Here is a 144,179-nt window from a genome sequence, read left to right as displayed (position 1 = left end):
AATCTTGCTGACCCAAAGCCTGCAAGTGAAACCCCAGCTGCACTGAGATTAATGGTAATTATACTCTTGGTTTGTAATTAAAAGAGAATGGGGAGGGGAGAGAAACAAGGCGCTTTTAAAACAAGAAATGCATTTGATTAACAATTTTTTCAGGGAAAAATTCTGGAAAAGATGGAAAAAAATTATCCTATGATGCCAACTTCTTGACTTAATTAAGCTGACCTGAGTTTTATATGGAACAAAATATGTCCAGAAATGATTAAGAAATGGTTCAGAAACAAATCCAAACATTATCTCAGCCTCAACAAGCAACTCGTGTTTTGATGCAATCAGGAAATGAAACAGCTAACCACGAAGTGTAGAATGCTCTATCAAACTGAAGTAAAATTTGTGAAAATAATGTAGCTAGTAGAGAAGACTGAGAGGGGGTAAAATAGCAATTTTCAAGATCCTAAAAAGGTGTTACAAGGAGGAGGGAGAAAAATTATTCTCCTTAACCTCTGATGATAGGACAAGAAGCAATGGATTTAAATTCCAGCAAGGGAGGTTTAACTTGGTCATTACAGAAAACTTCTCAACAATCAGGATGGTTAAGGACCAGAATAAATTGCCATCAATGACTATTTTTAAGGGCAGGTTAAATTAAACAATTACGAGAGAGGGTGTAGCTGGTGCAAGGTCCTGCCATGAGAGTAGGAGACTGGACTCAATGACCTCTAGCAGTCCCTTCCACTTCTATGATTCTATTTGTAAACCTGGTGCATTTTTCAGTACATTTTTTTCTAATCTTACAAAACTTGCGAGAAGCAATGATATTCTAGCCTAGGGATCTCCCAGCCACTTATGTATGCCTATTAGCAATAAGACTGTCAGGTTGTTTTTCTGCCATAGATCTGGACCGAAGTAATGCATTTTGCCGTATGTGTGAAATGAATAGCTTTTGAGTGTTGTATTTCATATTCTTACAATATATTTCATTAGCAACTTCTTTCTGAATCTCTAGAAATCGTGATATTATTTACAAAGATTCTTCCCAGGCTTTAACAAGAGGTGCCCATCTCCAAGACTTTGCAGTACAAATAGAAAATATACAGAGGGGAGACAGGAACGAAGGACACCTTACACAAAGTAACCAAACAGAGAAATTTATCACTCAGATTATGTTTAGAATGTAAAATACATATTATCTCAGCCTTTGTGTTAACGCTTTTTGACATGAGACAGAACAGGGCTTTATGTGTTCTATTGAAGAAATGTATTGTAAAGAAAGGTGATGGGGGGAAGCATAGTTGACTGGAGGAAGCAAAGATTATGTTAGTCTAGGGGGAGACTAATGTGCACATTGAAACCAATGGGAGTTGCAATATTTTCAAGGGAACAACTGAGTCCCTGTATTTATAAGTTATGTGCAGCGTGGTAATCTTTTACTAGGACACTGCTGCAGAATTAGGATGTGAATTATTTATTTTTTGTAATTAAAAAATCCTTGAATCAGACCCTGAGCATGTGTAAAATAGTGTCGTTCCACTGAAATGGAAATATGCTGCTCTAACACCAGCTGAGCAGATGGCCTGTATGTTTATAGTAATGCGATGATCTCGAACTGTCAGCCCAGTTGTACTGGGGGACTCCAAATCTCCATTTGATCTAATTGACAGTGACAATGTGAAGTAAGAACTTACAAAGAACTAGACTTGATTATAGTAATTCTTGCTGGCAGCTACAGCAACTCTCAGTCCATTGATCTGCTGACTATCGTAGCCATTAAAAAACACACTAGGCCATTGATTCACCCATTTAAATGAGCTATGCTTGAGAGAAGGTCTCACCTGGGCTTGTGACAGTCACTCCTCATTTACATGTGATGAAGTTGGCAATGCTTTTCTAGGCTCTGATTTAAATATCCTGGAGCTATCTTAAAAATTAAATCATGCTTGTGCATAATTTAAAAACGTAATGAAATACAGAGATTTTAAAAGTAACCCTGTGGTACAAGGAGTACGTTTAAACAAACAGAACAGGCTAAACCACAATTCAAGGTGACATGTTTTGCAATACATAGAACAAACTAGTGGATGTAGCCAGCATTGCTCAGGTCCTTAACTGAGGTATATTTATTAATTAAAAGAAAAGAATGTACCTGTGTTATTTAAATAGGGGCCTCATGCTTCATGGAAATAGCAGGAAGTGGGGAAGGAAGTTGGGGGTTGAAGAGATATGGCAGGAGGTTGGGGGTGGGGCTCAGAGATGGGAGTGGAGGGCAAAGGAGTCAGGGTGGGGGATGCTTCACAGGAAGTTGGTTATAGGTGGGCTCAGGGAAGGGGTTTAGGTGGGGGGGGCTGTGGCTAGGAGGTGGGGAGTGCAGGAGTAAAGACAGAGGCTGGGAGCATTGTGGGGGGTGAGGTCAGGGGATGGAGGGTGCAGGATTGAGGGGTGTGGGGAGATATGATAGGATGTGAAGAGTGCAAGGATGGGTATGTGGTGAGGTTTAGGTCAGAGGTGGGGTAGTGGGATGGGGGCTCAAGGCATGGGTTTCGGGGTCTCCTGTGGTGGTCTTGGGGAAGGAGGAGCATGGCTCCCAGCCCTCTGACTGACCTGGGCCTGTTTGGGCTGTGGCTCCTAGCCCTACTGCCTGCCCAGTTGGGGGACAGGTCAGATCACATCTCCCAGCTCCCACACCTGTCCTCTGGGATGACTTGGGTTGTGGATCTTGGCCCCCCACCTGTCACAGGGGTAGTGTGGGCTGTGTCTGCCAGATTCCAATGCCTGTCCCCAGGGGTTGGATGGGAGGAGGCACTGGATCCTGCCCCCCCACCTCTTCCCAGGGGGACGGCTTGGGCTGTGACTCCTGGCACCCCCCGACTATCCTCAAAGATGGAGAGGTGGTCACGGCCATGGCTCACAGCCCCTCCAACCTTTACCAGTGGGGATGGGACAGTTGGGTTACAGATTCTGGCTCCCCCAAACCATTCCTGGGGGCACTGAGTCAGGCCCCGGCTCCTGCCCACTTCCCACTTCCTGTCCCTGGGTAGGGAGGCTTGGTTGGAAAGTGGCTTCTGGCCCCTCTCCTTCTGTCCTCAGTGGAGGTTGGGTCAGGCCATGGTTCCCAGCCCCTCCCCCCATCTGTTTCAGGGAGGGGCTTGGCTGTCCATGATACCCAGCCCCAGATCCTGTCCTTAGGGGGATGGGACTGGTTTTGACTGCAGCTCTGAGACCCCACCTCTCATTGTGGAGGGAGAGGCAGCTGATTTGCAGCTCCCACTCCCAGCCACCAACTCTAAATCTGGGAGAGACGTGCAGGATGGGGAGGCCAAGGTTGGGCCACTTTCCCTGCCCTGGCCTGAGCACAAGAAAGTTCTCTTCTGAAGAAAATGACCAGAAAAAGGTAAACAAGAGCAAATTACATACATTATGCCAATGAGATTTTTTTGTAATTTTTCTCTTTTTGGTCAATGAAGGATTCCAGCAGAAATTGTTATTTGAAAAAAATGGAGCCCAGTCTTCTGCTTGTGCTAACTAGTGCCTTATTCTGCAAGACATCCTAGTTACATCTATTGCAGATTAAGGAATGAATTATGACTTCGTCACCGGGTATTGCAAACATGGCAATGCATAAGAAGGGCTAGGTAAGTAGAGAGGGAATAGCTCAGTGGCTAGAGCAGGGCCTGTATAAACCTAGGGTTGTGAGATTAGGCCTTAAGGAGGCCTCCTAAGAGGCCTTGGGCAGGTCAGATTAAAAAAATCATCAGGGATGGCAAGGACCAGGTAAGCGTGCTCCACAACTTTTTGAGGTCCCTTCCAGTTCTATATGTTATCTCTGCATGTGGCTATGATGTATTGCACACATAGGTCGTGTCTACACTGGCCAAAACCTTTGAAATGGCCATGCAAATGGCCATTTTGAAGTTTACCAATGAAGCGCTGAAATACATATTCAGCGCCTCATTAGCATGCGGGCAGCCGTGGCGCTTTGAAATAGACGCAGCTCGCTGCCACGCGGCTCGTCCAGACGGGGCTCCTTTTCAAAAGGACCCCACCTACTTCAAAGTCCCCTTGTTCCCATCTGCTCATAGGAATAAGGGGACTTTGAAATAGCCAGGGTCCTTTCGAAAAGGAGCCCCGTCTGGACAAGCCGTGTGGCAGCGAGCCGCGTCTATTTCAAAGCGCCACGGCCGCCCGCATGCTAATGAGGCGCTGAATATGTATTTCAGCGCTTCATTGGTAAACTTCAAAATGGCCATTTGCATGGCCATTTCAAAGGTTTTGGCTAGTGTAGACGTAGCCATACAGTGTTTGTATTGGTGGATTCCATAGTGCTTTACAAAGGCAATCAGTATCACTAGCATCCTTCTTACAGATGTGGAAATGAAGTCACAGAGACATGAAATGACTTGCCCCAGGTCACTCAGAAGGCCATTGGCAGAACCTGAGACCCAGTCCTGGGTTCTGTCCACTAGCCCATACTGTCTTGCAAAGTCACACTCTGCTTCTCCACGTCCCTTTGCTCCCAAGACGTAAATACCCTGCATGAGCCCATTGCCCAGTGTAATGTGCCTCCAGGGGTGAGTAGTGTGCCAGAAGGGATCTCAGATCTGCCCCTTTCTCACCCCTCCAGCCTAGTCCTTCCCACATACAAATGAGAGGCTGTAGCAGTCCTATGACACTGCTCTCCCAGCTGTGCTGTTACCTGCATTATGAATAGCCCACTTGGGGGATGAATGGGCCTGTCATACCTTATTACTTCCCTCCACTGGGTGGCCTGCAGACTGTGCCTAAGGGACTCAGTTGGAGCAACTGTGGCAGAATAGGGCCTCTTCTGCATGTATCAGCCCTCTGCAACCCACCCAGTCAGTAATGACTAGAGGACTATGACTCTTCCATCTCAGTGTCACATAGCAAATTAATATTCTTTGGGGTTTCAATTCAAGTGGTATCTCTGCATCAGCCCTTGGCAATTCTTGTTCCTCATCCATCTCAGACAGTATATTGTCTTTCTTAATTAAGAATGTTTAAACTTCTCAGCCATGGGAGTTTGAGGGTAACAGAAAATAATGAAATACAGTGCCATTGGTTTTAGTCTAAAGTTATAGGGATAGGAGCATTGGAGCAGGAGACTCCGGCTACGTCTACACGTGAAGCCAACATCGAAATAGGCTATTTCGATGAATAACGTCTACACGTCCTCCAGGGCTGGCAACGTCGATGTTCAACTTCGACGTTGCGCGGCACCACATCGAAATAGGCGCTGCGAGGGAATGTCTACACGCCAAAGTAGCACACATCGAAATAAGGCTGCCAGGCACAGCTGCAGACAGGGTCACAGGGCGGACTCAACAGCAAGCCGCTCCCTTAAAGGGCCCCTCCCAGACACAGTTGCACTAAACAACACAAGATACACAGAGCCGACAACTGGTTGCAGACCGTGTGCCTGCAGCATGGATCCCCAGCTGCCGCAGCAGCAGCCAGAAGCCCTGGGCTAAGGGCTGCTGCCCACAGAGCCCCGCAGGGGCTGGAGAGAGAGCATCTCTCAACCCCCCAGCTGATGGCCGCCATGGAGGACCCAGCAATTTCGACGTTGCGGGACGCGGATCGTCTACACGGTCCCTACTTCAACGTTGAACGTCGAAGTAGGGCGCTATTCCGATCCCCTCATGAGGTTAGCGACTTCGATGTCTCGCCGCCTAACGTCGAAGTTAACTTCGAAATAGTGCCCGACGCGTGTAGCCGCGACGGGCGCTATTTCGAAGTTAGTGCCGCTACTTCGAAGTAGCGTGCACGTGTAGACACAGCTTCCAAGTTCTGTTCCTGTGGCAGTGTTGGTCCCAGGATAGTAAGGAAACATTTTCCAACCTTAAGAAGAGCGCTGTGTAAACTCAAAAGATTTTTTCTCTCACCAATAGAAGATGAGTCAATAAAAATATATTATGTCACCCATCTCTGGTCTGTATGGTTCTATTAGAGTGTTAAGCCTCAAGGGAGTGTGCATGAATGAGGTATTTATTCATGCATCCTGGGTCATCCTAGATCAAAAATAGCCTCTTAATTAATGCTAATACAAGATCTGTGGCTAGTTGAGAATGGATAATTCATTGTCTAGAGACTGTAAGATGCATTCACCCAAAGCTCATTGAAGCAAATGAGTGTGAAAAAGTCAGGCCAGTGGACTGCAGTAGAGTGAGAAAAAACAGCCCTAGAAAGATAAAAGACTCACTCCCCTATTAGCTAGGAAATGAACTTACTGCAGGTCAGTCAGCGTCAGCTGAAAAGGAGTTGTCCCAGGCAGACTGAGACAAGGCTATCATGGTCCAATTAGGATCAGCTAATTCCATTTCTTTTGAAGGAGGAGAAGAGAAAAGACTACACACACAGAGGCTACTAAGCTGGAGACAGTGGGGAGTAGAGACTGGTCTCCTTACCCCTCCCGCCCTCTGTGAGGAAGGCTGACTGCCTGAATGTGGCAGACGTGGTGGTTTACCTGAGGCTCACCCTACCAAAGCAGGGAGCAGTGCAGAGGCTGCTAGCGTTCCTAGCCACATGCGGGTGTGACCAAATGCACCTTTTATTCATACCTTACACACTCCTATAGTACAAAATATGCCAAGTGAGATGTCGTTTGAAAACTAGTAACTTGCTGCTCAATAATATCAAGGTGAAGTGTATGTACAAAAGTTGCATTAAGAGTTACGGATATAAGACATTATGACAGTGTGTTTACCAGATTAACTTCACCATGGCCAGTCCCAAGCTCAGATAGGAAAAGAGGAGGGTTGGGCATAAGTCTAGCACCCCTACACTGTAAAACAATCCCAGGTACAGCAACGATGACAGTTCAACAGATTCCACTCCTGGGGCTTTCTTTAGATAGCTGAGAATTGTCAACAAAAGATACACAAATACATTGCAAAATTTGTGTATTTCCTGCTGACAGATCTGTTGAGAGAGGCTTGCCTGATATCTGGCTCATCCACCTAGGCCCCAGTGTTGGGGAACCTCCTTATGCCGATGCAGCCCTTCTTCGTGGAATGAGGATGACTGGGATGGTGGCAGAAGTCTTCCAACATGGCAGACTTCTGAACCGACAGATGCCTGCAATCTAGACATAGCCTGGAAGAAAAAGGGCCCTTATCTCAAGGGAGTATGATGTGCTGTAATGAAAGATGGGATACACCTGGTCGGATTGGGAAAAGATTACCCAAGATAGGAGATGCTGGAAAATGGCCCTCAATGGCCTATACTCCAAGTTAGGAGCGGAAAAGGCAGTAGTAGTGTTTACCAGACTAGTCTAGGGGATAGGTAAAATGGTTTATTAAAGACATAGGACAAGCCAATGCCCCTACTCAGATGTCAGATGTCATCAAAGCAAATTAGCAATCACTTGTCAAGTGGCCTTTTTTTTTTTTGAGCAAAGAGGGATAGGAACAGATTGATCTACATTTTAGCAAGCAGCAACATGGAACCTCCTTCACCAAGAGATTCCAAGCCGCCCAGCAGAAAAGAATTTATCTAGGGGCATCCTGCAGGAAAACTGCTTTTCAAAGGGCAACTAGCTTATAAAAGTGAGAGACGGAAAATAAAAGAGTATTTGTTTTAACTTAATGGGCAAAGGGATTTTTTTTCAGGGGTGAGATCCTAGCATTATTTTTGGGTCAGTGCACAGGGGTGACATAGTCCAAAAGACCTAATCAGACAATCCAGTTGTGCCTTCAGTAATCTGTGTCCAAACTATATCCTAATACGAGCTGTACTACTCATTCAGTAAGTGGCCTGGAATGTGTCATTGCATTTTTGCAAATGAAATTGCTGCCATAATGTGTACAATTGTCCACAGCTAGGTGCTGTCTAATGGTTGCACATATAACTATATTTCCATGTACAATCAAAGCTGTCCGTAGGTTATGGTGAATTGGGGTGACAGCCCAGAGCTTACCTTTTGGGGACCCCGCATTCTGGAGCTGGATCAGCCACTAACAGCCCTGTCTACAGAATCTTCCCCCTTTCCCTCTCCGCACCCATCATCTTCTGCTTGCCAGCAAGCCCCACCAATCAGCACCTCCCCCTCCCTACCAGCACCTACCAAGTGCCATGGATCAGCTGTTTTTGTGGCAGCTGGAGGCACAGGGACTTGGAAGGAGGAGTGAAGGAGCAGTGTGCTCAGAAGAGGGGGTAGAGCTCGGCAGAGCGGGAAGAGGTGGGGTGGGACCTTGGGGAAGGAAGGGATGCGGTGGGGCGCAGGGCCAGGACAGAGTGGAGGGAACAACTCCTGGCAGAAGATATTCATCATTGATATCTTGGGCCCCACGCCACTCCAGGAACAGCCCTGTGTGCAATTACTTTATTTCTGTGTATACTTACAGAGTTTCCATATGCAGATTAAACATACAATTGCATAGATATTAGAGCATTTTATTGCATGGAACCAACACTGGAGAGCAGGCATGTAAATGCTTTGTGTTCAAAGTAACAATCTCTCTGTCACGCATCACTATAAACATTCTTTGAATTACATTTACCTCTCCTTTCTTACTACCTTTACCCAAAACAACAGATTGTGAATGGTTTCCTATTTCTCAGTCCATGCTATCACATGGAAATATATTATTCATTAAGAAAGATGGTCAGTGAAGTATGACAGACATGATCAGCCTCTTTGATGCTCTTTGGAGAAACTGAAGAGTTTAGATCTAAAAAGGAATGGGGAAAAAAGACAGCTCTGTGTTCAAAATACCTTAATTTCAGTCCGCTCAACGTCTTTCATCAACTCCTTTTGTCTTAGTTTAACCAATGGGATCATAAATGATGCAATCCACATCAATTGTGTTTATTTGCTATTCAAATTTTTTCAGTACTCTATGCTATGAATATTTAATGACCTGTATATCTTTGATGGAAGGCGTGCAATATTTAGAGAGCAATAACAAATATTTAGAAAGTCTTCCTTTGCCAGCCCAACTTCTGAATTTAATTTAACATCCAGTAATCCTGCACAATGTTCAGCAAGTCTGCAGTTTCCCTGATGTAGAAATACGATGAAGGAAATTTCAAGTTTTCTCTGTACTGTCCTCCTCCAGAGTAAATATGTGCCTTTGAAACTTCTTATAACTATGAAGTAGAAGTACAAAAATAGGAAGGTAAAATTATTCTTCTTACATCCATATTAAAGCTGTGAATTGAAGAAGAAACTAATGGAAAAAAATCTTCCTACATGAATATTTAGCCTGTGAGGTGCAAAAGTGTAATAGGTAATCTAAATAAGATACATACAAAAAGACATTAAGATAAAAATGTTCTCAAGCATGTAATAAGGATCAAACTGGAATGATGATTTTGCTTTTTGATGCGTAGCAGTTGCCAGCAAAAGTTTAGTTTATTTTTTCTTGCTCGCCATAATATAATGTCACAATACACTGCTGTGCTGGGAATAGACTTCCATAGATATGGATAGTTTATATTCATATTTATCATTCAGCCAAATACAATGAAGGGGAAAGTTCAGCAAGAAAATGGACAAAAGAGAGTGGTGCAAGCCTGAAGGAATAAGCCAGGCCGGCATAGAATACAGTGGAGGTGATGCGGCGGGAAAGGCCCAATTTTTCAAAATGTGATTTAATGCAGACACAGAAAGGAAACCCAGAACTGGATGAATCTTTTATTTAAGACAGCTGTTCAGATATTTCTAAGACTCTGTAGTCACTAAGGGCTTCTGATGTCCACTAAGAGTGCCTCCTGACTGGTGCCCCAAAGTGCATGGCCTGGTTGTAAAATCATGTAATACATGATGGAATAATTTTCATAGTGGGACTGCTGAGAGCCATTGAACTACAATGTAAATGTTACATGCAGTGGAATCTTCTTCAAGCAGGAACACCCCAAGTACCCTAGTTCCAGAACCTGAGTTCCTCTCTCCAATTTACCCTGGGGATTAGTTTAATTAGATCCCAGAGAGACAGTAGTATTGTACTGGGCCTCAGAAAATCTGTTACAACCATCTTTTACAGCTTGTGATACATATAAGACCCATGAGGCAGAATCTTGGGCAGAAAATAAAGATTGTAACTCAACTGAAGCCCAAATGGAGTCTAATAATACCTCCTTTAGAGAGAGGATAATATTGAGCAGAACAAAACCAGCCTTTCCCTCTAATCTTCGTGGGAGTGTCACATCACGTATCTGTAGGCAGAAACTGTCCCCTAATAAAGTAAACACATCCTGGATTTGGTGGGATTGACAGCCACTGTGGGCCACAGGGCAAGGTGTGAGGGTGACCCAGCTCTGCACCCCAGAAGGGGCAGGGACAAAGTTGGAAGGAATGGGGCCACTCAGACCTGGTGCTGGGTCCCCCCACCCTTCCACAGAGCTATGCGGAATGGTGGAATAGCACTGCTACTTTGAAACACTGGGCCCCGGTGCATTTGCCGTCTTTGCCCCCTACCCATTCACCCCATTGGTGGGCCTGCTTGGGCTGATTCTGCAATTCTTACTCATGCTTGTAAGCACTTGCTCATGTAGTTGCTCACCAGCATAGGCAACCATTGCACAAAATGGCTTTTCTGCCTTTTTACTACAAAGGTTGTATCTGTGCTGCATGGCCTCTGGTAGGATCCAGAGTAGGGTCTACATAGCTGTAAAATTACCTACAGAATATCTATTCCACCTCCACTATTATCATCTATGTAGCAGAATCAGTAGCAGTGTCAGTAGAAAGATTACTGGAAAATGCTCTTTAGGAAACAAGTTGAAGATCAAAATCCCCATCATTTTTTTTAATGTTATGCATGAAAATCATTGTAGCTGTGAATCCTCAAGTGAAGTGAAAATATTCTAGCTTAATTTGTATTGGAAAAGTCATGGAGGTCAGGAGAGATTCCAGAAAACTAGAAAAGGGCAAATATTGTGCACATCTATAAAAAGGGAAATAAGGAGATCCTAGGAAATAACAGACCAGTCAGCTTAACTTCAATGCCAGGAAAGATTGGAGGAAACAATAAAGGAATCTATCTGCAAACATCTGGAAGATAATCAGGTGATCGGTAACAATCAGCATGTATTTGTCAAACACAAATCATTTTAAACCAGCCTGATAACTTTCTTCGACAGGATAACAAGCCTTGTGGATAAAGGGGTGAACATGGTTTACCTAGATTTTAGTAAAGTGTTTGATACAGTATTGCATGACATTCCTATCAGTAAACTAGGGAATTGCAACCCAGTTGGGGCTACTATCAGCTGGATGTGTACCTGGCTGTATTACCATTCACAGAGAGTAGTTATTAATGTTTCACAATCAGGTTGATAGGGAATAACAAGTGGGGTTCCCACAGGGTCAGTTTTGGGACGAGTTCTATTCAATATCTTCATCAATTATTTAGATGATGGCCTTGAGAGTACACTTATCCTGTTCATAGGTGATACCAAACTGGGAGAGGTTGCAAGTGCTTTTGGAGGATAGGGTCAGAATTCAAAATGGATGAGCTGGAGAAATGGTGTGAGGATGAAGTTCATAAGAGCAAATGCGAAGTACCCCACTTGGAGAGGAACAATCAGTTTCGCACATACATCTACTGTAATATATGCCATCATGTGCCAGCAATTCCCTGCCATCATGTACAGTAGGGTCTCAAGATTCACGAACTTAATGTTCGTGAATTCAATTATTCACAAGCGGCCAAGCAGCTGCTTCCCCCACGACCCAGTGCAGGAGCACCAGCAGCTGCTATTTCCCCTAATCCCCAGGCAGGAACGCTGGCAGCCAGGCTCCAGGCGGGAGCCATATTTGCGAAATTCAACATTCGTGAGGGTTCTCAACATGGAACCCTTGCAAATGTTGAGACCCTACTGTACAGTAAAGTCTTTCATATCTGACATTCTATTCTCTAGAACTCTCAGGTAACTGGCATTTTAACCATAAGTAAATTTTAGTTTTCTGTAAGTACAGTATAGTGAACATAAATCCAAATAAATTCAACAAATATAGTAAAAGTTTATAGTGTGCAATGCTACTGTTGTTGGTAAATAAAGTACCCTGAATACATTTTCTTTAGTGTTATGCATTGCTAGGTATACCTCTCTATTATCCAGCAACCTCCCAGTCCCGGGGCTTCTGGATATGAAAGAATTCACTGTATATGGGACAAACTGAACAGTCCCTGCACCAAAGGAAGAATGGCCATAAATCAGACATCAGGAATTGGAATACATATAAACCTGCAGGCAAACACTTTAACATTCCAGGATATACAATAATGGACCTTAAAATGGTCATCTTGTTACAAAAGGATTTTATCACCAGATTTCAAAGGGAGACATGCTAATTGAAATTCATTTGCAAATTTGACTTATTTAACCTGGGGCTTAACAGAGATTTCAATTATCTTATGTATTACTTTGGCAATTTTATCACCTTTGATATTTGTAGGAATGGCACCCATCCCACTTAACTTAATTTACTCCTTAAGGTAACGCCTCTCTTCCCTCCCTCTTTTTTCCTTTTCCTTCTCCCCCGCTTCTCCTTCCCTCTGACTTCCTGTTTTCTTATTTTTGTTCTGAATCTGATGAAGTGGGTCTTATCCATGAATGCTCATTACCTAATAAATAAAATTATTAGTCTTTAAGGTGCTATAGGACTGGCTTGTTTTTTTGTGAATCTACAGACTATCATGGCTATGCCTCAGACAAAATAGAAAGTGACTCTATGGGATGGAATGCTGCAGAAAGGGATCTAGGGGTCATAGTGGACCACAAACTGAGTATGAATCAACAGTGTGACATGGTTGCAAAATACCCAAACATGATTCTGGGATGCATTAACAGAAGTGTTGTAAGCAAGACAAGAAGTAATTCTTCTGCTCTACTCTGCATTGATTAGGCCTCATTTGGAGTACCGTGTCCAGTTCTGAACACCACATTTTAGGAAAGATGAGGAGAAATTTAAAAGGGTCCAGAGAAAAGCTAATAAAATATTAAATATCTAGAAAATATGACCTATTAGATAAGAATTTAAAAAGATAGGAAAGAGTTTGGAAAAGAGAAGACTGAGATGGGACACGATAACAGCTTTCAAGTGTTACAAGGAGGAGGGAGAAAAAGTGTTCTACTTAGCCTCTGATGATAGGACAGGAAGAAATGGGGTTAAATTGCAGCAAGGGAGGTTTAGGTTGGACATTAGGAAAATTTTTCTAACAGTCAGGGTGATTAATTACTGGAATAAATTGCCTACGGTCATTGTAGAATCTCCATCATCTGAGATATTTAAGAACAGGTTGTATAAAATATCTAGCATGGATGATATAGATTGTACTTGGTCCTGCCATGAGGGCAGGGGACTTGACTTGATGACCTCTTAAGGTCCCTTCCAGTTCTTGTATTCTCTGACTCTATGGGTCTATGAAAACACATGTAAAACTGAATCTGACTATGAAATTATTTGAGGTCAGAATACAATCAGAAAGTACTTGAAACCTATAGACATTTTTTGTTAATCTGACAAAGAATACAAGCAGCCATTCATTTATTTTAGACACAAGAAAAGGAAATACTTTTTATTATATGGATTTTAAATTCTTCCTGAACCAGCCATTATACGGTTTATCTTTCAGGTGAACATCTAAATTATTTTGAGATATAAAGAGATTAAGCCCATATCCATGATTCTAGTTCTTTACAGTATTATTAAAAATGTCCTGACTTCAAAGATGTTGTCCTGTGACTTACATTCTTGAGACTTATATTTCATCTAAAAGGGAAAAAAAAACACCTTTTCAGTCTATGTAAAATTCTGTGCAGTCAAAAAGATTTATATGGAAAATAAATTCACAAGAAGAAAAATGTTAGAGCATCCCTTTTTCAAGAGGAATACTTTCTACAAGGAAATAAATGATTGCTGAAATGTAAGATGGGAGATTTGTATCCCACAAAGCAAGCTAAGCAAATGTGGTTTGAAAAGAGAAGTCCAGATTGCTAAGAGTAGACTTAACAGCATTCATGAGTTTCAATTAAATGTGATGGATAATATCAATATTAATTTTTCTCATTTATATATGTAGTTCCTGTTGATTCATAAAAAAGATTCCTCTCAGACGCAAAGATTGACATCATGACACATATGCACCTATCTCCTTCCTGGGGGTGGAGGCAGGGAAAGGGGCCGCAGTGTGGGGAGAGGCCCTGAGAAGGCAATGAAGTTTCCCGACCCCCCAGGGAAGGCTGGGGCTGTCTGCTTGGCTTCCCAACCAGCTTGGGGAGAGCCACACAGCTCCTAGTTGGGCCTTCCTGTGGAGTGAGGGTACCGTGTGGCCAGCCCCAGCCTTTCCAGGCCCTCTCCCAACTCTGGCCCGTTTTCCCACCTCCACCCTCTCTGACCCCTCTCCCTGCCCTAGGCCCTTTCCCTACCTCCCCATCACTGGCTCTAGATCAATCGTGCCTGGGAAGGAAGGAGCTGGGAACAGCCACTGCCACCAGGCCATGGCAGGGAGGGAAGGTGCCTCTGCAGCTACTGACTACCCCTGCCTCTGGGCTAGGCAGCAGGACACAGATCCCATCAGTAGCAGTAGCTGGAGCTTGACACTGAGAGGCCACTCATGTGTCCTCTGCTGGGGAGGGCAGGCGCTGCTCACAGCCAAGCTCTGGCTGCCACTACTGACAGGGCAGCTGCTTACTGATGCCCACCTCAGGGCCAGGAGTGTTTCAGTAGTGGCAGCCAGAGCTCAGTTCTGAGAAGCACCTTCCCTGTCAGCCATGGCCTGGTGGCAAAATCTGCTGCCAGCTCTTCTCCTCACTGGTGGCTCTGCTCTGCACCACCTCCATTACCACATCACTGGAGCTGCCCACAGCACCTCCCACAAGCCTTCACGAGCAGCAGACCGATCAGCAATTGTTAGAGGAGGGAAGTGAGGAAAGGGGCTGGGGAGGGTGGAGGCAGGGAGAAGGGCAGAAATGTCAGGGGAGGCCCCAGGAAAGCTGGAGCTAGCCAAGCAGCTTTCTGACCCCCCTCAGGATGGCCGGGTGTAACCCCTCCTCCCCAGAAAAAGAAGAGGGTTTGCCAACATAGTGAGCAGTGTTCATTAACATCATTTTCATACGTCAGCAAAATTATGGATTGTAAGCATGTTTTGATTTTCATTGTCACAGTTCTGGGAAAATATGGGGGAAACAGACTGTAGAGAAATCAGGCAATAATGATTAATGACAGTACATTTCGTGATTCAGAAAGTCAAAGCTTGATAACTTAAAAGATAAATTGTGAACATTACATCAAAAGATACAAAATTGAGCTCTAAAAAGTTCTCAAACAGCATTTTCCTTACTTTGACTATCTGTAAATATCTATCCTCATAAACGAAATTATTTTTTCATCAGTTTATGTGTGCTTGGATATTGATGTTTATCAGCATGTGCTGATACAAATCTATGCTTTCTGAGAATAAATAAGAGCCATTGAAAACTGTTCTTCAAAGGTCCAGAGTTCCTGTGCACAGTGAATAAGATTCCACATGTTCAGGTACTTACTCACATTACTGTCTTTGCACATTGCAGAGTGACATCAACTACAAAACCTCTGTTATTCTGTATCAGAGACTTGAACTTTTGATTTTTTAATTTTCCTTCGAAAAAATAAAATGTCAGTTGTTATATTTCATGTTTATGGGGTATTTAAATCACCCAGTGAGAGGAACAACATGTGGAGACTTTATGCTATTGCATCCTGGCTGTGTGCATAGTAAAGTTTGGATTGTACGTACTGAATTAAAATCTTCTATTTAATGTGACACTATCATTGATTTTTTTTTCATGTAGATGTGATTAATGTTTATCTTGTGATTTGGATTAGAAGAAAATCTTTAAGTCCTTGAAAAATCCTGTCAAGTCAAAACAGATTGCCTTGCAAGAATGTTGAGTAAATGAACTCATATATGGTGTATCTGGTGTATTAGAGCTTTCCATGTTAGAAATATTATCTAAAAAATATCAGGAGGCAGAGACAGTTTTTCCATGAAAATAAAGAATCTCTGTAGCAAATTGTTTAAAGCTCTGTGGATTTTCTTTGTTTAGATATAATTACACAATTTACATATTTATTGGCTGTAAATTCTGTTCAAGAAATCCTCCCCCTTCTGGCTAATATTATGTTAGGTATTATAACTGAAGAACTATATAATGATTTTAGTTATATCTATTATGATGACTGGGAAAATTCTGACAGGTAAACACAATTTTTAAATTACTTTCTTGGAAGTTTAAATTATATAGAAATTAACCGTTCAAAGTGGTCAAAGTAATTAAGGTACACAAATAAATTCAATAAAGGAAAATACTTGAATTAAGGTAAAGGATTCTACTTATTGTTAGCAAGAAGGTTCTTTTAAATTGCCCATTTCAGTATTGGTCCTGTTGAATACCATTGCAAAACCATCATTAATTTTAGTGGGAACAGGACTGAATACAACATTCTGGATCCAGTGAAGTCAATGGCAAAATTCCATTGATTTTAAATGGGGGCAGGCGTTCACCCCAGGCCCAGAAACTATGGGGTAAATGCCTGAAAGATAATGAATGACCATAACCCATAATGGATTCAGCTGTCAGGGCAGCTGAAGAAGCACAGCTTCTAACAAGAAGCACACAAAATACCTTGTAGAATCAGGATCTTAACATTACCGACATCCCTGCTCAGAAGTCCTCAAAACAAGGAACATGTAAAGGCATAGGTTTTGTGTTGGCTCAGGGAACCAGGGTGAATTTCTCCCTTAACTAGTATACAGTTGAGGAGTAAAGGGACTTGGAAGTACCCCAGGCACTTCGAAGTACCGGTGGGTGAGCCACGGCTAGACACGAGTCAGCACATCGAAGGTTAAAACTTCAAAGTTGCTGCGGGGGGCGGAATTTGCTTAATGAAGTGCTGCATATGCCATGCAGCACTTTGTGAATAAACTCCCAACACCCTACTTACCATCCTCCCTTCAAAGTAGGCAGTTAGTGTAGACACAGCCGTGGTGTGTAGAGTACCAGCTGTTGGCAAGTATAACTAAAGTTAGCCATGTTGGTAAAAGTTGCAATGCTCTTCAAAATGTATTCCTATTTGGTATCCAAATCTGTTACCTTCTTTTAAGGTGAAGCATATTTTACTTTAAAAGTATGTTGGGCTTTGATTTAGTGAAGCACTGAAGCATCCATTTGTCTCTAAGAACATGGTTATCATTTTCTCCGCCCTTGGTCATTTTGAGATACCCTATGGTCCAGTACTGGAAATTCCTGTTGTTTCACGCTGAAGTGAGAGCATGAAGTTTTTCTTGTCCTTGGGCAGGATGCCACTCAACTATCAAACAACTGAGTTCTGAGTCTCCAATTTTTTACTGATCCCAAATGTTTCCCATCTTGGAGCAAATGACCTACAAAAGTTAATGACACAATTAAACAGCTCTAAAGAAAAGTAAAATATGTAGAAAGATTTTAGCAGTGTTTTAAAGTCTTCTAACCAAATAGAAGTTTCATTAGCGATTGTAAGTTCCTCCCCTCACATGATCTCATCTTCCCCTAGATCTACTACATAGTGTCCAAGCAACTAAACTTATAAGTTAATCAATAATATCATATTGAGGTTCATTTTGTCCATTCTATATTCATGTTCTTTAAGATATTAAAGCCTTTAAGTCCACATTGGTATCATCTCTCAAGTTCTGCTACCTTGGAAGTGTACTGTCCTCTAGAATAAATGTGGATCATGATGTATCTGCTTGATTAACCAAAGCCAGCACTGCCTTTGGAAAATTGATCAAAAGCCTGTGGAATGACCATGGTATTAAACTCCATACCAAGGTAGCAGTTTACCAGGAAGTTGTCTTGAATATCCATCTGAATGGCCCAGAATCATGGACAATATATCGTCACCATGTTTTGATATGCAATCAGTGCCATCAGTCTGAGGAAGGTAGCCCACATGAACTAGTGGGACAAAATTTCTAACATGGAGGTTCTTAAACTGTGTGATGTCATGGGCATGGAATCAATGCTTAAAAACAGTTTCAGTGGACTGGTCATGTTATGAGGATAGATGATACATGAATACCAAAGATGGTCTTCTCTGGCCAGCTTGCCCATGAAAAGTACCCTATAGCTGGTCAGTAAAAGTGCTATAAAGACTTCCCGAAGGCAAAGGTGAAGTCATGCAGCATATATCCCAATGATCTGGAAACCCTAGTTCAGGACAGATTGTCCTGGCAGTAAACCACTGTACAGGCTTTTTAATTGCTTTGAGAGTGAGCATATCCAGGCACTACAGCAAACGCGCAGGATCCGAAAAGAACATACATTGCCTTCAGCTGGTGGTTTTTTTATGTGACATGTAATCAGCTCTGCTGACCGAGAATTGATTTAGTCACTCACCAACAGTGTCACAGAAGATGAGGTCTGTTGACTGATGGCTTAGTCCAAGGTGGAGAAGAAGACCAAAAAGATAGTCTTTCATAATAATATCCTCATATCTTTAAGTACTTTTGCTTCATTTATTATATTAAAGTGTTCTTAGCTTCTTTTGCTTTTTCACTGGCATCGTTTCTCCTTGGCTACAACCCTGTCCACTTACGAACACATCTATGCCATCAAGAAGATAGTTACAATTTAACCAATAAAGAGCAATAACTTAGAAGATTTATTTGCTTTGGATAAAGCATTAGGATTCTTAGGGTTTCACACATCTTCCTCTTTCAAACACTTATAGAGAGCCTCCAACCCTATCTTCTTCTTCACTCAGCAGATGTCTACACTGCAAGTTTCTGCATCAGTCAAGTCGCTTTGCCACTCAGAGGATGCTGAAGGGGAGCCATTGTTCTGTGTTCACGCTGACAGCTGCTTGATCAATAGAATGTTCATACCTGTGGTTCTTGCATCTGTATTTAGGGCAGTGCACTTAAAGCAGCTGTTCCACAGGGCATCATCTTTCTCTCTTCTGCCACTAAGTGTTGTGGGAAGGTGGAGGAGATCACAGGGCCTCCTGGGTCCCATCCAATGCCCCCTGAGACATAGCTTCCCATCCCAGCAATCCCTTTGCTTCCATACGCATTTGGCACCATCTCTCATCAGTCTGCAGGAACGGATCCTGCACAGTTCAACAATCATAAAATCATAGAATGCTAGGACTGGAAGGGACCTTGAGAGGTCATCTCTCACTAACATCTTGCTCTCACTAACATATCATAATTGGCAGTGGAGTTATTCTTTAAACTACAAAGGCAAGAGGTGTCCAATGCTGCTCTTGCCATGCGTGCTATCTACAACGTGAGATTACTCGTGGCCTTCACGGATGTTCCACAGCGGAACACCACTTTTGGGCACAGGAAACAAGCAATGAGTGGAGGGAATCACAGAATAGAACCATAGAACACTAGAACTGGAAGAGACCTTGAGAGGTCATCAAGTCCAGTCCCTTGCCCTCATGGCAGGACCAAGCACCATCCAGAGACTCTAGATCACATCATCATGAACATGTAGAACGATGAGCAAAGGCTGTAGAACTTTTGGGTAAGGAAAGCCATTTTCATGGAACTATGTGGTAAGCTCACCCCCGACCCTGCAGCACAAGGACATGAGCATGAAAGCTGACCTGTCACTGGAGAACCATGTAACATTTGCACTGTGGAATCTGGCTACTCCAAATGGCTACCAATAGGTTGCTAACTATTTCAGAGTGGGAAAGTGAGCCAACCACTGGACTCAAGTTGATGGAACTGTGCAGGGCCATTAATCTCACCCTGCTGCAAAAGACCATGAGTAGTTGTGGTATGCTTCTTCAATGGCCCTGAGAGCTGAATTCAGTAAGGGTTGTTTCTCTAACTGCAGAGGGATGATAGAGGACGTGCATATTCCAATTATGACTGACCTGGGCTATTAGAGGGGTGCAGCATGGGGCCATAAAGATCAGGGATCCTTTGAGGCAGCAAGTTGAAGCTGAAAGCCACTAATGTTTGTTACTGTGCTTGAGAGTTCAGTGCTTGTAATGCTAGGAAGTGATTTAAATTGGCGTGGATGTCTCATGGTGATGGTTTAAGAAAATGGCCTGTTGCTTTGCAGGCTACCTTGCTTTCAGTTAATGGAATAAAGATTGCTTTAAAACTAAAACAATTATTTTCTTAAAGAACTGCCAGAGTTGAGACTCAAATAAAAAACACACAGCAGCACTGTGGAGGATGAGGGAAGGGAGGATCCCAGGAGGAGGTGGGTACCTGGGATGGTTAAAGATTTGTATATTTCCAGGTAATTAATGCAACCTTGTTCTTTGGAGTGGAGTGAAGTGCATACTGTACTTCAGCAGAGCTGATCTGCAGAGGAATGGGTGTTGAGTGCAGTGGGTACTGAGAATCTGCAGCCCCATAGTGTTTGTGAGTTGGTCCACGGCTTTGTTCTGTCATGGTGTGTTCTCTTGTCAGTCCCTCTTCTCACTGTCCAGCCACTCCAGTTCTGGATTTTCAGCCACGGAGTGCAGCGTAACATCATGCAGAAAGTCCTCCCTATTTTTCCTGGCCACTTTCTAATTCTGCACAGCCATTCAGTTGGTGACAACAAACAGAGTCATATTGAGGAAGCCAAAATGCAGCATTTTACAGAAGGACTGTTGTCTTCAACACAGGGACCGTGGAATTAATATTTTAAAATACATCCTCTGTTCATATACTTATCACTAACTGGCTGACCCCAGGCAAACACACATGGGCCACAAGACTCCCAAAATGGTGAGTAACCACAGAAGTAGGGGAATTCAGTATTCCAGGACATGACTGAACACTTGGAGCACGTTGCTCTTGAGGAGAACCAGCTTGGTAGGGGATGCATTAAAATCATTACTGTCCCTATGTTTTCCACGGGTGGTGTTTGTTATGGAAGATAACTCGCTGCTGAGGATGAGCAGGGAACCAAGTGAGGGTCATCTCCAATACTGTTCCTTCCACCCTGGTACTTATGTGGCTTGCCTGTGTGCAGCAATGATCCCCACCTAGTGATGGTACAGTGGTGTAGGAATGTTTCCCTTAATGGGCAAGAAACAAAGTAGCTCTGCCAAAGACCCTGCAGAGGCAGATTACTCAGTATCTTTATGAGAGTTTTGTGGAGATCTCTCAGGTAGATTCCCATGAAGTGTGAGAGTCCACCAACTTTCTGTTCTGCCGTTCTGCCTAGGCATGAGATGGTACATGCATCACACATAAATAAGCCAATATTGTGCAAATCTTTTCCCCACAACAACTCACTTCAGCAATTCCCAAAATCAAATCCACTTACCAGGAGCCTCCTCTCATTTCCACCTCACCACACTCTGACCACTATGACAGGCCCGTTATCTTCAGGGTAGAGAAGAGCTCCTGGCTGCATTTATCTCTGAACACCAAGTCATCCTCTCCTCTGGGCCTTCCTTCCCCTCCCCTCCCCTTCCCCCATCCACAATTTCCTCCTTCTGCTTCAGTCCACTCTTGACTCGCCCCAGAGCTGCCAAAATATCCATGATGACCTTCTCTGTAAAGGTGGGATGGCCACCAAGAATTGCATCCAGCTCTTCGTAGATCCAGAAGCTGGTGGGCACAGCCCTGGGGCAACGTTGTGCCTCCCAGGCTTTGTGGTAGGCATTCCACAGCTCCTTCAGTTTGACCCAGCATTGGCCCCTTTTGGTTCTATATCTCAATGTTTCCTTAGGTATCCTAATTCCTACAGTTGGAGCATAGGTGAGACTGGACAGTCTCCTCTTTCCAAATGCTAATGAGGTCCAGCATCTCACCATTGCTCCAAGTTGGAGGGGGGAATCACCTGGTTTGTGGAGCAGCCATGGTCACCTGGAAAGACTTGAAGAGCCCACTGCATGTCTCCTAAGCAAAAAAGAAGGGGACTTTCAAAATTCCCAAGGAATGTAAAGGGTGGGGCTGACAGTTTCTCACCTGAAGGCAGGACAGTAGAGTTCAAACCTATAACCAGAAAGGTGACAATAGGCATTGTGGGACATCTCCACAGGCCAATGGCAATGTTGTAATAGACCAGGGCACAAAAAAGGTTTAAACCTCTTATTAGGTGTTTGTTTAACAGCGCTGCAACTGCACAGTTTCTGCACACAAAGCAGTTTCACACTGTGTGCACCTCGGCAGCTTCACAGAAATCTGCTTTGCTGTGTAGAAATTTAACAGCATCAACATCCCCTCAGTCTGTCCATTTCCGTCCCCAGTAACATTAGTATATTAACTGATTTCTCCAGCTAGATTTTGTGAATCCTAGTTTCTATCCTTTATATCACCTTCCACCTAAGATTTTCTTCCCTCCCTTCTGTCAGCTCCTCCTGGGTCTGTGTTCAGACATCAGTTACCTTCTGACTCATTAAGTCTAGGACTTCCCCTAGCCAGAAGTGACCTCAAATGCCTATAGTAACACAGGACATGGCAAGGTCTGAAGATGGCAGTGATTCCAGAACAAATTGCCACAATTACTGAGCCTCTGTGCCAGGTCTTGTGTACTGTTGGCAATGGTGTTTGAAGTATGGAAGAGACTTCTTATTCAAGATGGTGTGAAGTGAAATCCAAAGAACACTGAAGCCAAAGGGACCGTCCACTAACTTTAACAGGATTCATATCTTGTTATTAATCCTCAGAAAGAGACATACTTGTTTGAAGGTTGAAACTGAAGTTCAAGCTGGTTCTTATTTTTAAAATTTGTTGTGCTTACAAGAAGCATACAGGATCTTTTTGGAGGGACAAGCCAAGAAGGCTGCATTTATTGAAAATACAGTACCATTATATTATATGCATATAATATACATAGTTTATTCAGAGGCACACACACACACACACACATACACACACACACACACCGTTTTGTGTTTGCTTATAGTTACCAATGGTTGCTCACTCTAATCCATTGGCCAGATGGATTAGATGTGAGTGTGGAGCCAGGTTCTGTTGATCCAGATTAATGCTCTGATGTTGACAAGACGAGAAGAGGAACCCAGCTCTATAGTGGTGCACACATCTTCTATACCTTCTAGTCCACAGTCCTGGTTCTGTCCCACTGCCCCAGGCACTATGAATCTATGGCAGATGGGTTTGATCCTTTCCCACTGCCCCAGGTTTCTGTGTAACTCATCACCTAGAGATGTGATTTAATCTTCCTTTCCACGTGGGTGACTGCTACAGAGTCCAGTTTTCATTGTTCTTCAGCCTCCAAGTCTTTGTTGTCCAGACAGGTGGGCTCCAGAGGGTAACTCTCTAAGCACTCACATTCACACTTCCAGGTGTATCTCACACATATCCATTCTCACACAGAGGCAGCACAAGGGTTACAGGCTAATACATATTTGAGCATATCCCTCAAAATGGAGTCCTAGGTACAATATGGACTTTGGTACAAAGTGGTATAAAGCTCCTATTAATAGATAAGGGATAATACAGGGAAACACAAAGATATATGGTAATGCAAAGGTTCTATTAAAATATAGCTATTTATTTAGGTTTGCTACAAATTAATTCTCCTGATATATTAATTATAATAGGCCAGCTATGTAAATCAAATAGAAAACATCTCAAAGTATTCTTGTGCTAAGAAAAGACAGCACTGTGCAGTCAGAGAGGTCTTCTTCCCTATTTAATTTTTAGCTCCTTGTTCACCATAGACTTTCATATTTTAAGATACAATATTAAGAAGTTTTAAGTCCAAAATTCATGACTGGTTTTTTAAAAAGGGTTATAAATCTAATATATTGAAAGATATATTAAATGATATAATAAATGAAAACGGTTATAAATTTTGGATTTAAACTTCCCCTTGCAGTGTTGGAAGCCAAGGTATGAGAGCTAGTGAATAAAAAATTCACCTGAAACTGACCAGAATCCCAACTCTGCAAAGTAGCGTCAAAAGTAGTGCTCACAAAAAGAGTCTTTTGCCCTTAACACACCCTGGATAGTAACTGTGCAGGTTATGTTAAGTGCAAAAGGTTAAACACCAATATAACTGTTGATCTGGAGTTTACTGTACAACTATGATGTTTGTGTGTTGCAGAGCTGGTTGAAAAACTGATTTTTTCCCCCTCTCCTCATATGATTTTGTTTTCACTGGTCATCCACTTTGATGAGAACTTTCCAAGAGCATTAGTGTTTTATTGTCTATAATCTGACAACCCCTGCTGTAGCTGAAGCACTTAGATCATGCTGTTTGACAGACTAAATACATTGGCTGTACAATATATAAGGATGTTTATTTTTTACTCTATTTTAGCAGTTGCTATTGAATTTTCATAATTTATCTTTAGTACCTGTGACATGGCAGCACTGCCCTGGTGTTGGCATAGGAAATAACAATGATATGATAATTAATGAATGACTGTGGCCCCATGAATACTGGGGAGAATTATTTTCAAAATAGTCCCATCATTTCTAATACTCATTCAGGTCCACTGGTGATAGTGCTGAGAAGCCCAGGGGAGAAGGCCTATAAGCACCTTCAGTTTAAGCACTATGTCAATGAGATCTAGCTGGAGCAAAGTTAACCAGTGTGTTGGCAGTGGTGGCAGCAGTGGTGGCCTGCACACAGTAGGGCTGCCAGTGTTGCTAACACTGGGGAGTTGAACCAACTTTCCATGAGGCCCTCTGCATATTTTTCTTCAGCTGTTCCACCAAAAAGAGGGTCTCCCTTCCCTCACTCCAAAGGAACAGGCTGTAGAGTTGGCCACCAAGTCAATCCTAGGAGACCAGCCTATGGGCAGGCTAACCCAGAAACCTCATGCTTCTGCATCAGCACAGCGTCATGTCCATCCCCGCAGTCTCTAACAGTTCCCAAAAGAACCTTGCTGGCATGACACATGAATCTCAGCAGGGCTAGTTCAAGCAGCAGACTAGGAAAGGGCATTTATGGACAATGTACACAGCATCTATGCTGAATGGCCATTTCTACACAGTCCACTTTCTTCAAAAGTGGCATGCTAATACAGGGCCTGAAATATGCTAATGAGGTGCGGATGCAAATTCCCTGCACCTCATTAGCATACGGTCACGTGATTTGGAGTCCAGAAGGCTTTCTTCTGGACTCTAAAACGTTGTTTAGAAGCGCAGCCCCTGCGGGGGGGTCCTCCGGAAGGAAGTCTTTCTTCCGGAGGCCCCTTCATCCTGAAAATTTTTGGGAAGAAGGGGCTCTGGAAGAAGTACTTCCTTCCGGAAGATCCCCCCAGGGCCGCACTTCTAAACGGAATTTTGGAGTCTGGAAGAACAATTTCCGGATTCCAAATCACGTGACCTTATACTAATGAGGTGCAGGGAATTTGCATCCGTGCTTCATTAGCATATTTCAGGCCATGTATTAGCATGCCACTTTGAAGAAAATGGCCTGTGTAGAAATGGTCCATGTGTGTGATCAATACATGGTGAGTACTGGGGGGAGGGGGACATTAGGCCACCATGTCTACTTATTTTTACCAAAACCCATTGGTGCCTTAGTTCAACTGAGAGAAATGACTGAAGTCAACAGAAGTTAAGAATCTAAGACTATCATCTCCCTGGCTACATCTACACTAGCCCACGCACATGGCCATTTCAAAGCTTACTAATGAAGCGCTGAAATGCATATTCAGCGCTTCATTAGCATGTGGGCGGCTGCGGCACTTCGAAAGGACGCGTCAATTTTGAAGTGCCGCAGCCGCCCGCATGCTAATGAAGCGCTGAATATGCATTTCAGCGCTTCATTAGTAAACTTCGAAATGGCCATTTGCGTGGCCATTTCGAAGTTTGGGCTAGTGTAGACACGGCCTCTGTGCTTCAATTCTCTGTGTGAAAGGGAGATAGTACATTTCCACTTCACAGGGCTGTTGGAAGACTAAATCCATGAACAATAATGAGATGCTCAGATATTATGGTATGGGGGCCAAAGGAGAGGGGCATACCATAGTATTTGAGCATTTGAGGGGGGCCTAGGACAGAACTCATTTTAATTCATTTCTTTTATATCTATCTACCTGGCACCCTCATAAACTGCTTACGTAAGAAAATAACTGGTATTCTGGTTAGTGGGTTGTTTAAGACACAGAAAAGTAGCTTCTAAGGTCAGGAAAAGTGAAGCTGCAAAAGCCCATGGGGAGGTGGGAGAGGATACTTTGGATATAGATTGTTGCTGGTAACTAGGTTCATAAGAGCTCCAATCCCAGAGTGTAAGATGAGGAGTAGTAGCCAGCACTAATCAGCAGGCACACCTGTTCTTTCCTACTAACGGTTCCCATGAAGAAACTCTTACATGATCAGAAACAGCTCTTGGGTTTTTTTTTTTCCTGTTAAAAACAATTTAAAAATCATATCACTTCAGTCAAATGTACTTCAGTCTGTCCTCTCGAAAACTACTGGTCTCAGGGCAGCCAGCTGTAGTATATATATACTGCCAGCAGCCCAAAAACATGCTGAACAAACATAATGGGCCAATCTCATCTATTTAGACACATTTGAAATGTTATGAAGGTATTAAGGAAGCTTTTGACGTCTGTAAGTCTAGTTGTTGACATGATCCACGATCTTTTGCGTCAAGTGATAAAAACTCTTCCAAGACCGTCCGCCCTGAAAAATAAATGAAAAAGGATTTGCAACAGCAGAGCTGCATCTGAATGTTCCACAACAAAAACTGCAGGAAAAATGGGAGGTGAATAAATATGAGTCTTGTTATTTCATCTGCATCACAAATGGAGTTCAGACCAGCTTATTGTGTGGGTCTTTTGGAAGAAAAAGTTTGTTGTCATCTGTGCTGCAAGAACATTCACAATCCCTCAATGCTTCCTACTTGGCTGGCATTTGCCCCAACGTCCTTGACAAAGTTTTGCCCACTAACATCATATTGCTGCTTCTGAAGTGGCCAGGTCTCTACCATGCTCCACCCCAGAGGCAGTTGTAGGTCCAAACTGGGACATATCAGTTTTATGAAATGAACTTGGAATTTTTGGGTGAAATTTGTTTCAATATAAAATGTTAGTTTATTATTATTCATTATTATTAATTATTATTATTATTGTGACAGTTCCCAAAAGCTGCAATCAAGGATGAGGGCTCTGTTGTGCTAGGTGCACACATAATAAAACAGTCCATGCCTCCAGTTTGCTATCTAGAAGAAGACAAGTGAGAACACGGGGATCAAACAAACAAGGGAAGGACAAGGTAAGTCAAACAGGAAAGATGGATGTAATAAGCAGGAGTCTCATCTAGGTCTTGATTAGTTAGAAGCCTTGTAGGTTGTCTACATGAAGCACATGTTTTATACTTGGACTATTTTGCTAACTTAAACAGCTGTAAAGACATAGCATATAATACATTCTAGCCAAAAGAGCATGCAGCTCTACACAACAAAGACTTGGAGGCTGAAGAACAATGAAAACTGGGCTCTGTAGCAGTCACCCACGTGGAAAGGAAGATTAAATCACATCTCTAGGTGATGAGTTACACAGAAACCTGGGGCAGTGGGAAAGGATCAAACCCATCTGCCATAGACTCATAGTGCCTGGGGCAGTGGGACAGAACCAGGACTGTGGACTAGAAGGTATAGAAGATGTGTGCACCACCACAGAGCTGGGTTCCTCGTCTCGTCTTGTCAACATCAGAGCATTAATCTGGATCCTTGAGGATCCCATCCATTATTTTCCCAGAGATTGCAATAAGGCTGACTGGTCTATAGTTCCCTGGATTGTCCTTCTTTCCTTTTTTTACAGATGGGCACCGTAAACAGTTTAAAACCCTCCTCACTAGGTTAGCCAGCCTGTGTCTGAATATGGTCTTCCCCCTCCTCGAAAGGTGAACGCCATCTCTGCCTAGCAGTCCTTCCTGGAAGGACAACACAGTGCATTAATCTGGATCAACAGAACCTGGCTCCACACTCACACAGGAATTGATTTTGGAGCACTTGGAAGAGGGGAAAGTGATCAAAAGTAGCCAACATGTATTCACCAGGGGCAAGTCCTGCCTGACCAACCTGATTAGCTTCTATGACGAGGTAACAGGCTCTGTGGACATGGGGAAGTCAGTGGAAGTGATATACCTCGACTTCAGCAAAGCTTTTGTTACAGTCTCCCACAACATTCTTGTCCATAAGTTAAGGAAATATGGATTGGATCCTTGGACTATAAGATGGATAGAAGGCTGGCTTCACAGTCGGGCCCAATGGGTAGAGGTCAATGGCTAAACATCTGGATAGTGGTCAGTTTCAAGCGGTGTGCCACAAGGCTCAGTTATGGGGCCGGTGTTGTTCGACATCTTTATTAATGACTTAGATGAGGGACTGGATTGCACACACAGCAAGTTAGCGGATGACACAAAACTAGGGGAAGAGGTAGATACGTTGAAGGGTAGAGAGAGAATCCACAGTGACCTGGATAAATTGAAGGATTGGGCCAAAAGAAATCTGTCGTGGTTCAACAAGGAGAAGAGTAGTGTCCTGCACCTGAGGTGGAAGAATCCCAAACATTGTTATAGGCTGGGGACCAACTGGCTAAGCAGCAGTACGATGGAAAGGGACCTAGGGGTTATGGTGGATGAAAGGCTGGATATGAGTAAACCATGTGCCCTTGTAGCCAAGAAGGGTAACGACATTCTAGGGTGCATTAGGAGGAGCATTTCAAGCAGATCTAGAGAAGTGGTTGTTCCCATCTATTCAGCACTGGTGAGGCCACATTTGGAATAATGTGTCCAGTTTTGGGCCCCCCAGTATAAAAATGATGTGGATGTGCTGGAGCAGGTTCAGTGGAGGGCAACAAAAATGATTGAGGGGATGGAGCACAAGACCTATGAGCATAGGCTGAGGGATTTGGGCTTGTTTAGCTTACAGAAGAGAAGACTTAGGGGTGATTTAATAGCAGCCTTCAATTTCCTGAAGGGGAGCTCTAAAGAGGAGGGTGAGACACTGTTCTCAGTGGTGTCAGATGGCAGAACAGGGAGTAATGGTCTGCAGTTGAAGAGGGAGAAGTGTGGGCTAGATATTAGGAAAAAAACTTCACCAGGAGGGTGGTGAAGCTTTGGGATGTGTTGCCTAGAGAGGTGGAGGATTCTACTTCCCTTAGGGTTTTTAAGTCCCAGCTTGACAAAGTCCTGGCTGGAATGACTTAATGGCGGTTAAATTAGCGTTGGCCTCAGTCACACTGTCCTGTTCTGTTTAGGATATGTGTGCCTCAGTGTTAAATTCTGTGACCAGAACATCAGCTTTGGCTTGTGTGGGACTTGATATAGCTCCTTTAAATCCAGGAGTCAAAGTGAATCATATCAACTTATGATTTGGACCACTTTATATTTCAGTTGTAAAATAATTTAAGTCCTGGCTTGACAAAGTCCTGGCTGGGATGATTTAGTTAGGGTTGAGCCTTTGGGCAGGGGGCTGAACTTGATGACCTCCTGAGGTCCCTGCCAGCCCTATGGTTCTATGACTCTATGATATTAGACAATTTGAAGGGGCCTGCTATTTGCAAGGACAAAAACTGAGGCCTGACATGAAAAGTTTGCTCACTCCTGATCTACACTGTACTGACAGAATTATCATAGAATCATGGAATCCTAAGGTTGGAAGAGACCTCAGGAGGTCACCAAGTCCAGCCCCCTGCCCAAAGCAGGCTCAACCCTAACTAAATCATTCCAACCAGGACTTTGTCAAGGCAGGCCTTAAATTATTATACTATTGAAATAAAAAATGGTCCAAATCATCAGTTTGATATGATTCACTTTGACTTCCGGATTTAATGGCACTATATCAAGTCCCACACAAGCTACAGCTGAGGTTCTGGTCACAGAACTTAACACTGAGGCATAGATACCCTGTACATAATAGGACAGTGTGACTGAGGCCAGCACTAATTTAAAAAAACCTAGTTTGAATATTCAACCTGAAACTGAAATGGCACCTAAAAGTAATGCTTAATATCTGATTAAATTATTTGTTGCTGAGTTAATGACTATGGAAGCAATTAAAAGCAGAATAATTTTTAGAAAAGAGAAAAGAGAATAAATAAATCCCAAGGAAAATGACTCTTACTCCAGCTTTATGAAGAGAAATGTGCTACAGGATGTTTTTGAGTCAAGCTACAGATTTGTCTTATACACAATAGCCTAATTAAATGTCAGTATTACAATTTTATTTTTGGAGCATTTTTTATAGAGAGGACTCTATATGTTAAATTTACTATTTAAAACGGCTGACAGCACAGCATTCTAGTGAAGGAGCACTCGTTTAGCTGATGCAATGTGCATTAGTATTCATTATGAAGTATAAAGATGTGACACTGAAGTGGGTTACAGCACTGACAGTGTACTGATGCCAACAGTTAAAGCAGTGCTGTGATCCCCTATTTCACTCACACCCTGGCAGGCATGTGCACGTGCGCGCACACACACACACAATATCTCTTGCCTCATTAAATCCTCCCATTAGTCTGGTCTCAGGGTATTAACTAGTTGATAAGGATGCAGTTAGCATGAATTTTCATTTAATTCCCACTGCAGCTCTCCAGGTGGTGTACATCCTGGTTGTGGCAATGAATATTAATAATTATGATTGATTTGAATAGGTTAAAATAGTGTCATGCAAAAATGACCTGCAGCTAACAAGGTGAACCAAAGTTGGGCCTTGAATTCAATTGAATGTATATTTAATTATGCCAATGGACTAAGAGGAATTGAAAAATGAAAAGAAACAAAAAGTCATAGAGACTGGAAAGAATGCTTCAGAGACAGCTCAGAAGCCACAGTAATCACTGTGTAACAATCTCCCAAATTAGAGTAGTATAGATTGCAGTGACATGTTCACTCCAAAGAGGTAAGAGAGCAGCATCATTCAACGGTTAAAGGCTTTGTTCTTCTGCCATCCCACAGACTCTTCCAGTCACCTCATTTGACTCCTCAGAGGTGCTTCTAAATGCTGTCCACGTGGAAGATTGATCTTAGTGGGTCTAATTAAAGGACCTCTAATTATAAATGAAGTCGATGGCTGACTCTTTTGACTAATCCTCTTTTAATGTTGTCTGTATGCAAGGTGGGCTGTTAAGACCAATGCTTGGAAAATACACACATTGTCAGTGGCTTTTTATTTGCAGAGCTCTAAAAAATTTGGAATAGAAGTGGAGGTCCCCTGTGGAAATCTTAAAAAGACTCCCCCAGGAATTTGTAAACTACAGGCTGAAAACCACTGTTCTATCGTACTGTTCTATCGGTTAAAAACCAATCTATTAAGCTATGCACTACAATTTTGAACAGTAAGTCCAGTGGTGGTCTAAACTGGAACGAGGCTAATGTCTGGTTTCTTTCAGGCCTTGTGAAAATGGCTCTTTTAATTAGACAGACAGTCGATGAAGTAATTTATTTTATTGAACCAACTTCTGTTGAAGAGAGACACACTTTCAAGCTTACTCAGAGCTCGTCTTCAGGTCTGGGAGACATACTCGGAGTGTCACAGCTAAATATAAGGTGGAACAGATTATTTGGCATAAGCAGTTAACATATTTCAAGGGACCATTCCAGATAAAAGGAGCCTATTAATAACCCGTCAGTCATCAGTGAGAGGAAAGATGGGGAAACTTAGCTTGAGGGGAAGGAAGTTAGCAAATTATAGATTGTTGTGATAAGCCATAAATCCAGTGTCTCCCTTCAGTCCATGATCTCTCACTAACTGAAGTTAGTCCAGTAAAATTAATTACCTCATCCACCTTGTCTCTAATATTTTGGGACTAACATGGCTATAAAACTCTCTTTTTATCCAAAGTTTTGCCTTATTAAGGAATTACAATGTTGGTGTTATGAGATACACTTTAAATAAACAGCGCACAGAAAAAGACATCCTGAGCCCCAAATGGGTATTACCTCTTGCATTACAAGGGTTAAAGTTGGACTGGACAGTTCTCTTTTGGGTAGAATCAAGATATCTGCTTCCAATCATTACAGCTTCAAACATTTACCTTTGAGAAAAGCTATAAGAGAACAACCTGATTTTAACTTATTTTGCTATGAATTTCTGCCATATTTTGGACCTGCTCCAAACAGCAAAATGGACTACCAACAGCAAAAGAAACAGTTCCAGTCAAACGCAGCTGAAAAGCCACCTGCTTTGACACCTGCTTTGACTTTCCCTGTGTTTGACTGGAGTTGTAGATTGACCGTGCAATCCTTCCCACCATCAAAATTATAACATGAAACTTCAATGCTATGTGTTGTATTACTTCATCTCAACTCTTTATCTCATACTTAGGGACATTTGGTTTGCTTTTTGTCTTTTTGAACCCAAACCTGACCTCCTCAGATCCAAAGGCCAATTTCAGTGTCTTCCAAACAGTGGGTTCCAAACCATCCGTGGATGTCTGGAAGATTCTAGGTTGGTCTCAGATCAGGGATTGGAGATGGAGCCCACTCTGAAACAGTCACCTTTGGCCCAGCTCCCTTGTGCACAGGATTTCAATAACAAACATTCAAATCCGGCCCAACCACCTTACTGTCATGACAGTGCTTGTCCCAAACCTGAATGTTGCTGTGATCCTAGGTACCAGATCATGACCACAGCATCTGGAATGGGGAGCCAGACACTGGCCTGCAGAATGGACTCCATTACTGCAGGGTGAGCAAGAGTGAGCTCACTCCCAACAAGGTCCTCCCCTCCATATTGGGATCATGCTATGGTTGTGGTGAGGATTTATGATATTTGCTGTCATCTGCTCCAGGGGTGTGAAATCCAAGATAGCTGATCTAGGAGAATTTATTCTGCTGCCATCCAGTTATGGTCTCATGGCAGAAGCCAGGCAGAAAGCCTAGGAGGTCAAAATAGGGCAGGGAGATTTTGACTTCAAGTTGTCTTTTTAAATGGTTCCAAACAGTTTAGGTGTTTAGTCCTTACAATTGTCTGGATCTGTATTTTGATAGTTGTAGTATCTTTCCAAGCTGGAGAGGTAATAGAGAGAAGAAGGTGCAAAAAAGGTTCTGGATTGACTTGTAATATTCACTCATTACTCCTTCTGGAAAATGGGTGTAGTGATACTTACCTGCTACACAGTGGGCTAATGAATATTCATTTATAGGTGTTTGTAAAATGCTCTGAGCTCTTCAGATGAAAAACATTATATAAATGTACAGCTTCATTATTATTTTAGTGACATCATAAAAAGGGCAGGATTTTTCCAAGTGTATCTAAATAGTTCATATGGCATCTGATATATGGCATCAGTTCATACATATTTTGGAGACTATCTGATCATATTAGATGAGATTTGAAGAGTTAGCCCTGGATCTCTTCGTTGTCATGCAGATGTTTTCATTTTCAAACAAGCACTTTCTTGCTTTCTCCTATCATGTCCCTCATGCTTGGGAGGCATTCCCACATAAACTCCACCCTCCTTCAAATCTTTTCTCAAAACTCTCTTCCTCCATGATGCTGCCAGACAGTTTGTTTACCTGAGTGTCCGCAGTGCCTAAGCCACTTCCTAGGGATCACTGGGAGCTGCAAGAGACCATGTCCATGGACTCTCAGGTTAACAAAGCATCTGGCAGCCCACCAACAGCTAATCCTGAGACACCATCCCGAGTTTAACTAACACCATGTGACCTATACACCAAAAACAGCATTGATGCTGTTAAAACCTAGCCTAGCTGTTTTCTCAATCTTGGCAGATCTTTCTTTCTTGGTTTCAGAATTGGCGGCACTAATGGGAAATGCACTTCAAATATACTGCTGAGATGTAATGCTTATTGGAAACTAGTTAGTGGTAGGATTAAAGGTATACTCACTTCTAGTCTAACATTCTCAAATTGCTGTCATTTATCATCATTCCATGATATGCTTCTTATTCCATTCCTAGGAATCTAGTGCTCAGATACCTCAGGAATGTGCTTGAAACAATGGTACTTTTTGTCAGTTGAGTTGAAAGTGCTTTAACAAGATCAATATCATCAACCCATTTCACAGGCAGGGAAGTAGAGTCCGAAAGAAATGAAGTGACTTGCCCAAGGTTACCCAGCATGTCAGTGGCAGAGCCAGGAACAAAACTCAGTGCTCAGTCCAGTGCTCTATCCCCTATACCACACTGCCTCCCTTCATTACAGCATCTGTTGGTTAAGGACTGAGATGTGGGCAGTTGTCCCTAGTAGTTAGATCCAAGCATTTGTAGCCAGGTGCCAGAGCCAAGGGTCACAACTGGAGTCAAGAACTAGGAGTCAGAACCTAGGGTTAAAGGCCGGGAACCAGAGCTGAGGGTCAGAATCAGGTCAGCTGGAGAGAGTCAAGGCAGGATACAATACAGAAGCAAAGCTGGAAAAAAGCAGGCACCATAGCTATCACAGCCAAGGGTTAAGTAAATGCATGGTTGTTCAGGTGGTGTCAGAGAGAGGGCTTTGGTTTCTTCAGCCCTGGGATTCTGTTTCAGGAGCAAGGATTGATAGGAAGAGATGGGATCCACCTAACAAAGAGAGGGAAGAGCATCTTTGCAGACAGGCTTGCAAACCTAGTGAGGAGGGCTTTAAACTAGGTTCATCAGGGGATGGATAAACAAGCCCTGTGGTAAATGGGGAAGAAGGAAGGTGCAACAAAGGAGGAGCCCTGATTCAAAAGGAAAAAGTGGACCAATCAACTAGTTATCTAAGGTGTTTGTATACAAATGCAAGAAGCCTGGGAAACAAACTGGAGGAATTACAGGCCCTGGCACAGTCAAAGGAGTATGAAGTGATTGAAATAACAGAGACTTGGTGGCATGACTCATATTACTGGAGCGCGGTCATGGAAGGGTATAAGCTGTTCAGGAAGGACAGGCAGGGGAGGAAAGGAGGAGGGGTGGCACTGTATGTAAGAGAGCAGTATGATTGTTCAGAGCTCCAGTAAATGGAGGGAGAAAATGCAGTTGAGAGTCTTTGGGTTAAGTTTAGAGGCAGAAGATCCAGAGGCGATGTTGCGACTGGTGACTGCTATAGACCACCGGCTCAGGGGGATGAGGTAGACAAAGATTTCTCCAGACAACTAAGAGAATCTTCCAAATCACAGGCCCTGATTCTCATGGGAGACTTTAATCAATCTGACATTTGTTAGGAGACCAATACAGCAGCACACAGACAATCCAGGAAGTTTTTGGAGAATGTTGGGGAAAACTTCCTGGTACAAGTGCTGAAGGAACCAAGTAGGAGTCATGCACAGCTTGACCTACTGCTCACAAACAGGGAAGAACTAGTAGGAGAAATAGAAGTGGGTGGCAAACTGGGCTGCAGCGATCATGAGGTGGTGGATTTCAGGATCCTGACAAAAAGAAGAAAGGTGAGCAGTAAAATACAGACCCTTGATTTCGGAAAAGCAGACTTTGACTCCCTCAGGAAACTGATGGGCAAGATCCTCTGGGAAGCTAATATGAAGGGGAAAAGTGTTCAGGAGAACTGGCAGTATTTCATATAAGCCTTATTGAGGGCACAGAAACAAACCATCCTGATATGCAGTGAGAAAAGCAAATATAGTAGGCAACCAGCTTGGCTTACAAGGGAAATCCTTGATGAGCTTAAACTCAAAAATGATGTGTATAAGAAGTAGAAACTTGGACACATGAGTAAGGAGGAGTATAAATATATAGCTGGAGAATGCCAGGGGGTAATCAGCAAAATGAAAGCACAATTGAAACTGCAGCTAGCAAGGAATGTGAAGGGCAACAAGAAGGGTTTTCACGGACATGTTAACAATAAAAGGGTTATCAGGGAGGGTGTGGGGCTGTTACTGGATGAGGGTGGTAACCTGGTGACAGATGATGTGGGAAAAGCTGAAGTATTCAATGCTTTTTTTGCCTCTGTCTTCACAGACAAGGTCAGTTCCCAGACTACTGCATCAGGCAATGCAGTATGGGAAGGAGGTGGGCAGCCCTTGGTGGGTAAAGAACAGGTTAAGAGCTATTTAGAAAAGCTAGATGCACAGAAACCCATGGGTCCAGATTTAATGCATTCAAGGGTACTGAGGGAATTGGCAAATCTCATTACAGAGCCTTTGGTCATTATCTTTGAAAACTCATGGAGACTGGGAGAGATGCCAAATTACTAGAAAACAGTAAATAAATGGACTGTAAGGCTGGGTCTACATGGAGCTCTGGTCAGCACTGCTGCTGGCAGAGCTATGCCAAGTGAGCTTCAGGCATACGGGACTGGTGACAGAGCGGGCTTTAGCTGGGATAGGCACATCCTCATGATCTCTGCAGTCCTGGCACCTCCTTCTGCCAGCACCAAACTCTCGCGTGGCTAAGGTAATAAGCTTCGGGAGTATGAAAATAGGCAGCCATTTGCAATCCCGAGAAGCTCACTTTACATAGCTCTGCTGGTGGCAGTGCTCAGCAGTGTTCCATGTAAACCCAGCCTCAGTGGATAGAAAGCTGGTTAGGTAGTCACACCCAATGGGTTGCAATCAATGGCTCAATGTCAGGTTGGCAGTTAGTTTCAAGTGGAGTGCCCTAAGGATCAGTTCTAGGGCTGGTATTCTTCAACATCATTATTAATGATCTGGATGAGGGGGTGGATTGCACCCTCAGCAAATTTGCAGATGACACTAAGCTGGGGTGGCGGGGGGTTAGGTAGATACATGTAGGAGTAGGGTCCAGAGTGACCTAGACAAATTTGAAGATCGGGCCAAAAAAAATTTGATGAGGTTCAACAAGGAGAAGGCCAGAGTCCTACACTTGGAACAGAAGAATCCCAAGTGTTATTACAGGCTTGGGACCGACTGGTTAAGCAGCAGTTATGCAGAAAAGGACCTGGGGATTACAGTGGATGAGAGGGTGCATATGAGTCAACAGTGTGCCCTGGTAGCCAAGAAGGCTCAAGACATATTGGGGTGCAATAGGAGGAGCGTTTCCAGTCGATCTAAAGAAGTTATTCCCCTCTATTCAGCACTCTTGATGCCACACCAGGAGTATTTCATCCAGTTCTGGGCCCTGGAGTATAGAAAAGATGTGGATGCATTGGGTCAGGTCCAAAGGAAGGCAACAAAAATGATTAGGGGGCTGGAGCATATGACCTATGAGGAGAGGCTGTGGGACCTGGGCTTATTTAGTGTGCAGAAGAGTGAGGGGTGATTTGATAGCAGCCTTCAACTTGCTGAAAGGGGGCTCTAAAGAGGGTGGAGAGAGGCTGTTTTCAGTAGAGACTGATGGCAGAACAAGGAGCAATGGTCTGAAGTTACAGAGTGGAAGGTGTAGGTTGGATATTAGGAAAAACTATTTCACCAGGAGTGTGGTGAAGCACTGGGAAGTGTTATCAAAAGAGGTGGTGGAATCTCCATCCCTAGCAGTTTTTATGTCCTGGCTTGACAAAGTCTTGGCTGGGATGACTTAGTTAGGGTTGATCCTGCTTCACGAAGGGGGCCAGACTCGATGACCTTCTAAGGTCCCTTCCAGCCCTAGGATTCTATGATTCTATTATTCTAAGCAGACAATACCTTGCTCTTACTCTTGCAGCTGCCCATCAGGCAGCTCAGCTAATTGAGTGGTTCAAACAGGCCCAGTTGCACTCATTAGATTCCCTGAGGGATGGGTAGCTGTGAGTCTTTATTCCTGACTCTATCTCACTACTGGTTGTTCTGTTGAATCCATCTGGCATGCTAAAGTTGTGGATCTAGAGGTGTTTTGTTTTATGATGTGTAGCAAGGACATAAATAGGTGATGGGATTAGGGTGTGTGAACTGGTTTCCATCATATAAAAGAGTTACAGTTTAGTTAAATGACTACCAGCATCCCCATTATGCAAATTGTTCCAGGACCTCTGCCTAAATATAGTAAACCCTTGAGTTATGCATTTCTGCAACCTCTGCATAACTCAAATTTCCATGCAAGTCCAGGGGAGACAGGAACCAACCTGAGCTTGCAGGAGCCAGGAAACTGACCAGTGTGGACTGGCTCCCAGAGTGGCAGGTGGCCAAGAACCAGGGGGCAGCCTGATTCCTGTCTCCTCACTGCTTGCTGCTTGGAGGACCTGGGAAACTGACCTGCTGGTCAGTTTCTAGGGTCCTGCAAGTGGTGAGGAGATGGGAACTAGGCAGCAGCCTGGCTCCCAGCTCCCCTCTACATGCAGAGAGGGGAAACTGAGTCGGGCACCAGCCTTCGTCAGTTTCCTAGCTCCAGCCACTGGAGGGGAGCTGGGAACCTGAGGCAGGTTTCCTGTCAGGGATGGCAGCCAGACTCACGGGAAGGCACTCCTGTCAAGAGCCGTAGTCATGTTAAGGTGAGGCATGCACAACTCGATTGCACGTATCTCAAGGTTTTACTGTATAGAAGAGAGAGGTATTTAGCCATCTGTTCACAAAGGGACATGTTCTTTTTTGTACTAGGAAGAGGGAGAAAAGGGAAACAGCTTGCTGTAAGGAAATCTTCATTCGGTATCCAAACATGGAACAGAAATATCCCTTGTGATCCCCAGCTTTTCCCTTAAGAGTTCTCTCTACTTATTCAAGTTTCTTACTGATTCATTTCTTACATGTAGAACTGCATGGAGAATCTGACACCTAGTGTAGGCTTTTATTTCTCCAGGTAGGAGTGGAGTGATTGAAGTTGCTATTAGCATCCAAAGTTATGGTATATTTTTTTGTTATCTCTGGTAACTATTTGCTATTCAGATATATGTATATGAGAGATGCCCGGGGCTTTGCCTCAGGAAAAAAATGGAGTTAAACATTTTGCTCAATATGGAAAGATTTCACATCTGGGAAAGGGAGTTTAAGAGTCACTCTGTTCACTGTTTAATGTCCTAACAACCACAGTAATGAACCACTTTAAATGGGCCTTCACCGACACTGGATAAGTAGGGATTTTATGCCTCGTGTGACACTCATGCCATTGAGATCTTTATTATCTCTGTGCTTCAGATGCAGATCACTAACTATATTATAATTTTCTTTTTATTGGACTAAATCCTCTGACATATTTTAAGGAAACTATGAATTTTTTGAAGATTCTTTTTTCCCCCTACTAATTCTGTGACAAATTTAATCCATCTTAAATCAGAAACTCCACCCTGGTTTGAATGTTCACTTACAATGGTCAGTTACATGCTAAATGTTAAGCAGAAGCAGACTCTTATACCTGTGAAAATGTTATTGTTGTCATACTGCAGTTGTGGCAAGGTGTTAGGTGACAAACAAACAAAAAAACAAGCTAAATATGCAGTCTGCCCCAAGAGCTTATAGAGGCTTACTAAAGACAAGACAGAGCAACTGTGTGTAGCAAACGAGGCAAAAAGTACGACTAATGCAGTTACATAAACAATTCAAATGTCACATCTGTGTACTTGTGTCAATAAATATATTATCAGTATGATGGCTATTATTTCTGCATAGATAGTTACATTAATTCAAGGGAAGAATTTGGCTCCTTACCTTGCCATTGGCTCAAATAAATCCACAATCTGAAACTGAAGTTTACCCTAAAACATGGAGGTGAGATAACAACTGGCTCAGTGGATGTGGGAAAAGATGTGGACATGATGTACCTTGAGTTTACCAGAGCTTTTGGCACGGTCTCCCACAGTATTCTTGACAGCATATTAAAGACATATGGATTGGATGAATGGACTCTAAGATGGATAGCAAGAAGGCTAAACTATGGTCTGTGTCTACACTGAGCCCCAGTGCTGACAGTTTGATGCAAATAAGCAGTCTCAAAAATGCAAAACGGTGGCTTATTTGCATATTCACGTGGCTAATGTGCATATTCATGAGGCTAATTTGTATATCATGTCAGAAATCAAGTGGTGTAGACAGGATTCTTCTGGCAAAAAACCCTTTTGTCCGTGGAACTCCCATCTCCAGTGCTTGATTTTTGCTACCATATGCAAATTGGCCTCATGAAGATGCACATTAGCCATGTGAATATGCAAATGAGCCACCATTTTGCAATTTCTGAGACTGCTTATTTGCCTCAAACTGTGAGCACTAGGGCTCAGTGTAGACAGCCATTGGGTTTAATGGGTAGTCACTGGCGGCTCAATGTCTAGTTGGCAGTGATTATCAAATGGAGTGCCCCAGAGATCAGATCTGGGCCAGTTTTGTTCAGCATCTTGATTAATTATCTGGATGAGGGGATGAATTGCACCCTCAGTAGATTCGTGGAAGGTACCTCACTGATGGCAATGCTAAGTTCATCATGGAACTTGTCCTTAACTTCCTGGGCAGAAGTTAAAGTAGAATAAATGATGGTGTTCAGGGAGTATAATGCTTTTAGTAAAAGGTAAGCTACATTGTACACAAATATTGAAACAATGGTAAATTATGGAAGTCCTCTCCAGGGGGAACCTATACAACTTCTATATTTCCACATACCATCCCACTTTATTTTGATGTTTAACACTTGTTATTTGAATAGTTTTTAATAACCCTCCTGTCTTATCTTCACATTGTTGTAATGACCACCTACAGGCTTCACAGTCACAGAAATAGTTGGACGCAGCTATTTAAAATAAGTTTTCTACATATTAAAGAGTTTGATTTTAGGTTCCAAGGTCCTGAAAATGGCTAGATGTATGTTGTTTGTGCTTCCTCTTTCACACACACACACACTTTTTTCATTACATTTTTTATAGTGTGTGTACACGCCCCCTCCCCAAATATAGAATCTCATTTGTCTTTGCCAGAAGTTCCCAAACTATGTTCCAGTGGAACACTGGTGTTCCGCAAGCTATGACAAAGTGTTCCCCATTGAAATTGAGTAAAGGCGGTCTCTTCCCCGTTCTCAGGGAAAACAATACATTTTGGGATGGAATTTTCTTGAGTTTACACTGCTCGCAACAAAATCTCAGCTACAAAAAGACAGCTTGAATTCTGACATTCAGATATAGAAAAGGGACAATTTAGTTGCTTTCCCACCCTGGAAAACTTCCTTTCAGAGTGTAATCTCAAGATTGATGGTGCAGTGAAGGAAGATATAATGCTCAGCGTCTGAGGACTCCAAATCACTTTTAATGAATATTTTCCTCCTGCAACTGAGGAGTGTGACTGGATTCTCAATCCATTTAACAGCATAACACCTGACTTCAGTAGTAAAGACATGGAGCGGTATATAGATCTCACATTTAATGGGGATTTAAAGTTGGAATTTTACAGTGACAATCTTATCGAATTCTGAATAAAAGAGCAGCACAAGTTCCCAGATATCAATAAACAAGTGCTCCTGAAAACCCTGCCTTTTGCTGCCACTTAACTTTGTGAAACCAGATTTTCCAGGTGCATTGCCACAAAAACAAAGTACAGAAATAAACTGGATGCAGAGAATGAACTGCAGATTCATTTGTCAGATATCACACATGATATCAGTCGCCTTTGTTCATACTGTCAGGCTCATCCATCACATTAAATTTATTAAGTAAGTACGCTGATTTTATTTATGTTTTATCTGTCATCCCTGCTATATTGGTTTTGTTAATGTCTGATTTCATTATTTACTGAGTTGCATTTGCCATACGATAATTTAATTAATATTATGACATATTTTCCATTAGTAATGTTGCTCATAGCTAGTATGATGATGTAAAAAAGATAAAGCGTTCCGCAGAGAGCACCGTGACTTCCAAGAGTTCCATGACTGAGAAAAGTTTGGGAACCACTGGTCTATGCTGATACAGGTTGAACCTCTTTCATCTGGCATGCTCTCATCTGGCATTCTTTCCTCCTGCAACATCCGTGGTCCAGCATGATTTTAATTAGCTGGATGTCCCCTTATCATGGGTGTGGACAAGTTTCCCAGGGCCCCATAAAGTTTGTTTACAGATACCAGTCCTGGCTCTGTGTTCTGTGTTGCCATCTAACTCTAATTTACCCCAAATGTCTTCTAAGAGCCCAGTAAGCAAGGAAAGAGTTGGTAATGCTGCTAAATAACATTGACCAAGGTATCTCAAGCAATATGTAACTTGCATGGCATGTGGTAAAAAACGAGACACCAACCTCTGGTTAAAGGGACACTGGGAATAATCTACACTAGGTATGAATTACTTGTTTCATAGGTTTAAATTAAAATGTTTGTAAAATAGGAGGATATAACATGATCAGTGAAACTAAGAGAGGGACCAGGATCTCTGGAGGTACAGTCATTGAATGACAAAATATCATGAGAACAGGGAGCACAGAAAGTTTGAAGCAACTCAGTCACAGGGACAGAACAGCCCACAGGTTTAGTAAAATTATGTTTGTTCATCTTAAGCTGTAATCAGATGAATGAAATAACATCTAAGAAGTGGGCCACCAGAACCCAGAGCATCAATCTGCATTGCTAATCCTTCCCAGGGCTTCTTCCTGTAATACTATTATTTTATGCCACCCTTCCAGTCTTTTTACAGAAGAAAAGGCTGGCAGTCCTCTTCGTTTGGCTCCTAAGTATCTTCACCTCCTCCCTCATTTTTCTGCTTCTGTTCTGTTCCCTACCAACCAGCAGCCCTGGTTCCTCATCACTTGACAAGTCACTTGTCAAATGACTTCACTCATTGCCTTGGGGAAGCAGGCCAAATCCAGCACAATCACAGCTAAACCCCCAACCCTCGGGGCCACTTTGCCCAGTAACAGCCAGTCTTTAAGGACCCAAGCAAGAGTGTGTCATATGCGCTTCATAGCTTTACTGTAATTCTAGATGGCCAGATGACCACAGTATATTTAAGACTCAGACTGAGATTTTCAACATTGTGTAGGCTAGCTTTTCTCCAAACTGTGTTCCATGGAACACTGGCATTCCACACACTATGGATAGGTGTTCCAGGAAAAAACTTTTGATGCTAGTGATACTTTTCCTTCTAAAATATTAAATATGAAATTATGTGTGTATCAAAATACTAAGGTCTTTGAATAGTATTTAGATTGTAGGTATATTAACATTTATAAATCATTCATAATAGTATAGTTGTTATGCAACTCATGCCAAAACTGAGTCAATTCAGATTGTTTTGGGGCAAGTTATGTTCAGAGAAATCATGTGATGCTGCACCTGATATGATGATCCAACTCTCCAGCATCTTTCCTAATACTAAGTGGATTTGTGGTCAGAAGATGCAAAAACACTCATCCCATTAAAAACACTGTCACAAGAGCCTTATTTTTATTTTCCAATACTTTTCTGTAAAAGTAACAAATTTATAAAAACACAAAATTTAAAAATATTTTTCCATACCTTATTTGTTTTTCATTTCTTTTTCAAAGAAGTGTTTTTAAGCTTTAAGGAAAGACAGTTCTTTTTTGAACAATATTGTCCTTTCTGTTTGTGTACAAAAGAATGACACTAAGCATCCTTCTTCCAGATATTATACTGATGTCTTGTTTTGGGTTTATATGTAATTTTTTATACTGTGACGGACCCCTCCACCATCCCTTAAGTGTTCTGCACTTCCTGGCAGCCCCTTTCATTGCCCTGGGACTTCCTGAAGGCAAGGGTCTCCCTTTACCAAGCCATTTTTGTCACCGGCCAGTCTGAATTTGGGGTGGAGCAGGTCTCTCTCCACCAACCTTGAGCTGCTCTGGCTCTGCCTCAGGTGGCTAGCTCTGTCAGGGGAAGTGGTGGGGGGAGTTCAGTCCCACCCAACGCCCTGGACTCCAGCCCAGGGACCCTAGGGAAGGAGGAAGCTAGGGGGCTTTTTGCCCCCGCCCCACAGCAGCACCCTTTCCCTGGGCCTCTTCACCCACTGCTACCACCCGGGGTCTTTTTCCCCATACTGTGTGGCTGGGGTACCTGGCTGAGTTCTGCTGTGCTTGGGTCAGGTCTAGCCTGGTCCGGTCTCCAAAACTTCCAGCCTCCTGCTCTCTGGGCATCACACCCCTCCCTTCTTGCTGCTGGGGGAAAGCCTTTTATAGAGAGTCTGGAGGCCTTTACTAGTCACAGGTGCATTTATTACAGCCTGATGCTGGCTGACTCCTGATGAGCCCCAGCTACCTGTCCAGCCTGCAGGACTGCACACTCTGTGAACTTACAGGGGGAAGGACAAGGGGTTCCTCCATCACCCAAAATGTTCCCCCTCCCTCAGGCACCTGTCAGCTGCAGTCTGTGGTCTGCCACAATACTTAATTATAGGGTACTAACCATCTGCCTATCTGAAGGACATTAGCTGTTCATTCAGATATTTTTCTCTTGTTATTTTTTGTTCTCTGTAAAATAAAACATCTAAAAAGCCTAACTTTTAAATCAATTTTAAGCACTGTGTCAATTTTTCAGTATGAAATTCTCTGCCACCCCAGATGAGCATGTATGTGTTCTGTCAATATATTCCAAGCTCAAAAGTTTCCTTGGCCAAATTACTTTGGGAAATGCTCGTGTAGGGCACTCAGATGCCAAATTCTCATTCGTTGTCTCCCGAGTCCCTTAGGCAACTTTATAAGTTTCAGCCTTTGCATAAGCTAGGCTGAGTTAAATGGGGTTGTACGTCACAAATTGTCAGTTTCCAAATAGTTTATTTAGATTTTTCTTTGACATATTTAATCTTAAAATAATAAACAGAAACTGATACAAGGCTCTAGGCTTGCTAACATCATTAATAACATCATAAAATCAATTCAGAATGTAATAAAATCATTTATTATTATAAGCTTTTTGGGGAAGGAGCTGCCTCTTACTGTATGTGTATGTGCAGCGTCTACCACAATGGGAATCCATTTTCAGCTGGGGACTCTAGGTGTTGCTGTGACACTTATAATTATTATTAATAAGAATAGCTCTAAAAAACACCTTATGCTACAAGCCAACAATACTGTGTCTATTATACAAAGCTCCCCGCTTCTTGGAAGGCACAAAGCAAAAATAGGTTCTTTGCAGAATGAAAAACCTTCGTATTTATTTTCCACCTCTTTGCTGAGCAATTTCAGCCTCAAGAGTAACTATTTGTTTGCTGTTCCTACTGTAGCTGGAGCTTCCCAAGTGGCATATGAGCAAGCATCCAGCTTGCCATTTCCAACTTTTGTCCAGTGGAGAGTGCAAATAGAGTACAGCGAATAAAAATAGATCAACTGCCCTTGCCAAGGCCAATGCATACTGAACTGTCATTCTGATGAGGCAGTGTTTATTTCTGGTGTGCCTGGTAACTGGGATTGATCCTTAGAAAACAGACATTTCTTGAGTATTTTCCTTCCTTGGCTTGCACACTACTGATTTTTACTGCAGGTGGGTAATTTGGAATTAACCAAATGGCTCGGTTAGCAGAAATTTACTAAAAATGATGGAAAAACATTGTGGAGAAATAAGCCAAAAATTCATTTGTGGCTAAAGCATTACAGATTTGTATCATCTCACTATTTAACAATATTGCTACCTGAGGTGGAAAAGATGAAGGCTTAGCTCCTAAGAAACGGTAAACTAGTGTAGCTCCACTGAAATCAATAGCCCCTTGCCAATTTATACCAGCTAGAAATCTGGTTTGAATAGCACTTCTGAAGAAGAGTGACAAGGGAATGGCCTACTACAATATCAGAAGTGGCTCTGTTGGGGTTTGGTTTTCTCCTTTCAAGCCTCATTGAATTTCATGCTCACTGTTTCTCAGGCCAGATCAAATTAGGTCAATTTATAAGTGAAAAAGATGGGGTGGGTTTTGTTTTTGTTTTATCTCTGTTTGTTTCTAAGGGATTGGCTACATCGAAGTTTATCTAGTTATTTTTGATATTATTGTATCATTATAATTAAACCTTCATTCTCAATGCTAGCATGCAAGGGTTTAAGTTAAGTCAACTAAGTCATAATTAAACCACTACAGTTGTAGTGGTATAACTTCTTGTATGGAAATTCCTACTCCTGAATAAAAGTACTGACATAGGGAGTTGTACCAGGATAACTATAGTGGTTTAAATTTGCACCATAGCTTATGAAATGATGGGGTCCAAACTGTTATCACCTAAAAAAGTGAACTTGGACATATCATGGATAGTTCACTGAAACCTTCCACGCAATACACAGCAGCAGTAAAAATGCTATCAGTATGCCAGGAAATAGGAAAGGGATAAAAAATAAGACAATGCAATTTTAGTGGCCAAAATGGAGCCTGCTCTGCAGGCAGCTGCAGCTAAGAAAAAGCATGTGCAGGAATGCAGCAGAGAAAGTCCCTTCTACCTATGGGCAGCTGGTATAATCTCATCCACTCCCAACCCCAAGTGAACACACACACACACACACACACACACACAGAGGAACAGTACAATGAATACAGGAAAGGGAAATATTTCATCCCAGTGGGATGATTAGGGAAAACCAGCAAGGGGAATGACACAAGGAGCAGCAAAACAGGCTTAAGTCAACACAAGGCCATGCAGGGCCCATGGTATGGCTATTTGAAAAGTGCACACGCACAAAGCAATGCATCTGCAGTCAGAATTCAGGAATCCTTGGAAGAGTTCCAGTCTGGCAATGAGTCAGGTGTTCCTGGTTAGCTTTGGTACCAGTAAACTTTCTCCAACAAACTTTCCCCATTGCCCTCTTCTACCCCTCTCAGCAAACCCTCATCAGCTTCCCTCCATATTCCCAAAGCAAAGTCACAAGTCCCAATACTCTAAGGCCCTTACAGCTCTGGGCAGCAACAATATTGAGTCTAGCTTTGGTTTGTCCTTCTCAGGTGATTCTTCCTTGGCACAGTGCTTCTCCTGGTTTCTGTCCCTGCGGTGTCTTCAATCAACCTCTTTCTCCCTTCTGGGCATCAGGCAGGTTCGCCTCTGCTCCACTCAGTGATATCTGCTTGCTGTAGATCTTTTGTCTGGAGCTCCAGGCACATATTCTTTCTCTCTCCATGCTCTGCACACCCTCCCCCACCTCACTGCCACAAACAGAAATTCCTCTTCCTGAAACAATCAGCCTTCCTCCCCGAGCACAATATTTAAATGAGCCACGCTGTCTAAACCCCAAAGTGTTCACACCAGAAAAAGATCATAATTCCATTATATAAATTTGTAATGCAACCACACCTTGAATACCAGGTCCAGTTCCGGTTGCCTCGTCTCAAAAATAATACATTGGAAGCGGAAAAATTTAGAAAAGCCTTTATTCTGCCAGTGTTGCAAATTCACCCCAAGTCACGCTGACCTTTTTGCCTCATTGCCTTAGCAATTATGCTGATGTTACATGAGTCAGAATAGTAGCTACTTTACTCTGGCTCTGCAGTACACAAAAGTGTAACAAGTAGTGAAAAATATTTGTCACTAAATTAAATAGATAGGCTGCTGTGTACACACACAGAACAGCTTTGTTGTATATGTAAATCATGCCAACAATTGTCTGATCATAGCCATTCTTTATCTAAGTTGTGAGCTTTCTTTCCTGTCTCCACACACCCCTCATCTACAGGAAGTATAAATGTCAGGTGTTCTAATTGGTCATTTGCAATGAGCACATCAATTTTAGGTGAAAGGGTATTATACACTGTTATTGATGAAAATGGAGAGCTCCTCAAAGGTTAAGTTCAAAGTTTACGAAGTGTAATATTATACACTCAAATCCAAATGGCCTCATTATCAGAAGAGCTCAGGACCATTAAAGTAAATGGGTATTACACGTAAGCAGCACCTCTGAAAATCTAGCAGCTTATTTACATGCCCATATATAGATTCAGAAGCATAACCTTAACTATCTAAACTGGAAATTTTTACCATTCAGGCTTAAGGCACAACATATAATGGTGAACACTGCATCAGTAGTAAACTTAAATGGGTAGTAGTAGCTTTCTTCTTCCAATTCAAATTTGTTAAAACATAAACATGAAAAGAATGGGAGACACCCAATGATATGATCATGAACAATGCCCTTATTATTACTCAAACACTGTCATCTTTGCTCAATTTTAACTGAAATCGTATTCAGGCATTTGCTTGTTCTCTGGATTTGGCGCTGCTGGTATATTGCTATCTTGTCTGTTGCATTTTTTAAATCAACCACAGCTGACTGGAGCCTAGTCAGTGCACTGAAAAGTTGAGGCTTCCCTGCAAAACAAAATAAATACTCCAAAGTATGCAGTGTTAAAGTTTTATTGATGTTGAGGTAGCCCACCTTTTTGTGAAGTAGCTAAGATGTTTCTACAGCTTGTCAAGTAAGGACTTCAATTTTTATTGAGATTTTACCACATATAAGTAAAGACATAGCAAGCAATATTAATTACTTGTCACACTGTGTGATTATTATTATTATACAATGGCAGAAGTAAATGTTGACAATTATGATATGAAGCACCCTGCCAAGGTACACAAAGTCCAAAAGCTTGAGCACACAACAAGTACATAGAAGAGGGCATGAGAAAAAGGCAGACAAAAAAACAAAGAGTTTGTGTCATTTATGAAAGTATCTTCCTGACCAATAAGCAATGACATCGGTTTTGAGTGGTAGATTATTATTAGGTGGAATGGGGTTTGATAGAAAGCTCTATTAGTGACTGCTTAATAGAATCAAATCTGTCAGTTCAACCCCATTTATGCCACTTACTGATTGTGATTTTTCTCCGTTAGAGCTGTGTTAGATAGTTCTTTTTAACCATTGTGAATAGGTGGGTGCTGCTGTGTCTCTTCAGGGTCTAAGGAAGATTCTTTTTGATTGCATTTAGGACCATCAGTAACCAGCAGAATGCAGATCCAGTCACAGATGGATCTTCGAAGAAACTAAAGATTCACGTTCTATATGAGGGAGACAAACATATTTTTAATAGTGAGCCTAGAATTCTGCATATTAAACACAGTGTTTCTCTTACTCCTCAATGTATTGGAGAAGAAGAGTTAAAGCTAACAAAAGAGAACAAACAAATTTTAGTTTCCTCTTTGTTTTGTGTAAAGGAGATGGTGCCATCACGGCAGCTCATGCTAATTTAGTCAAATTAGTACCCAAAGTGTCAAAGCAGAAGGACAAGAGTACATAATTGTATTTGGCTGCTGAACAAGAACACACAATTGTTTTTGATTTTTCTTCATGTTAAAGGAACAGCTGCAGCATTTTGCTACCACTACATTTTGTTTGGAATCTGAAATAAATTATGACAAATGAGCCCTAAGAGAACCTTCAAAACAACTTTTAAACTAAATTACAGGGCAAAAATACAGTAAACCTTCGATTTAACGGACTTCGGAACTAACGGATGCTGTCTGACAGCCCCCCCATATAAATGCCAGAGCCTCACCGGAGCTGCCAGCGGGGCTGGAGTAGCCGCCAGATCAGCTGGGGTTGCTAGGGCTGGAGAGGCCACAGCAGCAGCTGGAGCCACCAGGGCCAGAAGAGCCAGGGGAGGCTGGGGGGGGGGGCTGTGGCGGGGCACAGGAGTGCTCCTCCCACAGCCCCATGTGCCTGGAGCATGTTGGCACCCAGCCATGGCTGCCTGCAATGGCACTGAGCAGCAGCCATGGTATCAGAGGCTGCTGCTTGCTGGCAGGCTGGCGGCGGCCACGCTCTACCTTTACTTGGGCATCTCAGAGCCGGGGACTGGAGCTGCAGGAGGTGGAAGGAACCAGACTGGCATTCAAGCTCCTCTCCTGATAATTGGAGAGGGAGATGGAGGTGTGAGGGGAAGAATGGGGCAGGAGACGGGAGCAGAGGATGGAAGTGAGTGATGGGCTGGGAAGGTCAATGCATCATCATACAGTATAACCATTTGGCTATAACAGATTTTCGGCATTAACGGACACCCCTTTCCTCCATAAGTCCATTTAATTGAGGGTTTACTGTAGTTAAACATTCTTCAGCTTACTGGTAAAAGCCACAGGTAAGCCACAATTAGCCAAATATTAATGGCAAAGCTGAGCCCATAAAGTCTCCATCCAAATGCACTTTCCTGTGCAAAGACTGTGATACAAGCATTTTTGCACATGTGTACATCCAAACAGCCCATTTGTACATGCAACCACAGATATGTGCACATTAATTGGGTGCATGCACAAATTCTGCATGCACCGATAATGGGCCTCATTTTGTAAATTTAGCTTTATATTTGTATAGACGTAAAATATCATTAACATGCCGCATGCATTGCTTCGGCAACAATGAAGTAAAATGATAAGAAACAAACAAATTTCTTCTTCTTCTTCATTCTTACTCAGACAAAAGCTCTAGAAGCTAGGCTGGAAATCACAACAAATTCGCAACATTTACATTAATTTCACACTGGCAATAACACAGAAATAGCCTTTCCTGATATTTCAGTACATCTGCTGCTGGTCCCCCTCAGAATCAGGAAATCCTGGGGTGGGACATATGTCTAGAAGGGGAGGTGGCATGAACAAACTTTTTCAAATCTCATACCTTTGGGTGAGGTTTCATTTTGAGCAAAGATTGGTACCATTCTTATCTTCTCTGACCCATTGTCCTATTCCCTAGTAATTGTTATCTTATTATTCTGTTTTCATTGGTCCTTGAAAATTAGTTATTCTGACATCACAAAATTACTCTGGAACTCATTTTAAACTGGGCAAACGGGCTTTGTACAAGGATTATCTGAAAGTGCCTAAGGGATGAGATCTTCATAAGAACAAATTTGCAAAGACACCTATGTAAATTTCAACCGGAAAAAAATGTCCATGGATTTAATGAATGTGCAAAATCCCAAAACAGCCTCAACAGATCAGGTTCTCATTCAGGTAAGCAGCAGTTTACCTGAGAAGTTAAATGATTTACTTGACTAAATGGAAGGTTTGTAGACCCATCCATTGTACGTGCATTTTATTTGGCTGGTGCCAATTAACATTTAAAAATGCAGCTTAAATGACATTCCTTCCAAAATCAGTGGGAGAAACTAATGCACAAATACACTGCCACTTTGGAGGGAAGCTATACATTCAGATCAGCTCATGCCACAAGTCCCTGAATGTAATTTTTACCTTCTGTACACGGAGAAAGACTGACCACCAGAAAGCTGACTACACAGCTCATTTTTGGTTCAGTTTTGTTCCCTCCTGCTTTGTTCAGGAACTAACTAAAGTGCTCAATATGCTATCACTGTGACAGACAGCTCAAACTTTTGAAATTAATACCTCTTAAGACCCAAGAAGGTGAAGACAGATTGACAGAAAATTATTTCCATACAAAGAATTGTTGTAAGTAGATGACTAGAAATCTTGGTAACTGATGACAATGAAAGTGCTTCTACTGCAAGTTAACATAGGACAACATGGAAATGACTGGGCCCTTTTGCATAGCACAGGACATTTCTACCATGACAACTTGAGACATATTAAGGCAATATGATCAATAGCCAACCCTCAAATGTTTAAAGTAGGGCATTTGATTTGTCTCTCTGTTGCCATTAAGGATACATACTGACTTGGCAGAAGTATTCTGAAGCAGGTTGTAAAGGATCTCAATAACATCAGTCTTCCAAGACCAGAGAGGACAGGAGGAAATTAAATACCATACAAGTATTTTGCAGTAAAACTCATATGTGATGAATCTAGTAAGAGCCCAGATGCTGCAGACAAAAGGCAAACATTCATGCTTTTTTTAAAAATGCTCCATTCCCCTGTCTTGAGCTTCCCCAAGCAGCTTGTTGCTTAAACGCCTTTTAAAGAAGAACATTGATCCTTAGATTTTTAAGACCAATATGATCATGTTGTTTGACGTTCTGCATTATACAGGCTATAGAATTTTACCTAATGATTCCTGCAGTCAGGCAAGTTATTCTTCCCCGCTACATAAGTGCACATTATGAAGCCCAATTACTTGTGGGTGAACTCGAGCATCTCTTTTCTCTTATCTCAAAGACCCCACAAAATTATGAATGTATTACCTCAGCTGGTGAGCTCTTACATGGGTTTGCTCTTAGTCATACCCTAAGCCCCACAATAAATTCATTATTGTGTAGTTAATATATAATCACTGTAGTTATAAAACAATTATTTGATCTTCTGTATCTATGCTGCTGCTTCTTCTCTTTTACCTCTCCTGATGCAGGCTGGCGCTATGTCAGACTGTGGAGCACTTTGGACAGGGTTTCACACTGGTCAGAATTTGAAGCCTAGGATTTGATTTTTTCATTAATGGACTATTCCTCGGGCTGTCTTTCAGTCAGTGCACTCTGATTCCCAGCCAGGACACAAAGGGATTGCTTTGCTGTGAAAGGGCTTTCAATGCAAGCAATGTAGTACTGGGTGCTGTCAGCTGCACCTCCTCTTTTGGGGCTGAGGCACAGTGGGATCAGCTACTGTTGCTGACAAAATTCTGATGAGAATGGAGCCTGGCATGAGTGAGAGAAAACCAAAAGGTTCACAGCTCCATTCATTTACATTACCTTTGGGTCACAGCTCAGATTGTCTGATTAGTACAGAATGTGGGTTTCAGATACATAGAACCAGCTCTTCATTCTGAGCCCCATTCAACACCTGTCAGAGTTCATGACCCCAGAGAATTTAATCTGATATACAGAGGATGACGTCCCAAACATGCAGATAGCCTTTCTTACTGGTAAAAAGACAAATAGGGACACAGCTCTGGAGAAATCTATCTACAAGGTCAGTTCTGCAACTGTTTTCAAGGATGCACTTCCCTGACTCATGTGGTCTCATTGAGTAGGTCAGTAATGGCCACTAGATGTGGTCTCTGACTCAGATTTGAGGCATAACCCTTCTTCATCCACACATACATTAATCTGATTTTGGTGAACAAGCAAAAAGGATGTAAGTCTTAAGACCCTGCTAGATGAGTGGTTTGGAGTCCAGGTCCTGCTGTGACTTGAGTCCAAGTCTGGTCATTTTGCAGTGTGGACACAGGTGAAACCACATCCCTGAATTAGAAGGGCAGTGCAGTTTAGAAGTATAATGCAGTATGGACACTTTAGAACTGTGGTGTCCAATTCATTCACCACTCACCCATGTGACAAATAGGACACTGTGTTGTGGTGAATATGGGATGGCCAACCCACAGCTCTTGAGCCATATGCAGCTCTTGGAGCCTTTAAATATGGCTCCTACTGAGACCCACATATGGGGAGTTCCATTCACCCTCTCCATGCACACACTCCATCACTTGCTGGGAGAAGCATGTGGTGGCAGCGGCGGCTCTGGCAGCTCCAGCAGCAGCCCTGTCAGCAGCTCCAGAGGTGGCCCCAGTGGTGGCCCCAGCAGTAGCTTCAGTGACGGCCCAAGTGGAAGCTCTGGCGGTAGTTCCAGCAGCACTCCAGTGGCTCTGGTGAGTCACCAGCATTGAAATAGAATGTGGGGGCCTGGAGAGGGGAGCTGGTGTTGGTGGAGGGCATTCATTTGGAGGTGGGGAGGAGCGGGGTTGTGGAGGACATTTATTTAATTATATAATGTGGCAAATATGGAAAGATGACAACCGCACATGTGGTGATCTTTGAATTCCTATTGGACACCCTTGCTTTAGAATGTTTGTAAGACCCAGGTCTAGCCCCAATACACCCAGGATTACAGTGCAGTGTGGGCATTCAAGCACTGGCTTGTAAACCCTGAATCTGTAAGTCTAGGTCTCACAGATTCAAACTTACACTGAATAAATGTAGAATAGTAACAAAGAGGAAGCCGTGCTAGTCTACACACTATCAAAACAAAAAGCAGTCAAGTAGCACTTTAAAGACCAGCAAAATGGTTTATTAGGTGAGCTTTCGTGGGACAGACCCACTTCTTCAGACCAGAACAGACTCAGTAATTAAGGCAAGGAGGACAAATCAGAAAAAGATCTCTGATTTGCTCACCTTGATTATCTTTTTCTGATTTGTCCTCCTTGCTTACTGTTTTTGGTTCTCTGTGCCTTAATTATTGAGTCTGTTCTGGTCTGGCTATGGTCTGAAGAAGTGGGTCTGTCCCACGAAAGCTCACCTAATAAACCATTTTGCTGGTCTTTAAAGTGCTACTTGACTGCTTTTTGTTTTGAATAAATGTTGACATCCTTAGATGTACTCATTGGGTTCAAAGGGAGCACACAAGAAGGACTGCAATATCATATCCCATATTTATATATACTGACAGAAAAATTAAAACCAAGATTCAAGCAAAGTGTTTAAAGGATATTATGCAAACCATTATTGATGAATATCAGGTAGGATTTGCTTATTCAACTACACTGGAAAAAACTTTCACTTAATCCTAGAATAACTCTTCTGAAAGAACTTCTTTGGAAAGAGTCTGTCCACACACAAAAAAGTGGATCAAAAGAGTGATTTGCTCTTTTGAAAGACAGAATCCACACAGTCCCCGCTCTTTTAAGAGAACAGACCAGGGATCGAAAAAAAATCAGGTGTGATGAGGCGTGCTCATTCAAAAAATGGGTCAGTGGAGCATATACACACGTTTTCTTTCAAAAGAAGGAGCTCTTTCTGAAAGGGGAGTGGAAGAGAACTTTAGAAAGGATTGTCATATTCTTTCGATTCAACTATGACAACAATTTTTGTGTAGATGCTCTGCTGGATATTAAAAAAAAGCCCCTTCTTTCAAAAAACATTTTGCAAAAACTTGCTAGTGTAGATGCAGCCACAGTGATGACAAACTTTAGAAAAGGCTATCTGAAAGGTGTTCTAGAGTACAAACTTTCATGTGAACCTGGATTAACCTATGGAGTTCAAAATGGACAAGATGTCTGCAAAATCTTCTGCAAAGTGAAACCCTTGAGTTTCACCTTGCACCACTTTTTGTGAGTGATTACATTGTATTTCAAAACAGCCAAAACAGCAGATTCAGAGGACCATAAGAAATAGCCAAACCTATAGAGAGATAAAATCTCAGCAAAATATAAAATTTACAAATTATGCATTCTGAGGCAGAACAATTATGAACTCAGCAAGTGTAGCTTCCTGAGAAGTGGAGTGACATGCTGAGTCAGCTTGGAGCACATTAAGATCTCACGGCAGCATTTCTCACAAGTCAGCACCTATACAACATTTTCTTCAGTGATCCATAAAAACAAAGCATTACAATAACGTGACCTAGAGATTCCAAAAGTACATCTAAGTGTCAGCAATGGACAATCTGGCTAGATTCCATTAATGGTAAAAGGACAAAGCTTACTGTAGCATTAATATGCCTGCCAAACAGGAGTACTGAGTCCAAATTAACCCTCTAGATTTGAACATCATCCGACAGCACAATTCTATCACTATCAGGAGAAAACCCATATCATACACATATCTATTAATTAATGTGAGTACCAGCCAGAGGCATGTCAATTCAATGAGCTGTAAAAGAACATCAAATATGAAAAAAAACCATACATTGTATCAGACAGATAACCAAATAGCACAGGTAACCGCCGGTGAGTTGGAAATTAAATCTGATCAAAACTTTAAGACACTAAATTTGTCTTTGCTAAACAGAAAATACTCAGCAGGGCTCACGCTACCCTGAGCCATTCTGACACATGAGGTAAAGCTTCTATTACCTTGTTGCTTACAACCTCAGCTTTCTGTTTTCATAGAATCATAGAACCATAGGGCTGGAAGGGATCTTAGGAAGTCATTCAGTCTGGCCTCCTGCTTCAAGCAGGATCAACCCCAACTAAGTCAACCCAGCCAGGACCTTGTCGAGACAAGACTTAAACACCTCCAGGGATTGAGATTCCACCACCTCTCTAGGCAACGCATTCCAATGCTTCACCGCCCTCCTGGTGAAATAGTTTTTCCTAATATCAAGCCTACTCCTCTCCTTCTGTAACTTCAGACCATTGCTCCTTGTTGTGCAATCTGCCTCCACCAAGAACAGTTTCTCTCCATCATCTTTAGAGCTCTCCTTCAGGAAGTTGAAGGCTGCTATTAAATCACCCCTTAGTCTTCTCTTCTGTAAACTAAACAAGCCCATATCCCTCAGCCTCGCCTCATAGGTCATGTGCTCCAGCCCCTTAATCATTTTTGATGTCCTCTGCTGAACCTGCTCCAGCACATCCACTTCCTTTCAACACTGCGGGGCCCAAAACTGAACACAGTATTCCAGACTTGGCCTCACCAGTACCAAATAGAAGAGAACAACAACCTCTCTAGATCTGCTCGTTATGCTCCTCCTAATGCACGCTAATATGCCAATAGCCTTCTTATCTACAAGGGCACAATGTTTACTCATATCCAGCCTTTCATACACCATAACCCCTACGTCCTTTTCCGCTGTACTGCTGCTTAGCCAGTTGGTCCCCAGCCTATAACAATACTTGGGATTCTTCCGTCCCAAGTGTAGGACTCTACACTTCTCCTTGTTGAATTGCATCACATTTCTTTTGGCCCAATCCTCCAATTTATGCAGGCCACTCTGGATCCCCTCTCTACACTCGAACATTGCTGCCTCTCCCCCTAGCTTAGTGTCATCTGCAAATTTGCTGAGGGTGCAATCCAGTCCCTCATCCAGGTCATTAATAAATATGTTGAACAACACTGGCTCCAGAACTGAGCCTTGCAGCACTCTGCTTGAAACCAACCCCAGCCAGATATTCAGCCATTGATGACTACCCATTTGGCCCAAACATCAAGCCAGCTTTCTACCCATCTTATAGCCCATGGATCTAATCCATACTTCTTTAACTTATGCATAAGAATGTTGTGAGAGACTGTACCAAAAGCTTTGCTAAAGTCAAGGTATATCACATCCACTGACTTCCCCATGTCCACAGAGCCAGTTACCTCATAATAGAAGCTAATCAGATTGGTCAGGCACAACTTGCCCTTAGTGAATCCATGTTGACTACTTTTGATCACTTTCCCCTCTTCCAAGTGCTCCAAAATGGATTCCTTGATGATCCCTTCCATTATTTTCCCAGGTACTGAGGTGAGGCTGACTGGTCTGTAGTTCCCTGGATTGTCCTTCTTTCCTTTTTTAAAGATGGGCACACCATTTGCCTTTCTCCAGTCATCTGGGATCTCTCCTGATCTCCAAGAGGCTTCAAGATAATGGCTAGAGGCTTGGCAATGATGTCTGCCAATTCCCTCAGTATCCTGGGGTGCATTAAATCCAGGTCCATGGATTTGTGTACATCTAGTTTTAATAAGTAACCTTTAACTCGTTCTTTCCCACCGAAGGCTGCCCTCTACCTTCCCACACTGCACTGTCTAGCACCATAAAGTAGGAGCTGTCCGTGTCTGTGGAGACTCAGGCAAAAAAAGAATTGAGTACTTTAGCTTTTCTTACATCATCTGTCACTAGGTTACCTCTCTGATCCAGTAACGGCCCCACACCTTCCCTGATAACCCTCTTATTGTTAACATGCCTGTAGAAACCCTTCTTGTTACCCTTCACATCCCTTGCCAGGCGCAGTTTCAATTGTGCCTTTGCTGTCCTGATTACTGCCCGGCATTTTCCAGCCATATATTTATACTCCTCCTTAGTCATCTGTCCAAGTTTCCACTTCTTATATGCATACTTTTCGAGTTTAAGCGGACCAAGGATTTCCCTGTTAAGCCAAGCTGGTTGCCTAACATATTTGCATTTCTTACTATGCAGCGGGATGGTTTGTTCCTGTGCTTTCAGCAAGACTTCTTTAAAATATTGCCAGTTCTCCTGAACTCCTTTCCCCTTCATCTTCATTTCCCAGGGGATTCTGCCCATCATTGGTACAGCTGAGGATGGTGTTAAATGCACAGAGAATCCATGATTCAAACAGCCTGAAAAGGCTGCAGGAGTTAGAGATCAGGTTACAATGAATATGTCATCTGAAATAGTTTAAGATTGCATGAGTAGCAAGAGCAATGCTTATTTGTTGTTTATTAATTATATTAGGAATTTATAAAGCAATCCATCACATTGTTCATCACAGTGTTCAAGAACAGAAAAGTGAGAGATTTAAGATGTCTGGCTCTAAAATCACAATAGAAAGAATCACTACAAAAACGATTATATTCCACAACTTTGCAGTAAGGTTTGAAACCCTTTATCTAGAAATTGTACAAAGCACTGATGCAATAAAAAAGAACTGGACCCACAATGTAAGGCTTAAATGTGAACATAATCCTGAAAATCAACATCATGAACATGAATCAAATGACACCTAACAAGGAAGATAATAAAGGCCTAATTCTCCGCCCCCCCGCCCTCATCCCCCCTGAAAAACAGGATTAGCTCCACTAAGTAAGTGGAACTGCAAGGTTGCATTATTGGCTTCCAAATATATGTCTGCAGTATAAAATATGCTGATTCAAGTCCTCAAAGAAGCACTTTGTGATGGAAAACTGTTATATCAAACATTTTTTGACCCAGCATCCAACTTCCTGAGGGCTTGTCTAGAAAAATACTCATTTTGCAGCAAGCAGAAGTGTGAGTCTCACCTGGACTAGCCCACTGAGGGCAAACTGTTCACATGGACTCTGCTGATATGCATCTAAACCTTTTTCATAGAGAACTAGATTGGCCCACATTAACCAACCGTTAATGTGCATCAGCCAGGCCCATGCGGATAGTTAATCTTTGGCAGGCTAGTAATCAATACATTCACAACACAGCTTGTCATAAACTAAATCTCTATGTAAGCAAGCCCATAGTTTCCTTTGAAAATGTCTCCCAAATAATTTTTTATTTCAGTTTAAAAAGAAACTAGTGAAACTCCGATTAATAGCGAATAGCGAGAGTTATGAGGCAGAGAAAAAAACAAACAAACATTTCCACACATTCTACCTGGATTTACCCCAGCCATAGTGAAATGGGGAGAACGACACTTCCTCGCTTCACTAGGATGCTATGAGGATAAAATTTGTTTGCGAGGTGCTCAGACACTAAAGAGTTCGAGGCCAAAGAAGCAGGCAGATAGGCCCAGTATGGAAAATAGCTGTGGAATCTTCTGGCAATGGGTTTTCACAGGCAGAAGGGAGAGGAGATTCTTCACTGCTTACGAGCAATCAGGCTGATCACATCCTTGCCCGACTGCCAGAATTGACAAACATGGAGCCCAAAGGAAACAAGCCCCACTATAAAGGACCATAAAGGAGGCGGGATAGAGAGGCCAGGGATGACAGAGGGGCAATAGCTCTATGCCAGTCTGCATCTGGGAAACCAACAAGGGGACAGAAGGAGACAGAAAGATCTGGAGTTTAAGGGCTGATAGACTCAATTTAAATAAAGAGTTTATAGACTGATATAATTACAGATGGATTGAAGGTGATCTGCCCCTCAGGGAGAAAGTACCAAAAGCAGTTGATGCTCCCTCAAATGAGATCACCACTCCATTTCAATCATGCCATACAGTGGAGGTCTCAAGATATTTCGCTCTTCATTTAAGTTCATTCATTGGGTTGGTCTGCTCTGTGATGTTCTTATTTGTCCCATAGGCACGGGATGGGAACGACCAGCTTGTTTCAGGTATTGCATAGAATATCCTTACTGTCTTGCACTTGATACAACCAATGATCTACATGAAAATATATCACTTTATCCATCAGTTGTTTTGCATCATGTACTTACATTGTAAACAGTGTGGGAGCAGAGAATGTTTTTTTGCTAGGTGGGTACAGCATTTAGCACAAATGAGCCCTGATCCCTTGAGGCCTCTGGGACACAGCTGAAGTGGTGTAAATTTTAACAGCTTGACTGAATTCTACGGCACTATGACAATTACATGAATTGAGGCTCTACCCTTCTAGACCCTACCCCAATAAAAATATTACATAATCTATATCCTGAGTCTACTTGTTCACCTTGGTACTATATTTATTTTCCCTAATTAGTAGTTAATTAGTGATTGATGATAGCTCCATCTACAACTTACCTCTCGTTTTCAAGAAAGAAAATATGCATTTGTATCTTCCATTTCAAAGATGCAGCAATGAGCTTCCTCAGTAAGGAATTAATGTCATCTGATCAGCCTGCTTCACATCCTGCTTCAGTCCATATAATTTAACTTAAATCTCAGAATTACATTTTTCAGTATTTTCTTTAGACAAATACACAGGTCACAGCAGTTACCCAACAATCTGAAAAAGTCAGAGGAAAGCTGCCCCTATTTATCATCTTTAGCTACCGGAATCCTTTCAAAAAGATTCTCATGAGAAAAATAGCCTTTTTTTTTTCCGCAAACAGTTCATGAGTTTATGTACCCTACATAATGAAGGGCTCATGCATAAACGGGTTAAGACATGACAATTTCTTTTCTTGGGATGTAATTTTCTTTGTAATGTGTTTCTAGGCCCTGGTCTGTGCAAATTATACTTTATTATTATTCACAGAATGTTCTCTTTTGGAACCAAGTCTCCTACACTACCTGAGTCTCATACACAATGAGGGATTTCAGCTAGTTGGATAGAAAGCCTATTGACAGACTCAGATATTCACTGCTAATGCTCTCAGGAACAAATCATTTCCAAAAGTATACAAAAGCTAAGAAGAAGGCTTAGAGTGGTGACTTTGCTTGCTCCTGGTAATAAGTCTTCTCCTTCCATTTTCTTCTCAGAAATGTGATTAATAGCTCATTGCCATCTTACGTACCTTGGCCAAATTAAATTCATAAACATTCCTCCCTAACTCTCTGGCCTTGTCTACACTAAGGGAAATCTTTGAAATAGCCATGCTAATGGCCATTTTGAAGAATACTAATGAGGTGCTGAAATGCATATTTAGCACCTCATTAGCATGCCGCCGGCCACGGCACTTCGAAATTGCCACTTTTCGCTGCCGCATGGCTTGTCCAGATGGGGCTCCTTTTAGAAAGAAGCCTGCCAACTTCAAAATCCCCTTATTCCTATAATAATTCCTAGAATAAGAGGATTTTGAAGTTTGGTGGGGTCCTTTTGAAAAGGACCTCCATCTGGACGAGCCATGCAGCAGCGTAAAGCACCAATTTTGAAGTGCTGCGGCTGGCAGCATGCTAATGAGGCACTGAATATGCCTTTCAGTGCCTCATTAGTATTCTTCGAAATGGCCATTAGCATGGCTATTTCGAAGATTTGTGCCAGGTTAGACGTGGCCTTTCTGTTCTCCAAGCTTATGAGACCCCATTCTTCTACCGGCTTGAGCCTGTAACCTGGATTCTTCAACTTTTCCCTCTCATTCTAACCCATCAGGGCCACATTGTGTGACATACTGTAAAAAAACACACATGCACACACACCCAGACAGACAGCCTGTGCCTTGAAGAACTTAAAATCTAAATAGACAAGACAGACCAAGGATATGAGGAAACTAAGAGGCAGAGAGAGGACGAATGGCTGGCACGGTCAGTAACAGGACCAACAACAGAACCCATTTCTCTTGAGTCCATGACTAATGTTCTTCATTACAAGCACAACTTAATATATATGAAATAAGACTGAACCCTATTATGTAATGTCATTCCATTGCACAGCAAAAAGCTTAGGTGTGTACTTCCCGGGCCCTTGAATTTCCACCACATCTATGAAATGTTACCAAAGCTGTCCTTTAATTATGGAGCAGAGCTGTGATGGTATTGATTTCAGTGCTTTGAACTCTCTGCATTGAGCTTACTCAGATTCTGAACTTCTTTTGATTACTTAACGAAGAACTTGTTCATGATCTCACATGCCAGGAGAAAAGTTCCAGGCATCCCAGTTTCCATGTCAGCAAAGAGAGATAATAATGAATGAGCATTTTTCTTTCTTTTCCTTATTTTTAGTGTCCTTCTGGCAAGGTAGTCTAATAGAATGGGCTCTCATAATTATGGAAAATATCTGGCCAGCAATAGTCTTGCCTACCTATTGCAAAAATTTTTTTCTTCTGAGCTTCAAAAACAAAAATGAGAAAAAAAAATCCTTGTTCTTTCCTCCTCTCCCCTTTATTAAAAAAAAACAAAAAACCAAACCACTCTGAAGCCTACAAATTTGAGATTGCACATATGCATTTTTTTTAATGAAGTAGGGCTTTCACGTATGTAGGGATGTCACTGGCATTTTCAGGGTATAACCTGGAGGGATGTAGGGATGTTGAAAATGCATGTGCTTCTGCCTCCCACTCACTCATTTGGTAAATAGCTAGGCACGCTGCAGGGGATAAGTGGCCTAAGAAAAGAGAGGCAAACTGCTTTGTGATTACAAAACCCAAAACAATGTTGGAGATACCAAGCCCAGAATCATAAGGACCCGAAAGCTTTGGAAGGCTACATAGTCTATACCCCTGCCGTTATAAGATTATCTCATTTGCTACATTCTTGGGTTTTCCCTCATCCAAGTGGAGGCGATTTCACCCTAGGTAGGCTGTGTCTCCACCCAATCCCTTTTCTTGTATGGCCTTTTTTCATCATAGGATACTCAAAATTGCAGCCAAGTCTTTAGAGTCTGGAATAAGATTTCAAAATACACAGATCCTGCAGCCTGGCCCCTTGCTATGTGCTCATTCTCTAGTCACTGTGTTCACAGCAATCCTATAGCTTTCTGCCACGTACATCCCTTCTCTATCCCACTTCAGCTATCTCCATGGCCATTTTAGCCTCTCCTTTACTCAAGTCACCCACATGGTTTCCCGCACTCAGCAGGCCACCGTCACACGGTCCAGACATTTACTCACCTCTCCACTCCAGCATACAACCCCAAACACTGAAGCTCTGGAGCCCTAAAGAGGATCTGCTGGTAGAGGCATAGAAAGGAATGGTGCAGATTCCTAAAGTATAACTACAGATTACGGCTGAGATGCACTCACGTGTAGTTCCCACCAGCAACCAGGAGGGAGCAGTGGGCTACTGTTAGATAGCTCAGCACAGGACCACTAGAAATGGGTGAACCAGCCAAAGGACAGCGCCACCGATCTGGCATAAGACTCCTAGACAGGCCTGTGTCCCCAGTCAGAGCCAAATCCCAGTCCAGCTGCCTTGGCTCTCCTCTGCTGCCAATTGCAGCCCATAGGGCAATTCAGCCTCCATGTTAAATGGTTAGAAAATCAAGGTGCTGCTGGGGCAAGAAGAACTATCGTTACTCCTGCAACCCCTACAACCCAGCTTTGCAACAGGGAAAAGTCAGTGACCTGCACAGAGGTAGATCCACTGGCTATACTCTTATTTCGCCCGGTGACACCTTTGCTCCACCCCCAAACTCTTCACAAACTATGGCTCAGGGTGCACTGCCAAGGCATACAGTAGCTCCGTGGTATATGCAAGTTGCATGGTCTCTATCTGGTGATCCCAGAATACTATTTCCCTGCACTAGAGCTGATCAGTGGGTTCCATGTTGTAATGAATGGTGCTAAAGAGACTCTCAGACCAGCTGAGGATCACCAACGTACAGCACATTCTAGTCCCACTCCATCCACCACTGGCATGGGGATTGGGCAGAAGCAGGGATAAAAGGCCAGCTACACTTGCTCTACACCTACCAGGATTTTGCCCCAGGAGGGTGAATTCCTAGCTGCATATTTAGGGCACCTTTACAGTTCCCTTTCACTGTGACTTTTAAACCACAGTTTTTAACTCATACTAATTGTAACTCCTCATAAGCCTTTATACATAAATTTTGTTTTCCAAAACGACTTAAGCTAATTATATTATCATCATCATCATGATCCTCATCATAATTTTGTAAAGCCTTAACCAATGTCCACAGCTTTCAGCCGGCAACAAAATGAATGAAAAAAGAACCCAAGCTTGCAAAAATGGAAACTTTCAGCATTCTGATCAAAGCTCTCGCAGCAAACAACCCTGGAGTCACAACCTAACACTCCTACTGCATTTTATAATAGAACCACTTTGCATGCATCACACACTGCTGTAGCGCAGCAGTACCTGTATGAAAGCCAGCACAGTACATTAGCAGAGCTTACCTTTGGTGCCAGAATTTTTAAAGTTATACACTAATGTTTTGACAGCCATCCAATAAAGTGTATGTAGGAATATCAGAGGCATTATCATTTCATTAAGACAACGTTAATTCAGAAAGAAACCTGCGCAAGCTTGTAATGATAACCAGAACAGAACTCCATTTAGCCTGAATTTTCTGGTATCAACTATTCACATTCTTGCACCCAGCCACAAACATCTGTAAACTACTCCCATCTTAACCTCACCCCAACAAGTTGTTATCAAATTGGACTCATTTATAATGAATTCTACACTCTCTAAATCACCCAGATCAATCCAGAATCATGTCCAAGCAGCAAAATCCAAGCCAGAGAATAATGCTGCTTACAGTCAAAAGAAATCTGTATTGATTTTTGAAAAGAGAAACTGAGTTCAAGCTAAATTCTATGAGTATGAAGAAAAAGGCAAGAAACAAAAGAGTAAATGAAAATCATTACTGCTGCTGGGAATCTGTTCAGACTTTATTCCAGTAGCATGGAAATATCCCAAGTTGGTACAGGTAGTTCTTGTATAGTAGAGATAGATATACCATCCTAATGGTTTGTGAATGTGGACTGCAGTAATGGAAGGTGAACCAGTGTTATTCTGCAAGGTTAGGGAGGAGGTTCCTTACTCTTACCTACTAAGGAATGGCTTCTGGTGTTGCAGACTAGTTCTGACATAGTTACGGGAGGCTAAATGAAGTGTTCATTAGATTCTCATATACTGGGTTGGTCCCACCTGGATCCTGTCATACTGATGTTGCTTCTACCTGAAAACGTGAGCATTAAGAGCACAATTCAAACTACACTATTCACCTCCTCAAACTGTGCAGCTGCTGATTCATTGGGAGAGTCTCTTGGACTCTAAGGTGTGATCTTTAGTATGGTCCTGATCTATACGTACAATCAATGACTATGTCTACAACTAGCACAACCTGTCGACAGAAGTTTTTGTCAGAAGATATCTTCCTACAAAAGTTCTGTCAACAGATCCCAGCCAGAACAAGTAGATCGAAAGAGTGATCTGCTCTGTCAACACGGCAGCTGACTGCCCCACCACTCTCTCAAAGGAATGGCCAACCAGAAGCACAGCAGACAGGACTGGACATTGTCCCAGAAGCCCAGTCTGTCGACAGAGGGCCACCTGGAACATCCAGACCAGCTTTCTACCCACAAAATGTCTTGACAGAGGCATCTTGAATCATGGGGGAGTGGCATAACGCTGTCAACCGAAGTGTGGCTCCGTGGATTTTGTCCGCAAAACTAGCATTTTGTCAATAAAACTCTCTAGTGTAAAAGTAGCCAATGATCACAGCTATTATAAGAGGAGCTAGAAAAGGAAGTCTTCACTGTCCCAAAGTGTCTCATCTCAGTCATGAATCGATTGCCCAATCTCACTTGAATATTTCCAAAGATATTGCAAGTATGCCCAAAAAAGGCACATCACTTATTGTTAACAGTGAAATATTTCATTTTGTCTAGATTTTGACTTTTTGTACCTGGGGTTTGTAGCTTCATGTAATATCCCCAGTTAGCTGTTGGACACTGAAACAGCTAACTCAGACAAGCTAGTTGGTTCTACATAAAGAATCAGGCTGTGTTTATGCTAGGCACTAACTTAGAAGTTAACTTCCAAGTTAGGCACTACTTCAAAGTAGCCAGCAGAGAGTCTACACACTTTTTTTATTTGATTTTTCCCCAGCATATAGGCTAGTGCTACACTCATCCCTAGTGCCTGCATCTTGATGCAAATGAGCCGTCTCAAAAGTGCAAAATGGATCCTAATTTAAATATTCAATTTGCTTATTTGCATATTCACAGCAGAAAACAAGCAGTGAAGACATGATTCTGACAGCAAAAACCCCCTCTGTCGCCAGTCTGATTCTGTTGCAACCCTGATTTTTTTCCAAGGATAAGGGGCTGGTGCCAGAGAGGGGGTTGCTGGCAGAGTCATGCCTTTCACTGTTTGTTTTCTGTTGTGAATATGCAAATGAGCCACTCAGATATGCAAATAAGTGACCATTTTACATTAACGAGACTGCTCATTTGCATCAAGTTTATCCACGTGCAGATAATTTTGCTCTTTACTATCAGTTCAACAAGTTTGTCTAGTATTGTAGTTAGGCTTATTACCTAGTAATTACCAAGATCAATCACCTCTAGGTCTTTTTCTAAAAATTATTAGCTACCTGACAGTCATCTGGGAAAGAGACTGATTTCAGTAGTAGGTTACATACCACAGTTAGTAGGAGTGCAATTTCATATTGGAATTCACTTATTACTGCTGACACTTCATTCTGGCCTGTCGTCAGCTTTATTATTAAAAAAAATTATAGCTCAAGTGTGGGAATCTCTCAGATCTTCTACAGCAGGAGTGGACAATAAGCAGTGCATGGACCTAATGTGGTTCACCAAGGTTCATTGTTGGTGGGCCACCATATGCTTTATTTACCTGTGCTTCTGCTAGCACAGCCACTTGCAGCTCCTGTTGATATGGTTCACAGCTCCTGGCCAACGAGAGGTGCTGGTTGTGTCATGATAAGGTATTTTCACCCTTACTTCTGTGCTGCTGCGGGCAGGGCATCACCTTCAGAGCTTAGAACTCAGTGAACAGGCACCATTCCTCAGCTGCCCTGCTCTGAAATAAGGGTGGCAATACCACTAACTACCTCTCCCTCTGAAGGACAACAGCTGTTGCTGAATCAGAAAGCCCCAGGCCAGAGAGGTTCAACCAGAAGAACAGGGTAAAAGCACACAGAAGACAGATTTCCGTCTATGACATGTCTTTCACAGCTGTGAATTTGGTAGGATCCTAGTGGATGAGTGAAGTGTCCTGGTGCATCACAGTGTGAGTAGGTGCAGGCTGTGTTACTTTAAAACTGAGCAGCTCCTCCAGAGCACAGCATGCAGGCAGCGGCTCAGGCTCTGGCTCAGGTAGCTTACCTCCCAGGCCAGGGTTCAGTAGCAGCTTTGGAAGTTTATTTCCCCATCTCTGGACTTGCAAGTTTACCTCCCTCCCAGCCCAGCAGGTAGGTAGGTAGGCATCCTTCAGTCTGCGCAGACTATGGATCACGCCCTTCGTAAATCCATTTAAGATCGTCATTTGCAGTGTTGACTGTGACTGTGGAGGCCCACATGAGAGTGACCGTCCTTGCTACATCTTCTGCATATGTCGTGGGTGTCTGGCAGGTCCTTGCTGTCTTTTCTGTGGGCTCGCTTCTCCTCTGTCAGCTGTCTGATCTTCATCTCGCCCTTCTGAAGGCCTTTGTGTAGTTCCTGCTTCCAGCTGCTGCGGTCGTCTGCCTGCTCTTCCCAACTATCTGGGTCAATGTCTACCTCTTTGAGGTACCTCTTACAGACGTCTTTGTAGCGCAACTGGGGGCATCCAGGAGGTCTTTTGCCAGAGGCGGGCTCGCCATACAGGATGTCTTTTGGGATCCTTCCATCATTCATCCTGTGGACGTGGCCAAGCCAGCGGAGCCGACGCTGCCTGAGGAGGGTGTGCATGGTTGGAATTCCAGCTTGCTCGAGGACGGCGTTGTTGGGCACTCTGTCCTTCCATGATATCCCAAGAATGCATGTGAGGCAGCGCAAGTGGAAGACATTCAGCCTCTTTTCCTGGCGGGCGTACAAGGTCCAAGACTCGCTGCCATAGAGGAGGGTGCTGAGGATACAGGCTTTGTAGACTTGCATTTTGGTGTGAATGTACAGCTTGTTGTTGTTCCACACTCTCTTGCTAAGTCTGAACAGAATTGTGGCTGCTTTTCCAATCCTCCTGTTTAGCTCAGACTCCAGCGACAGGGTGTCGGTGATGGTGGACCCAAGGTAAGTAAACTCATGGACAACCTTTAGCCTGTAATTGTCAATGCTGACTAATGGAGGTTCAGCAACATCCTGACCAAGTACGTTTGTCTTCTCTAGGCTGATGGTAAGCCCACAGTCCTTGCATGCTTTGGAGAACTGATCCAGAAGTTTTTGAAGCTGGCCTTCTGTGCGTGTCACTACAGCAGTGTTGTTTGCAAACAGCATGTCTCTAATGAGCACTTCCCGCACCTTAGACTCAGCCTTCAGCCTTGCAAGATTAAAGTTTCCTGTCAGATCTTGTGTGCAAAAAGATGCCCTCTGTTGAGGATCCAAAGGCATGCTTCGGGAGGAGTGCGAAGAAGATCCCGAACAATGTCGGAGCAAGGACGCATCCTTGTTTGACGCCTCTCCTGATGCTGAAGGCATCTGATGATGTGCCATCATATTGGATGGTTCCTCTCGTGTCTTTGTGGAAAGACTGCATCATCTTGAGTGGCCGTGGTGGACAGACTATCTTGTGGAGTAATTTAAACAGTCTATCCCTACTGACTGAGTTGAAAGCCTTGGTCACGTCGACGAAGGTGACAGAGTGGCTTCCTCTGCTCTCTGCATTTCTCCTGCAGCTGCCTCAGGGAGAATATCATGTCAATGGTAGATCACTCAGCACGCAATCCGCACTGGGATTCAGGATACACCTTCTCAGCAAGCTTCTGGAGTCTTCTGAGAATGACACAGGCGAACAATTTACCAGTGATACTTAGGAGAGAGATTCCACGGTAATTGTTGCAGTCACTTCTGTCTCCTTTGTTCTTATACAAGATTACAATGTTGGTGTCCCACATATCCTGTGGAACCTCACCCTCTCTCCAGCACAGGCACAGCAGCTCATGTAGGGGTTCCAGGAGTGTGTCCAAGGCACACTTGATTACCTCTGATGGTATACCATGCTGGCCTGGGGCCTTTCCTACTGCAGTGCTGTCAATAGCTTTCTTCAATTTGACCACAGTTGGTTCCTGGTCCAGCTCATACATGACTGACAGGAGTTCAACGGTGTTGAGGGCTACATCAATCACAGTGTTCTCGCATGAGTACAGCTCAGAGTAGCGCTCGACCCATCGCTCCATCTGTTTGGCTTTATCAGTGATGACTTCACCAGATTTGGATTTCAGAGGTGCCGTCTTGTTCTGGATGGGTCCCATTGCCTTCTTTATGCCCTCATACATTCCCCTGAGATTACCAGAGTCAGCACAGGTCTGGATACTGCTGCATAGCTCAAGCCAGTAGTTGTTGGCACAACGCCTGGCTGTCTGCTGTCCTATTTTTCTGGCTACTCTGAGTGCTTGCTGGATACTCTGACTCGGTGAGCGTTTGTACTCCACAAGTGCAGCGCGCTTCTTTTCGATGACTGAAACCATCTCATCAGAGTTAGCTTCGAACCAGTTGTTTGTGTTTCCAGCTCTTCTTCCAAACACTGACAAGGCCGTATTGTAGATTGTGTCCCTCAGATGCTGCCATCTGGATGTCGCATCAGCACCCTCAGGGCTGCTGAGCAGATTCTCCTCAAGGATCTCTCTGAACATTTCAGCTTTTTCTGAGTCTGCCATTTTTCTGGCATCAATGTGGGGCCTTCCAGTTGGTTTAGAATGGTGCAGCTTCTTGGGTCTCAGCTTGAGCTTGGAGCAGATGAGTGAATGATCTGAATCACAGTAGGCACTATGGTAGCTGCGTGTCAGGACGACGTTTTGAGGTTATCGCATCTGGTGACGACCAAGTCTAATTGGTGCCAGTGTTTCAAGCGTGGGTGTCTCCATGACACTGTGCTGCGGCTTGGTTCGGAAAAATGGGTTTGTGATGCACAGATTGTGGTACGTGCAAAGTTCAAGGAGACGCTGTCCATTGTCATTCATTTTTCCCACACTGAAGTGATCTAGGCAAGAGGGCCATGAGTCACAATCGGCTCCAATTCTTGCATCGAAGTCACCCAAGAGGTACAATTGGTCACAAGCAGGTATTTGCACTATGGCGGCACTGAGCTTGTCATAGAACTTGTCCTTTGCTTCTGGTGTAGCGTTCAGGGTTGGAGCGTAAGCGCTGATCAGGTGGACGGGACCGGCGCAGGTTTGAAGTTTCACCTGAAGGAGTCTTTCTGATCCATCCCGTGACTAGTTCCACCATTTGCAGAAGGGTGTTTCTGATGGCAAAGCCAACACCATGCTCCCTGGGTTCCTCTTGGGCTTTGCCCTTCCAGAAAAAGGTGTAGCCCTTTTCCTTTAGGGATCCCGAAGCTGCGAGTTGCGTCTCCTGCAAAGTGGCAATGTCAACTTTGAGCCTCTTTAGTTCCTTGTTGATGACAGCGGTCTTTCGGGTGTCGCTGATGCCCTGAAGATCTTCTGTCAAACCGGTCAACATAGTCTGTACATTCCAACAAGGAAGCTTGAAACTTTGATGATTTCCTTTTCTTAATAATTTTCTTGTTGGTTTGTCTGGTGCTCATTTCAGTCACTTGTCAAGTTTGGGAACCTTAAGCCTCATTCACCCAGTGAGGCAAGTGAACTGTGGTGAGACAGTACCCTACTGGCTAGGGGCTGCCCAGCTTAAGGAGGGCGGTGACTGTCCAATGACTTATGATGATCTCTCCCACCATCGGAAGCAACCCCTGGCGCTCGTTCTCTATGCCAATCGAGCAACAGCTTATAACCAGTATCTGTTGCCTCCTGTGTTGGTTCAACGCTGTTAGGCGATGCTGGAGTACCTCTCCAGGCGCAAGCCTGGGCAATATTTATGGAGACCCTGGGATGCCCAGACACCAGGCCCCGCCTCTCAGTTTTACTGATATAGTCCAAAGGAAAGGATAACTTCTACGTTTGGTACCAGCTTAGCTGCAGAAGTTGCCAGGACAGTGAAAGAAGTTGATGCAGAACCGCCTTTGGACTCCTCTCTGGATTTTCTGTCAGGGTTTACTCCCTTAGCCTTACTCCTTCCCAGAATAACCCACAAGGCAGTGGGGCGTCTTCCTCCGCCTTCACAGGAGTTGTCGATTTGCAGCACCACACCTTCTGGTCCACCCTTGAGACTGTGCATTAGGTCGGTATGTGAGACAGACCAGACTACCCTCACTGTGTTTCGCCTGTGAGCTGACGCAGTTGCCCAGGGGATGGCAACTCTGCCCAGCAGGAGGGAGAAGGAAAAACAACATTCACCACATCCTACCAGTAAGTAGCTGCTCTGTGCTGTGGTGACAAGTAGTGGGTAGACACCAGCAGCCCAGAAGTGCCTACCTTTAAGATGTAACACAGCAATAGTACTGTTCAGCATTAGCTGGTTTTGTGGGTTTTTCATTTATCTTGTGGTAGCTTACTTCTAGTTTCCCAGGGCACCCTGTAGTCCGTTCACTCCCTAAAGCTGTTGTTTGTACATTGGAAGTTTTACTGTATATTTTGATATTTAACTTCTCAGAGTTTACACTCCTAGCTATTTTCTCAGTAGGATTTGATTTTTAAAAGGATACCTTTTTGCCTCAATTCTGTCTTTTACTCAGCTGGTTAGCTATGATGGCCATTTTGGGTCTTCTCACTTTTTTTTGTTTTTGTTTTTTGCCTTTATTAATTGGGTTGTTTAGTTTGAATCTCTATTATGGTGTTTTTTAATAGTTTCCATGCAGCTTGCAGGTATTTCACTCTTCTGACTGGTCTTTTTAATTTTCATTTAAATAGTTTCCTCATTGTGGGGTTTCCTTTCTGGAAGTTAAAATACCAAAGGCTATGTCTAGACTGCAAATTTCTGTCAGGAGAGCAAAGGTCTCCCAACGGAAGTCTGCCACATCTGAACAATGTTTCTGCTTTTCCAAGACAACTCTCAGAAAAGCAAAAGCATTCTACCAACATCCCTTGTATACCTAATGTCATAAGGCATAAGGGATGTCTCGACAGAGGGGCTTTTCCTGACTTTTGGTCCTGTGTAGAAGGGCCAAATGTCGGAAAAGGTTCTGCCGACAGGACTCTTGGCAACACATATACATATTGCAGAGTTCAATTTACGTTTCTTTTGCAGTCAGTTCTCTGCAGTTTAGACACAGGCACAGAAACCTATCATGGTAAGGTTTACCCCCTAAAAGGATTTTAAATTTAATTGCATTATGGTCACTATTACCAAGCAGTTCAGCTATATTCACTTTTTGGACCACTTGCTCTACTTGGGAGTGAATTTCTTCTCCTGTGGGTTCCAGTGTTAGCAGCAATCATCAATGATGTCTAGAAATTTTATCTTTACATACTGTCCTTGAGTGGCATGTTCCTCAGTCAACATAGAGAGAATCTAAATCTCCCATTATCATCTGATCTTCTGGTTTTATACCCTGTCTAGTCTTCTTGAGCATTTCACAAGGGTCATGTCTACTCTACAGCAATCTTTTGAAAGAAGATCTTCTGGAGATCTTCTTTCAAAAGAGAGCATCCACACACAGAAAAGAAGATCGAGAGAGAGCATCCACACAGCCCCTGCTCTTTCAAAAGAATGGGACTGGAATTGAAAATTCGGGCACCAAGAGTAGTGCTCTTTCAAAAAAAGATCCCACAAAGCATCTACACGTGCTTTTTTTTCCTAAGAGAGCTTCCAAAAGGAGGTGCTTTTCCTGATCCAGTTGTGGAAAAAGGCTTCCAGAAGAAGAACTGCATTCTTTCAATTTCGGATCAAAAGAGCACATTTTGTATGTGGATGTGCTGCATGTTCTTTCAAAAAAGGGCCTGATTTTCTGAAAGTACTTGCTACTATAGGCGAGGCCAATGAGAATAAAGCAGTAGGTTGGGGTCAGTAGAGCTAATTCTACACTATAGAGTTATTTTGAAATAACAGCTGTTATTTTGAAATAATTTCGCTAGTGCCTACACTATGCACACACTATTTCAAAATAAATTTGAAATCTTAGGGCCGTGTCTACACATAAGAGATTGCCATGCTAATGGCCAAATCGGAGAATACTAATGAGGTGCTGAAATTAATATTCAGCACCTCATTAGCATGCTGCCGGCCACAGTACTTCAAAAGTGCTTCATTTCGCTCATGCGTGGCTCGTCTATACGGGGGTCCTTTTTGAAAAGACCCTGCAAACATCAAAATCCTCTTACTCCTATCAGCTGAATAAGGGGATTTCAATGTTTGCATTCAAAAAGGACCCCCATGTAGACGAGCTGCACACAAGCAAAACGCGGCACTTCGGAAGTGCCGCGGCCGGCAGCATGCTAATGAGGCGCTGAATATTCATTTCAGCACCTGATTAGTATTCTCCGATTTGTCCATTAGCATGGCCATTTCAAAGTTCTTCCCAAGTGTAGATGTAGCCTAGGTGTGTTATTTTGAAATCAGCAAACCGCATTGCAGGAGGAATAATGCCTATTTCAAAATAGGTACTGTTAAGACATGGAATAGCACTATATCAAAATAAGCCATAATGGCACCAATGGCACTATTTCAAAGTAGCACTGTGTGTCCAGAAATGCTATTTCAAAATAGCTGGGTATTATTTCAAAATGCATTTAATGTGTACTTGTGTTATAAAATAACTCTGTAGTGTAGACATAGCCTGGTATATTCCTGCTGCTCTATTTGCGTTATTCAAGCATGGATTTTCTGCCATATTCTCTGGTATGCTTTGATTCATATAAGATTTTTAATTATGTTTGCCTCTGCCTTTTTCCACGTATAGTGACACTTCTCCATCACCACTTCCACGCTCTGTCATTCTTGTACATTTTGTACTTTGCTATTTCCATATCCCAGTGACTATCATCATTCCAGCAAGTTTCTGTGATGCCTATGACCTGAATATCCTCATTTAATATAAGGCACTCAAGTTCATCCAACATAGTATTTAGATTTCTAGGATATGTATAGAAGCACTTATAAAATTTGTCAATATTTAGTTGTCTGCCTTCATGTGATATAATTGAAAGGAACTCTCTTTCATTTTACTGTTTATCTTCAATTCCTATCTGTACTTTTATCAGTTTCTATCCTCTCCTCTTTCCTTTATTCTCTTTAAAGGCATATAGCATATTCCCCTTCATAAACTGTCCCCTAAAAGGATGCCTCTGTCTCAACATATGCTCCTGCACACTCGCCCCCTTCTTTAGTTTAAAAACTCCTCTATGGCCTTTTTAATTTTACATGTCACCAGTGTGGCTCTATTTTGGTTTCCGTGGAACCCATCCTTCCTGTATAGGCTCCTTCTTTCCTAAAAGATTCCCAATTCCTGTTAAACCTAAATTCCTTCTATCTCTCTCTCATCCATATATTGAAACCCTGAGCTGTCTAACTGGATCTGCATGTGGAACTGGAAACACTTGAAAGAATGCAGCCAAAACATCCTGGACTTTAATCTCTTACCTAGCAACATAAATTTGGCCCCCTAGACCACATTTCTACTTCTCTCAATGTTGCTGTTACCTACACATACCATAACCACCATCTTCTCCCCACACTCTCAGTGTGTCTATCTAGCTGTGTCCAGAGATTGCAATCTTTCGACCCGTAATACACATCATGTGGTTCTCCTGGTTATCAGAAAATCAATTATCTATATTTCTAATCATTGCACCCCCCACTATAATTTACCTGCCAGTTCCTGAAAACTGGAGACCATTCCCCTGGAAAGAGATTCTCAGGGTGAGAGAATATCATGACATCATCTGAAGGGAAGGTCCCAGTCCTAGGATTCTTTGCCTCAGCTTCAGCTTAAATCTCCTTTCCTGAGACTTTTATCCTCCTCAAAAGCAACCAGGATGTGAGACTGGGGGAAGGATCACTCTAATGGATCCCAGAAAATCTTGTCTATGTACTCCTGTCACTCTTAGCTGCTCCAGTTCAGCCACTGTCGTCTCATGTGTCCATAATGGACTCTGAAGGCCATGAGTTGCTTGAACTGAATGTACTAACATGGCAAGGCAGGTAAGTATATGTGCTGCAGTCAGTGCAATAAACTGAATTACACCCCCCTTCCGCACACACACCCTCTGCTGCCAGACTTCCAAGTGGATTATTTTTATTCTTGCAGGAGAACTTGGTTTTTAGTTGTTTGGAGGTGGCTACAGACCTAAGTTTACAACATGTTTGTTAATTGTATCTGGCTTTCACCCTCTGGTTCTAAACTCCCTCACAAAACTCCCCCAGTTTACTCCTCCTGTTCAACAGCTTCTCTGGACATCTACATCAGGACTTAACCCTGCCCATCTGTCAAGGCATCTAAAGGGATTAGCAATTGAAGGGAGCAGGCTAGAGGTGGCTAGTAAAGCCACGTGGTTAGCAAATGGCTGAGGCTCAGCCTACAGCCCCTAAAACAGACCACATCATAGCATTCAGACAAGCAAACAATCTAACAAACTCTTCCCAAGGATCACATATAGACTTCACAGTTTAACATTTGCATTAAATTGAAAAAAAGCATATATTAGAGAGTTGCCTAAAATTGGAGCATGGGTTTAAATGATTATTTTTCCACAAACAATGAAGCTGCTGAAGTCTGAAAAGATTCCTTAGGAAGTTATTCTCAAGATAGCAGCTTGAAATTCATAGTGCCTAGAGAATTCTGCAAAATATCTCACAGTACTGTGAAATTAAAGTGTTGACACTCTATATATAACATCACTCCACACTTTTTATGTTTGTTTTTCCTTTCTGATTCAATTGTCCAAGGGCTTTTTCCTGAGAAATGTGTAATATTATATATTTTGATTTGTAAACCAACTTATAAAAGCAATTGCTGTGGGCTCCTAAATGGCAAATGAAATATGCAATGTTACAAACTCCATTGTAATAAAAATCCTACCATGTGCCCTCAATAGTTCACCAATGTCAGCCAGAAGCAAGGAAAAAAGTTTTTGACAAAGAATGTTTGTTGAACGCATCCAGCATGAAAAAGATAAATAAAAAGTAGCAGTAGGAAACTGTTGAGACTTGAAAGACTGAAGCACATTTTTTTTTTACTAAAAATTGACAAAATTAACAAAACAATTTTAACACAGTGAAAAATGATTTTATTTTTTCTTTGTAATAACGTACCCTATTTATTTTTTATTGGTTTTACCCTCTGAATACCAAGCACATCACATCAGATCCCATATTCATATTTATACCTTAAGTCCCAGGTCCCAAATAAAATCATCAGCCCACATCCTTCCCCATTCTCTATGAAGAAGCTGTGGGGGGCAGGGAGAGTGCAAAAGATGAAGTGCAATGATTCTAGAAAGCTAACAAAGCCACAGTGTGGTGGGCCAAGGAGGGAACTGAATTCCATGAGAGCCTTCATGGGAAACATGCTGCCAAAAACTTCCTCTCTTTTATACTGAGCTCCACTATTTTTATTAATAAATTATTTAGTTCATGTTTATCATTGGCTTTGAAAGGTGTGACCTACCTGAAGGTTTTGCTGAAATTACACACACACACAGCTCCTTTACATGCACTAGCTGGGATAAAATCTTAAAAGTATTTGTTTCCATGCTTCAGGGCACTAGCGCATTGTCAAAAGATGTTATGAAGAAATCTTCCCAATGGTACAATAGTGTAGCAGGAGGGCCAACATTCTCTGGAATACATGGTCACTAGGCACTGTCAAAACCAGGATATTGCAATAATGGGACCATTACACTGTTTCACAGGGGCAGTTCCTATGCTCCTAGAAACTGGGATAAACAGATAGAAGGATGTGTGTTGCCGAGCTTCCTTTTTTTCTTAAACAAAAAATAGGAAGGCCACCTGCATCTGGCTTTTTACCATTCTAGGGATCAAAAAACTTCAGACAACATTGAGCAAGGATACATCATCTCCACTTTCTGACAGAAAGCTAGACACACTGGCAGGAGGGAGAGAGAGGAAGAAATGACTGAAACCAGTGAATGAGTTGGTCTAACAATTTACTAATTGTGGTTCAGTAAAAGCATTTTGATTCAGACACAATTATCTGTGGCAAATAGCTGCACTTATGCATCAGAAACATAAACATCATCTTCATCTTTTCAGCTTGTTCTTGCAGTTTCTTCATATGATTCGGTCTCAGAAAAGCTTTTGTCTTATGGCATGATTCTCTCGCCACACATTCCCATCCTCTCCCAACAGTGCAGCAGCCTGGTCACAACAGAACTAGTGCAACTCTACTTGTCACAGGCAGGATTTGTGGTCCTCACACAGGGTTCAGTATTAGGCTCTGCAGAAAGTAGCTCTACCTTGGTTCATTGTGCTCTAGCAGGGAGGCAGGATGACCCATGCAGCTGCAACCATGCAAAGCCACGTTTCTCATTCACCCCTTTTAGAGCTGGTGGTTTCTCTGACCTTCTGGCTGCAGTAGCAGCCAAAATATGGTTGCACTGCTGTGGAGGATCAGCAGTGAGATATTCTCCTACTCTGTCCTCAGGGAAACCCAGGCCCATACCCTGTGAACTGATACTAAGATATGGTCCCGAAGTGTTATTCCTGCATTAATCATACAGCACACACTATGATTCTTCATATGGTTTTTAATGAAGCCAAGAAATCATGGAAATTTAAAATGGAAAGTAACAATTAGGGTAGCCTGTCTAACTCTTTGTCCGTACAGGTTTGTTTCCACCAGTACTTTACACTGTGTAGGTTTAAATGCTACAGGACACTGGGCTTTCACTGATACTAATCCAGAGTCCCAAGGAGGTTCCCTAGCAGGGTTTTGGGGAGAGGTTTTTGCATGTGGATTTTTTTTTGTGGTATTTAGCCTACATTTTGCTTTGCGCTAGTTAAACAACATTGAACCAACATAAACAATTCCACCCTGTCGACAGAGTTATCACTTATGTAGCCTGATTTCTTCAAGTACTAAAACACACTGCTAATGCAGGGGATGTGTTAATTTACAACAACTTCAATAAAGGGCCAGTCTTTCTAGGTCTTACAGGGGGTACTCTTAAATATCAGATTTTAGTGATGCACTCCACATAACTTGGGGCTATAGCTTGGAGTCATTTGGAGCAAGGCATCAGACCACTCTAGTTCTAATAGGCCACCAGGTGGAACACAAGATGTGGCTTTAATTCCTATCAGTAAACAGGCTGGGATTTGGATATCTGAGAGATCAACTCCCTCCCTATGCCATGCTACCACTCTGGAGATCAGTGGTATCCCCATATAGAAATAAAGCAAGAAGCTCTCCATGAGGGGTCCCCTATTTTGGAATACACTCTCTCTTGGACCACCAGAGCCCAGGTTTATTGACTTTCTACAAAAGCTGCAAAGCCTTTTTCCCCCTGGGTTTCTGGGGAGAGGGTTGATGGGTTTGGCAAAAGTCTGTGTATATACAGAAAATCCTTTAATAGCCAGTATTTGAACTTGTGCCCAGAACACAGGATAAAGGTAATCAAGAAGGACTAGATGGTATCTCAAGAATAAAGGTCATACTAATGTATGTGTGGTAGCCACAGCTCTCCAAGAGCAGCACTCTCTGCTTTCTCCTTGCTCCAGAACATAAATAATTTGATATTAACCTTTGCCAGAGTAAATTACTCCTACACTCTGGACTGACTCACTTATGCTGGATAGCAAGTGGGAGGGGAGTGCAGGCAGTTACCCAAGTCCCAGTAGTCATATAGCAACATAAGGGTCATCTCTTCTCTCTTCTGGCCCCCGAGCAGGCCTGTACTCCAAATCACAACTTAGCTCTAATCAAATGAAAATTCAAAACTCCACAGTCACTGTCCCAGGTACCTCTGCTAGCCATGACAACCCTCTGTATTTAGAAGATACTCTATAAGCTCTACAATATTTGTGGAGGTGAAAAATGAGTTTTTAATGGTGCCTGCTCTATATTGATTGACTGAGTCTAAACATTTAGGAAACGTATGCATTAGCAACCATGGCCAAAACTAAAATGCTAGACAACAATATTTACAGGCTGTGATAGTTATTGGTATCACATGCCGACTGTACATCCAGGATGTGGTTATTTTGCTTTTGTTTTCAAGACATCTGCTTTTTGTGTGAAGAGACACTAATAGGGTCACAAATGCTGTCATTTAATCAAGGATATTTGGGAATCTGGAGTGATATTAACAGTTTTCTGTCACTTGCTTGAGCTGGTAGGGGATGAATATATGCATTAGCAAACAGCATCATGTCAAGCATTCTAAGAATGGTGCCGGAAGCTAAACTGCTTTCACCAGTCAAATCTGTCTGGTACCTTCTGCATTCCCAGGCAGGAGTCAGTTCATATGGAAATCACTACAGAGATTGCTTTTTGGGAAGAGATAAGGTATGGTTCCAGCTAACCAGTGAGTGGCATTGCATTTACAAGTCTATGATGATTTCAATGTGCCATTGATTCACCCATAATTTTTACTCTCAAGCAACCTCCCTTGCTTCTTGTGGCATTTTGGCCTTTCTTACAACAAGCAAATAGGGACATTACTTTTAAATCATTAAACATGGTTCAAAGATATGAACATAAGAACAATCATACTGGATCAGATCAATGCTCCAACTAGCCCAGTATCTTGTCTTCTGACAGAGACCAATGCCAGATGCCCCAGAGGGAGAGAATAGAACAGGTAATCAAAGTGATCCTTCTCCTGTCATCCATTTCCAGACTCTGATAAACAGAGGCTAAGAACAACAAGAAGCCTTGTGGCACCTTATAGACTAACATTTTGGAGCATAAGCTTTCATGGGCTTCAAAGCAGGTCTTTGCCCACGAAAGCTTATGCTCCAAAATACCTGTTAGTCTATAAGATGCCACAAGACTTCTTATTGGTCTCGAAGCTACAGACTAACACGGATACCTCTGACACTAGAGGCTAGGAACACCATCCCTCAGCATGCTGCCTAACAGCCATCGATGGACCTAACCTCCATGAATGTATCTACTTCTTTTATGGACCTTATTAAGGTCCCGTCTTCACAACCTCTCCAGTCAAGGAGTTCCGCAGACCTGCTACGTGGTTCATGAAGAAAAAGTTTTTTGTTAGTTTTAAACCTCCTACCCATTAATTTCATTTGATGACCCCTTCTTATGTCATGGGAACAAATAAATAACTTTTCCTTATTCAAGTACCAGAGGGATAGCCCTGTTTGTGTGTATCCACAAAACTAACGAGAAATCCTGTGGCACCTTATAAGCTAACTGATATTTTGGAGCATAAGCTTTTGTGGGCAAAGACCTACTTTGTCAGATGCAATGTATTGGAGATTCCAGAGCTCTAATTATACAGGCTCAGGAAAAGGAGGGTGTCCCAACCAAGAGGAAGCCAGAGCTGACAACCAGTCATGATTTTATAAACCACTATCATATCCCTCACTTAGTCTTTTATTTTACGCTAAAAAGTCCCAGCCCTTTTAATCTTTCTTCATATGGCACCCATTCCAAACCTATTATTTTTCATGCCCTTTTCTGAACCTTGTAATCTTCACTATGGCCAGATTACCCATCATTAGCATGCCCATTATGTCATACTTTCAACTTGTAGTCTTTGTTAGCAGCAGCTCTAGTTTCAGGCAGTAATTCTTTCTGGGATAGGAACTAGACTATTTATTTTGTGACTGTGTCAAAAGAAACAAAATATAGACGGGGTAGTGAGACGAAACAATAAAATAAGAGCAGTGAGGGAGCAAGCAGATAGATGAGAGGAAAAAGGAAAACTCTCCAGCCCATCTTTCCCTTCTTTTCATTCTATTTTTTCCTAAGCTTCCCATCTTTTCTTGCTTTCCTCACCTCTCTCTTGATCTCTCCCACTTTCTTCTTTGCCTCCCACTTCTCCCGATGTAAAAACTAGCAGCAACAATATAGCTTGACATGAGATGAGGGACTGTAGGTGTTTGGCTAGGGGAGAAAATTCTGATACAGACCTTCTACTGGTATTCATTCAAACTGGGAAACCCAGAACATGGCACTAGTGTACACTCAGGCTTAGTTCCATAAAACTTAATATCACTGTGCAATGATGTTGAATACTGAAGATCAAAAGAAAAAGCTCCTGAAAGGCACAGAAACTAAGAACATGCAGAGGCACTGTTTTGTATAACAAAAAAAAAAAATCTGTCCAACAAAAATTGAAATGTACTTCTTAACAACACTCATATTTCAGATACCACAGCAGAAAACAGATGAATATACCTTAAGCAACATCTTGAAAGGGAACAACATGAAGCCAGGAAACACTAGCAAAGCAAGGCATACACATGATGTCCTTTCTATTAGTGATAGCGTATGTCTGTAAGTCAAGACCAAGTGTGAGGAAGAGACAGACCAAGAAATAACCGCCCCATGGTACAGTAAATAACACTAACAGAAGGGAGCCCCAAAGCTGTTAGGGTGGGTAGGTGTGCATGTGAGCATCAGATGCAGTCAGAGCGAGGGAACTGCATACCACTCCTCTCCTTGTCTGGGACTCAGGCAATGCCAGATATGGTATCAGGGCTTCTGTGAAAGCAGTCAGGCTAGCCTCACTGCTCGGATACCAAGGAATCTGAAAAGCAACTTTCAGTATGGATTTTGGGCCAAATTCCACTCAGAGTTACCCCTGAGTAATCCAGACAATTGCCAGAGACTCTATTGGAATTGTTGTGTACTTATACCAGGCATGTCAAACACCCTGTTATGGGGCAACATGCGGCCCTATTGCTTATTTTTTTGGCCCCCAACTAGATGTCAATGAAACACCTAAGAAATGCCCATCCAGGCACTCTCAGAGCCCAAGGACTCCATACCACTCATGCATGTAGAAACAGGCTCCCTGGGGTTTTAACATGCATGGGTCAGACACAGAGGTATGAGGCGGCAGGGGATGGGACAAACACCTATCCTGGCCCCTATGGCCACCATCTACCCGCCCTCCCTGTCTTGTCCATGAATAATTAACCCTAGCAGTAGGCAGGGAGTAGTAAGAGAAGGAGCTTTGCTGATTCTTTCTCCTTGACACAGAATACAAAATCTAGATAACAATAGAATGTACTTCTTTCAGAAAATATTAAGAGTGAAATTTTGGGACTTTTGTCTTCAGTGGAGTCATAATTTCACCCCAGGAATCTAAACGATTTAGAAGTGAAATGTGAATGAATGACTATGTATTTCCATTTTCTGGAACATAGCTATGGAAAGGAGCTGTGCAGTTTAAAATTCACCCATGTTTAAAAAACAAATTCCAAGAAAGTTAAAGTGCACTGTGACAGCATTAAGAAGGTTTTATGGGATACACCAAGAACTTTCACTAATATTTCTTTTACTGCAAAATTCCACTGCATCACTCCAAGCTGAGGTTTAGCAAGGAAAGGCTACATGAGCAGTGGTACTTGTATAATGTTTAATATGTAAAGCACCAAACATTTTCCTATGTATGTCCAATTATCTGTGGTGATTTTCTTAGTGTTCACTAAGGAAGGGTTGTAATAGCACTTGACTGTGCAGTATGGCATTTTGCATTGCTTAGGATCTAGATCCGTCTGCTGAAATGCACTATATCTATACATAAATGTTACAGAAATTGTGTTTCTTCAGGGATTCAGTAGTTTCTGTTCTGTTGGGTAATTCTGTATGGTTTCAGAAAAATGTGCACATCTATGAAAACAGTAATGTATATTACAGCGTTCTTGTAATCTTAACTGTCCAACACAAACAAAACATATTTAAGGCTAATTTCTTCTCTTGGTAAGAAACCTAATAGAAGAACTGGTCTTTTTGCCTTAACTGTCAGTGAAGCACAATACACATTTATGGCACTATATAAAGAATAGGCCAAATTTTGGAGTCCCTACACAGTGTAAAACAATCTCCACATGCCCTGCACAGCTACTGTGGGCTTAGCATGAGGGGGTTCTGAAGAAGCTACATGGAAAGAATCCTCCCCTCCACATGCCATGTGGCAGATGATTTGCTTCTCTGCCTGGCGGTCTATGACATGAGATAGAAGCAGCATCAATGGATCAGTTGTGTCCTCAAATCTATCAGCCTCCCTGGAGCATCTGAACACCACCATTTATACTGCCTCTAGTGGATCTTCAGGTGCTAAATAAGCTTAAGCCTCCAGTTTTTATTTCCTCCTCAGGGTGAGCATTCACTGATGTCAGTGAAAGCTTCAGGATTTGGCCCCAAAATTAATAACAAACACAACATATTCCTTTAAGGCGTGGGGAAAAGAATCAGAAAAAGCCAAGAGGCCTAGTTCTTCAGGACCCTCCATGTTAGGTAGTCACTGAACAACAAAGGGAATACAAAAATGGGTGTACAATATCCCCAAATCATAATTATACTGTGAAATCCTGGCTCTACTGAAGCCATCTGAAAAATTCCCAGTGGCTTTAACAGCACCAGGATTTCACTCATAGGCTAATGATCTGATTGGTAGATAGTACCCCTGAACACCCTGTACTTGGCTGGAGAAGGTTTACACCAGTGCTGTCACCATGGGAGACTGCCTTAAGGCTCTTTTTCCAGGATCTCACCCCACTCACCAAATGCTGCTGTAAGAGACATGCAGGAGGTATGCTGGCAGTTGAGCATGCAGCATGGCAGCGATTCTGGTCCATGCTCCAGCTCACAGGCCACTCCAGGGAGGCTGCCGTAACTCAGCCACCAGAGTCCTCTAAGGGTACTGCTACATTGCAGTCATGAAGTGTGACTAACTCCAGCAGGCACACCTGAGCTAGCTTTCATCTAGCCAGCTCATGCCTCAAAGCACTAAAGCCTCAGCACAGGCTAGATGCCAGACTGACTGACTGCCAGTGCCCCAGGAGGTTTGTAACGCCTATGCTGAAGTGCATCCTCTCTTAGCTTCATGGCTCAGGGGACCCAAGCTAGTTAGCTCAAGTACATCCAGTCAAAACGCAGTCACAGCCCGTGACTGCAGTACACATACCCAAAATTATGCCAACGGCTTCCCATGCCCCCAGAGCAGCCCAGGAACAGACCAGCACAAAGGTAACTTGAAGGTAATGTTGTAGGAAGGTGGAATTAGTCAATAGGCATAGTGGGCTGGGCCTCCCACCTCAGTGTCTCAGTTCAGTGCATCCCTGATACTCTGTGTGATGCCCTGACAGACTGGCTTTGGGATGGGAGTGGTGTGCGATGGCCTGGGTTCAATCTACCAACTGCTCATGCCCCTGGGCCGCTTCCCATCATGCCCTATAATTGCAATTGCAGCCCCACCCCAAGCAGGCACAGTCCTTGCCCAAATCCCCACAATCTAGGGCCAACGCCCGTTACCCTCTGGTACCCTAGCCCTTGCCTATTTAGTACTGGGCTGGGGAGAAGGGGAAAAAAATCACAGCTAGACACCCTCAGTAATGGTTTCTACTCCTGCTGCTGCAGAGCACTGGTTTTCTGAAAATACTATTCTTTTCTCCCCGTGCTCCCTTGCTTGGAGCTTCCTGTATGCGTCTTCGTGGGGAGAGGACCATGTTCGGCCAAGGCTAAGGAGTGGAACCTTCCAGACCCAGTACTACTTCAGCCCTTTTCCTGTCTCAGCCTCAATGTGTGGTCTGAAAACCCCATAACAGCCAGCTCGCCCCTCCACTCCTGAGCTACAAATTCTGTGCTGGGCCTTTCAAAGGTGCATATGGTATCTCCTCCATAGGGTTTTACCCACTTTTTCCATTCACTTTATACAGGGGAATAGCTGAGGACATACAGAACAGACCCCTATAGATAAATACTAGGGTTGCCAACTCTTCAGGATTGTCTTTGCATTTCCAGAAGTTAAAAGATTACTCTTTAATTAAAGATTAGACCATGTGATGAAACTTCCAGGAATATGTCCAAACAAAATTGGCAACCCTAAGAAATATGCTGTGTGTACAATTTCTTTTATAAAAATCTAAAATGTGTTCTGGCTTTGGAAGGAAATTCATAAATATTATGCTTCCATGGAGGAACAACATAACGTACCAATAAATTCCCCATCCTGAATTAGGAAGCGTATTAGGTTCCTAATCTCCATGTCTACCTTGTAAGTTAGTTTTAGGTGTATTTTAATGGATATTTTTGCAAATACTGCCGAATGTAGAAGCTTCACTTAATTGTGCTATATTTCCTACATATTAGTAATCTGCAGTTAACTAAACATCAGTAAATTACAAATACACTTTCTGTATAAATCGGACTGCTGCAGGAAGAAACATGAGAATTGCCTTTAACTAATGTCATTTTTTAGCTTTTTCCACCCCAACTCCGCACTCCCAAAATGCACAGCACTAGTCATGTGAAAACTAAATTGCCATATGAGGTATATTTTTAAGTCTCATCTAAACAATAATGCTTGTGTGACAACATGAGAGCAAAGAATGTCCAAATATGGCTAAGTGTTAAGTACCCTGAGAATTAAGTGCTCTTCAATTCACTGGAGTTTATAAATCTGCATTAAATCAAATATCTGAAAAGAGAAATAAAGGAAAAAAAAAGATTCAACTCATTTTCCAGTACCATTCTCTACAGATGTTGTGTTATAAACATCTTCAATATCTTGGATGCTGGAGGCGTCTGTTGAATCTTGATCACTGGCTACAATTCCTACCGAAGAAAGGCTAGAAATGAAGGAGTGCATCCTTTTTGCATAAATATCCCTAATATTAAAATAAGGTAGCTCATTACATTTCTTTTTGTGATCATTATTAGACTGGTCTACATCAATATCCTTTTGCTTTTGATAGTATTTAGAAAACTTGTTGAAAATTATAGTGATTGGAAGGGCCACCACTAATATGCCACAGATGATACAAGTGCTACCAATACACTTCCCTGGTAAGGTGACAGGGAAAGTGTCTCCATAGCCAACAGTGGTCATGCTGATAGTTGCCCACCACCAGCAGACTGGGATGCTGTGCAGTTCTGATCTGTCATCGTCCTTTTCCACTGAGTAGACCAAAACTGAAAATATAGAAATCCCAACAGACAGAAATAGAAGCAGAAGTCCAACTTCATGGTAACTATGTCTCAAAGTGGCACCTAAAGACCGCAGTCCTACAGAGTGTCTTGCCAGTTTCAAGATACGAAATATCCTCATTAGTCGTAGGATCTGAACCACTTTCCCCATATTCTCAATGTCTTCACTTTCCTCTTCCTTAGTGTCAACAGCCAAGGTGGCATAAAATGGAATAATAGAGACAAAATCAATGATGTTCAGAGGGTTCTTCCAGAACTTCTTTTGACTTGGAGCGGCAGCAAGCCTTATCACTAACTCAATGGTGAACCAGACAATGCACGCTATCTCCACGGCTTCCAAAACAGGATCTTCAATCTCTCTGTCATTGGCATCCTTTCTTTGGAACTCTGGCATGCTGTGGATGCACATGGCTACAATTGATGCTAGCACAACACACAGGGAGGAAATTGCAAATAACTTGGCCGATAAACAGTACCCAGGATTTTCCATTCTAATCCAGACTCTCTTTCGTATTTCACCAAAGCACAGTTTATCAAATTTCTCCAGCTCTTTTTCAAATATGGATGATTCTTCACTGGAAGAGTCAATACTCCTGTTGTTGCTTTTCTGATCCCAGTCTTTATCTTGACCTTCTTCTTTTCTTTCTTGATACCTATTGCTACAGCAGGAATCAATAAACAGCTCATTGATCCCCCAGTACTCTATTTCCTGGCAGAAGGAGAAGACACACAGTTCCTCCATGAAATGCAGTTTACCCGTATAGTAAAAATTCAAAACATATCTAAACAGAGAAGGGTTCCTATCAAAGTAATATTCATTGTCTGCAACACTGTAATCATCACACAATTCCAGAATAGCCTCTTCAGAATGGCATTTGAGCAGCTTTCCAAGTCTAGTATGGGGAAATCGCAGCAAAGTATTTTGATCAACTGATTGCTTAAAGCCACCTACATTTAAGTGGATAAGTTCTTCATCTTTCCCAGGTCTATGGAAAAATTCACCATAAACCATTTTGAACACAGTGGCTCTGTTACAGGCTTCCAAGGCACTAACCCATTAGATTACATTGCACCTAAAAGAACATAAGATATTATTAGACAATTTAATTCAGTTTTGCTGTTGCTGCAATTATTTTCCAAGCTCCATTTACTGTGGAGACACTACACCAAAAAACAAACTAGAAATGTAATGCAAATGCATTGTTACACACTTCCACTAAAGTAAACTCAAATCAGTCAGGTGATTTATTAAATCGGAGTTAGCAACAACGAAGAAAATAATTTGCCAAACAGCATTCATCTTTATTTTTTCTTTTCTCTTATACTTTAGTGCTAACAAATTTAAATTAATGTTTATTCTGAAAGGTCAATAAAACTCACAAATTTTGGGACTAAAGGGAAAATGTACTCAGACAATTAAGTTTTTGGGACCAAATTGTGAGCAGGCGCTAATCAGTTTTGAAATCATGGGAACAACATCAATTTAAACAAGTTAAAAATTTGACCTAGGTATCCTATTATTTTTATATTATTTGCACCAAGGGAGCATGCCATTATTTCTTACATGATACCAACACATATTAGTCTATAACCTTCTCCAGACAAACATTCTACATTCCTGTCACTCTTTGGCTGAAAACATTTCAAGAGTCTGGTTTGAACATCTTGCCTTCATTTTCCTATCTTGCCTTGAAGATCTCTCTCTCACTCACGTTTGGAACTCATGAAGATTCCACCACAGGTATTTTGCTACCTGCTTTCCTGCTCACCCATCATGATGCAAAGTTCCTCCTTCAGACTTTTGTCAGTTCCAGAAGCACTTCCTATTCTGCCAGAGCACATCTACAAGTACACTGGTCATGCTGATAAACTGGTGTTCAAACACCATTTCTGGAAAGAGCAGCTGGCACTCTGAGGAATATTTTGTCTCAGCAAGACACAGTACCTGTAAATAAAGACAAGTAAAAGGTATTTTAATATTTGCACATCTTCACCATAAATACATCATTCAGGCTAAATTGGAAAAAAAAGGCAGATAATATTATACTGTATAAAACATATGTTGACATTTTCCAAAGACATTATCCTTGGCTAGTCACAAACCTTTGCTTTAGAGTGAAAATTGGCTGGCCTGATACTTTCTATGTCATTATGCTCTCTCACCTCTGTTACAGCAGAAATCTCTATGAGCTCAAGATCTAGGATATTTAGAAGTTCATTTTCTGTATGTCAAATTCACTTCAGAGAGGGGAAGTAAAGCCACTAGATAAGCAACAGGTCACCACAGGTCACCTGGGCCAAACCAGACTGTTTTCCAGATCCTCTGCTGGTATAAATCACTTCAGCTTCATTGATTTTTAATGGAATTCTTCTGATTTACACCAGTTGAGGGTCTGACCTAATACATTTAGTTTTTCTACTCTCAGTAGTGACATTGATTTAATTTGCTTTGTGACAGAAAAGCACCTACTGTTCAGAGAAGCAGCCACTTCCCCTAGTTGACATAAAGTTAAGCTGTTCTTGTTCTTGTGTTTTAAGTACATTTTTGTCGTTTGGATGCTTTTATTATTTCCTGGAGAGGTAGGAAAGACGGAAAAAAAATGTCCACATCTCAGGGGATTCTAGAGCTTGTGGCTTTTTTTTTTTTTTTTTTTAAAAAGCCTGTTCTCCATGTGCTGAGGTTACAAGTGTTTCCAGCACCATCAACCTCTTGCACATCTCCCTTCAGTCCTCTCCGCGTGCTCTTTGTTTAGGGCTGTCAGAAGCATTAGCAGAGCTACACAACTCTGTTCTACCTTTTCACACATTTTTTCCCCAATGTTACTTTCCCACAGCACATCACACAAGTAGAAACAGAGGATCCGATGGTAAAACCTTATATGCATATAAATCACTGCCTACACTACAGGTTACTTCAATATAATTTACATTGCTCAGAGGTGTGAAAACAATAATCCACACCCCTGAGTGATGTAAATTATGCCAAAGCAGAGTTGTAAACAGTGCTCTATTGGAGGGAGAGCTTCTCCTACCATCATAAATATGGCCTCTCACAGAAACAGGAGTTAAGCTGATGGGAGAGCTCTCCGTAGTTGGCTTAAAGCCCTGGTTGTCCAACACGCTAGCCATTACCACATGCGACTATTTGGCTGGTTAAGTGTGGCTAGTTGGCTGAAACAATAAATATAGTTTCAGAATAATATGGCCAGTTCAGTACAGCAGCAGCCATTCCAGTGGCTACTGCTCCAGAACTGGTTGCACACTGTGAGATTAGACCATGTCCATCACAGGCGTTGGGGCTGTGGCACAGTACTACAGTGTCCAGGGGTCAGCAGCCACAAGGACACATGCCAAGAGTGGCATACAAGTGATTTTCACTGGCACATGAGGTGGGAGCTCAATTTCACCCCTCCTCCCCAACACAGCTGGAAGCTTGCTCAAAGCCATGCTGCCTGTGGTTTAACAAAAGACCAGGTAATGTTACTAACCACCACCTCAAGGATAATGCTCTGCATCTGAATTTAATGCCAGTTCAACACGAATACTAGGCTAAAATTTGCTTTATGGACACCAACAGCAGTTTTGCCATCCACTTCAGTGAGCCCAAACATGACTTAAAGCCCGTTCAAATCCATTTTTTATGCTGATCAAATCAAGAAAAAAAAAAGAAATTAGCATATTCCGTATACTAAGAAATAAGATGAAAATGTTGCTCACTTTGGGCTTTCAAAAGGCATTGTAGCTAATAGAAGAATTTAGTGCTCAACAACTGTTTAAAACACTACACTATTCTTGAACTTGCATCACATAACTCCTTATTGATTATGCATATGTATAAAAGTGCCTCTATTTGATTACTCATTTGAATAATTCTGGTAAGCAAGCATTTACCATTTTGTTTTAAGAGCATAATAATCAACATTTATGGGTAACTGACTCTTCCTTGTAAAGAGACCACTCAAGTTCTTCCTTAAAACACAGAGGCCTTTGAATGAAACCCAGATTGCAGGATGAAGCCTCAAGAGGCCCAGTCAGAGTTTTCCAATGGCTTGTACTAAATGGGGTGTATGGAGTGTAGAGGGAGGGGTAGTACCTCTGTTGGAGCGAACTGTCGTACCCCTTCGGGGGTAGTCCGTCCACTTTGGTCCCCGCCTGACACTCAGCTCTCACTTGTGGCTCCAAGTAGCTGCAGCATGCGCAGCAGCCACATCCCGGGCAACGGCTTCGACAGGCCAGCCAAACCAGGTGAGTGTAACCGATGGGGCTCAAACCCTCAGTAAATTTTAGGATATGCCTACCCAGCATGTGAAGTCAGTTCCGGCGGACTGGGCGGAAGAGATCATTTAGATCCAACGGCCAAGAAGGCGGTTCTGCAACGCTTTGTGGAAAGTGAAGGGCTTGACAAGGCACGAAAGACGTCAAGGCCATCCACTGCAACCAAACAAGTTACCAGTTGTGATGATTCTACGTACCACTGGTGCCTGGCTTCCAAGGTCAAATGAGATTGCTCCTGTGCAACAGCTCTACCACTTAAAAAGCTTTCATGCACAGGTCCTGTGCAAATCATCATATCACCCAAGTCCTGCAGTGATGGGGGAGGGCTGAAGCGACAGGTGGAGGATACCACTGGGAGTCGGAGTCCCAATCCCGCACATAGGCGGCCTGTGGACAAGTGGTCGTCCAGCTCTGTACCTGGGGCAGCAGAGTTGCCCAGCAGCAACCCAGGCATCTGAGCAGTCCTTTTTAGGACAGCACTGCTCACCCTAGTAAGGGAGTGGCCTAGAAAAGGTGGCCTAAAAATTGCCTGCCCTACAACAATAACTGGCCAGCAAGCCGCGGCTGGCCGTTCAACCCTACTTGTGGTCGAAACCAAAAGAAAAATTTGAGAAAACTTACCATTGGTGTATGGAATGTTTGTACTCTCATGGATTGAGAAGCTGTTGCAAGACCTGAGAGAAGGACAGCTCTCATTGCTTGTGAACTAGCCCGCTATAACATCGATATAGCAGCATTAAGTGAAACAAGATTGGCTGGGGAAGGTTTCTTGAGTGAACCAGGAAGTGGTTATACCTTCTTCTGGAAGGGTAAGACTGAGACAGAGGATAGAATACATGGAGTCGGTCTGGCAATAAAAACCTCATTGATGCGTCAACTCCCAGACCTTCCAGTGGGTATCAACGAAAGATTGCTGAAACTACGCTTCCCACTAAATGCCAAACCTCATGCCACCATCGTCAGTGCATATGCACCCACTCTAACATGCCCTGACAACTCAAAGGAACAATTCTGTGAAGATCGACAGACTGATCAAGGCCACACCTGCAACAGAAACTACTCCTACTTGGACATTTCAATGCCCGAGTCGGGGCTGACAACAAGAACTGGAAAGGAGTAACCAGGCCACATGGTGTAGGCAAAATGAGCAGCAATGGACTACTCCTTTGAGCCTTTGTTCTGAAAATGACCTGACTATTACCAACACTCTGTTCCAACAAGCGGATAAATACAAAACGACGTGGATGCACCCTAGGTCTAAACAGTGGCATCTGATAGATTATGCCATTGTCAGAACGCGAGACATCCGAGACATACTGATCACCAGAGTAATGCGAGGCGCAGAGTGCTGGACAGATCACAGATTAGTCAGGATGTCTTCAAGTTTACATCACTCCCTCTCCGCACAAATGCCTTAAGCATGTGCGACCTGCTTTTAACATAGCCAAACTGAAGGATGCCCAATGTTTCAACAATTTTCAGAAGAGTCTCAATGACAAATTAACATCCCACAGTCAACTGATCGGTACCGTAACCGAAAACTGTGATCAGTTCAGGCAGATAGCGACTGATACAGCAATAACATCGCTTGGACCAAAGAAAAGAATACATCAGGATTGGTTCAATGAGAACCAAAAAGAAATATGTTCGGCACTGGAAGTAAAGAGAAAAGCCTTTATTGAATGGCAGAATGACCCCTCCTCAGCCTCCAAACGGGACCATTTCAAGCACCTTCAGAGCAAAACACAGAAAGACCTCCGTCAGATACAAGACAGCTGGTGGGAGAGCAAAGCCAAAGAAATTGAGCACTATTCTGAGACCCACAACTCAAAGACATTCTTTAGTGCTATTAAGACTGTTTATGGACCTTCTAAACCAAGGAGTACCCCACTGCTCTCATCAGACAACACAACGCTGGTCAAAGACAAAGAGGGCATCAACGAAAGATGATGAGAACGCTTTAGCAACCTCCTTAACAGACCATCGACAGTGAATAACAACGTCCTCAATGAAATTCCACAACAACCCGTCCTGACAGATCTTGACTTTCCGCCCACTATAGATCAGATTAAGAAAGCTGTTAGGCAGATGAGTTCAGGAAAAGCTCCTGGAAAAGATGGGATACCAGCAGAGATATATAAAGCGGCAAGTCCAGCAGCACTAGCAGCGTTCCATAGCGTGATCATCAGCATCTGGGAGGATGAAAACATACCACAGGACCTCCGCGATGCTATTATTGTCTCCCTTTTCAAGAATTAAAGGCAGCAAAGCAGAATGTGGAAACTACAGAGGCATATCCCTCCTCTCCGTTGGGGGGGAAGATCATCGCCCGGATCATCTTGAACCACCTAATAGCCAGTATTTCCGAGGCAAATCAACCTGAAAGTCAATGCGGTTTTTGACCTGGCCGGAGCACAGCCGATATGGTGTTTGCTGTCAGACAAATACAAGAGAAGTGCATTGAACAGAACATGCACCTGTATGCTGTCTTCACAGATCTGACAAAGGCATTTGATACCATCAACAGGGAAGCCCTTTGGACCATTCTAATATGACTTGGCTGCCCAAGAAAATTTGTCCAGATTATACGCCTTTTCCATGACGACATGACAGGTGAAGTACTGTCTGATGGAGCCACATCAGTCCCCTTCAACATCACCAACGGCGTGAAACAAGGATGTGTTCTTGCTCCTGTCTTATTTAACCTGTTCTTTGCATGTGTCCTTAACCATGCAATGAAAGATCTGGACTGAGGTATATACTTGAAATACTGGCATGATGGTTCACTTTTTGACCTCCGTCGCCTGAATGCAAAGACTAAGACCATGCAGAAACTCCTTTCTGAGGCACTCTTTGCCGATGACTGTGCCCTTAGGGCTCACACTGAAAATGATCTTCAGTACATTGTCAACAAGTTTGCTGAGGCCTCGCAACTTTTCGGACTAACTATCAGCCTCGGAAAGACAGAAGTTCTCCATCAACCTGCACCTGGATCAAATGCTCCTGTCCCGAGTATCTCCATTGATGGCACTCAGTTTAAAGTAGTGGAGAACTTTAAATACCTGGGTAGTGTCATATCCAGTGAAGGATCACTGGATAATGAGATCAACGTGCGAATATCCAAAGCGAGCCAGGCACTCGGCTGTCTGCGTGTCAAAGTTCTAAAGCACCATAACATCCAGATGTCAACAAAACTGCTTGTGTACAGAGCTGTTGTTCTCTCATCTCTTTTGTATGGGTGTGAAACATGGACACTATGTAGGCGTCACATCAAGCAGCTCGAAGCATTCCATACACGCTGCCTCCGTAACATCATGAAGATCCGCTGGCAAGACAAACTGCCCAATCTTGAGGTCCTTGAGAGAGCCCAGATGACAAGCACCGAAATGATGATTATGAAGTCACAACTACGTTGGACCGGTCATGTCAGCCGCATGGATGCCAACAGAATCCCTTGCCAGCTTCTGTATGGTAAACTCTCCCAGAGCATCCAGAGTCTAGTAGCATTTCCGTGGCTGACCAAGGATACCATCAAAGCCAATCTGCAGTACAGCAGTATTAAACCTAGGCACCCTGAGGAGGCCACCAGTTACAGAACACAGTGGTGTGCAACAGTCAGAAATACCTGCATTGCCTTTGAGGAAGACTGCTGCCGGCATCTGCAAGAGGCACGCAAACGACGTCACAGAGCATCAGCAATGCACAACCCACAGATTGCAAACTTTCCATGCACCATCTGTGGCAAAATGTGCACCTCTAGAATTGGCTTATATGTCACCAGAGGGCACACTATGAGACCAATAACAGATGATCTGCACAGATTTGTCATCATTGGATCAATGGACTATCATAAATTAATTAAATTTACCATAGCATGGAAAAGCCTCACTGAACAAACAGAACAAAAATGTTATTCATCCTGCATAAAGCAAAATTACTGCAAATACCATTACGAAAAAGGTTCCAAGGACAAAAAAACTTTAATAAAATATATGCATTAGGATTCATGCAATTAACTAAAATAAGTAATCATGACTAAAAAATAATCATGATTAGTCCGTTTTAATCACACAGTTAAGCACCAGATACCAATTGAAATTAAATATTTTGGATGCTTTTTTATATTTTCAAATATACTGATTTCACTTTGAAGTTTAGTGTTCACTTTTGATTACAAATGTTTCAACTATAAAAATGAGAAATATTTTTCCGCTCACTTCATACAAGTGCTGTAGTGTGATCTCTTTATCATGAATGTGTAACTTACAAATGGTATTTTTCTTACATAATTGTACTCAAAAACAAAACCATGTAAAACTTCGTAGCCTACAAGTCCACTAAATCCTGCTTCTTGTTCAGCCTATTGCTGAAACAGATAACTTTGTTGATATTTACAGGAGATATTACTGCCTACTTCTTATTTACAATGTCACCTTCAAGTGAGAAGAGGGGTTCACATGATACTTTTGTAGCTGGCATTGCAAGGTTTTTATATCCCAGATTCACTAAATATTCATAAGCCTCTTCCTGCTTTGGCCACCATTCCAGGAAAGGAATAATTAGGGGAGCTGCAGAAGATACATCAGGATTGAAACTTCCCCCATATCTGAGGGTGTTCAGATCTGAAAAAAAGAACAAACATGAAAAAACACTGGCACCTAATTATTTCTAGTTGAGCAAGACTCTGGCTACCACTTACGAAGCTCTTTAGTGTGGGAGAGTACAGGGTCTCCTCCCAAGCCCACTGCACAGCCTGAATTAAGGCTGGTATTAGAGCGCTGAACCCTGTGAAGTCTCCACATTGCAAGAGGTACTTCCAGTGAGATCCTCTAGGTCCAAAAGGGAGCAATGAAGAGTGGAAACATACATAGCTTCACTCTTTCCACTTAAGCCAGCTGGGGGAGTAGACAGCATGACTTAAAAGCACGTTGCAGTTTCTACTGTTCCCAACACTGGGGAATTCCTGGAGCTCACAAAAGCAGAATACCTCAGGTGCTCTTTCTAAGACAGCAGCTTTCAAACTGAGGTTTGGGACCCCATAGTGGGTCACAGCCCCATTTTAATGGGGTCACGGAGGCTGGCTTAGGCTTGCTGCGGTGGTGAGACCAAAGACCAAGCCCATTGTCAAGAGCCAAAACCCAATGGCTTCAGCTTGGGCAGTAGAGTGAGGTTACAGGCCCCCTGTCTGCACCTGCAGCCCTTGTGTTTCACCTATGCCCCTCACCAAATGTGGGGCAGTGGTATGCAGGTGTAAGCAAGCTCAGTTCCTCCTCCTAGAGTCATGCAGTAATTTTGTGCCAGACTGGGGTCACGGTGCAACATGTTTGAGAAACCCTGCTCTGAAATAACATGGATCAGCAATACACTCAAGGCAGGGCAATGCCTTACAAACACACTCTAGTGCTTAATGACTGTCTTGCTTTATAATGGCATTCTTGTGTTTGCCAAAGCAATGATGGTGGTACATTTTCTGCAGCATTAATTGATCCGTCGATCACAGACAAGGAAGCACTATCATGCTAAGAATTCAATTGATTCACAGTTGGAGTGATGTCACTGTGTTTTATTACTATATTTTTTAAACACAGCAAATGCTTATTGATTTTTAGTATTTTATCTTCTGGCCAATTAGTCTGCAGCTATATACACTCGTGTGTATGCGTACCTCCTCTTGCATCTCTCCTGAGCTGAGAAGAGATCTTCAAATTTCAGTCTTTTCTACAGACTTGAGCAAACAGAACAAACAAAGGGACAGATCTTGTTACTACAGAAGTCATGAGCAATATCCCACTGACCTCAGTGGGAACAGGATCAAAGCCTAACCCTGTAAGTTAACTAAAAAAATACGTATCATTAAATTCAAGGACAAGATTTTCAAAAATGGTGAAATGGGGAGTCGCAGTTTTTGGATAGCCTATATGAAAAGTTTTACGGGGAATGGATTTGCAAAAAAATAATCAGCACCTGCCCTACCTATACAGTAGGCTGGGTGCCCAAAAGCACTGAAAGGGGCCAGACTCTTAAAAATATTAGGTGCCTAAAAATGTAGGCAGGCATGAAATAGGCTTATCTTAAAGGCACCTATCTGCACATTTGGGCACCTTTTAAAATCTTGATCTTCAGCACAAAGTTCGCATCAGGATTGAAACTTCCCCCGTATTTGGGGATAAACAATGTGTGACTTTCCATTAAGGGTATAGCGACGCTGCAATCTGCAGTGTAATTGCAGCATGGGTAGCCATACTTCTGCTAGCTTTAATTGCACTAGCAGGGCTAAAAATAGCAGGACAGATTCAGCAAAGCAGGCCTCAGCAAGGCTGATGCCTACACTGCTGCATCTACACTTTGATTCTTACCGCCTGTCTACTCCATATATGAGTGCATCTAGTGAATGGATGTGATGTAGTCATTTGGGTAGCACCAGGCCTGCTGATGCGGGAAGGAAAGAGGGTAATTGCCCCAGGGCTTCGCAATTCAAAGAGGCCTGGGGCTCCTGGCTGCTGCTTCTGTTAGCGTGGCAGCGGCAGCAGCCAGAACTCCAGGTCCTTTAAATTGTTGCAAGAGCATCCTCCATGTGACTGAGGGTTGGGGAGGAAGTGGGGTAACATTGATGGCTGGCTGTCCCAGCCCCTCCCCTTCCACCCAAGGACCCTCCCCTTCTGGAGGTGGGGAATGCTCCCCCTCCCTCCCCTTCTCCCATCCCCTGCACAATGCGCCTGAAAGCTCACAAGGTAGTACACACAAGGGAGGACTACTAGATTTGCTCCCTCATCCCTGTTAAATCCTCACGGATGTTTCTGAAATGCCTGTTCTGGACAGGGGAACATATGGTCACTGTTACGTGGATGGGGCATTGCGGGACAGCAGCTGGTGTTCTGTTAGGGTCAGCAGAGGTCACACACAGCTCCGTGCGCTATGACAAGGTGCTTTTACGGTGTTGTGGTAACTGTGCACTTAGCTGGAGACAATTTTTAGTGTACACACATACTCGAACAGGTTGACACAAGTCAACCTCACATTGTAGCAGACACCAGATTTTAACCAGGCTAGCAAAGATATGTCTACCTGGGCTGATATTGCATCTCACTTTGCAATGTAGACATACTTGAAGATACATATGATGAAGGTGAAATTTCCCCGTATACTTAAGGCTAACAAAAGGCCAGTGCACCAGTCCCATCTACCTTAAATCCTCCTATCAGGGAACAAAAATATTTGTAACAGATGTGACCAAAATTATCGGCATAGATCAATTTTTGTGTATCAAATATTGATTATTCACGGTAATATGTTCACAACAAAGCACCGTGGCAACTTGTAAAAAAAAGTCAAATGTGAATAGTAAGAATGTGAAGAAATTGCTCTTTATTTGTAGACATCTTATAGGAGGAAAAAAGAAGGTAAATCCATAAGCTATTTTATGTATTCCATCAGGCCCACTGCCAGCAATTCTGGACCCCAGGGCAGAAATTAATGGGCCTCCTGCACCCCTCTCTTGGCTGGAACCACAAGTCACACCCCTGCCCAGAAAAGTCCCAAGTGCATGTACGTGTGTACACACTCTCTCTCTCTCTCTTCCCCCCCCCCGCCCCAGAGGAGCCCAGGGCTGCCCCAGCCAGGTCTCCTGCTTGCTGAGTAAACTCATCCCAGTATCTGTGTCAGGAATGTGCCAGCAGGAGCTCAGTGCTGCTGAAGAATGGGAGGAATGTGTCTTTTAGAGATCATTTGAATGAAAATGCAAAGGTGTGCATATGTAATAAGTTACAAACAAAGCCTGATGCGCAGGAAGGAAGCAAGGGCATTTCGTCTATTGTAAACACATTGTTGTAAAAAAAAATCACAATTTATGCTAACACCCAGTATAAGAATTGTGAAGTCTCACCAATGCTTGAAGTTGCTGTGGGGGTACAGGGCAGCCATCGATCACTGCATAAGACATGGATTGCACAAGGCTCCCTTCATCTAAGCATTGTGAAGTGGTAAGGGGGGGCAGGTTTACTGGTTGAACCAGTTGGCTGAGTGCTTTGGTCCTGCCTAAGCCTTGGCCGTTAGCTATAAGCCTGGTTGAACTAGCCCTTCCCCTCCCCCAGTTTGTTTGTAAAGTATTACATATGCATACCTTTGCATTTTTATGCAAATTATCTCTACAAGACACATTCCTCTCATCCTTCAGCAGCACTAAGTTCCTGCTGGTACATTCCTTACATCTGTATGGGGTATATCAAAAGCATCTTTCAATCAAGAGATGCTTTTCAGCAGAGCTACAGCAGCATTGACCAGACCTTTTTGAAATGCCAAGCCCTTGGGCAATTGCCCCATCTTCATTGGTGGGTCTGCATTCCACTGACAATGACATTCTTCATACAGTACATTATTTTGATGAGAAAACAAAACACCTACTCCACTACATTCTTCCTGAAATGGATTAAGTCCAACCTCCTTTCACTAAATAAACTTTGGGGTCATATATTTATGTTTCACTTCTGTTTTCTGTGTTCTTCCTTCAGGCAAAACACATTCTGAAGACAGCAGGAGGTTATATATGCAGATTACATACTCGCATTTATCTACTAGTTGTTGTTTTGAGTTGGGTGACAGTTATAACATATATGGATAGATGCAAGTGAAGTCATGTCTCACCAGAATGCTAACAGTTTTACAGAATGTATTATAAGGGGTACGTTGTGATTGTAGTCCCCTATTTTAATTGCCTCCTCGTGAACTTTAAACACCCATGACTGTGATACAACACTATCTAGTTATCTGAATGTCATTAATGTAATGAGTAAAAAAATGTCGTGTTAACAGTCTTTTTAATTTGAAAAGAGACCCAGGAGATAATATGTAGTATGCTAATCATGAGACACACCTGATGCAATTTCTGATGTCTCCATCAGTTGTATTCTGTTTAGAATATGGACAGTGACACAAGGGTCCAATGTTCAGACAGAAGGTCACTATTAACCTGTACTAAGTGGAATAGACATTAAAATAATCACATCTGCTTCAAAGCCCATGCATGACCCTTGCCAATCTACCAATAACTACAACATTATGCAGCCAACACCTTTCATTAGGCTAAGACGGTAGATCACGTTAAGAGTTTACCTGAGCTACTTTGCCCCAATTACTGCATTTCCCAGAGTGATTTGGGAAGATGAGAAGAACCCGAATGCATTATTATGTCAAGGTCAACATCAGCACAGTTCAATAATAAAGGAAAAAATCTCTCTCTGCAGACTAACTTTACAATGATAATCTCATTTACTGAGTAGTTTTAATGATGCTGTGCTTCTGTCAGGAGCGCAATTTAAAAATAGGAGGTACTATTTGATGTGAGTATTGTAAATTTTACCTGAAAGAACTCGTAAAGGAGGAAACCGTCCACAATGTGTTGGAATATGATGGGCGTACTAAACTTCATTTTGTGCTCAGACCTGCAGCATCTGTTCAGGAAATTCTTATTCACATGACCAGTCCAATTAACACGACCAGGGCCCTACCAAAATCATGACTGTGAGAAATGGGCCATGGACTGTGTAATCTGGCCTTTTACTCTGTATTATACAAATGTAATGGGAAAAACCAGTGTTGCTCAAATTGCAAGTTCTGATCCAAAAGGAAATTGTGGGGGTGGGGAGGGGACAGGAGTGTCACAAGGTTATTGAGGGAGGGGGCACAGTATCGCCAATCTTACTCCTGCACTGCCCTCAGACCTGGTGGACAGAGAGCATCGGGGTAGACCAGGCACCCAGCTATGAAAGCAGTGCCCCAACAGCTGCAGCACAGAAGTATGGAGGGCAACACCGTACCATGCCATCTTTTACTCCTGCACTGCTATTTTCAGCCAGCTGGATAGTGAACAGCTGCTGCGGTCAGGTCCCAACTCTGCAGACAGCATTGCAGAACTAAGGGCCAAGTAATGGCAACTGTTGTCTGAGTCTCCAGGTCTGCAGTCACACCGTAACATACCAATCTTAGGCTATGTCTACCCTAGGGAAAAAAAGTCATTTGCAGATATCTGCGATCAATTTACTTGTCTGAAGAAGGTTGACGGGAGAGTTTTTACTCCTCACATCTCACGAGGAGTGCAAGAGTCGATGCCGACCCTGATAGGTTGATTTTACGCATCCCTACCAGACAGGCCAAACTGAACCCCAGAAGATTGACCCTGAATGGGTAGATCTTCTGGCATAGTGTAGACATAGCCTCACATCTTTGCTGCTGCAGGTGCCAGCTCTGACTTCAGAGCTAGGCTCCCAGTCTGAAGCTGCTGCTGTCCAGCTGCCCAGCTCTGGAGGCAGTGCCCCTGCAGGGTAGAAGGCAGCAGCAGGGTAGAAGTAAGAGTACCAGTACCACAACCCCTTCTACAATAACCTTGGGGCCCATCCACAACTCCTTTATGAGTCAGGATCCCTACATATACAACACCATAAAATAAAGATTTAAATAGATGAAATTATGAACATTTTTATCTTTAAAATCCTATGACTGAAACGGACCAAAATAGCCCATGAATTTGGTAGGGTCCAATACATGAAATATTATTATGACTACCATGTATTATTTATATTTTAGTAATGCCAGCATAGCACAAATTGTGTAAATTATTTCAAAACCAACTCGCCATGTAAACATAGCCTTGTAGATGTGGGAAACAGAATTCAAGTCTCCTGACCCAAAACCCAGTGGTCCATTCACCCTGCTTCCCCCAAAACACTAGGCATAAGTTAAGGGAACTTCTAGTGCAAGGGGTTCCAGGACTGGCCCTTTACACCCATATCCTGCAATTTAATCTATGCAGATAAAACCCTGAGGCTGCAAGGAGCCCTGTACAAGTCAAATCGATCAAAAGAGTGGTGCAAGTGAATCCCGCACACAAGCAGAAGGTTCCATTCAAGCTCTTGGCCCTTCTGATTGCACAACACTGCTTTTATCCCCAAAAAACTGACCAGCTGTATCATGATAAATCCTATGAAGGTTTATATAACATTTTTTGAAATCTAGGGCTCTCACCCCAAACAAAACCAAATATTTAGCAGTAGTGCAAGCTTTGAAATAATATTCTACACTCCCTCAGGGTGCAATTGATTTTTAGGTGTTAGTATGTAAAGTAACAGATGGCAGAACTTCCTGATAATGTGAGACTGCACAAATTATTCCTTGCCCTATGGGTGCTCAGGCCTAAATGTAAAGGGATGAGAAATGATCTAGGAGTGACATTTAGCCTTATGCTTTGGCCTGTGTAACATTTAAAGCACACTTGAGCTCTCATAGAAGGATTTAAATAGTGCATAGGTCTTGTGCTCTCTTCTGCACATGATGAATTGCACACAAGATGAGTTGTAATATCCTTTCCATCCTTACAAATCTATGATCACTATTTACTTATTTAAATATAATCATAAAATCTTGCATTTCGGTAAAAGGAAAGGTGTGGAATAAATGATATGGTGCATCCATGCCGGGATATTCTTGACAGCACAAATTTTACCTTCTGTATTTTCTTTCCAATACTCCTAGTTATAACTCTGTCTTGTTAACTATTCCTTTTTCTCCTTGAAATTTACATATTTTGTATCTGTAACTCATTCCTCCACCCAGCCTCTGAGTCAACTACTTACAAGTTACACATTTTTCCCCCCATCCTCTAACCATTCCTCTTTTTCTCCTGTAAATTTCATCATTTCCACAATATTTTCCTTGCGAAAAGTTGACTAGAATTAAAGTAATCTAGGTACCTCATATGGAGGGGCTTTTCTTCCTTATTCTGTGAACTGAGGCCTCTGAATACATAACCCCAGACTTTTGTTTTCACCAGCATCATGCCACGAAAACTTGCTCTGGCAGGTTTTGATTTGCTGAACATGGCTAAACCTTGTCTGCACTCACATTCACACTATTGCTAGTGCGGGAAAGTGAGCACCACACTTCAACCACAGATGCAGTCACAGAAAGTACATTATTAAACGGTGGTCTATAATCTGAACTAGCTGCCAATAAGTGTCCAGGTGGAATTCAAAGGATTGATTGTTTTTTGTTTGTAAAACCTGAGATGTCTTTTGACTAGGTTGTTTGACACCATAGTTCTCCTGCCATGTAATATTGCCATAACTGTTTGTGCTTCATTCACTGAAATCCTTCAGACTCATCGCTGGGTGTGTGTACACATAAGAAGAGAACATAAAGAGCAGAGAGAAAATTGGATGGAATCACTACATATCAGACATTCAAATTCTGCTTAACCACTCACTTCCTTCCTTTGTTATAAAGGTAATTGTGCTTGGCAGGCTGAGCACCTGAAGTTATATGGGATTTTTGGGATGTTTTGAAACAGGTTTACTCCTGGAAGTAATAATACTGTTTTGGTTTTTTAACCAAGTTCTAAATCTCCAAGATGTTTAGAGAGGCTCCTGAACAGCAAAAATAAAGATAGGCATTGTAAATTATTTTTGTGAAAGTTAATAAAAATGAAAAACACACTGGTTTAAGGAGTTTTCGAGTAACTAAAAGGGGAGTCCTAGGAATGGTCTACTTTTATCGCCAAGGTGATCTTTGGGACTTTGATTTAGCGGGTCTAGTGCTGACCTAGTGTTAAATCAAACACTCTGGGTGCCCCTGTCAAGCCCGGTACTCCTCACTATTTCCAGGAGTAATGGAAATTGACTGGATAGTTCCTCCCATCAACATCTTACTGTGGGAACAGCAGAGAAATGTGATTTAAGGTATGTCAACTCCAGCTATGCTATTCTTGTATATCTTAGGTCGACTTTCTCCCCTTGTGTAGATCTGGCTTAAGAGACAGGACTGAACTGGATTTTCAGATACAAATGACCCCAAATTTTGAAGTCTATTTACATCCACAAAAGACCCTGTTTCACTTCCTAGGTTCAGATGATAAGAGAAAACCATCCCCACCTCACGCTTTTTGGACCTGAGAGCTTTATTGGTCACCTATTCACCATTGCTATTTTTCAGATCACCTTCCCCCAGTCCCCACCACAGCTCTTGAGAAAGGCATTAGCTGGCTGGTCTCCCCATGAACCAGAAATGGGTTCCCTTGAATATTCCTGCATCTTCCACCCACTGGCAGCTGCCAGAGTCCAGCAGCTGATAACTACAACACACTGAAAGCCACTAGGGTAAATTCACCAAAGAAGCCAACAGGGGCTCAATCCAACTTCCACTGAACTCAATAGAAAAGCCCTCACTGATTTCACTGAGAGATGGATCAGGTCCTTGTAGTCTTATCACTGACTTTAATGGGAGCTGGATGAGGCTCTTGAGCACATGCTAAACTCTTAAGTTCCTATAGTAACAAAGAGGAAGCCGTGCTAGTCCATACACTATCAAAACAAAAATTATCTTTTCCTGATTTGTCCTCCTTGCTTACTGTTTTTGGTTCTCTGTGTCTTAAATATTGAGTCTGTTCTGGTCTGGCCATGGTCTGAAGAAGTGGGTCTGTCCCACGAAAGCTCACCTAATAAACCATTTTGCTAGTCTTTAAAGTGCTACTTGACTGCTTTTCTAAGTTCCCATGTAGTCTCTTCACAGTCTTAAAGATAAATATGTTCCATTATGTCATGTTGGATCTAGCCTTTGAAGAAATTCCCCACTTGAGAGAGAGAAAATAAGGAGACAGGACCTCGATGAGGCTGACTCTATGAAATGACAGAAGTAAGCTCTCTGCCCAATCCTACAAACACTTATTACGAGGCAGTCATGGACTAATGTCAGACTTGCAGCATTTCCCCTCTGAGCAGTTGAATATCCCAAGTCTCTGAAGGAGTTAACTACTTTGGCACCTCTCTATTAAACAGCATTTTTATTAATCTGGAGGGGAAAAAATTGCTACTGACCTGCATAGTGGATTTTAAGAGCAAATTACAATGCCCTGAAAATAATTTACAGGGGAAATACTGACATGCATTTAATTATGCCTTGCAAATGGTGATGTAGTAAACTATCATATGGGCCTCCTCAAGCATATATTCCTTGTGCATCCTCAATTCTCACTTGAATCACCAAGTGCCCATATTGGGTTATGCAACATTCTTCATTGCAGACATTAGATTAGCTTTACCATGCACAAGTATGTGACTTACAAAGCATTTCAGCCAGACACAATTTTATAAAGCAGCATCTTTTAGGCTTAAGATTATTCATGAAAAATACTGCTGCCACCATAGAAAGATGAAACACTCATTCAGTACAAACCACCGTGTTAGAACTAAAATGTTGAAACCTTACTTAAATAGAGGTTGCAATAATCAGATTTCCCTTTTTAAAATAAAACCCTAAGTTACGTCCCCGTCTGATTTTCATTAAAGTTGTAATCAATTCAACAAAATGTAAAAGCATCTTTAGAATCACTAGCTAGTTAGTAGCATTTCTAATTATTTTAACAACTAAAAATGATTATTATGATTTTAAAGATATAATAAAATCCCAAATTAAAAAAGAAATATTACTTAGTAGAGTTCCCTTGTTTTCTTTTTTAAAGACCTGTGTTCTCACTGGTAAAAATCATACATTATATTATTTGAGTCCATTTCTTTCCAAAGCACATTGTAATTAGGGGCCCAGCGTTGTTCCCCTTGAAACCAATAGCAAAAGTCTCCCTGCTTTGTGCAACATGCTTTCCTCAGCTATTGTTAGGTTTCAGAGCTGAAATCTGAATGGTAGTTAATGCTATTGGAACCAACACTAATTCTCATCACTGGGAAGAGAGGGGATAGTATAAAAGCATGAAGCAGAGAATTAATATTTCATATGCTTATCCCACTACCTGCACACCACTTTGGATGCAGGCTGTAGATTTCTGTTTCACCAGCAACTGAGGACCATTAAGCTATTAACCCAGGAGCTGAAATGCTGCTGTAAAGATCCCCAGACTCTTTGCTTGCTGTCAGCATGCTTCTCTGCAGCAGTGTTTGAAGGGACTTAGTTACTGAATTCTTTTCAAGCTCTGCAGGGACTAGTTCAGGGGTCTGCAACCTGCAGCTATTTAAGGACTTCTTTGTGGATCCCAACGTGATATTTACAAAGTTTAAAAAAAAAAAAAAAAAAAACACAAAACTCTCCTGATTATTTTAGATAAACTGTGAAAGTCTAAAAGCCCAACAATAATCAAATCATGGCTAAATAGCAAACGATATGTGATCTCAAAGCGTTGCATAACTCCCCTTTTAATATGTGCAGTCCATTGTGGGATATGTGTGTGCATTGTTTTATAATAGGGATTACCAAAAATATGGTTTGAAGTTATTTATTAAGGACCATCTTGTACTCACATGCACTGATTGCAGCTCTTGAATTTCGGAGTTTTCCACAGAAATAAAAAAAAAGTCTCTTCTTGATCTTTTGGTTGCTGACCTCTGGACTAGGTGACGCACACTACACCATAAAGACAAAGCAATCAGCTCTGACAGAAAAATCAGAAGGTCTGTGTTCTGTGATGTGTGCTAATGTTATCTTGGAACCTTACATTTGAAATGTAACAGAAATGAAGTGGAAAAAAATCTATATAAAGAATGCCAGCATACGTTAGATGTAACAGCTTTCATTTAAAAGTTATTCACAGCATTTCAAAAGCTATTTGCAATACATTTCATATTACTTATTTCTGTTCATTAAATGTTTGCTTTACTAAAGCCATGTCTTCACAATTAACTTACATGGAGGTAACTATTTAATGCTGGGGTGTGGATTTCACATCCCAGAGGCCATGTCTACACTAGCCCCAAACTTCGAAATGGCCACGCAAATGGCCATTTTTAAGTTTACTAATGAAGCGCTGAAATGCATATTCAGCGCTTCATTAGCATGCGGGCAGCCGCGGTGCTTCGAAATTGACGCGGCTCGCCCTGACGGGGCTCCTTTTCAAAAGGAACCCGCCTACTTCGAAGTCCCCTTATTTCCATCTGCTCATGGGAATAAGGAGACTTCGAAGTAGGCGGGGTCCTTTCGAAAAGGAGCCCCGTCGGGACGAGCCATGCAGCGGCGAGGTGCGTCAATTTCGAAGCGCCGCAGCCGCCCGCATGCTAATGAAGCGCTGAATATGCATTTCAGCACTTCATTAGTAAACTTCGAAATGGCCATTTGCGTGGCCATTTCGAAGTTTGGGGCTAGTGTAGACACGGCCAGAGTGATGCAGTTACACCAACCTAACCTCCAGTGGAAACAGCAGTACCATCTCCCATGGAAGTGCTTTTAGTATACTGACATGAGAGAGCTCTCTCCCATCTTCATGAAGGCTACATCTACATTAGAGAGTTTTGTAGACAAAACTCGGAGAGCTTCTACACACAAAACATGTTTTGATTGTTGACAAAAAAGCTGTGTAGATGTTGCTGGGGGCCCTTTTATCGACACAGTGGATCTAAAGATCGAACCGCTTTTATGTGAAGACAGGATCTGTTGGCAGAAGTTTTATTCGAACATCACTTCTGACAGTAACTTCTGTAGACAGATGTTTCTCCTGTAGACATAGCTAGAGTGTCTTCACAACATGCACTATACAGATACAGCAGTGCCATGCTTTGTAGACATAACCTAAGAAGCTGCATGGTGCGGTCTTTGAACTTGACTGGGAACTATTAAGGCCTACTTCTCAGGGTTTCATACACAACAGCCCTGATGTTTAACTCTCTGTAAAGCTTTCTGAAAAGTCCTGACTTTACCCCTTGTTTTACAAAAGAGTACTGCAGAGTTACAGGGAGAAGAGGAGGGAGTACAAACACATAATGGGACCTTAGCATTCTCCTTCCCCATTACACAAATGCTAAAGCAAATGGAAGCTTTTGGGAACTCCACTCATAAAATCAGGGGAAGTTGCCTCTATATCCTTGGTTAATAAGTAACAGAGAGGTAGCCCTGTTAGTCTGTATTATAACAAAACAAAAAAGTGCTACATGACTGCTGTTTTGTTTTATCCTTGGTTAAGGTAAGCATATCTGCCTTTGATGCTCCTGCCTAACTGGCAAGGGTAGAAAGAATTCCCTTTCCTGCTTCAATCTGCTTTAACCACTGCTTGGAAGGACTGAAGTAAAAGGGTGACATGGCAATGGGCTGAAAAATGAAGCTGCTGGTTTCCCAACCCTTCAGCAAGGGTAAGGGATTGAGATGGATCAATCCCTGCCTCAGTGGAGGTCTGGGAAAGTGACTACTCCAGTTTCACCCTCCTATGCCAACCCTTGAAAAGAGGAGGAGAGAAGGTGCATGAGAAGGGGAAGAAGCAAGCCCGTGGCAGATAATTCTGAAATCATTGGGAAGCTACTGCGGTAAAAACATGCAAGAGAACTCCACTCTGCAGGTTAGAGGCCCACTGCACATATTGCAGAGGACACTTTTTTCTTTAGCGGAATTAATACGTACAAGATGTGGGGGACGGATGGTGGGGGGAGAAGGGGAGGTCACAGCAAGGCCATGGAATGCCGTGAGGCTCTAGGACAGCAGTGGGCAACTGTGAATGGTGTCTGGGTCCCATGAGTGGCCCTTCCTCATCTCAGTAGGCTGCTGCAGTCTGCAGCCCACTGGGGTTCCACGGCTCCCTGTGCCTATGCGCCTCTCAAGCACTGGGGACCAGAGTCCCGCATTTACCTTGCTCCTTCCCCTCAACTGGAATGCCACAAACATCTGATTTGCAGCACTACAGTTCTGGGGTGGGCGGAAGCAGGGATGGAGCCTGAATCAGGTGACTGGTGCACTCTGAAAATGCAGGGAGGGACGGAAAGAAGAAAGGAAATGCAAGGCTCTGGTACCCTGGTGCACAAGAGGCGCGCGGGAGAAGAGGGCAGCCAGGGGGCCCACGGCTCACAGGGGGAGCCCCAGTGGGCTGCAGGTGGCCCCTCACTGCTCTAGGAGAATATATGTGGGTGAATGGGACATACACAACATGAGAGAAAGGCAAAGGGAACCTACACCACTTTGCTGGCATAAAGGACATACAGGAGTGCCCAGTGGAGGAGCTATCAGGGAGCCAGAGAGAGGACTGTCAGAATTTTCCACATCTGACGCAGTTGGTCTATCCCACAAAAGTCCAACACCTAATAAATTAGTTTGTTAATCTTTAAAATGCTACAGGATTGCTTCTCTGTTTTGTGAAGATACAGACTAACACGGTTACCTCTCTGTGACTAAAAGATTGCCTAAGCCTACACAACGAGAAACACAGAAAACAATTCCACTCTTCAGGCATAATGGAAGTCTACTATAAAGTTAAATCTTATCTGTGTGGGAGATGGAGCTTTCTTGCAGTGTGTGTGGGGGCGGGGAGGGGGCAATAGTCTAAATTGAAAGAGCTCTTGAGCAACTAAGGGCCACCATAAAAGTCACCACCTTCAACTCTAGCCACAATGCATACTTTCCTGACCTGCCTTCTCTAACATGAACACAGATCAGTATGCACAGATCCATATTCTTCAAAAGTCCCACAACAACGTTAATCCGCACACAGAATTTCTGTGGTTGGGAAAAGCTGAGAAAGAAAGAAAGAAAGAAAGAAAGAAAATGAACCACACGTAGCAAGTATTAGACGCATGAACTTCTGAAAGTCCTGAGATATACTATCCTAGCTAATGTTATAAGAATTTACATAGAACAAACTGGAACAGAATAAAGGAAAGAAGAACAAAAAGGAAGAGAAACAAGGAAAAATCAAAGAGGTGTGGGCACACAAAGATAAAAGCAGAGATAATGAGGAATATGCCACAGAATAAAGGGAAAGGACACAGGATGAGTGAACACAACAACAAACTACGGATCAAGTACTCAACTAGTGAACGGGTGAACTTTCACTCCAGATGACAAAATTATGGTCTTAGATCAAATTTTTAAGTGTTGACTATCTAGCTATGTCACTCAAGGCTGTAAAAAGTTTTGCAACCTATACAACACAGTTAGGTCAACGTAATCCCAGGTGCAGGTAGGTCAATGAACGACTCCTAGCTAAAGCCTCCCGAAAAACAGATAAACCTTTCTGTTGACATAGAAGACATCTACACTACAGCACTAGAGCGTATGCGTGTTTTAGACCACTTTTACCAACAGAGGAGTTAGCCACTTATCAAGTACCAGATTAGAACGTGCACCTGTTACAAACAGAAAATGAGAGCAGCAGTTTTGGTTTTTAAGGGGGAAAAAAAGATGCAGGAAGAAAACAAAGGGTGAATAAATACAAAAAAGGAAGGAGGGAAAAAAGAAGAAACTGAACAGGTTAACAAAAATGGGAAGTGGAAGGAGAGAAAGAAAAAGCAGCAGAAAAATGGGACTATAATTAAAATAAGCTGGAAAATAGCCAAACTAGTGGAATAATCTACAAGCCTCTATTTTATTGTATTGTGTTGTGCTTCCATGGCAGGTATGCCACAACTTGAAAGTTTGAGAGCAAAGGAATGATGTTTCTTAGGGGATCTGAGTTTTGTATTTAAATAGTATTACATTTGGGTTGGTCTTTTGAAAGTGGCAGGTAATTCTATTCTTCAACTGCACAGGGCAGAGGGGGGTGCTGCAGACCAACTTAAATAAGCCAGAGGGATTCAAAGGAGGAAGTAAACAGGGAGGAGTAGCCTATTTATAAAGTCAGGATATAGGCAAACCAGCTGCTCCTCTGCTAGGGAAGTTAGCAGTACCAGGCAGCAGTTACGAGCCCAAATGCAGCATCCAAATTCTGAAGGGCAAAAGATAAACAAAAACATACAAATGCCCTTCTTTCTCTACTAGCTGGTATTTAATTTACATTAGAATGGCTGGGTCCATAATGCTTTAGTCACTTCTGCTGGCATGAAAGAGTAGAACTACATATGGAACCTCTCTAATCCAGCAAACTCCCTAATCCAGCATGATTTTAGTTAGCCAGATGACCACTTATGAGTGTGGACAAGATTCTCAGTCCCATAAAGTTTGCTTCCAGCCACCAGTCCTGGCTCTCAGTGTCCTGTGCTGTTATTTAGCTGGAATTTATCCCTAAATATCTTCTAAGGGACCAGTAAGATGTGGAAGTGTTGGTAATGTGCTAGACAATACTGACCTCCCAACATCTGGCAAGTTTTCCCATCCGGCACTAGTCAGGTCCCAAAGGTGCCAGATGAGAGAGGTGCAAACTAATACCTGAGTGCAGTGCAGGCAGCTGCAAGTTAGAGGGGAGACATTTATCCCAGAAGAATGGGCAGACAGTGTTTCCAACACTGATTTCACCCAGGTGCTCTGCCAGAATATTCGTATACATAGGGAGCATCCATCGCTGGCACAGGCTGTTAAGTGAATATGCTGAATCAGTATACCACTAACACTGGCAATGCCACCCTCCCCCACCCCCACAACCACTTGAATGTTCCCTGATGGAACAGGGGTTTGAGATGCTTTGTGCAGCTGCATCTCAATTTTAGGGAGGCTTTTTGCACCCAGGAACTATGGCCCACGTTCTCAAATGTATTTAGGAAATCTATGGAAGAATCAAATAACCTTGAGGATCTGGGCCTCTGTGACAATCAGTCAGGGCTGACTCAAGCTCCCAGTACAGTGTTAGCTTCCTAAGTTGACTGTTCCTGTCACCATTATTCCCTGGAAACTGTAATTAAAATTATTAGGGTTACCTTGATTGCCTGATTTATGACTCTCTCTGGCTGTTGATTAACTGTTTTATTCTTCCCTTGGGAAATTCTGATTCTTGTCAGTTTGGTCACAGAGGGAACGTTTCATGATGTAGGATTTACTTTTTTTGAAGCAAAGGAACCTTTAAGATAAATTCTTATCTCACATAATTCTAGAAAAAATACAGACTTCAGCAGAGCGACTCTGGGTTTTCATCAGGGTAACTGAAAGCAGAATCCGTTCCTCCCTCCTTCTGCTTTTATTTAAAGGACATCTTGTTGAAGGACTGAAGATATTCTTGTGATTAAAGGAGCTCCCTGGCTCCTCTTAGAATGCTGCTTTACATCTTAAATTACGAACATACTTAATAGATTTTACTTAAATAGATTACTTAAATTGTTCTTCACTCCCAGATCAAGAGGTGGTGGTGTTCCTTTCTGCTTGTTCAGCAATGATTAGTTAACACCAGTGCTTGTGTGTGTGGTGGAGTGGGAGGGTACTTGCTGGTACTGAATACCAGCAAATCGGCAGCCCCAGCTATGAGATTGGTCGGGGGGCGGGGGGTGGTGAGCCAGTTGAGTACCAGCACCTCTTTTTTGTTTTTTAAAAAAAGGCACTGATTAACACCATATGTTAAAGAAATATTTTCAGGACATAAGATCCTGCTTACACCCTTGCTTTGCGAGTAGTTTAAATTCAGAATCTTAAATACTCAACATTCATATTTTTTCCAGCATTTGCCTATCTTTTTTCATTCATTCATCCACCCACCACACCCTGCAACCTGCAAGTGTGCACATACATACATTTCAGCTCAAGCATGGTCTTTGTGGGGAGGGGGAGGAGATATTTCCTGGATCTCTCTGCTCTGAATAATTTCTTGTTGCAGCTTTGGTTACAAACTGGCAACACACACTCCTGTAACATCAAAACAAAAAGCAGTCAAGTAGCACTTTAAAGACTAGCAAAATGGTTTATTAGGTGAGCTTTTGTGGGACAGACCCACTTCTTCAGACCATAGCCAGACCAGACCAGACTCAATAATTAAGGCACAGAGAACCAAAAACAATAAGCAAGGAGGACAAATCAGAAAAAGATAATCAAGGTGAGCAAATCAGAGATCTTTTTCTGATTTGTCCTCCTTGCCTTAATTACTGAGTCTGTTCTGGTCTGAAGAAGTGGGTCTGTCCCACGAAAGCTCACCTAATAAACCATTTTGCTAGTCTTTAAAGTGCTACTTGACTGCTTTTTGTTTTGATAGTGTATAGACTAGCACAGCTTCCTCTTTGTTACTCCTGTAACATGCTTAGCAAAGTTGCAAAGCCAGCTCTTTCTTGCCAAACTCACTGTAGGAAGGTTCGCCAGTTACTGCTAAAATCAAAGATGATTCCAGTTGATTATAACAAGGATACATTTGCTTCAAATATGGTGCTCAGGATCAAAGGAAATGGCCCATAATAGGTAAGAAAACCTAGTCTCCTTTAATGCAGCTCAAGTTGGACACTCAAAAACTGAAGTTCCCAGAATCATTTAAAAAACAGCTGCTGACTATGCATATTGAACTGTTGCTTACCCATATATGTTATTTATTTTTATTACATTTTTAAAGTTACTCTAACTTATTCCACCTTTTCACCTCTGTTAGTGATAAAAACTTAGGTAAGAACTTCAGTTCTGGGGAAAGATTGTGCTAAAAGGATATGTTGGTGGTGTTGTAAATTCTGCTAAAAGAATCAATACTCCTGCTGCTCAAAGCTTGCGGAACGCTTTGATAGTCTCTGTAAGACTACAGCCCCCAGGGAGCAAGCCGCAGCTGTGCTAGGCGAAGGACAAAGTGGGCTGTGCCAGACTGCGGCGCCTGGCAAAGAATTCGGAAACTGACCCAGGAGGATTTTCATTCTCTTCTTTAAAGAGCTACCTCGAGCCGCGAGGAGGGAGTCTGCCTGCAGCCTGGCAAGGCTAACCGGAGCCTGCAGTCCGGGCACGGCAGCCCCTTAGCCAGGCTCGTTAGGACTGCAGACTCGCCACAGCTACTTTATTTTTCGCCTCGTGCGTTGTGCCAGGGGAGCCTGCGCTCCGCAATGCGAAAGGACTCAGCTAAGGACCGCTGATCTGCCCTGCACCAGCCACGACCCCAGCCCCCCGCCCTAGAGCAGCCGGGAGCAACGCCCGCAGCTGCCCGCCGCCTCCGCGCACGCGTCGTTCCTACCAGAGGGCAGAGCCCCCAGGCCAGGGCGCCGCGAGCCCCAAGTGCAAAGCAGCGAGCGCATGCGGGGGCTGAGCCCCAGGCCGCGCGGGCTGCCCAGGACAGGTAAAAGAACCGGGCCCCCAGCCCCTTCCAGCAGGCGGCCCCCGCCGCAGTCCCGCGCGCTCCGGGAGGACTCAGACCAGCTCCGGCTGGGGCGACCCCACGACACCAACAAAGTTGACTTGCTCCGCGGCTGGAAGTTCAGGGCGGTGTCGCCGGCTGGACGGACCTACCTGAGCCAATTCCCGCGCGGCGCTGCCCGTCAGCTTCTCTCAGGGCGCAACTCGGCGCGGCGCGGGGGGAGATGTGCAGGGCGAGGAGGGCGGGGCTAGGGCCGCAGAGCCGCTACCCCATTGGCCAGCTCCAGTCCCTTCGCCGAGTCGTGGCTGGGCTGGGCTGGGCGCACCCGCCACCCCACTGCGGACGCAGCGCCGCTCTGCAGGACAGAGCCTGGCCCGGCCGGGGAGCCGCTGGTGCCCGTGCACGCAAGCGGGTCCAGGCGCTGGAGCTCCAGCCAGGCCGGGCATCTGAGCGGAGGTAGGGGCTGTGCTCCACCCCTCCCGTGTGTGTGTGTGTGTGTGTGTGTGTGGAGTGGGGGGCAGGTGCCCGCTGGGGCGAGTCCCCCAGCTCACCTGCTGGGACACGCGGCGCTGGGAAGGGTTGGGGTGGCAGCGGCTCGTCCCGCCCCAGCAAGTGGCAGCCCAGGCGGGAGAGGCCGGGACCTCCCTGCAGACCTGGAAGCGGCGGGAGCCGCTGGATGTTGCCGATCGCGGGCTTCCTTCCCCTCAGTTCTGCACAGCCAGCGAGTGCGCCTGTAGCGCGTTTGGCTACAGCCCTGTAGGCGCACACGCCGGAAAGCCCAGCCCCTGCCGCCTCCCAGCGCCCCCCGTTCTCCTCTCTGGCCCTGTGCCACAGGCTGGCCCCAGACCAGGAACTCAGGGAACCCACACAGCCAGCTGCGGGGCACTGTCCCATGTAGCGGCGCCTAGACCACGGTCAGAGAGGAAGACAGTCTCTTCTACAGCCTTAGCTGAGCGGCAGCTGGCACTTAGCTCAAACTCTAGAAGCTCCTGCACTGAGATCCCAGATTCAAGTCTGCCCATGGGTGGCTGGCTCCTGCTTTTCCACCAGACTGGATCCCCACTGCATTCTGGTTCCAGAAAGCTGCAAATGTTAATGGCATCCGGACCCTGCTGCTTTTTGGCTACAGAGCTTGTTCAATGCCTAAATCTACAGCTTCTCCCAGACAGTCCATCAGAATAATCTGGATCCCAACATGCAAACTCACTGGATCCACCAGCATCATGGAATACACTCATTCCTCGTTTAACGAGTACTTTACTTACCAGTGCTCGCTAAAGCGAGGGTCTCACACACACTTACCTTTGTTCACACAGTGAATGAACTTCCCCCACTTATATGAGCCAGCCACGGGGTCCCTGACTGGGGGGGGGGGAGACCCACAGTCCCGTGGCTGGCTCCGCTCCAGCTGTGGGGTCCCTGGCTGCAGGGCAGGGAGATCCGCAGCCCCATGGCTGGAGCAGAGCCAGCCACAGGGTCCCTGGCCGGGAGGCAGGGGAGATCTGCAGCCCCACAGGTGGAGTGGAGCTAGTTGTGGGTTCCCTTGCGGGGGTATGGGGAGATCTGCAGCCTGGCTTGGCCCCACTCCCAACACTCCCCCAGTGGCAGCTCCCCATGCACCCGGCCCACTGCCAACACCCATCCTGGCCTGGTCCCCAAAACCCCCAGCCTGCCACACTCGCCACAGGTATCACTGCTGCAGCCCAGATGAATGAGCCACCACGTCCTCCACCAGATTTTAACCCTCCCTCCCGCTCATGGTCCCAGACTGCCCCCAGCCTTTAACTCCCTTCAACTCCCACCCCCCAACCCAACGTTCGCTCACCTTTCAAAAGCAGCACCACATCCTGCCTCTCCTTTGCCAAGTTAGGAGCACTAGGAACCAATCAGAGACTTTTACATGTATTTTAACGGTAATTTAGTGTCCCTCTAATGAGTTTTTGCCTACGAGCAGAAAGTTGGAACTAATCGTGCTCATATAATGAGGGATGAGTGTAAAAGGTTTTTATTGTTGCAAATATTTCAGTCAGGTTACAGTAGGAGTTTTAAAGTAGCAAAGGGATAGATCATTCAGGGATAATTTTTAAGTTCAGGGAGAAGTACAGGGATGGATGTACATAATGCACAGGATCAGGTACATAGTGTGAGATCAGTGCATGCAAATGTTTTAGAACTGGAAGGGATGTTGAGATATTACCAAGTGCAGTTCCCTGAATGCATGGCAGGACCAGACACCATCTAAGTCATCCCTGATGTTTATCTAACCTGCTCTCAAATACAATGATGGAGATTCCATAATCTTCTTCAGCAATTTATTTGAGTGTTTAACCAGCCTGACAGTTTTTGGTTTTGTTTTGTTTTGTTTTGTTTTTTCTGGAGTCCAACCTAAATCTCCCTTGCTAACGTTGAAGCCCATTGCTTCTTGTTCTACCACCAAAGATCAAGGACCCTATCCTCCAAAGCTCTTGCAACCCCTCCTAGCTTGATATCATCTGCAAACTTTTCAAGTGTACTTTCTATGCCAGTATCTAAGATGTTGAAGTATTGGATCAGGCTTTCTGAGGTGCTAAGATGCTGGGAGGCTTGAAGGTTTGTCAGCTCAGTGCAGATGGTGTAGCTAGGATTGTTATGTAGATGTGCAACAGAATTTCCGGGCTGGGGAATCAAAAATTACCAAGATCCATTTTTTTCCCTTATTCAGCAATAGTATTGAACATTGCATGTGTAATGAAAATATTAATGGGAATTGATTTGCAATAGCGTTCAACCTGCTGATTTACTAATGTGGAAAACAAATCAGTTCATCTGCCGAGGAGAGGATGTGGAGTGCAAAATAATGATGTACATAGGGCACCCAGTGTATAAAACATACATTAACATAAATGTGATCAGAATATCATTTAGAGTACAATTACACAGCATGGTGGTTGCCAATATTTGTAACGTAACAATTGCCATCCCTAAGAACAGATCCACTGCACACTGATTTGATACAAACATACTACCCATGCGCATCTCCCATCCAGACACTATATTCTCCCACACACAATCCAGATTATGCATACAAAAATACTTATTAAGGAAATACAGATGTTTTCCTTCTCATAAACTGTGGAAAGGGTATGTCCCACCCAAAGTGCTGAGCATTTGGGATGTGTGCAATTTTTCCCACACCAAAAAATCTCTATGATAAATTTCTTCATACAGTGTAAGCCTCTTTGCATTGTAAAGATAATTGAATCCACACTATAGTCTGGTACATCTTTCTATGGTACACAAGACCTCAGACATTCGTGAGCTCAGGGCTGCAATGCTTTAGCTTTTTTAGGCAGCCAAGTCCATATCCTCACTGGAATGTAGGCTCTATGTATCCTGGCACATATACCTGTAAGAGGGGCAAGAGCAGACAAGAAATCTGTGACAGATCCAAGAACAAAACTTAGGTTTCCTAAGTTCTAGTCTAATACCTTAGCCACAAAATCACCCTTCCTCCTTTCAAAGATGGTACTTAAACTTAAATCAGCCCTATCAGACAGCACAGCAAGCACTATCCTTCATCTCCAGCTGAGCCTCCATGCAAACATTTATCTGCACTAGTTGATGCTTTATTGCAGGAAGAGAAGACCAATGGACAGACACGAGGGGCATTTGATTTTTTTTAAGGATAGGGTATTTTCTCCATTGATCTGAAAATAACCTCCCGATGTGGTAGCTTGTATAACAAGAGGATGGATTTGCAAATGACTGAGATGCACAATATTGCCCATTGTGAAGAATCCCATGTTGGAAAGCATTTCTCCTTTCACCAGCTGTCATTGGGGAGCAAAAGCATCTTACATTCAGGAGAAATTCAAATGCTATGCAGCTGATTAGCAGTGTCCACACTCTGGTTTTGTGTTTCTATTGGTGGTGCACATTCACGCATACTTGGTGCACATAAAAATTATTCCACGTAGAGATGGAAATGATCAGAGGGAAAATTGACCTCCTCTATGCCCTACCTCACTTCTTTCCACCCTTCCACCCTGTCTCTGCTCCTTTCCCTCCCGTCCAACACCTGCTGTATGCTGCTCAACACTGAGGAGAGAGGGAAGAGCTGAGGGAGTGAAGGAAAGGAGCTGATTAGCAACACTGGCAAACTCCCAGGTGTACGCTTGTAGATCCCAATTTGAGAAATGCAGCTATAAAATTTTGCCTTTGTCCTTCTTTCTATAGCTGAACACTTTTTTTTCTACACTTTCTTTTTTCCTTGATTTTCTTCTTTATTGCTCTTTTACCATCTTTTTTTCCACTTTTTTTCTCCCTCTCCACCTCTCTACTATTGTTATTCACATTTACATGCAGGTAGCCCCCAAGAGCTACTGTTAAGGATCAGAGTTTCATTGTGGTGGGCTCCATACAGCCAAGTACTAAAGAAGACAGACCCTTCCCCTGAGATCTCAACAGATACAAGGTATGGTGCAGCTGGTGAAAGAGAGATTTAAACAGGTTGGATGCTGAGACAGAAATGAACAGAGAGCAGCACAAATGCAGTAGCCTCTGCACTCTCCCATTGTCATGGTCTCCTCTTTTCTTGCTTTTTTTTTCATTTTCCCCTCTGTTCCATTTCCATTATTGTCATGTAAAATATTTTAAAATTATTCTCACCCTTTTTTTTCTTTCTTCTTCGTCTGCTGGGTTGTCTGCTCAGTTTTTAGCCCTTGATATATCTCCTCTCAGCACCATGCAGGGGCTTGAGACAGTCATCAGCTGTGAGGGAGGAAGAAAGAATTAAAGATTTCTTTCTGGTTTTCAGAGGAAAGGAGGCAGTGGATCAATACTGCAGGATAAGCATGCGGCGCTACTTATGTAGCTGTAAACATATGTCTATCTATCTGGGAGCATCCAGCCACAATTCCTTTCTGCCCTGCTCTGCTTTCATGAATAATGAAAGGAGATAGACCATTCTTGGGTGAGTCCAAATAAGTGAAGAAAGGGACCACTACATCATCATTACTATCTTGTATTCATTGTATATACACCTCAAACAAACACAAAATTAAGCCTAATTCCAGAAGTTTCATAGATTTTTTGAGGCTCTTGAGTCTGGGATTGGATAACATGCTAGATGATTTATTAATTCTGTAGACAAACCTCACATATCTCAAAAGAGCTGGGACTAGAACCCAAGTCACACAGTTACAAAACCACAGCTCCTTTAGCTTACAGTCAGAATAGCTGTGATACCCTTTCTCTGTGGAGCAGTGCTACAGGGCTAAGCTCTCTCTCCCGCTCTTTCACACACATGGGCTATATTTGAATTTTGAAATCTGATTAAACATACATTAATTAACAAGTGTTAACTAGCCAGACTGGAAATTCTAGTTAAACACAGCTGAATATTAGGAAAAAATGTTTCACCGGGAGGGCGGGGAAGCACTGCAATGGGTTACCTAGAGAGGCAGTATCATCTCCATCCCTGGAGGTTTTTAAGTCCCATCTTGACAAAGCCCTGACTGGGAGAATTTAGTTGGGATTTGTCCTGCTTTAAGCAGGGTTTGGACTTGATGACCCCCTGAGGTCTTCTAACCCTATGATTCTATGAAAAGAATCTAGGAATTGCCATATGGGAACAGATCCATGGTTCACCTGGAGGTTTCAGAGGAAGGTATTGGAACCCCACAGAAGGCAATTATGGGATCATCTGCCTCTCTGCATTAGATGTCCCTCTGCCCTTTAATAGTTAGCGTCTGCTTTAAGCCCTGAAGGGTGTACCAATGTTAATAACCACCTATAAAAGAGGACAGTGGAGAATCAGTCCCAAAGAGCAAAAATGGTATTCATGAGTATCCAGAATACTGATACAGAGCTTCTCCAGCTGCATCCCACCAACCCCCAGATCCATGGGAAATTTCTGGATGATCACAGAAGCACCTGAATTTTCCTGGATACAGCTGTAAATCTTTATAAAGGGATCCATTACTTCATTATTAATTTGTTGTGCACAAACAGCACATTCAATGCCTCATAAGACAAAAATAACTAACTCACTGCCCTGAAGAATTTAATACATTCACAATAGTGTGTCTGAGCAGAAAATCACCTTGACTAGCATCTGACTACTTGTTTCTCAGAAATTGCCCGTACTGTAATGTGGTTCCATGCTATAAAGAGACTTCCATGGAGTTGAAAACAAACTCCTTTGCAACAACATAGAATTCACTAATATTGCACAAGAGCTCTAAAAGTAGCCTTGGGACTTCCGTTGTACTGCTATGAATATGCCTGTAATATGATGAGGCTAGCAAAGAGTTTTAAGTGCCATATCACCAGTCCCATTGGACTGCTGCTGTTTAATTTAAAGTCACACTGAAAAAGAATCCCTGTAAACGTCTCATGGAATGAAATTGTTCTGCTCATGTTTAATTTGTTCAGCAGCAATCTCTGATTATCTTCCCTCTACTGTCAGAGGCATAGAACAGTACACTGGTTTTGTGTATTACTTGTGCTGTAGGAACTGTACAGCCAGTGTTACTTTAGTGCTGTTAGACACTGGAGATCTTCCCCAGCCCATAGAGGAAAGTAGCTGGTTTTAGATCCCTCTTAGAATTCAATAGATCACTAAAAATCTTACTCTGATCCCCCAACCACAGTTGCATAACACCTTATGGTCCAAGTATCAGAGACATAGTCTTGTTAGTCTGTGTCTTTGAGAACAAGAAGAAGTCCTGTGGCACCTTATAGACTAACATATTATGGTCCAAGCCTTCAAACACATACGTACATGTTCAGCGTTAGTAGTCCGATGGAAAATAGGGGCATGTGGCACCCAGGGCTACCACTCTGAAGGGGACATGCAACAGCTCACAGTAGCCTGTTGGATTACTTATGGTTGTACAGACAATCACATACACAGATTTTCAGGATTGGGGTCCTATACTAGAAGTATTGCCACTGTCTTCTTTGAGAGCCTCTAGTTTTGTATACCCCTTACAGCTTCATTAAAACCAAGAGCTATTCAACATTTAAATACCTGATTCTTGGCACATACATCATTCTTCTGGTAATATAACTCCACTGACTTAAAAGGAGTTACATGCATCAGAGTAAATGAAGAGTAAGATCAGAGTCAGCTCAAGTTGTTCTCATAAGGTTTATTATAGGCTGGAAGTCCTTCAGGATCCGAACTGAATTGTCAGTTACACTATTGGAATAATTCCTTTCAGGTGGGTTATGGCACTATTTATTTTTAATTGTGCCACAACTGACTGCCGGTTTCAATTATGTGTTGTTTTAACTTTGGCAGTGTTCATTTTTATATCAGTGACAACAGAAATCCGTATAGCACATGAGCTTTAATAGTAACAGAGTGGTAGCTGTGGTAGTCTGTACTCCAACAAAACAAAATAGCAGAAATGTAGGACTTAAAAGACTAAGAAAATGATTTATTCAGAGATGAGCTGTCCCACAAAAGCTCATCACCAAATAAATGATCTTCAATAGGTATTCACACCTGCCCCCTGTGTAAGACGCTATATCCTAAAATTCTGTCAGCTCAGGGAGGATATTTCTCTATTCTATATGGTGTTATTAATATTGGATTTCATTGTGAAGTGCAAGTTAGGTGATTACAGAGATAGCAACATATCTGTCTATTCACCTTAATAGCAAGTGAATTTTAGCTCATCAGGAATTTTCTCCCCCCCGCCTCCCGCTGGAAAACACAGTTTCTTGTGCCAAATTTCAATTTAGCTGAATGTTTCAGTTTTCCATTGGGAAAAACTAAATGAAATATTTTATTTCAGGCCAGGTCATCCCAAATCAAAATATTTGGTTTAATTTGTTTTCAAGTCAACTTGGCATTAACCTGTGACTGCCTAACCTGCTGCAATGACTTGGTGGTAGTGTAGTTTGGTGATGTTATGTCTCCATTTTCTAATTCCATTTCAAAATAAGTGCTATTTCCTGTGTTAACAGTGCCTACTCTAAAATAACTATTTCAAAATAAGGTCTATTTCGAACTAAGGGCTAGATGTGCAGACTATGTATTTCGAAATAACAAAGTGCTATTTCAAAATGCAATTTTTGAGTGTATCAGCCCTATTTCAAAATGTTGATTTCAGAATAGCTACTCCAAAAGAGCTTATTTCTAAATAGGGCTGCTGAACAGACATAGCCTTAGGCTATGGTTACACCGAGGTTTCTATTGCACAACTGTATCCCGAAATAGAAACCCTGTGGCCAAACACTGTGCTTGAAATAGCACTGTGAGAGAGATAGCAGGAAGCTCAAAATAGGCAATGAGTTTGAAATAAGTTAAATCGAAATAACTTACGCAATTTGTGCAATTCAAATTGCATAAATTATTTTGATAGGCGACCCTGTAGCCTTAGAGTGTTACCAAGAGAGCTGTGCTGACAAATCCTGCTGCAATCAAGAATATTCCAAAATTTTTAAATGTATGAATCAATAGAAAACACTTCTGAAGCTTCCGTGATAACACAGACTGGCAACACTAAGGCTATGTCTACACTACAGAGATCTTTCAAAAGAAGTCCTTCTGGAAGATCACTTCTGACAGAACTTCTTTAGAAAGTGTGTGTCCACACACAGAAAAGTGGATCAAAAGAGTGATCTGCTCGTTCAAAAGAGAGTGTCCACACAGGCTCTGCTCTTTCGAAAGAATGGACCAGGGATAGAAAAAACAGGCCCCATGAGGACTGCCCTTCTGAAAAAAAGGGCCTGTGTAGCGTCTACACGCTTTTTTTTTTCAAAAGAAGCTTTTGAAAGGGTGCGGTTCTCCTGAAATGGGAAGGGAAGAGCGATTTCAAAAGGAGTGCTTTTGATTTACTTTTGAAAGAACACTTTATAGCCGTGTCTACATGTGCACGCTACTTCGAAGTAGCGGCACTAACTTCGAAATAGCGCCCGTCACGGCTACACGTGTTGGGCGCTATTTCGATGTTAACATCGACGTTAGGCGGCGAGACGTTGAAGCCGCTAACCCCATGAGGGGATGGGAATAGCGCCCTACTTCGAAGTTGAACGTCGAAGTAGGGCACGTGTAGCCGATCGGCGTCCCGCAACATCGAAATAGTGGGGTCCGCCATGGCGGCCATCAGCTGAGGGGTTGAGAGACGCTCTCTCTCCAGCCCCTGCGGGGCTCTATGGTCACCGTGTGCAGCAGCCCTTAGCCCAGGGCTTCTGGCTGCTGCTGCTGCAGCTGGGGATCCATGCTGCATGCACAGGGTCTGCAACCAGTTGTCGGCTCTGTGGACCTTGTGTTGTTTAGTGCAACTGTGTCTGGGAGGGGCCCTTTAAGGGAGCGGCTGGCTGTTGAGTCCACCCTGTGACCCTGTCTGCAGCTGTGCCTGGCACCCTTATTTCGATGTGTGCTACTTTGGCATGTAGACGTTCCCTCGCAGCGCCTATTTCGATGTGGTGCTGTGCAACGTCGATGTTGAACGTCGATGTTGCCAGCCCTGGAGGACGTGTAGACATTATTCATCGAAATAGCCTATTTTGATGTCGCTACATCGAAATAAGCTACTTCGATGTAGGCTTCACATGTAGACGTAGCCTATATGTGTAGACGCTCCATGGGATCTTTCAAAAGATCCCCCTTCTTTGGAAAAATCTTTCAAAAGAACTAGCTAGTGTAGACGCATCCTTAAGAGACTGATCCTGCAGTTCTTTGAGGCCTAATTGAAGGCCAATTGATGTTAAAGATGTTCAGAACCTAGGCAATTCAAGAGTGCAGCATCAGATCCTTGAGGCTTCCTTGCCTAGTAGGAATTGATACCATGAATGAGCCTAACACTGAATCTTAACAGTTAAAATTAAGCTTGGAAATTGAGATTCATTAGAAAGGCCAGAGAACTATATTGCTTCAGCCTAGATGTTGCTAAAGAATTGTCTTCAATTTTAATAACAAATATTCCAATTCTGTGGACTAGTTTGGGATGACATTATTTTCACCTGCCATCTTAACTCTGCCATTTTAGATAAGGTGTCACTTGAGGGGTTGTGTAGAACTTTACACTAAAGAAAGCTCCTAAAGTTAAATTATGGAAGACAATTTCTGTGGCCAACTGACTTTGAATCAGATGTGATTATCTGAAAACTTAAGAGTCCAGAAAAGCTGAAATAGAACATTAATGTACAGCACCCAAAAGAGAAATTTATTCCTTGTATTAAATTTGAGCATGAACTTTGAGACAAGACATCTCTCTTCATATCCTAAGCAGGAACAAGTAGATTAAATCCATAAAATCTATTTAATCATACATTTTCTAGAAACTTATAATTCCAGGTACAAGAGAGTGCATACAGGATAACTGACAGAATCTCTGGGACCCTGAACAAAGTGGAGAAGGGGGCAGCTCTGGGCCTCCAGAAGGGGTGGGAGCTAGCCTGTCCCAGCCAGCCCTTCAGCACTGCATGGTGCATGTAACCAGAGGCTCCAGCAGTGATTTAAAGGACCTGGGTCCCAAGCCATGGTCACGGTAGCAGCAGTGGCAGCCAGGATCCCCAGGCTTTTTTTAAGTGCCAGGCCCTAAAGCAGCTGCTCCCTTTACCTCCTGAGCACATGCAATGGGTCTAGGACAAGATTCTCAAAATTGTGTGGTCACATTAAGGCTTCCAAACTCATATTTAGATATTTAAATAGGTGCTTGATTTTCAAAAATGTTGAGCACCCAGCAGTTCCCAGTGACTTCAATGGGTACCTAGCATATTTGCAAATCAGACTATTAACTTAGGCCTTACATCCTCCATGGAATTTAAGCACCCAATTCCCTTTTAAATCAATTGGAGATAGCCACCTAGATACCTTTGAGTGCTTGGATGTAGGTGTCTGAGTATGGATACATGAGTCTTAATTTTGACACCCAGTATTTAATATCTTGGTCCAAATCCACAGAACATTATAATTATTAAACATTTCTATTGTGGTAGCACATAAAGGTGACCAAAAGGTTGGGTCCCATTGTGCTAGCCACTGTACAAGCAAATGATAAATAACAGTCCCTACTCCAAATACCTTACAGCCTGAAAGACAAGACTAACACCCGGCTGGCACAAACAAGCATGCTGGGGTGGGGAATGGGAGATGGGCTAACAAACAATCATAACAGAGTGAGTGCCCATTCTTAGCTGGTCCCCAGGATCAAACCCAGGAGACAAATCTGCATGAATGAAAAGAGGGACTTTCAGAATGTTGTAGCTTGTGACTCTGCACCTGGCTTAGAAACTTCCAGTTCCTCTACAGGAAGAACAATAGAAGCTCAACATCTACCCAAACAAACAAACAAAAATGAAAGGATTGTGTGTGTGAGATGTGAGGGTCAGAAAAATGAATGTACATATTAGTCTCAAATTTACATTCAGGTGGGGAAAATAATGTGTCATTATTCCCTTTGATAGGGTCCTCTGTTAGCCAACTGGTCTAGTGGCTAGATCAGTCTGTAAAGTCAGAGGAGGTAATATGGGAACTTGGGCCCTACCTTTCCTTTGGCTCCTAACCCAAGAACCTGTGTAGTTCAACCCCTAAACAGGGAAGTTCAATCTCCTTCCTTGTCAGTCAAGACCGTTTTTTCTTGGCTAATTGCTGCAAGTTTCTTTAGTTTTGGCTGTGGCCCCGCTAGTCCAGTTGCCCCATGGTTGTGGCTTATTTGCATGCTCCCCTTGACACTGGAAACTTTACTTGGCTTAAGTGGCTGCACTGGCTATCAAGTCACTGATTCATCCCTTTGGGCAGAGAGAGAGCTTATGCCTCTTCACCAGTGAGCACCCAACTAAGCATCAGGCTCTTTTCTTTCCTCCACAGCTCTAGGCTGGGCATTGGCTGAGGGTATGCTGGGGTGGGGCTAGCTTTACACAAAGGTTTTCTAAACTCCCCACTGTGCCAGACAGCAATTTCTCTATGCTCCCTCACACTCCTCCTAAAAGACGTGAGGGAGAAGAATGGTGCTTGAAGGGCCAAGAGCCTAATAATAGTATGCAAGATTCTGACCACAGTATTTGTTCAGAATCTTTAATATAGGCCTAGATGAAGCAGGACTGAAGGTCTGAGATTTCACTGAACAATAGACAAGGCATGGTTCCAAGGCTGTCATGCCGAGGATGGTTGTGGGGATAAGCTCCCACAGCCTATAAAATTCCCTAAATGGCGCGCTTCTCAAAAAGCCTCTGACAACCATGTCCAGCTCCTGGCCTTCTCGTGTGGTTTAGTTTTTAAGCCTGGTGGAACCATTTTTACTGAAGGGGCAAAAGGTGGCTCACCAGCACCTTAAAACCAGTTGCTTCGGGCAGGTGATGCTCATTAGCCTTGGTCAGTCACTCACCTAGGAGAAGGTAAGCTCTGATTTCAAACCCCCGCTGCCTTGCGGTCACACCCATTTTAGGGAAGGGCTTTGGGAGTTAACCCTGAGGAAAAATCTGGAGTTGGAGACCTGAAGGCAGCTTGATGTTACTTTTGACATCTTCCTGGCAACTCCTGCGATGCTGCTGATGCCAAACTGTACCAGCTCGCTGTTCCTTTGGATTCATCAGCAACATGGAGAGGGGGGATCTGCTACATGGGCAACAGCTCATCCTCCATACAAAATTTGCCCAGGCATGCGCACTGGAGAGGACACTCCAGCGTTGCCTCACAGCATCGGCATAACATGGGAAGCAACAGTATACCGGTTATAAGTCATAGCTCATTGGCGAAGAGCTTGACGCCAGGGGTTGCTTCCGACGGTGGGAGGGGTCATCTTAGCCCCATTGGACAGCTACTGCCCACCTCAAACTGGGCAGCCCCCAGCCAATAAGGTGCTGTCTCACCACAGTCCATTTGCTTCACTGGGTGCGTGGAACTTAGGGATCAATCCCAACAGGTGGTCTGAAATCCGTGCACCAAACAAAAAGAAAAAAATACAAAAGCGCCCAGTTATTAGACTGGGCACCTGGAATGTGAGAACCATGATAACTGGACTTTCAAACAACCTTGAAGACATAGATGATATCCGCAAGACAGCTGTTATTAACAATGAACTGAGAAGGTTAAAAATGGACATTGTCGCCCTTCAGGAGACAAGACTCTCATCTTCCGGCAGTCTAAAGGGGAAAGATTTCACTTTTTTCTGGATCGGAAAACCCCCAGTGAGACCAAAGAGCACGGCATGGGTTTCATAATCAAGAATAGTCTGATTGGCTCCATCACACCACCCACAGGGCACTCGGAAGGGGTTATACAACTCCAGGTGCAAACATCTGCAGGCCTGACCAACGTCATCAGTGCCTATGCTCCAACATTGACCTCTTCCCAAGAAGCTAAGGACAAGTTTGATGATGAGCTCAGCATTGCAATCAAAGAAATTCCAACTCACGAGCCACTGATCATTCTTGGGGATTTTAACGCAAGAGTTGGTGCTGACCATTCCAGCTGGCCCACATGCTTAGGGCAATTCAGAGTTGGGAAGTTAGATGAGAATGGGCAGCAACTGCTGAAGCTTTGCTGCCAGCACAGTCTCTGTGTTACCAACACCTTCTTCAAGACCAAGCCCCAGCACAGTGAGTCATGGCGTCATCCCAGGTCCAAACACTGGCACCAGCTGGACTTGATCCTTGTACGGCGTACCTGCATAGGCAACGTCAAGCTGACTTGCAGCTATCATAGTGCAGACTGCCACTCCGACCATTCACTCGTAGCCAGCAAGATCAGGCTTCAAGATCAGGCTGTATCGAACAAAGAATGCAGGTAGGCCATGAATCAACATCTGTATGACCAAAGACCCCGAGAGGGTTGCACAGTTTACCCGTGCCCTCAATGTGGCCCTTCCTGGCCCAACCAGTGCAGATGCCAGCGGAAGGTGAGCACACCTTAGGGACACCATCTACAACACAGCGATGTCGACTTTTGGTAAGAAGCAGACGAAGTCAGCTGACTGGTTTGAAGCACACTTAGAAGAGCTGCTGCACATCGTTGAGGAGAAGCAGCTCTCAGCGACAATGTACAAGACATCCCCTAGCGAGAGGAACTTGCAGATACTCAGGGCCACTCGTGGTAAAGTCCAAAGGACAGCCAGGCACTGTGCTAATGACTACTGGCTTCAGCTCTGCTCCAGAATCCACACCTGTGCAGACAATGGCAACATAAAGGGCATGTATGATGTAATCAGGGAAGCCATTGGACCAGTTCAAAATAAGATTGCTCCCCTGAAGGCACTCAATGGTGAGATCCTTAAGGACCACTCCAAACAGATGGAAAGGTGGGTGGAGCATTACTCAGAGTTGTATGCTTCGGAGAACACTGTCACAGAAGCAGCACTGAGCGCCATTGGGTGCCTTCCAACTTTGTCAGAGCTCGACAGTGTACCAACAGCGCTGGAGGTCAGCCAGGCACTTGACGCACTGGCAGTTGGGAAAGCCCCAGGTAAAGATGGCATTCCATCAGAAATTTTCAAGTGTGCTAAGAGCAGCCTGATTCCAGAACTGCATGGGCTGCTGTGTCAGTGTTGGAAGGAGTGGAAAGTACCACAATACATGAGAGATGCCAACATAGTCACTTTTTACAAGAACAAGGGTGACAGGAGCAACTGTAACAACTATCGTGGTATATCCCTCCTTAGCATCACTGGAAAGCTCTTTGCCCGGGTAGTATTAAAAGAGGCTCCAAGTCCTTGCAGAACGAATCTATCCTGAGTCACACTGTGGGTTTAGAGCTAAAAGATCTACCATCGATATGATATTTTCCCTTAGGCAGCTGCGGGAAAAGTGCAAGGAACAGCAAAGGCCACTATGCATTGCATTCATCAACCTAACCAAGGCTTTTGACCTTCTTAGCAGAAATGGTCTTTTTCAAATTCTGGAAAAGATTGGCTATCCCCCCACCCTGCTCAATATCATCAAGTCTTTCCACGAGGACATGAAGGGAGTCATTGTCTATGATGATCCACCTCCAAACCTTTCAGTATCCACAGTGGAGTGAAGCAGGGTTGCGTTCTGGCCCCTACACTTTTTGGAATATTTTTTTCCTTCCTGCTCAAATATGCCTTTGGTTGAGCCACAACAGGCATTTACCTTCACACGAGATCTGATGGTAAGCTCTTCCAGCTGTCTAGGCTAAAGCAAGGACCAAAGTGCAAACAAGGTGCTTGCGAGACTTCCTCTTTGCGGATGATGCAGCTATTACAACTCATACACAGGAGGAACTGGAGCACCTCATGAATCGCTTTGCGGATGCCTGCAAAGAGTTCGGGCTTATCATCAATATCAACAAAACACAAGTGATGAGTCAGGACACTAACCATCCGCTTGCCATAAGCATCAACGATCACCAGCTGGAAGTTGTCCACGAGTTTGTTTACCTGGGCTCCACAATATCCGACAACTTCTCCCTTGAAAGCAAGATTAACAAATGTAATGGAGTGGCTGCCACCACACTATCCAGGCTAACAAAAAGAGTGTGGTCCATCAGGAAACTCACAGAGCACACCAAAGCACAAGTCTATAGCGCCTGCATACTGAGTACCTTCCTGTACGGCTGCGAAACTTGGATGCTGAGCTCCAAGTACAAAAAGAGGCTCAACTCATTTCATATGCATTTCCTGAGATGCATCCTGGGAATCTCCTGGCGGGACAAGGTGACCAATAACACGGTGCTCGAATGAGCAGGGACTGCCACCATGCACACTTTGATCAAACAGAGTTGCCTGCGATAGCTAGGTCACATCTCCCGTATGCAGGACGGTCGCATACATCAGGATTTGCTCTGCAGGGAACTGGCGACTGGTTGGACTGATTGGAAGACCTCATCTCCACTACAAAGATGTGTGCAAGCGCGACTTGAAGGCTGCTAACATCAGCACTGCAACCTGGGAGACACTCGCCACCGATCGATGCCTGTGGAAGCAACGGGTGAAAAACGGACTGTCCCAGTGTGAAGACAACCTCGGGCAACAAGCAGAAGAGAAAAGAACCTTGAGGAAGTCCCACCCCCAGTCCATCAACCAGGGCTCAGTGTTCTCCTGTACCCTGTGTGGAAAAGACTGTCACTCAAGAATCGGACTTTAGAGCCACACTAGACGCTGCTGTCGATCCAGCCCCAGGTGCAACAACACACCATAGTCCTCCGGGACTGATGGATGCCTACCTACCTAGACAAGGCATGGCACAGATAGCAGAACAAACCTTTTTTTTGTACCTAGGCATAAAAGAAGAGCTGAAACAGCATAAGCTTGGGTGTAAAAGCAGTACTTGGGACTTCTATTGAATTATAGACCCATCACTCACTGAAAAAGGGATGCAGAATCTGCTCTCCAGTTGAGGGAGAGAAAACAGTGTGTCTTCCTCGAATATCAACCTAAGTTCAGGAAAAGGTCTAACATGTCAGTATGAATGATGGTTTCTACCACTCACAGATGCAAATCTGAGCCCAGAAAGGGGTAACATTGATAACTGTATGCTATTGCCAATGAATGCACTGCTTATGTATGCACCCTTTGTCTCAAGGCCGTAAAGAAATGTAGCTGTGGAGGAACCTATATGGAGGAGCCACCTGACATTCCTGAAGACCTGGAATTGGAATTTAACCTATCTTCTAAAAAAGAAAATATAAGGGATAACACCTACATACTCACAAACATGTGAACCTGAGCCCTGGGCACACATAGTCTGAGCCATGGGCATAGACGTAATCTTTTAGACTATTGGTTTACTGTGCTCATTATGTATTGCTGCTAGCACCTATCTAGGGGCTTGGGAACTCCCACCCTGTTGTTCTCTCCGCCCATTGGTACCCTGTATAATGCATTCTAATCAGCTGTTTGTCAATCTCAATGAGCCTAACAAGCAAAGTGACACTCCATCAGCTGTACGTAATAAAGGCCTTTTGTTTGAATCTACAGGGTGTCAAACTTTTCTTCCTTCAGTATTTATATTCAAGGTATAAAACCAGATTATATAGATTGCAGTACATTTTAAGAGCAGGGCATTTTTCATCTCTGTTTATTAAGAGTGTCAGATAGCCACTTATAACTACACATAGGCAGAGAGAAATTGGCTGTAAGCTGGCAGCAATAAGTGAAAGACACAACAGTGGTAAGTAGGAAGATAGTACACAAATATAATGCACAAACATTTCTGGCCAAGAGGCAGTCTTTATATTCTTTGAACACCCAACTCTTCTGTGTAATCACAACACTCTACATTTCTTCTCATTTGGTTCCAAACTGTACAAAACACTGTGCCACCCAACACAGTCTCTGCTGCAAACTAAAACCTGAAGCCAAATTAAACTCAGATGTTTTTCCATCTGGTTCAATTTGTTCTAGGGACAGACTATCTACAGATAGCTCCCTCATGGGGCCATTGGATCAGTCTCCGCCATTCAGCACCAGTGTCAGTGAATAAAGAAGACAGGCTGTGTATGTCCTAAAACTGCTGAAATTACCAAGCACAGGGATAAGAAGTCATGAGAACACTTTCCTGCATTGTGAGGCCCACATAAGAGCTGAGAATAATTGCAGTCCCTCCTCAGCTGACTGTACAACCATACCCACTAATCACTGTGGGACACTAAAGCTGTGTCTACACGTGCACGCTACTTCGAAGTAGCGGCACTAACTTCGAAATAGCGCCCGTCGCGGCTACACGCGTCGGGCACTATTTCGAAGTTAACTTCGACGTTAGGCGGCGAGACGTCGAAGTCGCTAACCTCATGAGGGGATCGGAATAGCGCCCTACTTCGACGTTCAACGTCGAAGTAGGAACCATGTAGACGATCCGCGTCCCGCAACGTCGAAATTGTGGGGTCCTCCATGGCAGCCATCAGCTGGGGGGTTGAGAGATGCTGTCTCTCCAGCCCGTGTGGGGCTCTATGGTCACTGTGTGCAGCAGCCCTTAGCCCAGGGCTTCTGGCTGCTGCTGCTGCAGCGGGGGATTCATGCTGCATGCACAGGGTCTGCAACTCGTTGTCGGCTCTGTGTATCTTGTGTTGTTTAGTGCAAGTGTGTCTGGGAGGGGCCCTTTAAGGGAGCGGCTGGCTGTTGAGTCCGCCCTGTGACCCTGTCTGCAGCTGTGCCTGGCATCCTTATTTCGATGTGTGCTACTGTGGCGTGTAGACGTTCCCTCGCTGCGCCTATTTCGATGTGGTGCTGCACAACGTCGATGTTGAACATCGACGTTGGCAGCCCTGGAGGACGTGTAGACGTTATTCATCGAAATAGCCTATTTCGATGTCGCCACATCGAAATAGGCTACTTCGATGTAGGCTTCACGTGTAGACGTAGCCTAAGTGTGCCTGCACCTCAGAGGAAGCCAGGACAAGTAAAAAGGAGGTGGAAGTATGGCTTTGCTCCCCTTACAGACTAACAGATATTTTGCAGCATAAGCTTTCGTGGGCAAAGACCCACTTCATCAGATGCATCTGACGAAGGGGGTCTTTGCCCAAGAAATCTTATGCACCAAAATATCTGTTAGTCTATAAGGTGCCACAAGACTTCTCGTTGTTCCCCAAGGTACAGACTAACAAGGCAACTTCTTTGACGCTTTTCTCCCTTGTGTGCTGGCAATGTGGCAGGAACAGATAGAGAATGTCAATCTTTCATTGCTCCATCCAGGGAGCTTCACCTCATACTTTCAGTTCTGGAAGGCTCCAGATCAATCCCTGTTGTGTCAGCCAAAGATAGCAGCTCCTCTAGGCACTGAGGAACCCCAGGAGACATTCTTCCTCTCTGAGACAGAGTGCCTTTTGGGAATGTGGACGCCAGCCCACCCCCAGAGCAGCATGGTGTCTGAATGGCACTTTCAAGCCTTAAATGATTTAGTAAGTCATTAGTATCCCCCAAGGACTCATATCAGGTTGTAGAGGCAATGCAGACCCTAAGGCTGAGTCCTAGTTAATAGCCTCATTCTAGCTAATGTGTCTACTTTTGTAGGCAGCACTTACAGCTGAATTGCATCTTTTCTGGCTTCACTTTTTTACAGGGAAATGTTTGAATAAGCTTAATACACAAGCAAGCTGCCTAGAAACCTCTTGCTGGGGTAAAAGCCAGAATTAAAGCCTGAACACTCAACCAGGCCCAACAATAGGGTGGGCAGGTGGGCAAAGGGGGCAGTTGCCCCAGGGTCCGGCATTTCAAAGGAGCTAGGAGCTCAGCAGCTGCAGAGGGCCTGTACCCACCCGAGGAATCTCCTATTATTGTTTTAAGGGGAACCAAAAGCAGGCTCTGGAAATTGTCTATTTGTTATATTGTCAGTGTATGTTGTAAATGTAAATAAATCCCTATTTAACTAACTGGAGTGTGAGCCATATTAACAAGAGTACATGGATGCACTATTCAATAATTAACACCTGATTGCTTGATTAAACTATTATTTTTTTATCATTTATTATTTACACAGTTCCATTGGCCTGCATGGTTTGCAGGCAAAAGGTCATAGAGAGATAAAATTCTGAACAGACACAGTTGTACACAATGTAGCTGTAGCTGTGTTGGTCTCAGTCTATTAAAAAGACAAGGTGGATGAAATAATACATTTTAGTAAACAAGGAGTTGGTCCTATAAAAGATATTACCTCATCCAACTTTCTCTGAACAGACGCAGCTCATACAAGGAAGGAATAAAAGGATGCAGCATAAAAGCCAAAAGATTGAGCCATTTGGGTTTGTGACGCGCCTTGTTTCCTGGCTAAGGAAAATTCTAACCTCTTCTATTCCAAACTCTAAGAAATTCTGCAACAAGACATATCTCTCTTCATATTGATGCTGATAGCTGGGGAAAGAAGCAAGATGCCAGATAAGAAGGTTTTAGGCTCCCTCTGGAGGACACCTTTGAAATGACAGCCTAATACGATGCAGCAATATAAAAGCATCTCCTTAGGAACCAATAATTCTGTAGCCTTCACACATTTAAAAGAAGACACACAGCCCAGGACAGCGCACATGAAAACTGGAAAGGAAACAAGCAGTCTCAGCTGAAGGGATCCAGCTATGAAACCAACTTTCACAGAAGAACAGGGCTGCCGTACCTTCCTCTTTGAAAAGACCTTTCCATCAGAAGAATGACAGTGATATCATTGGCATGTCCGTCTATCCCAACCGCTACAAACAAACAAATGAACAAAAAAACAAACAAAAAGAGGAAATTAATAAAACCTAAAAATCTAAAGCAAACATGCACACACACAAACTGTACTACATCTAGCAGAGTTTTGACCATGAAAAGGATCAATGGACAGTGTGCATGAAATCCATTAGGACATTGCTGTTGATAATTACTTTAACTTGGAGAGTGTCTTAGATATGTAACCCTTCTGCCGGAAGGAATTGCAGCAACCAGGGCCAGGTTCAACATCTAGGGGTTCCTTTTCATCCATCTCACACAGAACCGGCTCAAGCCCCCACCCAGTAGCCTGGGAATGTCAAACACCCCTGGGTGCCTTGAAGAGGCAATGATTCCCCACTTCCAAACACAGAGTCTGAGTGTAGAAAAGGACTTTTAAAAAAAGAGGCAGAAAAGTCATTTAGCAAAAGCTTGGGAAAATTATCACACCCAGAGTTCATAACCAATCCTCAAGTAACTGTCCCAGCTCAAATGCATTGAGCAATGTCCTTGGCCTCTCAGGCTCACCAGTCCAATAGTGTAAACAGCCAATCCACACACCCAACTTTCTCTGCACCCCCCAATTCAAATGCCCCACTTACAAGTTGGTCCAGTCCATGCAGGCACTGACACCTCATGCTGCTGCATTCCCTCATGGAACCCGAGACAATGCCACCTTTGCGCTGGTCTGGCCTTCTGCTTGCTCCTACCAGCCATCTGCCGGTTACGCCGTCTGCCAGTTGCACCATCTGCTGGTCTCGTCATCCATCCATCATTATCATTCATAATCTTAGCCTGATACTAAGACCTGCATCCCATGTATAAAGCTGGTAACTTCTACACTTGTAAATCTTATGTAGAAGCTAAAGATGCATTGGTCTTCACATCTTACTCAATATAACATTGGTTTTTATTGCCTAGAAGCTTCATGCATAAATAGTTTATTGTCTGACAATTTTATACTTCTGCATTTTGGAAACCCTGGGCTTTTTACCTAAAACAGAAGGTTTTTCCTAATGACCGCCACAATTATATCGTTTGAGCTCCCATTAAACCGAGCCATTGGACTCCCCTGAAATAATTCTTACTTGAACTACAGCATATTTCTTAGAAGCAACATTCAACTTGACTTTAAAAGTGTCAGCAGTAGAGAATCCATCACAAGCTTTGTAAGTTGTTCCAGTTACTTAATACCCACACTTTTAAATATGTGTGCCTTATCTTCAGTCTTATGTTGTCATTGGATCTTGTTATACTTTTGTCTTTTAGAAAGAACAGCTCAATATCAATTCTTGCTCTTAAGTCATCCCTTAATCTTCTCCCTCTCCAATTTACCAGTCTCATTCTTGTATTGTGATCAATCAGCCTATACCCACACTTGAAGCTACAGGTGTGATTCCTAGCTCAAAGAGATATACTCAGGCTACATCTGTGCTAGGCAAAGTAAGTTGAGCACAGATATGCAATTCTAGCTATGGCAATTGCATAGCAAAAACTGATGAATCTGCACTCAGCTAACTTGGCTGTCCATACTGGGGAAGGTCGATGGGAGAGTTTGTCCCATCAACCTTCCTTACTGCTCACATTTCACAAGGAGTGCAGAGGTTGACTGAGACCCCTGAGAGGTCAATTTTGCATGTCCATACTAGACGCACAAAATCAAACCCTGGAAGAGTGACCCTGAGCAGGTCAATCTTCTGGAGATATAGCATCATAATACTTTTCATTGAGCAAATACACTAAAAATAGTGTAGACACTGACAATGGCTCACATCCCCCTGTCTGATCTGACTTGTTTTTTCCTCTTCTGATAAGTACTGTTGACACTGGGCCATTTCCACCTTGCTGAATAGACCTTGTCAGCTCTGGCCCTCCCTCTTACTAAGACCCTACTCTTTAAATAACCCTCTGAACCCCCACCCCACCCCACTCATGCATCTGATGAAGCAGGTCTTTGCCCACGAAAGTTTATGCTCCAAAATATCTGTTAGTCTATGAGGTGCCACAAGACTTTTGGTTGTTCTCGAAGCTACAGACTAACACAGCTACCTCTCTGATACTAAAAATAGTGTAACCACAACAGCACAGGCACTGGCATGGACTAAGTGCCCCGAATAGAAATCATCCTGGACCATAGATCTAGGTACCCAGGGGCTAACCCATGTCACAAATGCCTGTACGACAGCAGTTCACTACAATATTTAGATTTTAGCTCAATGAGAGCTGGTTCATGTATGTCTCCATGACTTAGGAATCATACCTCAAACTTCCAAGTGAAAAAGTAGCTTAAAACTGGACACAGTATAACAGTTGTGATCGCACCTCTGCCAAATTCAGAAGTAATATAACCTCCTTACTCCTACTCCACACTCCCATGCTTGTACCTCCAAGGACCACATTAGCCCTTCAGGTCACAGCATCACACTGGGAGCTCATGTTCAATTACTTCTCAGAACTGAGTTTCCCATTCTGTAAATTCGGTCTGTGTTCTTTGTTTCTGATGTACGGCTTTATATTTTTGGCCATATTGCATGAACTGTGGATTTGTGCCCAGCTTACCAAGCCCACCGGATTGCTCCGTGTCAGTGACCTGTCCTCTTCTTTATTTACCACAGCCCCAATGTTCTGCTCATGTGCAAATGTTAGCAGTGCCAGTTTTGTTTCCCTAGATCACTGATAAAAGTGTTAGCTACATAGCACAGGGCCAAGAACCCACCCATGATTGGACCCCACTAGAAACAATGATTTCCCACTTACAGCCACATTTTGAGAGCTACATGTTAGCTATCTTTAATCCATTTAATGTGTACAATGTTAATTTATTATTGCTTTATTTTATTTATTTATTTATTTATTTATTTATTATTGGTTATGGCCTTTAGCACATAGCTGAGCTGGGCTGCATGCAGTGTTCTAATTTGTAACAGATGTTACTGTGCGCTACCTCTTTCTACCAAAAAAAAAAATTGGAGAGGAGGAAATGACATCCTCCTTCTCCTTCGCACTCTTGACACTCCCACTCATATGTCCGCCCCCAGGCCAGAGGGAAACATGCTCATTTTAAGGCTGTCCATTTCCTTGTAACACAGCTACAGTAACTGAATCTTAACAGTGCTCTTGGAAAGCAAATCCTAGAAACACAGTTCAAGAAACTTATTCTCTAGAGGATGGGGAGGGAGGAACTATCAATCTTTCACCTCACCCATGGACTGCTTAGAATTCCAGGGTGCATTTAAAATTAATCTTGTACCCTTCTGCTAGCAAATTTTATTAGGTCCAAACAACAATTAAGTTACTTCATATATAAAAACACAGCACTTACGCTAAACCTTCCTGAGCTGAAAATGCATACTGCACTGGAAATGCAGGTTCTTAATGCAGTCTCTCTTTGAGCTATTCTATGGATGTGCTGCATAGACAAGATTATAAATGAGTATGAGTACAGCTATTGCCCCTTGGAGTCGAGTAGGTACTTTGCCAACATCCATTTTTGTCCAAGAAAGTGTAGTCTTGCCAAATGCTAAAATGAATAACCAAAGAAGTGAGAAGCCACTTTTTCTGGAATGGAAAGCTAAACTTATTGAATTCACATCCTACCATTTCATTAATAAAACAAAACATTCTGGCATAACGTACAGCCTCTCAAGCATATAAAGTTGTTCACTGGGTGACTTTACAGCTGCCCTGCCTAAGACTTTAGACACAAACTTTTGCCATCTCCTCCAAATGCAATCTACCACCTAGATCTTGGTGATCACTTGATAATGAGTAGGACATCTTCATGTCACCCTCCTATCTGTGAGTCCATTCATGGCTGATCAGCCCAATTCTGGAGCCACAGATCTTATCACAGAAGGGACAGGTGTTGATAGCTGTGGGAGGGGTGTTAGTTTTTGACACTTTTTTCTTCTTCTCTACCTCTTCTCCTCGGCACTGTGGTAGGATCTCTCAGCCTTGTAAGCTGAAGAAGAGGGGGGGATGGGCCAGGCATTGTGGTGCAGCTTGTGCTTTCAAGGCTGTGTGGCTCTGGCAGTTGCTGCTTGCTTCCCCTCCCTGCTTTCTTGGGACATTGAGAGTTTTCCTTCCCCTTTCTCATTCTGGTATTGCTGTGATTCAGGGTGGGGGAAGGCAATTCACAAAGTTCCATGAAAGTGACCTTCCACATACAGAAGTTTAGTAGCCACTGGTGATCGTCCCCTACCTACAGAACAATGCGGTTCCACCACCTTGAGCTTGTTTCATGGCCAGAACTGGCACTCCACTGCATACACAGCACTGAGTGCAGCCAGCATCTCTGTGTTCCTCCTCTCCCGTGTTTCACATACATGCACATCTGTGTCCTCCTCAGAGTCTTCACTGCTCTGATGGCTGCTGCTTAGGCTCTGCACATACAACAGCATAGTATGTGAGGTGTTCACAATATTTGTCACAAAAGGTTGAAGCTGGACAGAGCTCATGCTAGCCTTGCAATGGCATCTGCATGGATTCCCAGTGAAAAAAATGTGCAAAAAACTGTTTGTCATTGCTTTCCAGTGGGAGGGAGAAGAAACAGTTCACTGTGGGACGCTGACGACACATACCCAGAACCACATGCAGCACTGTTTTGTCCTGTCAGACACTGGGAGCTTTGCACAGAATGCAAGGGGGCAGAAGGAACTATGGGACAGGCACCCACAGTGCATTGCTGACAACGTCAAAGCTTCCCAGCCTAGTGGGGATACACTCCATCAACTTCATGAGCCAGTGGGGACATGCACCCTCAACTTTACAAAATCAGATGCTAAAGTGATGGCTCAAACCTAATGAAAAAGACTTTAATGAAAATTGGGAATTGTTCAAGGACATCCCACTCAGTGCCCAAAGACTCACCATTCCACAGATACAACCAAATTATGCTACACAAGAAGCCATCCTGATGAGAAGGGGGTGTGGAAGCCATGATTAGGGTAACCAGATGTCCTGATTTTATAGAGGCAATCCCAATATTTGGGGCTTTGTCTTACAGAGATGCATATTATCCTTCACTCCCTGTCCTAACTGGTCATGCTTACTACCTGTTTACCCCTAGCAGTGATTCAATATAACTTCCTCCTCTTCTGCCCTTTGTGCCCAACCCCTCCTTTATGATCCAACAGTATTAAATATCAAATTTAATGTAGGTGAGAAGAGATGCTAAACATTGTACATTCTGCAAACATGAAAAAATTGAAGTGCTGTGAGTTCTAACAAGAGGTTATGCTGCATTATGCAATGATTAAACTTTGATTGCTTGATTACAGAATTATTTATACAACACCAGTGGCCTACGGCCTCACAGCAAAGTTATTTTGAGATAAGAGCTGTTATTTTGAGATAACTGTGCAAGTATCTACCTCACATACACCCTATTTTGAAATAAATTCAAACTAGCGGGCACTTCATTTTAAATTTTGTAAACCTCATTGCAGAAGGAACAGGGCCTATTTCAAAATAGCTATTTGAAACTAGACACTGTTAAGACATGAAATAGCACTATTTCAAAATAAGCCATAATGATGCCCAATGGCACTATTTCAAAATAGGTTTTATGTGTCCAGACATGCTACTTTGAAATAGCTGGGTACTATTTTGAAATGTTTTCTTGCATGTATCTGTATTACAGCTATTCCAGAATGAATTATTTCAAAATAATCCTGCTATGCAGACGTAGCCTTGGTCTACATGACACTTTACAGGCAAATTACTTAACTTGAAAAGGTGAAAGTCTGAGCACAAGGCAAAGGACGAACTCAGAGATGCAGCATAAAAACTTCAATTTGTCCTAAGGCAAATTGTCACCAGATTGATTGTGAGCTCTAGCAAATTCTAAAACAAGATATGTCCCTCTTCCTGCTGAATCTGGTAGCTGAGGCTGAGATGCCTCAGAGATAAGATGGTCTTAGGCTCCCTCCTGAGGATACCTTTGAAAATGACAACCTAATATACTCTAGCAATGCTCTTTGCACATTTAAAAAGGAGAAAATAAGCCCTGGATGCTGCATATGAGAGCTGGGAACAAAACACCTCGTTAGAGGGGATCTAGCTATGGAACAGGCTTGCAGAGGTGAACAAGTCAATCATTAATAAAATGCTGCCAAAACGTCCTCTTCCTTTGCATTATAAGGGTGAGAGTGTTAATTTTGTGAATATTTTCTGTCCTAAACAGAGAGAGAGAGAGAGAGGAAATTAATAGTCATAACAAATGAACAAATAACTTATTCTAAGCAGAATGTTGATCCCTACAAGGAAAATGAGCCAAGAAGTCTAGTAAGGATTGTCACGGTTCAGAGAAACTGCATTCCCGTCTGTTGTTCCTCAAGGGCACCCACTCTATGTTCTTGGCTTTTCAGCAATCACCTCTCCTGAGCAGAGACCCATGTCTCTCCCCTCGACAGGGAAGGTTTTCTAGGCTGCACAGTTCTCTGGCTAAAAAAGGCTACGCTATCTCCACGTTGCTTTATGTAGAGATTATGAACAGCTGTAATGGCCAGTAGTTACAGGTTACCACACATCTTTTTATAAGCAAGCACAGTTATTCTTAAAGTGAAAAAAACACTGTGAAAACATATGAAAATGGTAAAAGAAACTACACACATACTAAAAATTTTACCAAAGACCTCCCAACCCCAGCCTTGGGCAGATGTTGTTCTTTCAAAACTGGATTTTCCTCACAGCTACAAATTAGTAACTGTATCAGATTTGGAGCCAGACCAACCATGAATAGATTTACTTTCTTTACACAGCTTGGGGTTTTGATCTTAAAACTTGAGGAATGTATAATCACCAAATAATGGTTCTGTTCTCAAAGCACAGCTTCACAGGCTGCATTTTTGCATAACTAAAATGTGTGTTCATTTGCTTCCCCCAAAAGATTCACCAGTAAGACCTCGTCACATTGTCCCAAACACTCCTTGCTGCCACATTGTTCAGTGAATTCATCTGAAATTTGTAATACAATTCTGGGCTCACCTGAGGCCCACTGACAGGGGAGGACAAAGGGGGCAATTGCCTCAGAACTCAGCATTTCAAAGGGGCCCAGAGCCACTTTGCCACCATTATGACTTTTGCTGCTGCAGTGGCTGGAGCTCTGAACCACTTTGAATGTCAGTAATGCTACTCAGCTTCTGTGCATGGTGTGAGCGGGGAGGGAGCTGGCACCACTGACTGTCCTATGTTCTGACCCTTCCACCCTTGGCCCTGCCCCTTCTGGGGCCTGGAGCTGGGCTCCCCTTCCATCTTGCTCCATGGCCCACAGTGGCTTTCGGCCCTACTGGTTCTCCTCCTCACCTGCATTGATGTTGTATACAGTCCTGGCCCACAACAATATACAGTGTTGCATTTAACACAATGGACTCCAAAGATATTTCAGGAAAATGCCATATTTGTCACAGGGAGTTCATTCTGCCTTTTGATTTTATGTGAAAACTGGTCAGATACTGTGGTGATGGGCATCAATATAAAACCTAAAGATAGAGAGAAGCAAAGATAAGCAATAATTTAAACTTCGTAATCAAGAATGAGCTGTCATCCAAGAGCTGTTCTATCTTCCAAAAATTATTGGGGAATTTATTAGAGAAAGCAGTTTTGTGCACCAATATTTCATGCTATTCATGGTTCTGTCTGCATCCTAAGATTCCCAGAACATCTTCCTCTCAGTATACAAGCCTACCTTCCATTACAGTGATTAGGATTCCCATGACAAGATTTGAATTTTTCCCCTAAATGCCTCCTGTGACCTATGCTTATAGGTAGAGACCTGCAAATCTGTGGATATCTGCTTTAAATCCGTGAATATCTGGATCTTTGGATGCAGATGTAGATCTCCATGGACCATGTTTGCAGATTATGGATCAGATACAGATACAAATTTTGTATTTGTACAGGGCTTTCCCCATTGGGTGAATTCCTGGCTCAGAGACTCCTGGTTTATATTGCACTTCCTCATCTGTTCAGAGGAAACTACCAAGCCATGGAAGATAGCACTAAGTAAAATAATTGCTTAATACCCACTATATCCCTATCCCCATGGCCTAGCAAAGTTGAAATTCCCATCTGTCTGGTTCAGGAATGAGAGTTCATCTCTGAAACAGGTCTGATTCTGTGGTGCGCATGGCCAGAGCTGGTAACACTCCTATATGAGGTAAAGACACAGGTTAAGTCTACACTTACAGTGGCAGGTGCGAGTCCTCACTCAAGTAGACATACTCATGCTAGTGCTCATCAAACGAACACTAAAAGGTGTAGATATGGTAACAGTGAGTGGAGGCACAGGCTAGCACTCCCGGGGGGTCTGGTGGACTTAGTACTCACAGTTGCTAGCCCATGTCACTGCTCAGGCTACCTCACCCACATTACTATGTTTAATATACTAGCTTGATGAGAACTAGAGTGAGTATACAGAATCATTGAATTAGAAGGGACTGCAAGATTCATCTAATCTAATCCCCAGGCCAAGATGCAACACTTGTTGTGTCTAGAGCATCAAAGACAGATGGCTATCCCGACTCCTTCTGAAATCCTCCAGTGAAGGAGAACCCACAGCTTCCCAAGCAGTCTGTTTTCATCCATTTAGGATTGGTTTCCAGAGCTTTAAACTAAATCTGCTATGCTGTACTTTGAACCCATCACCTCAGCTGCATCTACACTAGCCAACTATTTCAAAGTAGCTGGCCCAACTTCAAAATAGCGCACGTCACATCCTCACACGCCATGCACTAATTCAAAGTTGAAATTGATATTAGGCATCAAGACGTTGAAATCGCTATCCCCATCAGAAGATGGGAATAGAGCCCTACTTCAACGTTGAATGTTGAAGTAGGGCGTGTGTAGACAATCCACAGCCCGCTACTTCAAAATAATGGTGTCCTCCATGACGGCCATCAGCTGAGGGGTTGAGACGTGCTGTGCACCCCCTGCAGGGCTCTATGGTCACCATGCGCAGCAGCCCTTAAAGCACCACAGACCCAGATTTCCTATGGCAGGAAGCTGAGAGCGTGCAGGCAGGAGTACACACACGTGCTCATCCTGCACACCCTCCAGAGGCCCCAGTCCACCACCCAGCACCCCTGGCAGCCAGCCAACCCCCTGAGCACCCCCAGGGCACAACCCCCAAAGGGACCCAGGGCTCTGAGGCAGCAGGGCCCCTCCTGGATGGACGCCAAGCTCTGAGACCTGCTGGAGCTCTGGGGTGAGGAGCAGGTGCTACAGGTAATGGGGAGCAAGCAGCAGAACGCAGACATGTTCGCCCGGCTGGCCGAGGGCCTGGACGCCCGGGGTCACCCTGCCAGCACTCCTGACCATGTCAGGAGTAAAGTCAAGGAGCTGTGGCAGGGTTACACCCGGGCCCAGGACACAGCCAGCCAGCCTGGGGCCACCCCTGCCACTTGCCCCTATTACAGGGAGCTCAAGGAAATCCTGGGCCCCCAGTACACCTCCTCCCACCGGCCAACCTTGACACCATGGCTGAGGAGCCCCAGCAGGTCTCAGAGCTGGAATCCAGCCCGGACACCAGCTCTGCACCCCAGGAGCCCCAGAGAAGCCTGCCCCTGGTACAGCGGAGGAAGGTTCCAGTGACAGGGAGCTCCTCATAAACCTTCCCTCCCGCGGCTCCAGCAGGGCATCCACCCGACGGGTGTCCTCGAACCATGGGAGTGGACCATCAGGTATGAACCCCACAGGGTGCACACCCCTGAGTTACAGGGCGGGGGCAAGGGACACGACCAGTTCCCCCCCACACCCAGACAACTCCCACCCACCACAGCCCGGCCAGACCAAGGCCCCAGGACAGTGGCAGGCCCCCAGGGCCCATCAGCACACACCCCCACAGTCAGCACCATGCCCCATCCCTGAGAGGTAGGTGGGCTGAACTCCCGAAGGGGGCCACCCATAGGGACACCACACCCATGGCCAGGGAACAGGGGATGGGGACCCAGCACAGGGGGCTGGGGGTGTGGACCATGGGCCAGAGCCCAGTACTAACAGCTGTCCTCTCTCTTCCTCGCTCTTTCCACAGCCACACCATCCAAGGGCCACAACAGTGCTGTGATGTCCATGGTGCCAGACAGCCCACCGGGGACTTCACACCACGGCAGCCAGCCAGAGCAGGGACCAGCCCTGGGATGAGCCCATCAATGCCGGAGCCAGCTATGGGCAGCTGCTAAACCCCAAGTCCTTACCACCCTGCGGTACCAAGTGAAGGTGGCGGACCGTCGCCTCCAAGTGGAGGAACACTGCCTCCAATTGGAGGAGTGAGTGCTGGCCTTTTGCCAGGAGGCCTGGGGGTCCTTTATGCAGACTTTTGACCGCATCACCGGGACCCTGGCGAGGATTGTGGACTGGCTGCTGCCCCCACTGTTCCAGCTGCTGTCTCTGCCAGTTGCCCCATTGCACTGGAGCCCACTGAAGGGGACCGTGGGGCTCGGGAGCCATACCAGCCATATTTGCCAGTCCTCCCGGCCCCCACCCAGCCTTGACGGGGACTCTGGAAAAGGCATGGGTTGCACCCCTCCACGCCAGATGAGGGGCTGTGAGGGGCCAAGGACTGGGCCACTCAGGCCACCCTACTGTACATAGTTCCCCCCACCCATTGTAAATAGTTGTGTCCCCCCCATGTACATCATTTCCCCATGGGTGTTCATTTCTGTAAATAATTGGGCTACAGCTTTGGGTTCTTAAATATTACTTTCAGGTTTATTTTTCAAAATGTGTGTCATATGCTCTTTAGGGGCACAGTGTGTGGGTGGTGGGGGCAGTGTAAGAGAGGCCTGCCAGGAAAGGCCGTTATGGCACTCACCCACAGCCTGGTTAAAATGGGCACGCAGAGCCTCCTGGACCTGGATCCCCTCGTGGTGGGCCTGGCGGTTCAGGGTGGTGGCTGGCTGGGGGTAGGCTGTGCTGGCCTCCATAGCCCACCCCAGCACAAAGGCCTCCCCCTTGGTCTCCACCAGGTTGTGGAGCATGCAGCATGCGCCCACAACCTGGGAGATTTTGGGGAGACCCCCGTCCAGGCAAGCGAGGAGGCAGCACCAGCGGCCTTTGTGGCGGCCGACGAAAGCCAGCACGACCACTTGGTGCACATGGTTCAGGCAGGTGTTGAACCCCTCCTGACTGGCACTGAGGTGGCCCATATAGGGGCGCATAAGCCAGGGCTGGAGGGGATAGGCCGCATCCGCCACGAGGGAGAGGTTACAGTGGAGATCCCTCTGGGGGATGTAGGTCCCCGCCTCCAGCCGGTGGCACAGGCCTGAGTTCCTAAAAATGCGGGCATCATGGGTGCTGCCAGGCTAGCCAATATATATGTCTTGGAAGCAGCCCCGGCTGTCCACCATCGCCTGGAGGACCACCGAGTGGTAGCCCTTCCTGTTCGTGAAGAGTCCTCCGCTGTGGTCCGGGGCGCGGATGGGGATAGGGGTCCCGTCCAGTGCCCTGAAGCAGTTGAAGAACCCTATACCAGCAAACCCCGCAATGGCCGCATACAGGTCCCCGAGCCGCATAAGCCTGAGGAGCAGCAGGGCATTCGGCATGCAGACCACCTGTGCGGGGAGGACATTGACACCCGTGAGGGTGTACGTGGCTCCCCCCTCAGGCTTCTCCCTCCCCCAGACCCCTGGGGTCCTCTCCTGGGCTGTCCCCTCCTGGGTCTCCTTACCTGCATGACAATGGCTCCAAC

The 144,179-nt window shown here is 43.5% G+C and overlaps 1 protein-coding gene across 11 annotated transcripts; it reads right to left on the bottom strand.

Annotated features, from left to right (window-relative positions):
• Nucleotides 1–47,901: 47,901 nt before the first annotated feature.
• KCNS3 (potassium voltage-gated channel modifier subfamily S member 3) lies at nucleotides 47,902–113,131 on the bottom strand. Of its 11 annotated transcripts, none has more exons than XM_074991303.1 (5): nucleotides 112,976–113,131; nucleotides 93,937–94,125; nucleotides 86,941–87,173; nucleotides 84,770–86,301; nucleotides 47,902–48,546 (listed from the first exon to the last, which is right to left on the bottom strand). In XM_074991303.1, exons 4-5 carry the CDS (start codon nucleotides 86,238–86,240, stop codon nucleotides 48,509–48,511), a joined length of 1,509 nt encoding a protein of 502 aa, XP_074847404.1. In that variant the 5' UTR covers nucleotides 86,241–86,301; nucleotides 86,941–87,173; nucleotides 93,937–94,125; nucleotides 112,976–113,131; the 3' UTR covers nucleotides 47,902–48,508. The 11 variants fall into 11 exon arrangements, 7 of the variants coding, with proteins under 7 accessions (XP_074847404.1, XP_074847401.1, XP_074847402.1 ...); XM_074991300.1 differs by lacking the exon at nucleotides 112,976–113,131 and adding an exon at nucleotides 112,577–112,667; XM_074991301.1 differs by lacking the exon at nucleotides 112,976–113,131 and adding an exon at nucleotides 112,577–112,667 and having other exon boundaries at nucleotides 86,998–87,173.
• Nucleotides 113,132–144,179: the final 31,048 nt, after the last annotated feature.

Source organism: Carettochelys insculpta, chromosome 3, assembly GCF_033958435.1.
Source record: "Carettochelys insculpta isolate YL-2023 chromosome 3, ASM3395843v1, whole genome shotgun sequence".
Classification (NCBI taxonomy): Eukaryota; Metazoa; Chordata; order Testudines; family Carettochelyidae; genus Carettochelys; species Carettochelys insculpta.
Note: the sequence above shows the minus strand (reverse complement) of the source record. Positions and strands in the feature narration are given on the sequence as shown.

Excerpts from the sequence above, each read along its gene's own strand:
- KCNS3 (XM_074991303.1), bottom strand. The coding sequence starts at position 86,240 with ATGGTTTATGGTGAATTTTTCCATAGACCTGGGAAAGATGAAGAACTT. Across the intron at positions 48,547-84,769 it reads CACAACATCTGTAGAGAATG|AACGTGAATCTTTAGTTTCT; the intron begins GTACTGGAAAAT and ends TCCCTCATATAG.